General features: G+C 48.5%; 6 protein-coding genes and 1 non-coding gene across 14 annotated transcripts in view; 5 read left to right on the top strand and 2 right to left on the bottom strand.

The window, feature by feature from the left end:
- The window catches only part of ILF2 (interleukin enhancer binding factor 2), a 6,706-nt gene extending 167 nt beyond the window's left edge, over positions 1-6,539 (bottom strand). Inside the window, exons 1-14 of the mRNA XM_060138256.1 lie at positions 6,442-6,539; positions 5,663-5,722; positions 5,404-5,446; positions 4,858-4,962; positions 4,410-4,487; positions 3,971-4,073; positions 3,330-3,395; positions 2,746-2,862; positions 2,177-2,255; positions 1,516-1,603; positions 1,017-1,078; positions 825-939; positions 514-604; positions 1-364 (exon numbers count right to left, since the gene is read on the bottom strand). The exon at positions 1-364 is cut by the window's left edge and continues 167 nt beyond it. Of these exons, the coding sequence (XP_059994239.1) occupies positions 204-364; positions 514-604; positions 825-939; positions 1,017-1,078; positions 1,516-1,603; positions 2,177-2,255; positions 2,746-2,862; positions 3,330-3,395; positions 3,971-4,073; positions 4,410-4,487; positions 4,858-4,962; positions 5,404-5,446; positions 5,663-5,722; positions 6,442-6,446 (1,173 nt within the window). The 5' untranslated portion in view covers positions 6,447-6,539 and the 3' untranslated portion in view covers positions 1-203. The remainder of the gene's footprint in view (positions 365-513; positions 605-824; positions 940-1,016; positions 1,079-1,515; positions 1,604-2,176; positions 2,256-2,745; positions 2,863-3,329; positions 3,396-3,970; positions 4,074-4,409; positions 4,488-4,857; positions 4,963-5,403; positions 5,447-5,662; positions 5,723-6,441) is intronic.
- Positions 6,540-6,775: 236 nt separating this feature from the next.
- Positions 6,776-6,847, top strand: TRNAM-CAU (transfer RNA methionine (anticodon CAU)). The gene has a single exon. It is a non-coding gene; the product is annotated as a tRNA-Met (tRNA).
- A 5,075-nt stretch (positions 6,848-11,922) lies between these two features.
- Positions 11,923-26,045, top strand: NPR1 (natriuretic peptide receptor 1). 2 transcript variants are annotated; one of them, XM_060138245.1, is made up of 22 exons: positions 11,923-12,942; positions 13,642-13,841; positions 14,262-14,375; positions 14,798-14,933; positions 15,205-15,296; positions 16,003-16,138; positions 16,853-16,937; positions 17,757-17,877; positions 18,710-18,784; positions 18,927-19,004; positions 19,413-19,517; positions 19,777-19,848; positions 19,967-20,123; positions 20,411-20,566; positions 20,807-20,975; positions 21,695-21,841; positions 21,927-22,050; positions 22,212-22,280; positions 22,561-22,735; positions 22,986-23,084; positions 25,111-25,202; positions 25,355-26,045. In XM_060138245.1, the coding sequence occupies exons 1-22, from the start codon at positions 12,231-12,233 to the stop codon at positions 25,415-25,417; spliced, it is 3,177 nt and encodes a 1,058-aa protein (XP_059994228.1). In that variant the 5' UTR covers positions 11,923-12,230; the 3' UTR covers positions 25,418-26,045. The 2 variants fall into 2 exon arrangements, with proteins under 2 accessions (XP_059994228.1, XP_059994219.1); XM_060138236.1 differs by having other exon boundaries at positions 19,774-19,848.
- Positions 26,046-38,666: 12,621 nt separating this feature from the next.
- On the top strand, positions 38,667-78,398 carry INTS3 (integrator complex subunit 3). Of its 5 annotated transcripts, none has more exons than XR_009538514.1 (30): positions 38,667-39,386; positions 47,292-47,375; positions 48,350-48,433; positions 55,379-55,492; positions 55,686-55,770; positions 57,124-57,190; positions 59,509-59,653; positions 60,744-60,873; positions 62,148-62,245; positions 63,642-63,833; positions 64,798-64,885; positions 65,391-65,470; positions 65,930-66,021; positions 66,367-66,473; positions 67,291-67,410; positions 67,788-67,917; positions 68,381-68,435; positions 68,664-68,767; positions 69,293-69,337; positions 69,557-69,676; positions 71,269-71,422; positions 72,477-72,545; positions 73,413-73,488; positions 73,941-74,054; positions 74,442-74,490; positions 75,569-75,736; positions 76,070-76,363; positions 76,568-76,724; positions 76,841-76,979; positions 78,267-78,398. XR_009538514.1 is itself a non-coding variant. In XM_060138192.1 (30 exons), the coding sequence occupies exons 1-30, from the start codon at positions 39,228-39,230 to the stop codon at positions 76,916-76,918; spliced, it is 3,138 nt and encodes a 1,045-aa protein (XP_059994175.1). In that variant the 5' UTR covers positions 38,667-39,227; the 3' UTR covers positions 76,919-77,704. The 5 variants fall into 5 exon arrangements, 4 of the variants coding, with proteins under 4 accessions (XP_059994175.1, XP_059994165.1, XP_059994181.1 ...); XM_060138192.1 differs by lacking the exon at positions 78,267-78,398 and having other exon boundaries at positions 76,070-76,170; positions 76,291-76,363; positions 76,841-77,704; XM_060138182.1 differs by lacking the exon at positions 78,267-78,398 and having other exon boundaries at positions 76,841-77,704.
- A 507-nt stretch (positions 78,399-78,905) lies between these two features.
- Positions 78,906-83,715, top strand: SLC27A3 (solute carrier family 27 member 3). 2 transcript variants are annotated; one of them, XM_060138226.1, is made up of 10 exons: positions 78,906-79,768; positions 80,119-80,328; positions 80,667-80,825; positions 81,391-81,515; positions 81,791-81,985; positions 82,092-82,182; positions 82,292-82,490; positions 82,739-82,836; positions 83,030-83,092; positions 83,413-83,621. In XM_060138226.1, exons 1-10 carry the CDS (start codon positions 79,117-79,119, stop codon positions 83,475-83,477), a joined length of 1,857 nt encoding a protein of 618 aa, XP_059994209.1. In that variant the 5' UTR covers positions 78,906-79,116; the 3' UTR covers positions 83,478-83,621. The 2 variants fall into 2 exon arrangements, with proteins under 2 accessions (XP_059994209.1, XP_059994201.1); XM_060138218.1 differs by having other exon boundaries at positions 78,914-79,768; positions 82,962-83,092; positions 83,413-83,715.
- An 18,702-nt stretch (positions 83,716-102,417) lies between these two features.
- LOC132513647 (immunoglobulin superfamily DCC subclass member 3-like) lies at positions 102,418-110,472 on the top strand. Its single transcript, XM_060138162.1, has 7 exons — positions 102,418-102,515; positions 105,438-105,544; positions 105,971-106,108; positions 106,194-106,352; positions 106,494-106,659; positions 106,953-107,197; positions 110,135-110,472. Coding segments are annotated over exons 2-7 (714 nt in total). The 5' UTR covers positions 102,418-102,515; positions 105,438-105,543; the 3' UTR covers positions 110,140-110,472.
- Positions 110,473-112,844: 2,372 nt separating this feature from the next.
- On the bottom strand, positions 112,845-136,829 carry GATAD2B (GATA zinc finger domain containing 2B). Of its 2 annotated transcripts, XM_060138128.1 has the most exons (11): positions 136,741-136,829; positions 126,682-127,017; positions 122,583-122,712; positions 121,778-121,909; positions 121,338-121,466; positions 120,712-120,882; positions 119,709-120,024; positions 118,493-118,695; positions 117,452-117,562; positions 117,177-117,294; positions 112,845-116,531 (listed from the first exon to the last, which is right to left on the bottom strand). In XM_060138128.1, the coding sequence occupies exons 1-11, from the start codon at positions 136,770-136,772 to the stop codon at positions 116,398-116,400; spliced, it is 1,812 nt and encodes a 603-aa protein (XP_059994111.1). In that variant the 5' UTR covers positions 136,773-136,829; the 3' UTR covers positions 112,845-116,397. The 2 variants fall into 2 exon arrangements, 1 of the variants encoding a protein (XP_059994111.1); XR_009538508.1 differs by lacking the exon at positions 112,845-116,531 and having other exon boundaries at positions 117,262-117,294; positions 117,452-117,653.
- Positions 136,830-138,506: the final 1,677 nt, after the last annotated feature.

Here is a 138,506-nt window from a genome sequence, read left to right as displayed (position 1 = left end):
GGCATAGGTCATAAATGGGAGACTTCTGGCTACTAAGCCAGTTTCAGAATGCAGTGGAATGACAATTCCTTCTATAGTGTCCTCTGAATCTTCCTTCCTGTCTCCCCTATCCCTCAGAAATGCCACCACATAAAGCCCAGCAGCAGTTAGCTTAGGCTCCAGTCTTCTCCTTGGGTAAGAAAGGGGGTGAAGAGACAGGGAGGTCATTCCTGAGTCTCCATGCTTTCCTCTTCCTCTCCTTGAGGTGGCTCTTCTGTATTCTCCTCCTCTTCCTCTCCTTCCTTCTTCTCTGGTGGCTTCTCATAAGCCTTTTCTGAAGGTGTCACTATCACTCCATCCCAGGTAGATATTTCAGAAGCAAGATCTAGAAGAGAAAAAAGGTGACTTCAGACAAGTAGCCCAACATACAAGTCATGACCCACACAGTGGAAACAGTAAGACATGAGTAGTGTAGAGTTTCTTTGTAGATCACAGAGTACCGTAAAGAACCCCTGTCCCACAGTGGTCACTCACAGCTGGCATCACCCTCCTGGCCAAGGATCTTCCTAAAGCCACCATGTGAGAGGATTCGGACCAGAGTCTGAGCTGTGTAGCAGACCATATCCTGAGGCAGAGCACAGTAAGGGTAAATTAGCAATGAAAATCAAAATACCTTATTTGACTAACATTCTCATGAAAAGTGAGATAAAAACAACTTCTAATTTCAAGACCAAAGTCTGTGAGAACCCCCAAATCCCTGACCACTAAAAACCACATTCCCTTTGCCTTCTGACCAGATATTCAAGAGTGGGGCACAACAGACCATTTCAGAGCTGTCCCAATACCTGCTGTTCCAGAGTCATGACTGTGTGTACTCTGAAGTTGCCACTCTCACAGGGGTCAGTGATACCCACCGACCCTGGCAGGAAGAGTCCTGCAGCCAGAATCTGCAAGCATCGTCTGAAACATGGAGAGGTATCAGAAGAACACACAAGACAGCTTACATCCAGCCCCAAACCCAAAGCAGCATGCTATACCTGTAGGCCACATTTAGGGCCAAAGGCTGTCTGGTGGGGTTGTTCATCACAGCATAGTGCCCCTAGAAGAAAGTGAATCTGGTAGGTGTGCCATAAAGTGGCAATTCTATCTTCAAACAAAACTTTAAACCATCAAGAAGAAAACTGGTTAATGTCTAGCTAAAATTTTAACGCTGAGAAGCAGTTCTGAAATGACTGCTCGTTCAGTAATTTCTCTCCATTACCACATTAATGAAATGACAGCAGTAATGAGAAAAACAAAGGTGCAGTAATAACTACTCATTTAACTGAATACTCCAAAAGCCCAAAGAAATAATAAACATCGAATCTTTATTGGATTACTTGTCCACTAATGAGATTTCTTTGTTTTTCTTTCCCCTTTCCGCCCCTCCCCCCCATTTCTTTTTAATCTGTACCAAATTTCATATTCTGGTAGGTTTCAGAGGAACTACTGTAACATAGGGAGGATCAGGAATTCCAATTGCCCTTCATTACTTACAAGTAGGTCAAGTATCCAGGGAGTGAGGGGCTCAAAGCCAGGGAAACGAATCCTCAGGTCCTTCAGCAGCCTGATGAGCACTTTAACTCTGAAGGTAAGAGGAACCAGGATTAAAAGTAATAACGGATCATGAAACAAACTAGTGAATATAACAAAAAGGAAACAAACTCACAGATATAGAGAACAAACTAGTGGTTACCAGTGGGGAGAGGGAAGAGGGTAGGGGCAAAATAGGAATAGGGGATTAAGAGGTACAAACTACTATGTATAAAATAAGCTACAAGGATATACTGTACAACATGGGGGATATAGCCAATATTTTATAATAACTATAGATGAAGTATAACCTTTAAAAATTGTGAATTACTATGTCATATACCTGTAACATAATACTGTACATCAACTATAACTAAAAAAAAAATAAATAAGATTTTTTACTTCCACACCTAAGGTACAGAGATGAAGCTATTTCCAGAACTATACATTCCCTTCCGTCAACCTAAGTTTGCTTACTTAAGGTAAAAATCAAAATCCAGACAGAAGATCACAGCCAAAAATGTTCTGTGAGAGGAAGTATTGGGGTGGGGGGGTGGGGTATCCTGCTGTTCAATGTAGTTAGAAGGATTAGGATATATCTTCACTCCAACAGGGAGGGACTCACGTAGACTGAGAAGCATTTTCCTCAAACCAGCGGGCATGTCGGATGGCTGCTAAGGCACTCTGCAACACCTTGATATCCACTAGAAGACAAGCATGACATCCACCAAGATGAAACATTCCCATTACTGAGCAAGCAATTCAATCCCACTGCCATAGTCCAAGAATGTGAAAGGAGGACAGGATAACAGAGTAATTCCTTAAACCACCCCCCGTGTTCCCCAGATCAGCAAGTCACCTGTCCAAAAATCACTATTCCTCCCCCAAACCAAATCTGGAAGCATGAAAGAGCCCCAATTTTCTCTGAAAGCCTACCCCCTCCATAAATATTTCCTCAGTCCTTTTTCTTAAATCGTCAAACTGCTTTCTTGGCCATGCTGGCTTTGACAATTTCACTAGCAAGCTGGTAAAAACTGTTTCCAAATTACAGAGGAAGACAGCAAAGTTTGGGGGTAAACATAGTTTGTTGCTATTCCATATGTGACCTTTTGGGACCTAAGTAAACTCAACAACACTTTTATACCATGTTTTGAATTTCCCCAAATTTAACAGCAACAGAATAAAAAGACTAACAGTGGAGTTCTGGGTCCAGTTTTCGGAGATTGGGTGGCACTGTTGTAATGAGAATCTTCACTGTAGCATCAGAAGAACTGATTTCAAAGCCAGTTTCATTGGTCAGCATGGTCAAAACTGCAAAAAGAAAAATCAAAAGCTGAAACTCATATTTCCATTAGATGACCAAAGGTAAATCCAGGATGAGGGTGGGGGAACAGATAGGGTTTTTAAAGTTTATTTACTTATTTATCTTTCTGGCCGCACTGTGCGGCATGTGGGATCTTAATTCCCCGACCAAGGATGGAACCCATGCCCCCTGCATTGGGAGCTGGGTATCTTAACCACTAGACCACCAGGGAAGTCCCCTAGATCGATTTTTAAAAACACCAACAGTCCAGAATCAGAACTGAGAATACAGAGTTTAAAAGTAACGGACATCAACTGGATTTTGAACGCTGGCGAACTCTGCCCAAAACTTCCCCAACCTAAAACTCTGCATTCGCTCTTCCTTCTAGCCTGACCTGACTTTGTTAAAATGACATTATAATCATAGAACTGGCTCCTGTGACCACTAAATTACATGTTCAGCAACAAACTCAAACCTTCAGAAGGATCCTGAGCCCTTAGGCTCTCCACGACCTTGTTCCCTAGTGCAGCAACGGCTTCCACTAGATTGAAACAACAAGAGATAATGAAGATTACAATTATTTATGTAGATTTTTCTATACATCTCTGCACTCTGATTTCTGCTGGAGCAAGGACAAGCAGCTGAATGAAACTTTTACAAGGGGAAGCTAACACCTGGACAGAGAAATTGGAAGGCTCAGGGAACAGGACACCTCCTCCTATATACACACACCTTTTTCCACAGCAGGGTTTCTTGTCAGTGGGACTAATGCCATATTGGCCTGGATAATTCTTTGTTTGGGGTTGGGAGGTAGCATCTGTCTTGTGTACTGCAGAATGCTTAGCAGCAACCCTGGCCTCTACCCAAAAACATTAGCCCCAAAACATCTCCAGACAATACCAAATATCCCCTGGGGAGCAAAATCACCCCCAGTTGAGAAACACTGCCTTATAGTAACTGGCCATATTCTTTCAGATACAACACACGTTAAAAAACTAAATTTCCCATTTGTCTTCCAAACAGCCTTTCTCACAAGAAATTTGGGCTTTAAAGATCCCTATGCCTCAAATCCAACTGCTGTGTTCTGCTCCTAAGGCCAGAGAGAGGTACACTCACATGTTGGCAAAATCTTTAGGATCACCACCAGGTCAGCCACATTGTGTCCTGTAGTCATCGTTCCCTTTTTATACGATCCGACTTGTCGAACTTCTTCAATTTGCTGTTGGAAAAGGGATTTCAAGAAGAAAACTCGGAAGTGAGAAGACTGCCTAGTTCCCCTCAGAACTCAGTTACAACACAGCTTATTACCCGGATTTGGAAGTAGCAGAGTTCAAATCATATCCCCAAATAAGCACATGAAAAGCCTGGTTCATCATGGTTAGCTGACAGTAACGATCTAAGTCTGGTCCCCAAGATCAGCACTACAAAGGAATTCCACTGTACTTTTCTATTTTAAGAGTGGCTTTGAAATAGGCATCTGCAGAAATAAGAGACAGGAGCCAAGGAAACTTCCACAAGGCTCCCCTTTCCTAGGACTAAATCATCAAAAACTCACCACTTCAAATGTCCCTGGAGCCACAATCAAATTGTCAATCACATTGTTAATTTTTGTCACCAGAGAAAGGATAGAGGCCTGAAAGACAGCAGGAAACAAAAATACCCTCAGGTGAAACACTGTAAGCAACTTCTCACCAAGCTTGAATATTTTCCCTTAATCCCTTCAACAGGAGATGAAGCAATACCTGCACGGGCTCTGAGAATATCCTGACCCTTCCAGCCTTGAATACTTTTTGATCCCAAAGATAGATTCCCCAGTAAAAATATGAATGCACATGTAATTTGTTTATATATTCACCTGGCGCTCTCCCTCTACCCACAAAGAGAAATAAGGAGAACGATTAAACTTTCTGTGGAGTTTAGGCTCTGATAACAGTAACCTCACCAGTACTTATTTACTTCTTCAGCTTTCTTTGAGGAACCTCAGGAAGGAAGCCAAAATATACCTGTTCAGCAGAGTTAGGAGCAAGGTCCTGATTCCTCTTCAGCAAGGCCTCACTGAAGGAAGTTTCATCAGGCGCTGGCTTGACCCGGGGAAAGGCCATTTCACACTAAACCAGAAATAAACAACTACATACTACTTACCAAAAATAATATACAATAGAGATTTTCTTTCTGTTGCCACAACACAAAAAAATTGAAAACAGAAAATTCTACAGCACTTATTTTTACTCCTTAAGATGTTCAAACAAGGACAGAAGCTGGAGGGAATATCCATAATTTAAGCTCCTACTACTGTTACACTAACAGATAAGCCAGAGATACCATTAACTGTTCAGAACAAAGATTATAACCATGTTACTGCCCACTGTGGCCGAGGGACTGTCTTCCCCTTCCAGCTTACACTGTTTACGTATGTAAAGCGACACACGGCTGACTCAAACCCACCCCCAACTCCACTCACTAATCCCTTTCTCTGCAACTACCACCTGACTTCATTAATAGGGAGACGCTGGGCTCAACCACAGTTGAACAATGGCCAAGGTACTCACCAAATAGAAATCAAATGGGATATGTGGCACAAAGGGCCTGAACCTAAAATACGAAAAACAATCCAAATTACTCACCACAGAAATCAAACCGATTGCGCATAATGGGGCCAAACTCATTTACCAGGAGAGCATGCAAAGAATGCTTCTAACCCACAGCTGGATCTCACAAAGGCAGGTAAGATTAGTCCACTCCAAACTCCTATTTAGATGACTGAAATGGAAACTAACAGCTGCAGAGATGCTAAAAACTGGCACTCACCCTCCTCCGGGGCCTCCTCTGGAACCAAAGCGCCCGCCGCGACCGCGGCCTCTGTCACCCCTAGAAATGCATGAATAGATTATAACTTTGTTTTGACCTCGTTGAAGCAGTCTCCACCATACCGGCCACATGATTTCGAGTTAGCCTACCTCCATCGCTCTGCACTTCCCTTTGGAAGCCAAGCGATCCCATTCCCACTTACACTTCTCCCCCCCAATTCCAAGTGCCCAGCCTCATCCCCCATGACCTCCGCCTTCTGGATAAATTAATCACATCAAACCTCACATTGAATGCTGACGGGGCTCAGTGAGCCCTACAAGAAATGCCCCATAATTGCTGGGACACTCCAACCCTAAGACTTCAGAGACTAACGTGACTGCTCATTTATTCGTTCACGTGGTAAAAGCATCAGGCATATCCTATATGTCAAGCACTTGGCACTGAGGATGCATGAGGCACGTTCCAGCCTTCTCAGTTTAGATCGGGGGGGTGGGGAGTGCCCCTTCTGGGACCTGAGGACACCCCCTCATCTGAACACCCCGGAGACCGAAGTGTCGAACCTGCCTACCCACTCCTGGGCCCCACCCCCATCCCCGGCCCGAGTTTCCCCGCCTCCTCGGGCCCCGACCTCCCCCACTCTCCCAGCCCAGGATCTCTCAGGTTTCCGTGCAGCCCCTAGATACACGGCCCTTTCAAGTCCTCCGACTTCTTTCAGCCCAACTTCCCACAGTTTTCGGTCGAATACCCGAAACCTCTCTAGAGCACCCCACAGCCCTTACCTCATGGCGTCCTAGAGTCCGAACAATGGCGGCCACACCAACCGCCCCTTTCCTCCGAGGAGCAGACAACTGGAGAGGCGGCCTGCCGGCGTGTCCCAACAAACTCCGGCGCGATTGGCTCCCGCCGTACTCCGCCGCTTGTGCCTATTGGTTTACTTTGGTAAACCGGCTTATGAACCAATGAAAAGCGCCTACTGTGTCAGGAACTAGCCAATAAGAACGGACTTGACAGTAACGACTTTTGCAGACACTAGGGGGTGCTGTGTAAATAAATCAGGATGGGTAGCATTCAGAGAACTTTCTGTACAGTTCATGGAAAATTATTTTTCGAAGCAGCAGAGTGGCGCAGCGGAAGCGTGCTGGGCCCATAACCCAGAGGTCGATGGATCGAAACCATCCTCTGCTATCGGTGTGCTTCCTTGTTTTTCCTCCCTAGCAGTTTTAATTTTAAATTTCTTCAATAAATGTAACAGCCATACTCCTACTTTTTCCTCTCTCAAAAATGCAGGCTTTAGAAGCTGTTTTTGCCATCAGCAAGCGAAATGGAACAGGAAGGGACTTTATGTGACTGTGAACACTACACGTTTGGATGTGGTTCACGGAGGCTAGAAACTTTAGGCAGGAGAAGCGGCTTTGAGTATGTATAGTGATTGAATCGGAGGGGGAAAATACTGATGGTGAGGGACTAGCAGGGAAACTGAGACAGCCTTTGCAAAGAGAGCTCAGAAAAAGAGCGCAAGGGAAGTGACAGGAGAGAAGGACCAGACCCCCTGCCATTTGCCCAGTTTCCCCTCATTTCTCTTTTCCTCACTCTACAACCTCTCTGGCGGATTTCACCCTTATACGAAGTTTCACAGCCACAGATATGGATATACTATGGTTGCATTTACATCAAGCATATTACTATGTGCTTTTCGTCCTTCTATAATCCTGTTTCTCCCCCTTCTTGCCTTGTTTTGCATTGATTACTATTTATTATTCCTTCCCTGCCGCTGTCAATTGGGAGTTACACACTCTTTTTCTACTCTTTTAGTGGTTACCCTAAAAATTACAACGTGCCTCCTTGAACTGGCAAGGTCTAATTTTATGTAATACTTTTACCCCCCTCGTGAAAAATAGATTTTAATTCCATTTGCCACCGTCACTCTCTCCAGAACTATATATATTGTTGTGTAACTTTTAATTCCATTTGCCACCGTCACTCTCTCCAGAACTATATATATTGTTGTGTAACTTTTTAAAGTACTATATTGATACTGATATACTAATTGTAGTATTATTTACTACAGCAAAATGCACAGATCTTAAGTCCACAGATGGATTAATTTTGAGTAATGTATTCTGCCCATCACACAGATTAACATAAAGAACATTTTTATCACCTCAAAAAATTCACTCATACCCCTTTGCCCTTCCCTTAGAGACAATCACTATTCCAATTTCTATTATCATAGATTAGTTTCGTCTATTCTTCCCATAAATGGACTCACACCCTATGTACTCTTTTTTGTCTAGCTTCTTTTGCTTGACACATTTCAAGATTCTTCCATGTTTTTGCATTTATCAGCAATTTGTTCCTTTTTATTTCGGAGTAGCATGCCATTGCATAAATATTTCACAGTTTGTTTACCCACTCTCCTGTTGATGAATTCAGGACCTCCAATTGGCTGAGACACAGGCGAGCACATCTGGGCTCTTTCCACTTTGGAGCCATTATGTATAAAGCAGCTATGACCATTTTTGTACAACGTTCTTGCGGTGAGATGCAATTGTTCCTCTTGGGTAAGTGTAGGTGTATACGTTTACAGAATTTAAATTCCGTGTATATGTTCAATCCCACAAGACATTAATGCTTATTAATTAAAGCAGTGGTCGTTGAGATTTGCCATTTTTAATGCTCTTTATTTCTTCCTGTATCCCCAACACTCATCTGGAGTAATATTCCTTCCGCTTGAGAATTAGTGCCCTTCTGCTGGTGGCTAACTTTCTTGGTTTTGGCTTTTCTGAATACATCTTTATTTCACCTTTGTTTTTGAAGGACATTTTCTCTAGATATGTAATTCTAAATTGGAAGTCATTTTCTTTCAGCACATTTATAATATTATTTTACTATTTTATGGCTTCCATTTTTGCTGTGAAAAAAATGTTGTTAATCAAATGGTTGCTCCTCCGAAGGCAACCAATCCTCTTTTTTCTGCCTATTTTTAAGATTTTATATTTGGTTTAATTTCCTGCAGCTTCACTCTGATGGCTCCAGGTATGGATTTCTTTTTTTTCTAATCTTGAGATCTGCTGAACTTCTTGAATCTGTGGCTTGATGTATTTCATTTATTTTTTTAAGTTTCTCAGCCATTATCTCTTTAAATATTGCTTCTACCCTATTATTTCCCCCCCTCCTAAGCTCCAAATAAAGGTGTGTCAGACTTTCTCAAGGTATCCTTTATATCTCCAACCCCCTCTTTTATATTTTTCATTCCTTTGTATCCATGCTTCATTCTGAGTGGTTTCTTCTGTCCTTTCTTCCAATTCATTACTTACTCCTCAGTTGAGTCCAACTTGCTCTTAAACTCATGAATTGGTTCTTAATTTTGGCTTTTGACTATTTCAGGTCTGGATTTTCTGTTTACTTCTGGTTTATCCTACTCCTAGGTTTCCCCTAGGAGTGCAGCCTTTCAGGATCCTAACCCTAAATAGGAAGGTGGTTTACCTAAGTAATTACCTCTGGGGACATTTGGACTCCAAATTTTGTCTCACTTGCCCCACACAGCCTATTTTCTGCCACCAATTTTGGATCAGCGAATGACTCTAGGGTAAAAGCTCTCCTATGGTCTGCTTTCCTGTCCTTTCATGCTCTCACTGTCTTTTAGTTCGTTTATTTTAAAAAGCATTTCATCTAACATTTTTAGTTGTCTGCAGCTCAGCTTGAGGATTGGACAAATTATTTAAGTCACCATTGTTGAAAGAGAAGCTCAATTACTAAGTTGGATTTCTAGTCTAGTTCTCCTGAGCTCCAGTTCCACTAATCCAATGGCCTATTGGACACCTCCACTTGGATATCTACAGGCACTTCAAAAGCAATAAACTAAAATGGTTATCTTCACCCCGAAACCTTTCAGCTTCTTTTAGCTTCTCAACTAATGAGTCAATGTCACCTAGATTTCAGTTATTTGTATGTTCTTCCTGAATTCCAGTTGATTCTACTTAAAAAGCATCTCCCTATAGTGAACAAGACCATATTATACATTTAAAAATTTGTTAAGAGGGTAGATCTCATGCTAGGTGTTCTTAACACACACTCACGTGCACACACACACACACACACACACACACACACACACACAAAAGGACACAAGGAAATGTTTGGAGGTGATGGAAATGTTTATTACCTTGGTGTTGTGGTGATGTGTTTCATGGGCATATGCATATGTCCAAACTCATCAAATTGTATACATTAAATATGTACAGCTTATGGTATAACAATCATACCTCAATAAAACTTAAAAAATTTTTTTCCAACCTCCTATCTACCTCTATAGCCTCTGGAGCCCTCGTTATAGAAAAAAGACATTATGCCTGTCCCACAAAAGCTTGCATGATCTGCCCTCTGCTGCCTTTTCTTGCCTCTCCTCCTCAGTCATTCTTACACCCATAAACCTTACATCCTAGATAGATCAGGGTTGAAAACATGCACTGCTAATGAAGCCAGTAACGCAAATGAGTGAACAGGGTGAATAGGAACCGTGATGAGCTAGACTCACTTCAAAGAAGGAATGGATACTTGGTTCCAGATTATTGTTCATGGAGAGATGCAGGACCTAGATTACCAGCTCTCCAATATTTCAAGACAAGTCAGAATTCCAAATATTCATGTGCCATCTGCTGATTTTAAAATGTGGGCAATTAAATTATATATATAATATACATATATAATATATAACATATATATATTTGAGAGAGAGAATACATGCCAGACAAAACATGCCTGCCGTCTGAAGTTGGTCCATGGGCTACTGTTTGCTCTAGACCATAAGAATATTCAAAATTCTCCTAAATATGTAGGAAACAGACTTCAGTATTCTGCTGTCTCTGCACAGAATACCTTTCTCATCCTCCTACCCTTGTTGAATTATTTCTCGTTGGAGATTTTCCTGCCCTAATGCAAGCAAAATAGCCCTTATCTGGGCCTTTTAGCAATTTACCTATCTCTCTGTTGTAGTATTTAACTTTATGGCTATTTAACATTATGGCTATTTGTCCCAAATAGAGCTCCTCAAATGTATGGACCATACATACATGATATATATGAGATACATATATAAACACACACACACACACACATATATATATAGTCTTAATCTTTATACCTTCAGCCGGTGCTTAACACGTACTAGGTCCTCTGGAAATCTGCAGTACGGAAGAAGTTTCCTGATCTTTGGTCTTGCCTAGGTACAGGCTTGCAGAGGTTGGCAGCGCAATACGGTCAACGACTTCTGCTGGCCATTAGAGGGCAGACTGATTCCACAGCTCTCCGGCCCCCAGCCCAGCCGTCAAGGGCCCCAAAATACTCTCCCCAATTTACCCCTCCGCTTGTCATTTCCAACACTGTCTCCCACCGCTCCGACAAATCCCATTTTAATAATCCTCCTCAAGACAAACACACACTCACACGCCGGCAGTGACCCTGAGATCACACCTGTTCGTTCCTCCAGCCACCCGCAAGCTCTCCCTCCCCGTTCCTACAGCCATTGGGGAACTAAAGAGTTAACTCCGCCCTTCTACCTGGTCCTTCTTCTCCGCTAATCCGCTCAATCTGTAAACCGGAGGAGGGGGTGAGATCCTAGATGGACTGGTTACGGGGACCCTGGATTCACCTACTTTAACGCCTTTTCCAGAAACCGTCACCCTCCCGCACCACCCCGACACATATCCAAACACACACTTTTTCCTACCAAGATCCCAAACCAGCACCTCTTTCTCTCTTCCCCAGACGGAACCAGGTAGGAGGAGAGGGAAAGGTGGGGCGCAAGAGGCCCTCTGTTGTTCCCACACACTTCTCTATTCAGTTCTTCCCGACCCCGCAACAGAGCCCCTTCTACCCGTGCCGCTTCTCGGAGGAGGAAGAAGTTTGGCCACCGAGAAGCGCGAAGAGGGTCTAAAGGAAAGTGCGCAGGCTGAGACTCGGAAGAGCCCGCGACTTCGGGGCGGGGACGAAGGAGTTAAAGATCCAGGATTGGTTCTAAGGTCACGGAGTCTGGGAGGGGAAGCGGCCGGGAGGGAGGGTTCGGAGCTTGGCTTGGGTCCTCCCCAGTCCCCCCCGGACTGCCGGAGACTTGGGCCGGCTGGACGCCCCTTCTGGCACACTCCCTGGGCCAGGCGCTCACGCACACATACAAACACTCACACTCTCCTTTCCCTCCCTGGCGCCCTCTCCCATCCTTCTCCACGGAGCGCTCGCGCTCTCGTTTTCTCTCTCCTAACACACACACACATACACACACACACACACACACACGCTCTCGCTCACACTCGCGTCCTCTCGGCCCCCGCGCTCTCCTCGCACCCACCTGCTCTGCAGCGCCCTGGGCGCACCCCTCCGTCGCGCGCCCCTGGCGCTCCTGGCGCAGACTGTCACAGCTAGAAGGAGCAGCGTGCCTCGGGGTGAGCGCCCCCGCCCCGCTCGTCCTCCCTCCCACAGGGGCGCTCCTGGTGCCCAGGACGGGCCGCTGAGCCGGAGGGGACGCCAGAGGCCATGGTGGGAGCGCTTGTCCGCCTCGGTGCCCGCTGAGGCCATGCCGCGCCCAGGCTGCCCCTCCGGCGCCCGCCTGCGTCTGCTTCTGCTCCTGCCGCCGCTGCTGCTGCTCCCGGGCAGCTACGCGGGCAACCTGACGGTGGCCGTGGTGCTACCTCTGGCCAACACCTCATACCCGTGGTCGTGGGCGCGCGTGGGACCGGCGGTGGAGCTGGCCCTGGCCCGGGTGAAGGCGCGGCCGGACCTGCTGCCGGGCTGGACAGTCCGCACGGTGCTGGGCAGCAGCGAGAGCGCGCTGGGCGTCTGCTCCGACACCGCCGCGCCCCTGGCCGCCGTGGACCTCAAGTGGGAGCACAACCCCGCGGTGTTCCTGGGCCCCGGCTGCGTGTACGCCGCCGCCCCCGTGGGCCGCTTCACTGCGCACTGGCGGGTGCCGCTGCTGACCGCCGGCGCCCCGGCTGTGGGGTTCGGGGCCAAGGACGAGTACGCGCTGACCACCCGCGCCGGGCCCAGCCATGCCAAGCTGGGCGACTTCGTGGCGGCTCTGCACCGACGGCTGGGCTGGGAGCGCCAGGCTCTAGTGCTCTACGCCTACCAGCCCCGCGACGACCAGCCCTGCTTCTTCGTGGTGGAGGGACTGTACATGCAGGTCCGCGACCGCCTCAACATCACGGTGGACCACCTGGAGTTCGCCGAGGGCGACCGCGACCACTACACCATGCTGCTGCGCACCGTGCGACGCAAAGGCCGAGGTGAGACACGGGCACACCCATCCGGCCGCTTTGCCTCCGGGCCTTCCCCGGGACATCCTCTCTCTTCTCCGGGCCAGACTTCTCCTTCCCGCGGCTCCTCATTCCTGTCTCAGCCTCCTCCGCCCTTTCCACCTCTGAGTTTCTATTTCCCTCTCTTTCTGCATGCCCCCCCCATCCAGTTCCTAGGCTCTCCTCTCTTCTCACCTCCACACTCCCCCACCTCCTTCCCACCGGTTCCTGCGGAGTTAACGGGAGGGAGAAAATGCCTCCAGCCACCATGACACTTAGTAGGGCCCCAGCTTAGTTCCTATCCCTCATCTCTCCCCCATTTTCCTTCTCTTCCCAGCAGGCTTCTTCCCTCCTCCAACTCTCCTCCCCGTGCTCCCACACGCCCTCTCCTCTTCCAGTCCCCTCTCCAGCTGGCCCTTCTCTGCTCTCCCCCCCGCTCCTGACCTCACCTTGCCCACCTTTGGCTCCATTATTCCCTCTCTGCCTATCTGGGCTCCTTCCTCCTCCCTCTCCCACCGCCTCCTCCCTCCCTTCACCTTCCTCAGGCCACAGCCCAGACTGAGCCAGGAGTTCCACTTAACTACCTCAGGGTCTCTGAATTTCCTCCCCTGGGTGCCCCGGCTTCAGTTCCCCCTCCACTCCCTGACACTTAGGCTCTTCTCTCTCTCTCTGACCCCCCTTCCTCCCCAGTTGTCTACATCTGCAGCTCCCCAGACACCTTCAGAACCCTGATGCTTCTGGCCCTGGAAGCTGGCCTGAATGGGGAGGACTATGTTTTCTTCCACCTGGACCTCTTTGGGCAAAGCCTGCAAGGAGCACACGGCCTTGCTCCCCACAGGCCCTGGGAGAGAGGGGATGGGCAGGATGTCAGTGCCCACCAGGCCTTTCAGGTGAGTGTTCGGATTGGGGCTCTGGGCTGGTGGCACATTATGTCTGGGTCCTGGGTCCCTCAGTGTCTGAAAGGATTCCAGAAAAGAGGTTCTGGATGCTCATAGAGAGTTAGGTGACAAAGGGCAGGGGGCTGGGGCAAGGGGTATACAGAGGGCCAGGGGACTTCAGAACCAGGAGGCTAAAAAGATGAGAGAATGCCCTTGAGGTGGGATAATGTTCGCATCCCACAGACCATCCGGACTTGGAAAAGCCATCCCAGTTCATCCCCTGCTTTGAAGCAGGCAGCACCTCGCGCAGAACATAGGGTCCAATTTGACGTTGAGCAAGTAGAGATGCAACTCTGGGAGGTGGGCACCCAGGGTACTGGCAGGACTGGAGTCAGCACCCAGCTCTCCCCTCTCCACTGACCCCTTCCTCAGGCTGCCAAAATCATTACCTATAAAGAGCCGGATAATCCTGAGTACTTGGAATTCCTACAGAAGCTAAAACACTTGGCCCATGAGCAGTTCAACTTCACCATGGAGGATGGCCTGGTAGGAGGGGTTCCTGGGACCCTGCAGCGTGGACCTCCAGCCCCCAGTTCACAGCCCTCTGCCAGTCGCCGCCCTGCTCTCTCAGCCATCCCCGTATTCCCAGGTCTCCCTTTCTTTCCCTTCCCACTGTTCCCGTATCTCTCCTGATGATGGAGGGGGGCATTGACAAATTGTTCAACCTCTGAAACTCAAATCCTTATCCGTAAAATGAGGATGCTACGTCCTGCCCTATCTGCCTAGCAGGATTCAGAAGCAGTGATACATGCGGAGCGTCTTAGAAGTAGTAAAATCTCTCTGTGCTGTGAGCGTGTTTTCTCCCATCCTCTTCCAAGCTCCCAGTGCCTCCCATTCCCCACCCCACAGCGCCCCACTCTGTGCCCTTCATACATCCCACCCCAGCCCAGCTCTGCCTGCCCCTGCAGGTGAACACCATCCCAGCGTCCTTCCACGACGGGCTCCTGCTCTATGTCCAGGCAGTGTCGGAGACTCTAGCACATGGGGGAACTGTCACCGATGGGGAGGGCATCACTCAGCGGATGTGGAACCGAAGCTTCCAAGGTCAGGCACTGGAGGTGGCAGGAATGGGCTACCTTGGGGTGCCCCAGGCAGGAAGCAGTGAGAAGCCCCTAGCCCTGCAGTGCAGGTAGTCACTTGCCCACACCAGTCTCTTCTACCTCTCTTCTTCTTTAGGCTCTTTTCCCCATGTCCCTAGTGCCATCAAGAAGTCTTCCTAAGTGCCCAGATCAAAAGATCAACAGACAGAGATGAGGCGTGGGACCCATGAAATTCCACCCTGTCAAAACACAGCCATCTTCCTCCATACCCCCAGGTGTGACGGGATACCTGAAAATGGACAGCAATGGAGATCGGGAGACCGACTTCTCCCTCTGGGATATGGATCCTGACACTGGCGCCTTCAGGGTAAGGCTGTGCCCCCAGAAGACAGTGCCAACTGGGAATGACATTTCACCCTCCCACCGCCCTGGATAAGAGAGAGCCCTGGATAAAAGAGATCCAGCCAATCTGGAGGAGCAACCAGAACGATAGGGACACACAGGTGTTATGCTTGGGGAACTCCATGTCTGAGGAGGGAGCACAGTGCTGCCCTCAGGAAACTCCATGTCTCCAAAGACAGGCAGGATCCCCTCCCAGCGGAGACAGACTGACTCAGGGCCAAGATGAATGCACATCATCTTGCTCTATAAGTGCAACAGGAACAGGAAGGGGTTGAGACCACAGGCACCAAGGAGCAGATCATCCAGGGAAGGCTTCCTGGACGAGGGGTGCCTGGATTAGGCCTGGGAATGTGGACCGAGAACACTGCATTTTCCTGTCTCCTGTGTGCTTCAATCCAAGATTATAAACTCCCTGAGTGTAGGGCTGTGATTCTATACAGAGCTTTCTTTATAAAACCTTTAAGTCATTTTCAAGTTTGTCCCCTCTGATAACATGGGGCATGGGTATGAGGCTCTCTGTATCCAGTCACGGCAGGGACTCGTTGAATAGCTGACAGTGCAGACACAGTCCCTGGCAGCAGAGATGGGGTAGGTGGGGGGCAGGATTTCTCCCTTGGACGGGAGGCCTCACCAAGGGCCCTTGCCCACCGACCGCTCCTGCCCTCCCATAGGTTGTTCTGAACTTCAATGGAACCTCCCAAGAGCTGGTGACCGTGTCAGGGCGCAAACTGAACTGGCCTCTGGGGTATCCACCTCCTGATGTGCCCAAATGTGGTTTTGACAATGAGGACCCAGCCTGCAACCAAGGTGACTGCCCCTTGCCTTCCAAGCCTCCATTATGGAGATGCTGCCTCCTTCCTGCTCAGGGAGTCAAATACGTGCTCCTCTCCCACACTGAGGGGGTCCTGGAGAGACTCCTCCTGCCTTTTTCTTCCCTTCATCCATCATCCCAGTTCACTGATTGAATATTTTTTTTAACTTTTTATTTTATTTCATTATTATATTACTTTCATTTATTTATTTACTGGCTGTGTTGGGTCTTCGTTGCCGTGCACGGGCTTCGTCTAGTTGTGGCGAGCGGGGGCTACTCTTTGTTGCGGTGTGGGGGCTTCTCATTGCGGTGGCTTCTCTTGTTGCGGAGCACGGGCTCTAGAGCGCAGGCTCAGTAGTTGTGGCCCACGGGCTTAATTGCTCCACGGCACGTGGGATCTTCCTGGATCAGGGATCAAACCCGTGTCCCCCGCATTGGCAGGCGGATTCTTGACCACTGCGCCACCAGGGAAGTCCCTAATTGAATATTAAAAGGTTCTTCAGGGAATTCCCTGGTGGTCCAGTGGTTCGGACTCCACGTTTCCACTTCAGGGGGCCTGGGTTCGATCCCTGGTCAGGAAACTAAAGATCCCACATGCCTGTGCGGTGCAGCCAAAAAAAATTAAAAATAAAAAAAATAAAGGTTCTTCCTCCTGCTGTCCAATGTCGAACCCAAATCTTTCTCGCTGCAACTTGGACTCTCCCCTACAGACCACTTTTCCACCCTGGAGGTGCTGGCTTTGGTGGGCAGCCTCTCCCTGCTCAGCATTCTGCTCATCTCCTTCTTCATATACAGGTAAGCCTTGGAATGAGGGTGGTGATTGAGGCTGGGAGACCTAAAGAGCCAATAGCAGAGGAGGTGGCAGGGACCCAGAGGGAAGAGGGAGGGGTAAAGGGACAGCGCAGCAAGGCCCAGGGAGATGGGGGAGAAAAGAGACTAAAAAGCCTCAGGACACCTGGAAGAGAGAAGGAGGAGGGGACAGAGGTGGAGTGGCCAGGGAGGATCCGGGAGATCCAAGAAGGAGCAGATCTGTTGGGGGCATCGCAGGGTGTGGATTCCGTTTATCCTCCCTTCCTGCTGGTACAGACCAGATGGGAAGCAGTGGACCAACACCTGTGGGGTTGGGCCTATATTCGTTGAGCAGGGATGAAGGCTCTGCTGTGTACCAAGTGCTGAACCCAGAGTGGAGGAGAGAGAGAAGGAAGCCCCACTCCTGCCTTCCAGTGGAAAAGTTAAAGACAGAGGGAAGCAGGGAGGGAGAGAAGGAAATCAATGCTGGTCAAGCATATACTGTGTGCCAGGCACTTCCACACACAGTTTTTCTTTTCATTCTTGTAACAATGCTTTGAAATAAATGTCGAGGTCCCCAATTTCCAAATGAGGACATTTAGACATGAACCTGAGACTCAGAGAAGTGGAGTGACTACCCCAAGGTCCCCAGTGAGGCAGAATTTCACCCAAGCCTCCTGACTGTCAACCAAGCGGATGTTAATTGCCCCACCCATCTCTTAGCAACTGCAGTGGTCCCAGGGCTCTGAGGAGAGGCTGCTGAGCACCCCCCAGCCCTGGGTCAGGGGCTCAGACGTGGACTTAGGTGCACATTTCATGCCTCAGAAAGATGCAGCTGGAGAAAGAACTGGCCTCAGAGCTGTGGCGGGTGCGTTGGGAGGACCTGCAGCCCAGTAGCCTAGAGAGGCACCTCCGGAGTGCAGGCAGCCGGCTGACCCTGAGCGGGGTAAGAACTCCGGTACTGGGGGGAGGGGGCAGAGTTGGGAATGGGCGTGTGGGTAGTGCCTGATGGGTAGGGTAGAGAGCAGGCTTCTAGTCCCAGCCCTGCCTTCAATCGCTCTATGACCTTGGGCAAGTCACATTCCCTCTCTGAGACTACCGCAGGTAATGATTACATCTACAGAGCTCCCTCACAGGGGTCTTTCAAAAGTTAGAGACAGCATATGTGAAAATACATTTTATTTTATTTGTTTGTTTTTTTGTATAATCATCTGAAAGTTTCTGCATACTTTTTTTTTTTAATTGGGGTATAGTTGTTTTACAACGTTGTGGTAGTTTCTACTGTACAGCGAAGTAGTAGAGTTCCCTGTGCTATACAGCATGTTCTTATTAGTTATCTATTTTATACATATCAGTGTATATATGTCATCTCACCCCCCACGCCCCACCCCCCTGAAAATACTTTTTTTTTTTTTTCGGTACTTGGGCCTCTCACTGTTGTGGCCTCTCCCGTTGCGGAGCACAGGCTCCGGACGCGCAGGCTCAGAGGCCATGGCTCACAGGCCCAGCCGCTCCGCGGCATGTGGGATCTTCCCGGTCCGGGGCACGAACCCATGTCCCCTGCGTCGGCAGGCGGACTCTCAACGACTGCGCCACCAGGGAAGCCCCTGAAGATACATTTTTAAAAAGTAAATAAATGAGGAAAGGATTTTATGATGTGGAATGAGAGGCAGGGCAACACAAAGATAAGGCAGGGTAGTGAAGACCAGAGCTCAAGCAACCAGGATGGAGAGCCGGGTCCATGGGCTGACCACCCCTCCTGCACTCCGTCCCTTCAGAGAGGCTCCAATTACGGCTCCCTGCTGACCACAGAGGGCCAGTTCCAAATCTTTGCCAAGACAGCATATTATAAGGTGGGTCTGGGGAAAGACCACTGGTCCTCAGGACTGGGGCAGGGCTTTCCTATGATGGAGGACTGGAGACGGTCTTAGCACAGGGGTGGGCTGTCAGGGCTGGGCCATCCCCTTACAGTGACAATCTCCATTCCTCACTCAGGGCAACCTCGTGGCTGTGAAACGTGTGAACCGTAAACGCATTGAGCTGACGCGGGAAGTCCTGTTTGAGCTGAAGCATGTAATGTGGGGAGGGAGGCAATGGCCTAGGGAAGAATCTAGGGACACAGGGGAGGTTGGCCAACAGAATGGGTATGGAGGGACTGCAGGGTATCCTAGGAAGGGATGAGCACTGTAGCCCTGGGATGGGCCCCTGTGTGTTGTGGGTACGAGTAGGGGAATCATAGATGGGAGAAGGGCTGGAGATTTTGTAGGGGCTCCATTGGATAGGCTTAGGAAGCAGAGGGAGTAGGGAGCAGGTTCTGGGGAAGGGTTCTTTAGAACAGAAGTGGGAATCACCGGGGAAGGTCCTAGAATGTCTGCAGAGAATGCATAGGGACTTAAGGAGAGTGAGGGGTCCCCAAGGGTGGGGGCCACTTGGCAAGGAGTGAGGTCTCTGTCAGGCTCTGATGCTGGCTCTCACCTGCAGATGCGGGATGTGCAGAATGAACACCTGACCAGGTTTGTGGGGGCCTGCACTGACCCCCCCAATATCTGTATCCTCACAGAGTACTGTCCCCGTGGGAGCTTGCAGGTGAGGCAACAAGGGAGTGTCAGGACAACTAGGTCTAGCCCCGGGTCTGCCCCTGACTCAACATAAGGCCCTGGGCAAGCCTCTCCTTCTTTCTGACCTTTATTTTCCCCATCTGTAAAATGGGAGTGGGGGGAGAGTGGTGGCACTGGAGTAGACCCAAAGCTTTGTCCCGTTCTGCCAGTTTATGTCAGTGGAACCCCTGCACTCCTCCTCCTGGGGGCATGTGCAGGGTATAGGGCTGACTCTCACTGCCCAGCAGGACATCCTGGAGAATGAGAGCATCACCCTGGACTGGATGTTCCGGTACTCGCTCACCCATGACATCGTCAAGGTAGGCCCAAAAGGGCCCCCTGGGTGTTGGGGGAGGGGCCAGGCAGTCTTCTCCCCTGGCTGTGGTTGGTTGGAGGTCTCACTCATGCCCGAGACCCCTGCCTCCCCAAATTTCCCAGGGTATGCTGTTCCTGCACAATGGGGCCATTTGCTCCCATGGGAACCTCAAGTCATCCAACTGCGTAGTAGACGGGCGCTTCGTGCTCAAGATCACTGACTACGGGCTGGAGAGCTTCAGGGACCCGGAGCCCGAGCAAGGACACACCCTCTATGCCAGTGAGCCCCGACCTGACTCTGACCCCTACCACCCCCCCCAGCACAGCCCAGTGGGGATGCTGATGCCTGGCCTATGGTGGGCTCGGGCCCACCTTTCCTGACTCCCTGCTCAATTCATCATCAGTAGAAAGCGGAGTCAGACGAAATGGTCTCAAGGCCCCTTCTAGCCCTAGCAACCCCTGTGATGTCTCCAGATCAGTCCCAGTCACATCCTCTGGGACCTTGTTTCCCCTCATCCCTTAGCTTTGGGGCCCTTCACCCTGTGACTCCTGACCTCTGACCTGCAGAAAAGTTGTGGACAGCCCCTGAGCTCCTGCGAATGGCCTCACCCCCTGCCCGGGGCTCCCAGGCTGGTGACGTGTACAGCTTTGGGATCATCCTTCAGGAGATTGCCCTGAGGAGTGGTGTCTTCCATGTGGAAGGTTTGGATCTCAGTCCCAAAGGTGAGAGGACCACGCTTTCCCCTAATGCTGCCACAGTCAACTAACCCCAGCTCCAGAGAGAGGGAACCCTGGAAATGCCGCCACCCTTTGCTCCACTGCTGCCAATGACCCTGAGCATGACTAGCCCAGTTCCCTGCAGGGCTCCCCTGCCCCGTGCCCTGGTCCTGGACCTCCCCACCCCGTTTCTCAACAGGCCCCGGGCTGAACCTACCCCTCGGCCTCTCTTCCCCCACCACACAGAGATCATCGAGCGTGTGACTCGGGGCGAGCAGCCCCCCTTCCGGCCCTCCCTGGCCCTGCAGAGTCACCTGGAGGAACTGGGGCAGCTGATGCAGCGCTGCTGGGCCGAGGACCCGCAGGAGCGGCCACCCTTCCAACAGATCCGCCTGATGCTGCGCAAATTTAACAGGTCGCTGGCATTAGTCCTGAATCCCCCCAGCCTCCTCTATCCCCCACAGCGACCGCGTGCCTCACACTTTAAGTCTTATCCCTGTGGTGGCAGAGCCCACGCACAGCCCCCGCATACACAGCCTGCTCCAGCCCGCCACAGCCTCGCAGCCCCCTCTGTGAATACTGTAGGACTCAGCTGGTCCCACAGTCCCCTACCTCTCATACCCCGCTCCTCCAGCGGCCCCTACTCCATCAGCCTTCAGTGGCCGCAGAGTAAATGGCCTCCCACCTCCTCCCTACACCTCTCTGCCCTCCGTGGGAGCTCCCACCCGGCCCTTTGATCCCCTTTCCCAGTGTGCCCCTGGGGGCCGGTTCCTCCAGGCACACCCCTCTGCCAGCCTGTGTGCCCTCACTCCGTTCTCGAGTGGTCCCTGTCCCTTTCTGCCTCTTCTACCTCCTTCTAAGCCACTTGTGTTCAACAAAGATGTTCAAAATAGCCAATACGTCTGAAGCTTGAAACTTGACCCTGGGGTCTCAGGGATGAATTGGACTTTCCTCTGACCCTTTTCCCCTGCCACCCCCATCCTGCTGTGCCCCCCAACCCTGACTCTCGCCAGGGACTCCACTGCAGTGGGCTGACATTAAGCCTGGGTAGGGTGAGAGCCTGGGGGAGGCGCTTCAGGGTAGGGCGTGCCGCTCCTCTCTCACCACCACCCCTTCCACCGCCCCTGTCCCCAGAGAGAACAGCAGCAACATCCTGGATAACCTGCTGTCGCGCATGGAACAGTACGCCAACAACCTGGAAGAGCTGGTGGAGGAGCGGACCCAGGCCTACTTGGAGGAGAAGCGCAAGGCGGAGGCCCTGCTCTACCAGATTCTGCCTCAGTGAGTGCCCGTGCTTGGTGCTCCCGCCACCCCTGTCCCAGCCCCACCTCACCTTCTGATCCTGCACCTGTCCCTGACCCCTCAGCTCAGTGGCTGAGCAGCTGAAGCGTGGGGAGACGGTCCAGGCCGAAGCCTTTGACAGCGTCACCATCTACTTCAGCGACATTGTGGGTTTCACAGCCCTGTCGGCGGAGAGCACGCCCATGCAGGTAAGTCAGGCACAGCCTCAGGTGTCGGAGCAGCCAGGTGTGCTCGGCTTGGCACCTGCATCCCACAGGCCTGCCTTCTGGTTCCGCTTTTCCCACCCGAGCCCAGGTGGAGCCCCGGGGCCCCTTACTCCCCACCCCTTTTGGCTTCTCTTTTCTTCCAGGTGGTGACCCTGCTCAACGACCTGTACACTTGCTTTGATGCTGTCATAGACAACTTTGATGTCTACAAGGTGAGTAAAGATGGGAGGGGACAGACAGACGGATGTGGAGGGCAGAATGACATAGTCTTAAGCAGGAAGACCAAGAGACGTGGACAAAGACAGTGTCACAGGGAGGTGTCACAGGGAGACCCAGGAACAGGCAGAAAAACCGCGCGGGGGCTGGGGGATGAGCGAACACAGTGGCTGGTAGATGGGGGGTGGGGACAGGAAGGCGGTGCCCACAGTGTGGGGGCCGAACCGGGAGAAAGTTCCAGTCCTCAGGTCCAGCACCCTCTCGCGGCCCTCACAGGTGGAGACCATTGGTGACGCCTACATGGTGGTGTCCGGGCTCCCAGTGCGGAACGGGAGGCTGCACGCCCGCGAGGTGGCCCGCATGGCCCTGGCGCTGCTGGACGCGGTGCGCTCCTTCCGCATCCGCCACCGGCCCCAGGAGCAGCTGCGCTTGCGCATCGGCATCCACACAGGTGAGGCCGCCGGAGGGGCGGGGAGGGGGCTCCCACAGGCTGGAGCTGCAGATGAGAGACGAGCCGGCCGCGTCGCCACCGCTCCCCGTGCGCGCGTACACCTACACCTCTGGGTTCCCACCGACAGCAGGTCCCACCTGCTGCCTCTCCTGGAGCGCTCTAGCCCCGTCCTATGGCTACCCTCCGTTCCTCCCACCTACTTCCCTAAACTGATGGGTTTCCCTCACTGATGGGCTTCCGCTCCCTCCAGGACCCGTGTGTGCAGGTGTGGTAGGGCTGAAGATGCCCCGTTACTGTCTTTTTGGGGACACAGTAAACACGGCCTCAAGAATGGAGTCTAACGGGGAAGGTATGCTGGGTCCCCGAGGCCGGACAGGGAGGGAAGGGTGGCTGTGGCTGAGGAAGGCTCTCCTGGCAGTGGGTGCCTATCCAATCCATGTTCTGTCTCCTCCCAGGCTCCCTTCTCATAAGGGTTCAACCTGGCCACATCACCTTGAATCTAATCAGAGACTCAGGTCCCAGCTGCGCCCTCTTGGCAAATGATTGAAAAGTCTTTCCAGGCCAATGTCCAGCAGTTCCCAGCTGGGAACTCCCTTTAGGACCCTCTTGGGTGTGGTAAAAAGGGCTCCAGAGCAGCCCACTTGGGTGTGAATCTCAGCTCTACAACCGACTCAGCTGTGTCAGTTTGCTACACCTCCCTGAGCCTCTGTTTTCCTCACCTAGAAAATGAGAATTAAATTATCTACCTCAGAAGAGTTACGTGAGAAAGTCATATAACACGACTAGCAGATAATTGTCATTCAACTTTTCTGAGCCTTAGCTGTTTATCTTTTTTTTAAATTAATTAATTTATGGCTGCCTTGGGTCTTCGTTGCTGTGCGCAGGCTTTGTCTAGTTGTGGCGAGTGGAGGCTAGTCTTAGTTGCGGTGCGCGGGCTTCTCATTCTGGTGGCTTCTCTTGTTGCAGAGCAGGGACTCTAGGTGTGCGGGCTTCAGCAGTTGTGGCACGCGGGCTTCAGTAGTTGTGGTTCGCAGCCTCTAGAGTGCAGGCTCAGTAGTTGTGGCGCACAGGCTTCGTTGCTCCGCGGCATGTGGGATCTCCCCAGACCAGGGCTCGAACCCATGTCCCCTGCATTGGCGGGCAGATTCTTAACCACTGCACCACCAGGGAAGTCCCTGTTTATCTTTAAAATGATGCCTGTCTGAGTGTTCTAAAAAACATAGCCCAAGCCCTGGAACACAGTAGGTACCAGATAAATGCTTGCTCCCACCTCTTCCCTTGGGCTTGCTTCCTGTTGATCTTCTGCCTCCTGCTGTAGTCAACACAATTCAATTCAGTAAATATTTATTGAGCAACTACTGAGTACCAGGCCTTGGAATACTAAGACGACCCAGACCAAAGCTTGCTAGGGAGTCCACGCAGACCCCAGCTAAGCCTCGTGGTGGGCAAAGGGCTTCTTGGGAGCCCAGAGGGGGTCTGGTTCAGCAGATATTCCCTGGACACTGTGTTGAGGGCGTCGAGGTGGAGAAAGCTTCTCACTGAGGTTCAGTCCTCAAGGAGCACATTCTCAGAAATCGTTTAACAGCAGAAAAGGGCCTCTGCGATGCAGACCCCAGGAGTGGTAGGGGCGAGTTCAGAGGGAGGTCAAAGAAGGGCTGTGGGGAACAGCAGTCAGGAGTCAGGAGTCTGGGCAGACCTCAGCAGATTTGGGCAGGTCTCCTCCCCGAGGCCTGGGCTCCCTCAGCCCTGAAATGAGGGTGTTGAGTTAAGGAACGATGATAGCAAACACTCGTATAGTGCCTCCTAAGTGCCAGACTCTTTTAAAATGCGTAATGAATAATGTTAAATTTAATCCTCACCAGAAGGCTTTGAGATGGGTCCTGTTGCTATCAGCATTTTGTAGAGTAGGAAACTGAGGCCCAGATAGTTTATACTACTTCCCCGAGCAAGTGTCCAAGCTGGGATTCATCCTAGGCAGAGCAGGCTCCGATGTCTGAGCTCCTGACCTCTACACTCTATTGTCTCTCTAGAGCCTGGTGATGCGCTGGAGTGCTGTCCAATAGAACTTTCTGCAGTAATGGAAATGTTCTATGCTGTGCTGTCCAATATGGTAGCCTCTGAGGCATTGCATTTTTCACTATATTTCAATTACAGTTTAAATAGCCACAGGTGACTAATGGCTTTCATGGTGGACAGCACAGTTCTAGAGTTCTTAGGGAGAGGCCTGTGTAGTCAGACACTACATGGAGGGGGTGGGACTTTGAATTAGGAGGCTTTCTGGGCCAAAGGAAGGAGGGAGAGCATGTTTCTAGCCCCACAGTCCCTGATCTCCTGCTCCCATCTCTTGCTTCTCTCATCTCCCTTCTCCTACCCAGCCCTGAAGATCCACTTGTCTTCTGAGACCAAGGCTGTCCTGGAGGAGTTCGGTGGTTTCGAGCTGGAGCTTCGAGGGGATGTAGAAATGAAGGTAAAAAAGGAAGTCCCTACCCTTACCACCCCTTAGGGTCCCCGAAGGGCTTACCCTCCCCCAGGCCCCTTCTCAAGCAGCCAACCCCACTCCCAACATTTGGGAAAGTGGATGAGTCACTCCCCACCCCAAACTCCTCTTTTTCCCTCCAGGGCAAAGGCAAAGTTCGGACCTACTGGCTACTGGGGGAGCGGGCGAGTAGCACCCGAGGCTGACCTGGCTCCCCTCCTGGCCTTCCACACCTCCCTTCCCTGTGCCAGAGGTGACAGAGAGGTGCCAGGCCTCAGCCTCGCCTGCAGTATCCCCACCATTGCCAAAGAAGTAGTTTGAACAGCTCAGATGTGCAGACCCCAGTGGAGACACCAGACATTACCTCTGAAAGTGGACTGGTATTGGGGGAGAACTTGGAGCTCACAGGACTGGACCAAAACTCACAGCCATGCCCCGGGACACACACACACACACACACACACACACACACACACACACACACACACAGACACGTAGGCACACGCACCCACTCTCCACCCTGACTCAGGCCAGGCCAGGCTGGGACGTGGATTCCTGGATCCTCCTGCCCCTCCCTGTGCCCTCTTCCCTCAACCGTGCTACACTGTGACTTTTATGGGGAGGAGGAAAAGGCAAAGGGATTATATGTGACTCAAGGGGCTGGGGGGAGTCCACATCTGGGCCTAGCCCAGATGGGCCACAAACACCACCACCCCCGTCTCCCACCACCCAACCTAGGATGCAATGCACAGGGGAGAAAGGGAAGGACAGAGGGCTGTGGGCTTGTGTGCCTTGCTTCTCCTGTGAGTGGAGACCATTAAAATCTTTATTCCAGTGACAGTGTGTTTCTTGAGGGAGAGCGGGTTGCCAGAAAACACAGTCATATTCTCCATCCTGTGCTTCAAATAAGGTGTTTCTCAAGTTGGAATGCAGTATCTGAAAAAGGCTGCAGTGCCCCTTCCGTTTTGAGGAGCCAGTGTAAAAGCCTGCGAATTACCCCAGCAGTGCTGGTGCTGTTGGTCTCAGGACCCATTTACTCCCTTAAAAGCTACTGAGGGCCCCAAAGAGCTTTTGTTTATGTGGGTCATATCTATCAGTATATTCTGTATTAGAAATTAAAACAAGTCTTTATTAACTCATTTAAAATAACTATAATAAACCCATCACATGTTCAGTTTTTACGGCTTTATCAAAGACAGTCTTAAGAGAAACTGGCTTTTTTTGAAGACCACAGTGACTAGTTTGGTGCTACTGCCTTCATTTATGCTAAGACACCAGCAAGTTTTAACCCCACTGTTTTCGCACCATCAGTGCAAATATCAACACAGTCAATAAGGCAAATAACATAATTAGTAGGAGTGTGAAAATCTCGTGTGTGTGTGTGTGTGTGTGTGTGTGTCTTGAGGGATCTTAGTTCCCCGACCAGGGATTGAACCCGGGGCCCCTGGCAGTGAAAGCACCGAGTCCTAACCACTGGACTGCCAGGGAATTCCCATGAACATCATTTTGACCTCATCCATCCCCTGAAAGGATCTTGGGGACCTACAGAATCTGTGGACTGCACTTTGAGAACTGCTCTATTACCCAATGCCCAGCATACAGTAGGACTATAAGGAGTGTGGACTGAGTGGGGAGTCCTGGCATCTGCCCCAGGAGGCCTGGGAGCCAAGAAGCAGGGGTGAGGTGGGAACATATGGATCCCTTTTGACCTCAGTTGAAATGTGGGAATTGTCCACCTGCCCGTCCACCCCCACACCAGTGTAGACAAATGTGAGTGATAGTTTACAACGTGACTCTCAGCTGGGCTAAGGGCCCTCCTTCCCCTGCTCTAGCCACGCACCCCACCCCCTTCCTGAGCAGGCAGGCAGGAATGCGAATGCGGGGGAGAGGTGGCTGCAGCTTCACCTCCCCCATGGGGAAAGAAAGTGCCAGACATTTCTTCAGTACCATCCATCAAGTGCAGACAGGCCCCTCCTGCGACCTCCCCAAGCCTCTTACTGGAGTCCACGCCCAGCGCCCAGCGGGACTGGAGGTCGGTGTGGGCTATGGAGAGCTTGGACGTCTGCCTTCGGGACGGGGCGCCCTGATACACAAATGGTGGTCTGGAGGTGAAGAAAGGATAATTCGTTCTCCCTTTGTCTAATGACCCTTCCTGATGTCCTGTGCTCTCTTCCCACCCTTTTTGGCCTCAGTCAGATTTGATTTATTGGGAGAAGGAGCTAACATAGTCAAGTCCTCAGCTGGGGATGAATAGCTCTGGGAGGGCCTAACAGAAGGGTGGTTGCCTTGGTAACCACAGCACACCCACCTTCCTGGTGGGCCCTGGTGGCCATGTTGACTCCCAAGCCCCCATTCCTCCTCGCAGGTAGTGGCAGTCCCAGAAGGGAGTAGAAATACTAGAGAACTGTGGGACCTAAGAAGTCAGATCAGGGACTTCCCTAGTGGCACAGTGGTTAAGAATCCGCCTGCCAATGCAGGGGACAGGGGTTCCAGCCCTAGTCCAGGAAGATCCCACATGCCGCGGAGCAACAAAGCCCGTGCGCCACAACTACTGAGCCTGCGCTCTAGAGCCCACAAGCCACAACTACTGAGCCCACGTGCCACAACTACTGAGCCTGCGTGCCACAACTACTGAAGCCTGCGCACCTAAAGTCCATGCTCCACAACAAGAGAAGCCCGCGCACTGCAACAAAGAGTAGCCCCCCTCGCCGCAAGTAGAGAAAGCCCGCTCATGGCAACGAAGACCCAATGCAGCCAAATATAAATTAAAAAATAATAATTAAAAAAATAAGATCAGGCTGGAGGCTGGGATATCTAGAGAGACTGGGGTTTGGGGAGGGGAGACTGTAAGAGATGAGGTGGGGAAGGTGGGGAAGGTGGGGAAGGAGGGGCGGGTAGCTGATTGACTGAGGAGCCCCAGTAAGACAATTGTAGGAAATTGCCGGTCAGATCCTTCCGGGGCAGCCTGGCTCCACTGCGGGCACTTGGAGGGGAGGGGGCTGAGGGAGTGGGCGTGAGGAGAGGCCCAAGGAGTCGATGACTTCAGCAGCTCAAGAACTTTCACTGGAACTGAGGAGATTTCCTTCCGGAGGAAGGCCCCCGAAGCCAGGAAGGACTGGGAAAGCCATTACTGAGGGGAGGTGTGGGGGGCTGGGGTGGGGGGCGGTGTTCTGAGGGTAGCAGTAGCGCCCCTCCTGCTAGCCAGGGAGACGGATTTGCGCCAGAACCTCCGCCCACGTGGGAGGGGCTGTCTAGCCTCGCTGAGTGTCCCAGGCTGTCCTGTGTAGGTCTGGGAGGGTGGGGGGCAACAGGGTTTCCCTGGAGTATGATAAGAATAATAACAACAGTAATCATTGGCATTCGATTGTGCCTTGCAGTTGACAAAGGCTTTCACATACATTATCTCATCAGCCCACATGACACCATTGGAAGGGAAGGGCAGGGAGTGCAGCTGAGGTAGGAGGGCCCAGCTGTGGTCCAGCTGTGGGTAGGAGGGCCCACTGTAGAGAGTGTGCAGAGGGAACCAGCCCTGTGCAAGGCTGGAACCCAGAAAAAAAAAAAAAAAGCTGATAGAAGGAGACAAATATCCTCCCCCTACCCCCTCTTTTCTCTATATCAAAGAGCTTGGGTAATTTATTTATCATAACAGTACATTTAGTGATAATTTTTTTTAAATGATTTATACCTTTCAGGACAGATCCATGGAATCTAATTAGCAGTGGAGGCCGGTTTGGCATCCTGAAAGTCATTTTTTCATTAAATTGCAAGAGCTGTAAAAATACAAAAATAAGTAAATTAACCATAAAGAAAAACCCTAATGCTGTCCAGGGAGATTTAATCTCATTGAGCTGGAACACAAGAAAAATTCCAGGTGAGGTGTTTACCATCAAGATGCTGATGAATTTGGATACTGGTGAGGATGATGAGGCCAAAGGAAGAGAGGAGGTGCGGGGGCAGGAACCCTGATAGTGCTAACTCCAGGTTTAGTGAGTGGGACCAGATAGGGAAAAAACCCACCCACCCAGTTCCCTATCACACATGTTGTACCAGTGAGTGGGTAGGTGGGCTGATTGCCCTTTAAGAACCTTTCCACAGCAAAGATTCCATAACCAAATACATCTGTTAATCACTGTGGTACCCCTTCTGGATGCAGCCATCCCACTGTTACTCTCTGCCTTTGGCTTTCAAATGTGGACTGCCTATGGCATACCTTCACTGCTGATAATGTCCTATGATCAGGTTGGCTTATGTTTTCTCAGCCCACCAAACTCCCAGCAGGCCAGAACCAGGCCAAAATTCCACATCTCCGTATTCAGAACTGGAGTAATTTCAAACGTCTATCAAGTGAGAGGCAGTGTGATGCTGGGTAAGAGACTAACTCTGGATTCAAACCCAGCTCTGCCACCTACAATCCATGTGGCTTTGGGCAAATTTCTCAACTTCTCTAAGCCTCAGTTTTCTGCTCTAACATGGGAATGGTCATAATAAGACCTACCCCACAGGGTTGCCTGGAGGATTATAAGAGGTTTTTCCCACTACATCCTTAGAACACTGAAGGGCAGGTAGTAAGAACTAGTTGTTTACTAGTGTTATTAAGAGTCTACATTATGCAAACCATTATGCTAGATGTAAGGAGTTCCTGATGTCCAGGGAACAGTTGGAAGCAAAATGCAGCCCATGATTAGACCCCTCAGTGAGAGGTAATATCTAAAAATCTTAGAAGAAAAACTAGGGGTTATGCACTCCAACCGCTTATCCAGGGCTGAAATCCTTTTAAAAACATCTGTGTAACTTCCATGTTCTATTGGAAAACTTTCAGGGACTTGGAACTAAGACCATTCTATTTTTGAACAGCTGTAATTAGAATGTTCTTCCTGATATAAGAAGATGGAGATATTTCTATCATCAGAATTGCTTTTGAGGAAATCATCTTTGTTTATGGACAGGGAAGCATGCTCATTCTCCTTCAGCTGCCACCTAAGGAAGGCACATCTTGTTGGATGAAGGGTCCTTTGTTTTGTTTTTTTTAATTTATTCTTATTTATTTATCCTTGGCTGCATTGGGTCTTCGTTGCTGTGTGCGGGCTTTCTCTAGTTATGGCGAGCGGGGGCTGCTCAGCAGTTGTGGCACAGGGGCTCAGCTGCTCCACAGCATGTGGGATCTTCCGGGGCCAGAGCTTGAACCCGTGTCCCCCGCATTGGCAGGCAGATTCTTAACCACTGTGCCACCAGGGAAGTCCCGGGTCCTTTGTTTTGCTGAGCCTGGAGCTGAGTTTTTATATAAATTGTGAAGCTCAGGACGAGCTTGTCTGTTAAATCCACTTGTGTGACAGTTGAAAGAAGAAGCAAGGGTAGAGGTATTCCAGTAGCTGAATTGAGACTTTGCAGACCACCTATAGCTAATAGAGATTTAAAAAAAAAAAAAAAGACTAGTGTGATGGGAATTCCCTGGCCGTCCAGTGGTTAGGACTTGGCTTCCCTGGTCGGTCGGAGAACTAGGATCCCACAAGCGCCACCAAAAAAACCCAAAAAACAAAAACTTGTGACTTTACTGTTTTCTAGAAATGACACACACTTCTATAAAGAGGTACAGAGAAGATTGTGCCTTGTCATATGAAAAAGCCATCATGGTTCAGTGGTTAAGAATCCGCCTGACAATTAAAATTCTGCCATTGAATAGTTATTGTTAACATTTGATGAACATCATTCCAATATGAATTAAAAATTGTTTGGGGGGCGTCCCTGGTGGCTCAGTGGTTGAGAGTCCGCCTGCCGGTGCAGGGGACACGGGTTCGTGCCCTGGTCCGGGAAGATCCCACATGCCACGGAGCGGCTGTGCCCGTGGACCATGGCCGCTGAGCCTGCGCATCCGGAGCCTGTGCTCTGCAACGGGAGAGGCCACAGCAGTGAGAGGCCCGCGTACCGCAAAAAAAAAAAAAAATTGTTTGATATTGGGTATTTAATACAAATTCCCTTTATGTTTATGGAAAGGCCAATCTGCCTCTTACTACCTCTTCCACTGGCCCTACCACTGCCATTCCTAGCTCTGTAAAGTCTCCTCTCTCTTCCAACAACAGCTAACCCCTCCACCGCCTCCCCGCATTTCCCCGACTCCCCCCCCCCGCCCCATATTGGAGCCTTAGCCATATAACATCACTAGTTTCTTTAGAGATTTCTCTAAGATCTGACTGCAAACTCTGTACCATTCTGGGTGAGCTCCTGTGGGTTCACCTGGTTCGTCAACCTCCCTTTGACAGCCTGCCTCCCTGTCAGGAGCAGAATCATCCAGGTGCAGTCTGAGGAGTACAGAGATCAGGCAACACACACCTCCTTGCCTCTGTCACACAATGGGCTATTATGGAACTTGTGGTCACACATACCTCTCCCTTCCCCCATCTCCACAGTTTTTCTCACATTGCTGCTGTTAATCCAAGTCTCTCCCACCTTGTACTCTGTTAAATTTTAAAGTGAAAAATACCCATTTTACTAAAGATTTCATATAAGAGATGAAGAAGAGGAGGGTTATGTCACTAAGAGCACAGTGTTTCTACCTAAATACTCATTAGACAGGCTTACTGTCTCCTCAGAGTCCCTCTCCAGCTGGCCCCCAGCCAGGATGGATCCAGGTTTTGTGGGGCTTGAAGTTTATACAATCTGGTAGGTCCTCTTTGAGAAAGAGAGTATAGGGCTTCCCCGGTGGTGCAGTGGTTAAGAATCCGCCTGCCATGCAGGGGACACAGTTTCGAGCCCTGGCCCGAGAAGATCCCACATGCCGTGGAGCAGCTAAGCCCACGCACCACAGCTACTGAGCCTGTGCTCTAGAGCCCTTGAAGCCTGTGCGCCTAGAGCCCATACTCTGCAACAAAAGAAGCCCCTGTGCACCGCAATGAAGAGTAGCCCTGACTCACCTCAACTAGAGAAAGCCCGCGCGCAGCAACAAAGACCCAATGCAGCCAAAAAAAAATCAATAAAATAAATAAATTAAAAATTAAAAAAGAGAATACAAAATTAGGTATGAAATATTTAATTAGAATGTGAAGATAAATTACAACAAATTTAAATTTTTTTTTTTTTTTTTTTTTTTTTTTTGCGGTACGCGGGCCTCTCACTGTTGTGGCCTCTTGCGTTGCAGAACACAGGCTCTGGACGCGCAGGCTCAGCGGCCATGGCTCACGGGCCCAGCCGCTCCGCGGAATGTGGGATCTTCCCGGACCGGGGCACGAACCCGAGTCCCCTGCATCGGCAGGCGGACTCTCAACCACTGCGCCACCAGGGAAGCCCAACAAATTTAAAATTTTGAAAAGCTTCCAAACATACCAAAACCTAGAAAAATAACAATATCTTTTTTTTCCATTATGCTTTATTACAAGATATTGAATATAGTTCCCTGTGCTATACAGTAGAACCTTGTTATTTATCTTTTTTTTTTTTTTTTTTTTCCGGTACGCGGGCCTCTCACTGTTGTGGCCTCTCCCATTATGGCGTATAGGCTCCGGACGCGCAGGCTCAGAGGCCATGGCTCACTGGCCTAGCCGCTCCGCGGCATGTGGGATCTTCCTGGTCCGGGGCACGAACCCGTGTTCCCTGCATCGGCAGGCGGACTCTCAACCACTGCGCCACCAGGAAAGCCCTTTTTGTTTTTTTGACTGAAGCATAGTTGACTGACAATGTTGTGTTAGTTAAGGTGTGATTTCAGCAAAGTGATTCATATATATATGAATATATATATAATATCTTTTATTCCTTTCTATATCCTTTCTATTGTTGATGGACTTTTGGATTATTTCTAGTTTTTTTTAAAAAAGACTATTTTTTAGAGTAGTTTTAGGTTCACAATTGTTTCTAGTTTTTTGCTGTAATAAATAATGCTACTGGCCACACCACTTGGCATGTGGAACTTCCCTGATCAGGGATCAAACACGCCCCGCCCCCCCCCCCCTGCAGTGGAAGCGGAGAGTCTTAACCACTGGACCACCAGGGAAGTCCTATGAACTTTCTTATACATGCCTTTTAGTGGACACATACACTAATTTCTCTTGGCTGTAAACTTAGAGTGGAACTATTATGTCCTGGGACAGGCAACTGTTTAACTTTGGTAGATACTGTTCAATGGTTTACTAAAGTAATTAGACTAATTTCCACACCATCCAGCAGTGTATGATAGTGCCAATCACTGGACATCCTCACCAACACTTGGTATTGTCAGTCTTTTCATTCTCGTAAGTGTTTAGTGGTATCTCATAAGTTTCTCTTTGAAATTTTAAAAAATTGAAGTAATTTTTAATTTACAGAACTGTTGCAAGAAGGGTACAAAGAACTTCTGTACACCCTTCAACTAGATTTACCCATTAACATTTTACCACATTTTCTTTATCATTCTCTTTCTCTCCCTTTCTATCTACCTATCTGTATACATCTATATATCTATAACATAAAGGGATAGGATTTTATATATATAAGTATAAATATACATATTAATATATTATTTTAGATATGTATAAATTATATATGACATTCTCTTACATAACCATTAGTTATTTGTCAAAATCAGGAAATGTACTTCTATCTAGTCTATAGCATGTTTTCAAATTTCCAATTGTTCCAATAATGTACATTATAGAAAACATTTTTTTTTTCAGTCCAAGATCCAGTCCAAGATCACACATTACATATAGTTGTCATGTCTCGGTATTTTTTAATCTAGAAGAGTCCTTCAGTGTTAGGTCTAAATGACTTTAACATTTTGGACAGGGCAGTTATGTTTTAGAATGTCTCTCAATTTGGGTTTCTCTGATTCTTGCTTAAATCATTATTACTATAATTTTTGTCAAATGGTGATTTTTTTCATTGTAGTTTTTTAAAATTATTTTTTACTGTGGTAAAATACATGCAACACAAAATTTGCCATTTTAACCATTTTTAAGTGTGTAAGTCAGTGACATTAATTACATTCACAATGTTGTATAACCATCAACATTATTCCCAAAATGTATTCATCACCTCAAAAAGAAAGTCTATAACCACTAAACAATGATTTCCCATTCCCACCTCCCCTAACCCCTGGTAACCTCTAATCTACTTTCTATTTTTATGAATTTGTCTATTGTAGATGTTTCATATAACTGGAATCATGCAATAATTATCCTTTCCTGTCTGGATTACTTCACTTAACATATTGTTTTTAAGGTTCATCCATGTTGTAACATGCATTTGCTTTGTATTTCTCTTATTACTAATGATGTTGACCATCTTTGCATGTGCTTATTGGCCATTTGTATATCTTCTTTGGGCAAACATCTATTCAAGTCCTCTGCCCATTTTCTAATTGGGTGGTTTGTTTTTTTGTTTTTGAGTTTTAGGAGTTCTTTATATATTCTGGATATTAAACCCTCATATGACATGAAAATATTTTCTCCCTTTCTATGGGTTGTCTTTTAACTTTCTCGATAATATCCTTTGATGTACAAAAGTTTTAAATTTTAATGAAGCCCAGTTTATTTCTTTTTACTTTTTTTGTTCATGCTTTTGGTATTATATCTAAGAATCCATTGCCAAATTCAATGTCATAATGCTTTTTTTTTTCTTTTTTTGGTGGGGGGCGGTACGCGGGCCTCTCACTGTTGTGGCCTCTCCCGTTGAGGAGCACAGGCTCCGGACGAGCAGGCTCAGTGGCCATGGCTCATGGGCCCAGCCGCTCCGTGGCATGTGGGATCTTCCCGGACCGGGGCACGAATCCGTGTCCCCTGCATCGGCAGGAGGACTCTCAACCACTGCGCCACCAGGGAAGCCCTTCACTAATTTTTTAATATTAATTTCAGGAACTCACATTTATCCCTGTTTGTTTTAAATCCTTTCTATTGGGTTGGCCAAAAGGCTCATTCCATTTTTTCCGTAAGATGGCTCTAGTAGCACTTAGTTGTCTTTAACTTCATTCGAAACAATTTTGTTAGATTGTATGTGACAGCTGTCATATCAGTCTGCATTTAAAAAAAGACTTATCAAAATTGGTGAATTTTTATGTAGCCATTTTAATATTGAAGATGGAAGAACAAAAGCAACATTTTCGGCATATTATGCTTTATTATTTCAAGAAAGGTAGAAACGCAACTGAAATGCAAAAAGATGTGTGCAGTATATGGAGAAGGTGCTGTGACTGATCGAACGTGTCAAAAGTGGTTTGCAAAGTTTCGTGCTGGAGATTCTCGCTGGACGATGCTCCACAATCGGGTAGACCAGTTGAAGTTGATAGCGATCAGATCGAGACATTAATTGACAACAGTCAACGTTATACCACGCGGGAGATAGCCAACATACTCAAAATATCCAAGTCAAGCCTTGAAAATCATTTGCACCATCTTGGTTATATTCATCACTTTGATGTTTGGGTCAACATAAGTTAAGCAAAAAAAACCTTCTTGACCATATTTCCGCATGCGATTTTCTACTTAAACGTAACGAAAACGTTCCGTTTTTAAAACAAATTGTGGCGGGCGATGAAAAGTGGATACTGTACAAGAATGTTAAACAGAAAAGATCGTGGGGCAAGTGAAAGGAACCACCACCAACCACACCAAAGGCTGGTCTTCATCCAAAGAAGGTGATGGTGTGTATATGGTGGGATTGGAAGGGAGTCCTCCATTATGAGCTCCTTCTGGAAGATCAAACGATTAATTCCAACAAGTACTGCTCCCAATTAGACCAACTGAAAGCAGGACTCGACAAAAAGTGTCCGGAATTAGCCAACAGAAAACGCATACTCTTCCATCAGGATAACACAAGACCGCATGTTTCTTTGATGACCAGGCAAAAACTGTTACAGCTTGGCTGGGAAGTTCTGATTCATCCACCGTATTCACCAGGCATTGCACCTTCAGATTTTCATTTATTTCAGTCTTTACAAAATTCTTTTAGTGGAAAAAATTTCAATTCCCTGGAAGACTGTAAAAGGCACTTGGAACAGTTCTTTGCTCAAAAAGATAAAAAGTTTTGGGAAGATGGAATTATGAAGCTGCCTGAAAAATGGCAGAAGTTAGTGGAACAAAACGGTGAATACATTGTTCAATAAAGTTCTTGATGAAAAATTAAAAATGTGTCTTTTATTTTTACTTAAAAACCAAAAGCACTTTTTGGCTTTTAACCCAATAGTATAAGGCCTAGGCATGTAAATAAGCACATTTTTCATTATTAAATATCTTCTTGTTCAGTTCATTCCCTAATCTCATTAACAACCTTTTCAGTGCAATCTGGCAATCCAGTCTATTAGCTAGTAGTCTCAGCTTTATGTTTTTCTGTATATTTTATAAGCATGCCTTTTTAGTCTTTACCCAGATCCTTTCTTTAATTCATCATTCTGTCTGAGGTAGGGAGAAATCCTCCATTATCACAACCCAAAAGCCTCTCAGGATTATTAGGCATTGGGTTGTTTTTCTCCCTGATGGAGGAACTTTCTGCAGCACTGAGTCTTTTTATTTTTTCTTGATTCTAGGGCCTTATTATTTGATTCTTATTAATGATAACTATAGTTTCCCCTGCCTCCAAAAAAAAACTTTCTATTTGTAATCTCAATTACCTTCAACACAGGGTAGATTTTGACAAATGGAAGGTCTTTTGTTCTAGAAATCAACTAGGTGGGGGCAGGATCAGGGAAGAGCTCAATTTCTTCAGAGGAGAGGAGGAGAATATTTTGAGGTTGTTAAATAGAATAAAGTAGATTTCCATGTTTTGATTTTGGGGAAAAAATTGCCAGGATATAAATGTTAATTGAGCAAGAAGCAAGAAATTGTAAAACATGATTTTATTTTTGCTAAAAACCAAATGAAAACAACCAAAGAAATAAACTGTGGATATGTGTTTATGCATGTTTGAAAAAGTAGGGAAAGATATACAACAAATTAGTGACACTGATGACTCAAGAGAAGTAAGACTGGAGGGGTGAAAAGGAAAAAAGAAGGTTCACTTCAACTTTAATATTTGAATTGTTATGAGTTTTTATTATTGGCATTGTTTTTTTTTAAATGATAGGAATTTAAGGTCTTGGGAGACTATATTGATTAGGTAGGGATGAGTCAGATAGGTTTACTAAGGATTTGGGAAATTTAGAAAGTGCCTGAGAGGGTAGTTTAGTAAGATTAGAGAAGTGGCAGAATGTTGAATGGATTAGAATCCATTGTAACGCCTAAAGATATACCATATATATATATATATATATATATACACATATATAGGCTAGAGAGGAAGAAATTCCAGAGATATTTCTTTTTTTTTTTTAATTTTTGGCTGTGTTAGGTCTCTGTTGCTGCGTGTGGGCTTTATCTAGTTGCGTGGAGCGGGGGCTACTCTTCATTGAGGTGCGCGGGCTTATTGCGGTGGCTTCTCTTGTTGCAGAGCACGGGCTGTAGGCATGCGGGCTCCAGTACTTGTGGCACGCAGGATCAGTAGTTGTGGCTTGTGGGCTCTAGAGCACAGGCTGGGTAGTTTTGGTGCACTGAGCTGCTCCGCGGGATGTGGGGTCTTCCCAGACCAGGGCTCCAACCCGTGTTCCCTGCATTGGCAGACAGATTCTTAACCACTGCACCACCAGGGAAGCCAGTGACATTTCTAAGAAAAAAAATCAAACAGCCTTTAGTGACTGAATACGGGAGGAAAATAATGAATGTCAAAAACAAGCTTCCACACTGGGCTTCTGGGGGCAAATGCTGACACGATCACAGATAAGGCAGGAGGACAATATAGGGCTTCCAGAAGCCTTTCTAATAATGAATCCATGCACGATTCTAATGAATCAGTGCACGATTCTAGTACACAGGTGGGTCCATGAACTTTTTTTTTTTTTTTTTTGGCAACGTCCGGCTGATAACTGCATTTGCATGAACGCATACACTGGCTTGTGTGACGTACTCTTAGCTCCGGGAGCTGGCTGCACACCATCCGATGACACTTGCTCTGGGACTGCTTAAGGGTTAGGGCTCCACTTCCTACGAATTGATACTGAATGCACTATCAATTCGTAGCTAGCCTTCGGGTTTCCCAAAGCTACCTAGAAACAGCGCCGGGCTCCCGTACCCACCCGAGCTTCCGAATAAGGGACGAAAAGAGGGCGGAGGCCAGCGCCGCGCACGCGCTTTAATACACGCAGGCGCAGCCTCTCTCCTTCCTGATAATCTCTCACAGCCGCCCCACCTCCGGGAAGTAGTTCCGTCCCGCCCCCCGAGTGCAAAGAAGGGATGCTATTGGGCATACCGGTTGTCCATCAGGCCGGTCTCTCTTCTGCTCAATACCATTGGCAGCCCGGGAAAAGGCCAGCGGGCCGACGTCGGCCTACCCCTTCGAGACTCAGCGCCACCGCGGAAGCCACTATTGGCGGAGGCCAGGGACCGCGACTGCTCACTTCCGGCGCGGGCCTCCACGATTCCTCCCCCTCCCCCGCCGTCGCCCTCGGTCTTCCCACCCCCCGCCCTTCCACCATGGCCGCGTCTGTGTGGTGTAGGGAGAAGCTGGTCCTCCTATAGCGCTTACTGCCTCACCCTCACTCCTGGGGGCCGGAACCAAAGGAACCTCGCTCCCCAACCCTTGGGGCACCAGCCAGGAAGGTTTCCTACCCCATGCTTCAGGGGCAGGACTCCTCTTTCCCCCACCTCCTGAGGCAGAAACTTAGGGTTTTCGCTGCTTCTCTTAGGGTCAGAAGCCAGAAAGGGCTCCTCTTCCACTTCTTCAGGACAGAAGCCTCTCCTACCCTTCCTGTAGGGGTGCAGACCCTTACCCCAGCATACTTAAGAGCTAACGGTGTTTCCTCAGCACTGCCACTCCAGAGGCAGGACCTGGAGGCCCGTCTGCCTTGCCTTCTGCACGGGAGCGGCCCTTCGGAGAGGAGGGAGGAGTGGAGAGGCCAGGGAACCTTTCCTTCCCCTCCCCCACTTGTCCCTCTTTCCCCCCAGTCCCTGGCAATCCCCAATTCCCCCTTTCTAGGACTTCCCATCCATCCACTCCCTGGCCTTTTCCCGTCTCCCGGCTGCAGCCATGGAGTTACAGAAGGGAAAGGGGGCGGCAGCAGCAGCAGCAGCAGCAGCAGCTGCTTCGGGAGCAGCGGGAGGTGGAGGAGGAGCGGGAGCAGGAGCCCCAGGAGGGGGGAGGCTGCTACTTGCAACCAGTTTGGATGCCAAGGATGAGTTAGAGGAGGTAGGTGTGGGGGGGTGGGGAAGGGAGTTAAGAAATGGGGTTGAGGAGGGAAACTGGAGCGAATACGGGGTGGGGGTGGGGGAGGAGGCCTTCACGTGTTTTCTAAGACAGCACAAACACTGCTACAGACTTCCTGCTTGTGAAGGAGGAAGTGTGGGCCAACTTCCTGGACAGGTCGAAACAGCAGCTACTAGTGTGAAAATGGTGGGGGGGTGTTGATGAGGAAGGGATACAGCATCCAGATCAACTGAATTTATCTTAGACATTCCTTTCCCATTACAGGCCACAGCTATTATTAATATTTACCCTGTTTCATCTTAGGTCATACATTGAGTTGAGATGTAACGTATGTATGTGTAGGTGTCTGGGGGGCTGATAGGAGCTTGCAGTAGACCGTGGACCCTTCCCGTTAGATAGTATTGACTTCATGTAGACACCATCAATTGCCGGTGATGTTAACTGGGCATTGAGAATGAGTGAGGACTTAAGGAAAAGTGAGTTGTGTTTTGTTAGGTAGTGGGGTGAGGTGCGGGGTGAATGGGACCTAGGGGACTCTCCTTCAGAACCAGATAGCACACACACAAAGGAGAGAACACATAGATGCTGAGAAAGAGGGTAGGATGAGGCGATGCAGTGGGCCTGAATGGGGATTTTAGACTACTGAATAATTGACCCGACCCTCCCCGACTTGTTCCTCTTGCCCTGTCCCTGACAATCCAGAGTTGATCATTTATCCCTTTCCACTGCTATACATGAAAAGACATACTTAGGAATATGAGACCCAGAAGTGGGACATGATTGCTGGACTGTTTGTAAGACCTAATGCATTCAACTTAGTGGTTATCCAGGGACAGGATGAGTAAATTATTAGGCTCTGGCTCTTCACTGGCCATTTCCCTGCTTCTGACTTTGTCACTGCTCTGTATCAGATGTTAGAGAGTGGTCAAACAGATAGGTGGAGTTCATAGTTTAAATTTGAAAAAAATGTTGGTGCAGATACAAGATGGTGGAACATACATGCAAAAAAGCTTTGTGAATCAAGGAGCGGCTGGATAGCAGCTTTGTGAATTATCCATCGCAAGTGTCTGTTCACAGACCGGCTGGCTTCCCATCATGCTTCTCCCCCATAATTCTGTGTGCATTTAGATGAATCAAAGTTTGTTTTCTGCTGTTGTTTTTATCAGCTAAGGTAGATATAATTAGGAACATAAACAATACTTCTAAAAGTAATGTATTCCCAAAATAAATACAAGTGACTTTGCCAGGATTGCCTGGTAATTTAAATTATCTGCGTTTTTAGAAATGGCCACTGTCACTGTCAAAGTATTTATTGAGCCCTGTGTTCTATCTAGCACTGAAACTCTAGAATTGTAGCAAGAAAGTCATTGACTACCTTTGATCCCTACACCAGTTGGGTAGAGGGGAAGAGACCCCAAGGGTGGCGAAACGGTTTATTCCCCACCCTGATTGCTGGAAAGGTAGTCCTGCTCTAATTTGTACCACAGCATCCTGTTCTTCTGAGTAGTGATACGTTTGCTAGTAAGCGAAATGATATGGCAGAAGGGGACCACAAAAGAGAGGAAGCATTTATTTTCTTGCTTTTTTGGACTGTCTTGAGAGTGAACTTTTAAACTGTTTCCAGAGAGAAGGGGGAGGGAGGGTCTCCTTTTTTTTTCTGATATCCTTTGTGGTGTAGATGTTTCCCAGAATGTGTCAGCCTCCCCTCTTTCCTTCTTTGCCCTTTGTTCTTTGCATTTGAATTTTCCAACAAGTCTTGCCACTGCTTTTAACCCCATGTATTTGGTTCCCACTAGACCAGAGTGTCTCTAAGGTCAAGACTTACTGGTTTCTTCCTCTGGGTCTCCGCACAGATCTCTGCACACGGAAGTTATCAAAACCTGGTGTTGACTGATCTCAGCTTGTTCTGGCTTGGTTATTTTCCAGCATAGGCCCACCTATTGCCCAGGAATACAGAGGCAGTAGCTTCCTGACCAGATATATACTTACTCTGTGCTGAGTCTGATAGGAAAATAGAATGAGGAAGACCCAAGGCCTGCCTTCCAGAGCTTATCATCTGAAGACTGAGTTAATACGCTCACAAGAAAGGTAAAAACAAAAACCCAGCGAGGGTAGTGAAGAGACTGGAGTCATTACAGCTGGGAGTGATGAGAAAGCCCCTTAGAGGCCTGGAGAATGAAGCACTGGTGAAGAGCATCCCAGGCAGGGACTGTGGCTTTTCTACCCAAGGGAGCATTTGTTGTATCCTTTCTTCTCTTTGGCCCTGTTCTTCTCTTTGAATGGGGAATTCTTGCCCACCCCCATCCAGATTTGAGGAATGAGATGAAAATAGTGCCAAAGATTGGAGGGATTTAAAACATGTAGCTCCTAGTTTCACAAGGCTTCAAAGCTCCCGGTCACTCCTCTGTGGAGAAGGACCCTGTCCACTTTGAAATCAGGCTAAAAGCAGAAGCTGTGGCCCAAACAAGTTAGAACTTCCTCTTAAGCTATGGACAAGTCTCAGGGTTGCATCTGGTTAGAGGTATGTCCCTTCCAGGTTTTCTCCAAGGAGTAATTCACGTCCAGTCTGTGAAGATTCTCCAGGGAATGGGCTTTGAGTCATCTCTAATTTTTTTCCCCTTAAATCCTAATTTCACATAAAAGTGACTCTTGGTTGTAGAATACTTGGAACCCAGTTCGTTCAGTAGTTCTTTACTAATGTGGGTCCTTGGGGATTTTGTAGGTCAGATCATATCTTCTTTTCCTTAAGCCTTTGGATTTTAGTCCCTCAAGGCCACTGACTTCCCGTAGAGGGGCAGTATTTAATATACAGGTTTTTTTTAATTAATTATTTTTAGCTGCGTTGGTCTTCGTTGCTGCGTGCAGGCTTTCTCTAGTTGCGGCGAGCGGGGGCTACTCTTCGTTGCAGTGCGCGGGCTTCTCATTGCAGTGGCTTCTCTTGTTGTGGAGCACAGGCTCTAGGCGTGCGGGCTTCAGTAGTTGTGGCTTGCCGGCTCTAGAGCGCAGGCTCAGTAGTTGTGGCGCACGGGCTCAGTTGCTCCGCGGCATGTGGGATCTTCCTAGACCAGGGCTCAAACCCGTGTCCCCTGCATTGGTAGGCAGATTTTTTTTTTGGAACATGTTGGGGGTAGGAGTTTATTAATTAATTAATTTATTTTTGCTGTGTTGGGTCTTCGTTTCTGTGCGAGGGCTTTCTCTAGTTGTGGCAAGCAGGGGCCACTCTTCATCGCGGTGCGCGGACCTCTCACTATCACGGCCTCTCTTGTTGCGGAGCACAGACTCCAGATGCGCAGGCTCAGCAGTTGTGGCTCACGAGCGTAGCTGCTCCGCGGCACGTGGGATCTTCCCAGACCAGGGCTTGAACCCGTGTCCCCTGCATTAGCAGGCAGATTCTTAACCACTGAGCCACCAGGGAAGCCCAATATACAGTTTTTAACAAACTGTATGTTCACCTGGCCGAGGGAGGGGAAACTGAGAGGTTAGCAATCCTCAGACTTCAGTCTCCAGCTTCAGGTGTATACTTGCAAACTAGAAGACCTCCCCGCTTTCTACCCCCACTCCATCTACTGCGCTGTCATGGAAACCATGGTCAGGTAATTTTAGTACTAGAAAAATTATTTTAGAAGCTCCTAGAGATGGTAAATATTTACTCAGCTCTGAGGTGCCGTTGTGAAGGGCTTACTCTGAACAGAGTCATTCTGCCAGCAGTTGTTGGCAGGTGCGTGTGTGATTCCATCTTTACAAAGGGCCTCTGGAGACTGGGGGGGAGAGGGGTACTGCTGGTTGATTGTAGGGATCTGGCTTCCTGCAGCCCTCTTTGAGGGGATGTGGTCCTTCAATCATTCTGAATGATTTGTAATTAGTTCTCCCATCTCTGTTTGGGAAAGTAGTTTCTGTAGTTCAGGAAGAGCAGCATCTTTTATATACTTCTACTGCCTAGGAAGGACTGACCCTCACATTTCTTTCCTCATTGCTTTTATCCACGCCTCCAAATTCTGGACTCTCCCACTTTCTACATCCTTAGCTGGGCCTCACTGTTCCAAGAGGCCACTTTTATTTCTTGACCGGGCAGTGACCCATAGAGTTGACTCAGGCCTCTGAGTGGAGCTTAGAATATTGAGGAGGGGCCTAGAGAAACCTGGTTTAGTCCAAGGTCTCTGTGTTACATCACAGCTAGAAACTAGGCCAGCCCATAGGGCTGTGTATCCAGCTTTGTGTGAGGACCTTGGTGCAGGGTCCATCCATCAGGCCTCCTCCCCTCTCCCGTTACTCTTCTCTCATAGAAGGCAAAAGTAGGAGAGGAAGCTTTGCAGCCTGGTCAGGGACTTACCCACGTCCTGTAGTAGGAGGGCTCAGTTTTCAGGGAACTTTGAGGGCATGCCATTAGAAGTAGTGGCAGGGGGCGTTGGGGGGCTGTCTGGTCCTCATGGACTTAGTTGTGTGATCGCTGAGCTTTTTCACAGATGGAATAGAGTCTAATTCAACTGAGGCTACCTGCTAGGTGCTTTCACATATGTTATCTTGTTTAATCCTCAGAGCAACCTTGTGATATAGGCTTTGTCTCTATTTTTCAGGTAAGAAAACCAGGGTATTATAAGTAAAGGATTAAATAAGTCTTGGTAAGTTAGGTAACTCACCTAGGTAACTTAGCCTAAGGCTTGCCAGTGGTGGAGGGACCCTCTCTTCCTTGCTTGTCAGTTGGCTCCTCAGCCAGCTGCTCTTTTTGACTTCCCTCGCATCTCTGTTGATTCAACAGAGATTTCTTCCTTTTGGTAGGAAGTAATATCTAGGGTTTTAGGATGCTGTGCTGCTGCTTGCTCACCGTCTTCCTCCACTCTGAAACTGTTTGTTAACCCAGGCCGGATAAGCAAGGCCTCCCAGAGCTCCCAGCAAGAACACCCTGGATTTAGCAACTGGAGGAACTGGTCCTCCAGTCATTGATAACTATCTGAGGAGGAGAGGGATAAGATTTAAAAAGAGAAAATACAACCTGAGGTTTTTTTCCTCCCTCCCCCTATCATATAGGAGCTGGGCTAGGTAATGATGGATCTCAGAGTTCGTAGGAGAGGTGGGTTGTGAGATTTACAGCTCAGCTTTCCTGTGATCTCACAGCTCCTTTTCACAAGTACGCAGGTGCTGTTGATTAAGGCTCAGCGCGCTTATCTGACCTAATTTGGAGGATAGTCAGACCTGATGCTGGGTAGTGATGTTGTCAAACCTGGGTGGCTTTGGGCCTAATTTAGGTTGAATTTTTGTGGCTATGGGAGCTCCTTGTCTTAACACTCAGTTCTGCTTTGCTCTTAGGTAGGGACGGACGTAGGCAAACACAGGATGATGGTCAAAGGAGAAACATGGTGGTCTTTCATTCCTAGACCTCTTTCCTGTTGCCCTTATTTGTCGGTTCTTGACAATGTGGTAGTTCTCAACAAGATGTTTTGTGATGACCTTTAGGATTGGGGGAGGTAAATTGTCTGCCTTTGTCCCTGTTTTGCTAGCATCATTATCACTGGGAATTGGTAAGTGGTTTTCTTAAACAGTTTTGGGGTTAATCCTCAAGATAAAATTTTAAAAGACTCAGGAAGTAGTTTAGGTGGTAATAATGGAGAGGCTCACTGACTTAAATGAGATACATTTTGTCAATATTTTCTCAGTGTTTAGTAGTAAATGCTTTGGAACAGGATCAGTGACTTAAGATCTCCTTAGAAGGTTGAGCACATGCTGTCTTAGAGTTAAGCCTTTGTAATTAAGAAGGGTCCTTGGATGGACTTTAATGCAGCTCTCCCCACCTTTGTTTGACTAAAGACCCAGGAAGGTTTTAGTTTGGCCTTTTGTTCTTCATTAGTCCTTTTCTTTCCTACACTCATTTTTATTTTAAAGTTTGTTTTTATCTTTTTGGAGGGACATTTCAAACATAAAAAAATAGAATAGTATAATTGCCCTGGAGCCATCACTCTGCTTCAGTACTTATCAGTACATGGCAATCTTGTCTTATCTCCCTTTAGTCTCCTCTGGATTATTTTGAAGCAAGTCCAAGCTATATCGTTTCATCTGTAGATATTTCATATGTATGTCTGTGAGAGATGGACTTTTTTCTTTTTAACATAGCCACAGTATCATACCTAAAAACATTAACAATAATTCCTCAATGTAACCATATACTCATTGTTCAAACTGACTGTCTCATAAAATTTTTTTTTAAAGGTTTTTTCCTTAAGTTCCTCAGGTGCTTTATTGTTTGGTTTTTTTTTCCCTGTGTCATGGCTTGCGGGATCTTAGTTCCCCAACCAGGGATTGAACCTGGGCCCACAACAGTGAAAGTGCAGAGTCCTAACCACTGGACCACCAGGGAATTCCCATAAATTCTTTTTATAATTGGTTTTTCAGATCAGTAATCAAACAAGGATCACACATTTGTTGCATTCAGTTGATATATCCCTTTAATTTTTTAATAACTATTTTAAAATAATTTCAAGCTTAGAGAAAAATTGTAAGACATAGAACTCTCATATACTCTTCACCCAGATTCACCAATTGTTAACATTTGCTGCATTTGCTTTTTCATTATCTCTCTATATACATGTTATTATTTTAATGTTTTGAGAGTAGGTTGCAGCCGCAGTGCCACTTAAGATTTAAATACTTCCGGGAGTATTTCCTAAGAACAAGGATCCTTTGTTACATAATACCTGTTCTATTTTTTTTTTTGCGGTACGCAGGCCTCTCGCTGTTGTGGCCTCTCCTGTTGCGGAGCGCAGGCTCAGCGGCCATGGCTCACGGGCCCAGCTGCTCTGCAGCACGTGGGATCTTCCCGGACCGGGGCACAAACCCGTGTCCCCTGCATCGGCAGGCGGACTCTCAACCACTGCACCACCAGGGAAGCCCGATACATTACTCTTATAGTACATATTCATATTTTACCACTTGTCCCAATTATGTCCATTATAGCAGTCCAGGATCACACATTGCATTTAGGTGTGCTGTCTCTTTAATTCTTAGTCCTATCTCTGTCCCTCACCTTAAACACTTTGATAGGCCAGTTATCTTATAAATCTCTCTCAATTTGGGTTGTCAAAATTTCTTCATGATTAGACTGAGATTATTCATTTTGGGCAAGAAAACCATAGAAGTGATGTTTAGCCTTTTCAGTGCACTATATCAGAGACGCGTATGTCAGCTGTCAGTCTGTCTTGTTATTTGGGATATTAACTCTGATCACTTGGTTAAGGCGGTATCCTTCAGGATTTCCTACAGTTATTTTCTCTTTGTAATTAGTATTTTGAACCTATGTAAATATTCTCTTGTGAAAGTTTTGCCTCTGGTTTTACCATTCATTGATAATATTTGCCTGAATCAATTATTATTCCTGTCATTCCTTCTGCAGTTTTAGTTGGCATTCCACTGTAAGGAAGAGCTTTCCCTTCTTTATTTATCATGTATGTACATATCTATCTATCAGCACAGAATCATAGATTCTTATTTTATTCAAGGGGTTGAAATCGTAAGCCTCTTTTTTTTTTTGGCCACACCTCGTGGTTTGTGGGATCTTAGTTCCCCTACCAGGGATCGAACCCAGGCCCCGGCAGTGAAAGCACAGAATCCTAACCACTGGACTGCCAGGGAATTCCCTTAAGATTCTTTTAATACATGGGGTTCTCCCTCCCTGCTTTTTTCCTTGCAATTTAAATGTTAAAGAAATCAGGAAGCCTGTCATGATTTATACATTCTGGACTTTGCTGATTATATCCTCATGGTGACTTGACTTGTAAACTGGTAGTTAGGTCTAGAGACGTGATGAGATTTAAATTTTTAAAAAGCTTTATTGGGGGCCAGAAATACATCACAGGTGGGGGTATGGAGCACTCTGAATTTTTTCTCACCCCTTCACAGAGGTTGGAAAGATGTATGAGCATTGTGACATCGATGACTACTGGTGTCTCAGAGAGAGAGGCCAATGACGCCCTCAATGCCTACGTGAGTATAATACTCTCCCCGTACCCATTTCTGCTTCTTTGAAAGCTTTCAGACATGATCAAAAAGATGGAAAGAAAAAAAAAAAAAGATGGAAAGACTTCAGTGGTTAAGAACTAGGGGGTTGAAGTTAAGGTCTTCGTTTCCTGAACCAGGCTTCCCAACTCCTCTCTTTCTTTCTTTTATTTATTTATGTACTTTTTATACAGCAGGTTCTTATTAGTTATCTATTTTATATATATTAGTGTATATATGTCAATCCCAATCTCCCAGTTCATCCCACCACCACCCACCTCTCCTCACTTTCTTTCTTAATGTGGGAATCCCATCTGTTGGAGCCTTAGGTGTCTTTGAATAACAACTTTAAAAAATAACTCATGGTTCTGTGGTGGCTTTTTTCTTTGTAAATCATTCTCACATATTTGATCTTTTACATTTCTTAATCAGTCTGTGAGGTTGAAAGGATTCAAAGTAGTACATGTAAAGGATTTAGAGTAGTTTCTGGCACATAGTGAATGTTCAGTAAATATTTCTTACTTATTAGTAGTAATTATTCTTATTATGTCTTCACCTTACAAATATCAGGGGTTCAGTGATTTGCCCAAGGTCTTGACTTGGTAGGTGCACTTGTTAATCCATGAGTGACTCTTTGTAGCTCCCTTTCTACTAAAGGCTGTTACGGTCTGGTAAAGGTGTGGAGTAGGGTTTTGTTTTTTTTTCTCATTTTAAACACTCTTTATTTTCTGCCTCTATCCTTCATCAAGCCTTGGAGAAAGCAGTATGGGTCCATCCTTTCCCTCCACCTCTCTCCTAAAACAGATGCCCCATCACTTTTAGGAGAAGGGAATCATCAGATTTAAGAGTTGATGATTCTCCTTCGCAGGTCACTCAAGAGTCCCAAATTTTCTGGGAGCAGCTGTGCTCAAGAACTTCCCTCCTGTGAGTGACAACTAGTTTTTTTTTTCCTCATATCCCAGGTATGCAAAGGCCCCCCACAGCACGAGGAAATCTGCCTGGGCCTCTTCACGCTTGTCCTCACCGAACCTGCCCAAGCCCAGAAGGTAAGACTCCCTTCTCTAGACCCACACTCCCTTCTCAGATATGATCTGAGAATATGGTAGAACTTATGGTTTAACTGGAATAGTACCACACCCTTTGACCAGGGCTAGATCATCTTGTTCTCCAAATATAGTTGCAACTCCCTTTTCACTCAGTAAATTGGTCACTCTGACTAAAGTCCTTTCTCTTTTTCCAGATTCTGAAGCTAAAAGGCAAGAAAAGGCAGTTGTGAGAGTGAAAAAGCATTTAGAGAGTTTTAAATTGTAGACTTAGGGGCTTCCCCGGCAGTCCAGTGATTGAGACTGCACCTTCCAATGCAGGGGGTGTGGGTGGGATCCCTGGGCCGGGAGCTGAGATCCCACATGCCTGGCAGCCAAAAAACCAAAACATAAAACAGAAGGAATATTGTAACAAATTCAATAAAGACTTAAAAAAACATTGTAGATTGATGAGTCAAGGCTAAAAGAGGTGGGATTTAATCCAGAGAAGAGCACAAATATAAGCAAGTCTGTTGAGAGTTCTTATCCAGAAGAGCGTGACTTGTAGTTTGCAGGTTTTATCAGTGCAGGTGAACAGAAACCAGGTTTAACATTGCAGCAAGTAGGATTTAAATTAGACAGCTTGGGAGTTCCCTGGTGGCCTAATGGTTAGGATTCCGGGCTTTCACTGCCGTGGCCCAGGTTCCTGAAAGCCACGCAGGGCAGCCAATAGATAAATAGATAGGTAGATAGATAAATAAATAAGTAAGACAGCTTAATGTTAGGTGAGGCAGTAATAATGTAGTGATTAAGAGTACACTGGGAAAAAAAAAAAGAGTACACTGGAGTCAGACTTCCTGAGGAATACTGTATGAAAATTAGTTTGGGGTTCTTCACAAATAGAGGAGTCTCCTTTATGTGGAATGGTTTAAAAGAAGTCCTTCCTGAGGCGAGGGACTGAGCAGGATGATCTCTTTGGATTCCATTCTTTCTATAAGAAAGGAGCAAAATCCTGTCTTTTGCCTCTCTAGATTTCCACTTTCTTTGTCCTTGAATCTTGCATGATGGTTTAGAAACATATGTCTGGTATCTGGCATTAACTGCATGACACTGACAGAGAAGAGCTTGGAGAGGGGGAATTCACTGTTCTCCTTACCCCTTCCTTGAACAAAAGGAGTGTGGAAGGAAACAAACATGCTCTGTGTCCAGCATTGTGTTCGGCTCTATCCAGACACATTTCATTTATTTGTTTGTTTTTTCTTGGCTGCGTCTGGTCTTCATTGCGGCACACGGGATCTTCGTTGTGGTGCACGGGCTTCTCTCTAGTTGTGGCACACGGGCTTCTCTCTAGTTGTGGCATGCGGGTTTTCTCTTCTCTAGTTGAGGTGCTCCAGCTCAGTAGTTGTGATGCGCAGGCTTAGTTGCCCTGCGGCATGTGGGATCTTAGCTCCCGGACCAGGGATCGAACCTGTGTCCCCTGCATTGGAAGGCAGATTCTTTTTTTTTGTTTTTAAATATCTTTATTGGAGTATAATTGCTTTACAATGTTGTGTTAGTTTCTGCTGCAGAACAAAGTGAATCAGCTATATGTATACATATATCCCCATATCCCCTACCTCTTGCGCCTCCTTTCCACCCTCCCTATCCCACCCTCTAGGTTGTCACAAAGCATCGAGCTGATCTCCCTGTGATATGCAGCAGCTTCTCACTAGCCATCCATTTTACATTTGGTAGTGTATATATGTCAGCGCTACTCTCTCACTTCGCCCCAGCTTCCCCTTCCCTCCTGGAAGGTGGATTCTTTATCACTGGACCACCAGGGAAGTCCCAGACACATTTCATTTAATCCTCTCAAAAAGCCATGTGAAACTGGTGGCTTTGTTCTCTTCCCCCAAACCACTCCCAGTGTACCTGTAAGAAACCTGGAGGTCAGACACATTGTCATTTGTTCAAGGAAAACCAAGGGAAAATCATTCCCAAGGACAAGGACGGATGCCCATGGTCCCCTGGCCTAGCTGTTGGAATTAACCTCAGGGGAAGGACTTACGGGCGTGGCAACCTGATGTGTTTGTACTCCTGATGCCAACTGGAGCAGGATCTGGGGTGAGGGTGGGTGGTAGGGTAGCAAGTATTCACAAGTTGGTGAATGGCCTTGGGAACCAATGCCCTTGGTTTCCCAGGCCATTGCTGGGCTGGGACATTGTTGAGTTAAATTGGCATTTCAGGGACTTCTCTGGTGGTTCAGTGGCTAAGACTTCGCCTTCCAGTGCAAGGGGTGCAGGTTCGATCCCTGGTCGGGGAGTGGAGATCCCTCATGCCTCACGGAAGCAATATTGTAACAAATTCAATAAAGACTTTAAAAATGGTTCACATCAAAAACATCTTTAAAAAAAATTTAGCATTTCATTTTCATACTGAATTTATCATCGAGATCCTTGAAGACAAATGAATGTCTCCAATCTAGTGTTGTTAACCAGTAATGTGATCCAGCCTAGCCCCTCTATTTTAAAGAAAGTGTTGGCAAAGATGGCGGTGAAGGGTTGGGGTTAAGGTTTAGTTTTCTGTCACGTGGTGGGTTTTTATACGTACAATTAAAATCTTATTTAGTCATCTTAGTGCAAATTCATCTTGCCCGCTGGTTTTATTTGTTTCAGGTGAGATCTGAATCAGCTAGGGTATATCAGTATACTTCAGTGAAGGGGGCAGGGCCCTGTAGTATTTCTAGCTCTTCGCCCGACCTGGCAGTGAGAGGCCACAGGGCTGTGCGTTATAAATGCTTATTATGTCATGAATTTGGCCATCCAGACATGACAAGGAACTAGAGCACCTTGTCTTCTTTTTGCTCTATGACAGCCCCATGAGGGTGGCCCCAGGCCCTCACCTTGGGTCTCATAGTTGGTTGATAGCTGCACCAGGATTATGTGCACATGCTGGAGGTTTCCAAGTACATCCCCTACCTAGGAGCCTCCTAGGCTGACAGGCCCCCAGGTCAGGCCTTTTCAGACAAAGGGGGTGGAGACAGGACTTAGGAGGATACAGTTTTTTTGTTGTTGTTTTTTGTTTTTTGCGGTATGCGGGCCTCTCACTGTTGTGGCCTCTCCCTCCGGGCGCGCAGGCTCAGCAGCCATGGCTCACGGGCCCAGCCGCTCCGCGGCATGTGGGATCTTCCCGGACCGGGGCACGAACCCGTGTCCCCTGCATCGGCAGGCGGACTCTCAACCACTGCGCCACCAGGGAAGCCCAGGAGGATACAGTTTTAGGCAAGTGAGGAACTATCAGGTACTGACTCATTCAGAGGCCTTGAGCCAGGTCAGAGTATGGTGGAAGAATCTGTGACCTCTTACTGCTTTAATTCTTCTCCCTAAAAGGGTGATTATCTTACAAGGTACTTTCTGTACTGCAAAAGTTTTAGGTAGGAGTTACTGATGAGGACTGATCCTAATGCATTGTTTTAGGCTTCAGTTTAAAACAAGGGGAGTGGGAGGTTCCTTAAAAAACTACAAATAGAACTACCATATGACCCAGCAATACCACTACTGGGCATATACCCTGAGAAAACCATAATTCAAAAAGAGTCATGTACCAAAATGTTCATTGCAGCTCTATTTACAATAGCCCAGAGATGGAAACAACCTAAGTGTCCATCATCGGATGAATGGATCAAGAAGATGTGGCACATATATACAATGGAATATTAGCCATAAAAAGAAACGAAATTGAGCTATTTGTAATGAGGTGGATGGACCTAGAGTCTGTCATACAGAGTGAAGTAAGTCAGAAAGAGAGAGACAAATACCGTATGCTAACATATATATATGGAATTTAAGAAAAAAAATGTCATGAAGAACCTAGGGGTAAAACAGGAATAAAGACACAGACCTACTAGAGAATGGACTTGAGGATATGGGGAGGGGGAAGGGTAAGCTGTGACAAAGCGAGAGAGAGGCATGGACATATATACACTACCAAACTTAAGGTAGATAGCTAGTGGGAAGCAGCCGCATAGCACAGGGAGATCAGCTCGGTGCTTTGTGACTGCCTGGAGGGGTGCGATAGGGAGGGTGGGAGGGAGGGAGACGCAAGAGGGAAGAGATATGGGAACATACGTATATATATAACTGATTCATTTTGTTGTAAAGCAGAAACTAACACACCATTGTAAAGCAATTATACTCCAATAAAGATGTTAAAGAAAAAAAAAGGGGGGGAATGTTTTCTAAGGGTTTATTTGGAGTTAATTCTGTCACTGGAACAGAAACCTCAGGGTGGGTTGGAGATTCTGCTGTTCCTACATCTCCATGGCCTGAGAGGTGGGAGGTGGGGATCCTGGAGAAGGTGGTAGTGGAAACTGAGTCTTGAACACATCAGAAACCTGCTCTGGGAAGGCATGAGCTGAGCAGCCGCTGTCAGTGCTGGCAGGCAGGTTCAAAGAGTTAGGACCAGCTCTCTGGGACTTCTTAGTAGGTGGAGCTAAACACGAGAACTTAGTTAAGGAGAGAGCAGTCAGGTATTGGTGGAGAGTGGAACATGCATGGCGTGGATCTTGTTCCAGTTCTACCTTCTTAACTTGCGTTGGCAGCTCTTGTGTTTATATTCTTTGAGTTTATTTCCTATTTGATGTCTGAACTGAATAGCTGGGAGCAGGCCTGGCTGGGGGACTGCAATGTGGTGGGAGGCTAAGTTGGAGGCCTTAGCTTCTGTGCAGCCTCTCGCTGTCAGTAGGTACAGGTGATAGGAAAGGGTTTAACATCGATGCCGAGTTCTCTCTTCATCAAAGGTCAAGTCCAGGCCCTGGCAGTTCTTGGTTCATGCTTCTCTCAGCAGGCAGCTCCAGAAAGAAAGCTGGGGGCTATGAGGGCCTAGGCTGGAATATCACTGCTCCCAACACAGGACAGATACGCTACCTCAGCACCATTCTGTCACCTCTCCTTTCTTTTGAGAGAATACCTCTCCTCTGTTTCCCACTGAGTTTTTTTCCCCATCTACTTATCTTCCAAGCCAGGCAGCAAACTGGCACAGAGTTTGGAGAGACAACTGCAGCATCAGGAATATGATACTCCTGGTACCATGAGCTGCCATGTGTTACCAGCAGTTGTGGTTGATAAGGTCCCAGATGGAGCATGGAATTAGGCAGACAGAATCTGCTTGCTTCATCTGACCCTGTGTCTCCTGAGGGGCTGTCCTCCTTCCCTGTCCTGGGTCTCTTCTGCATTTCTGGGATTTCTGCTTTTGTTTTGAACAGACAGGGCTCCTCTCTGTTCTCCTCTCTGCTCCTCCACTACTGATTAGTAGTGTCTCTATCTTTGGCCTGACATAGGTTTCCCTTCTGCCTCTGCTTCCCTCAATCCTCTGCCCATCCTGTCACTCACTCCTCCAGGGGAGGCTCCAGGGCTGAACCACATTTACTGACCGGCACTTGGCAGTAGGTCACTGGGTTCTCTTATCTCTTTCTTGTTCCCTTGCTTGTACTGTTGATCTCCCAGCCCTCCTTCTGCAGATGCATTCAGAAGATAATCAAATTCTCCTTTGGGTTTGAAAAGTTTATGGCACATGGGGGAATCTCTAAGTGTTCGTATTTTTATCAGATAGATTGTTTTGGCTTAAGGACAATAGAGGAAGTGGAAGTAGCAATAACTAATCTCTTAGGAGTCCCTAGACACACCAAGGCCAGGGAGCAGGGGTCTTGAGGAGTATCAGCACTTCTCTTTTGAATGCTTAGGATGAACGAGTTTAGAAATGTAGTAGTCACAAAGCCACTCTAAACGCTTACCTACATCCCCAGCAGCCTCGTTTCCTTTTAGTTATTTCTAATGGTGGTGTGGGGTGGTTAAGAGCATGGAGTGTAGAGTTGCAGTGCTGGGACTTGAGTAGAGTTGCAGTGCTGGGACTTGAGTCTTCCTTTTATCTCTAATGTGACCTGGGGCAAATCACTTTAACCTCTCTGTGCCTGTTTCCTCATCTGTAAAAACAGAGATGTTAATAAATAGGGTGATTATGTGATTCAAATGCAATAAAGAGAATATAAAGTTTGTGCACAATGCCAATGCATGTTCCCTATTATAATTGCTATTATCGTTGATGCTGTCCTTGCTACTGGCCTTCTAAGGTTGTGGGATACTGCCTATCTAAATTTTACCCTTTGTGCTGAGACCCGGACAGTGTAGAACTCAGCAGGCTAAGGAGATTGCTAATGAGGTCCCCTAAGATGGTCCTCCAGGAGTCTGGTCTCTGTAGAGAGACAGGGTGAGAAAAGCTCTAGCGGGAAGAGAAACAAGAGCTCTCAGAGGAAATTGGCATGCTTTCCCTCACCTCCCCCAGAGTTGGGTGTGCTTAATACCCTTCCTTTTTTAATACTTGGCAGGAGCAAAGGGCAGCCCAGAGAAAAGTAGAAAGGTGTTTAGTTAAGGAAGTTTGGTTTGGTTCTGCCCTTTCTTTCCGGGGTCATGGTCTCTGAAGCCTCTTTCCTTAATACTCCTAGCCTTTTACTTCATCTGGCTGTGTCAATACAAGTCTAAAAATCTCTTTGAGATCCTTTCCAAGCTATTCAACCAAACCCATTCTGCAGTGACCTTTTACTGGCAGATGAAAAGCAGATGGCCTCCACCTGTTTTGCTCAGCTGGTGGCATCAAACAGTGTGACGCTTCCTAAGAAGGGAGGTAGGGGACAGGGAGCCTTTCTTAGCAGGCTTTTCTGCCTTATTAGAATAGGTCAGTCCCTTTTCCCCACCCTATGTGACGGAGCAAGGGGTAGGCTTGGGGTGGAAGGATGGCATCCAGAGTGGAAAGTCTTTGCGTTGGTGGTACAGTGGTGAACATAGCTGCCTTCCAGAGTGGAAAGTCTTTCATTGCCACTCATATCGCATTGGTGGTATTCAAGTTGGAGAGGCCAGGGGGCAGGGGGCCCACAATGAGTGGGATCAGGAGCCTGTCCTCAGCTTGCTGGCTGCTCACAAACCTCACTTCTCACAGTGTTACCGGGACTTGGCTCTGGTGAGTCGTGACGGCATGAATATTGTCCTGAATAAAATCAACCAGATACTTATGGAGAAGTACTTGAAGTTGCAGGATACCTGCCGTACTCAGGTAAGGCCAGAAAGAAAAGAGAGATCCAGCTCAGAGACTTAACAGAATGGATCCTCTCCTAAGGGGAAGGGAAGGAGGAATCGGGGGTAACATACCACTACCTTTGTACACCTAAATTCTAATGTGATTGGATTAGCCCTTTTCTCAAATTCACAGGACTTTCTCTTCATCTGTCTTTTCCTCTCTCCTTTAGTTGGTGTGGTTGGTACGGGAACTAGTGAAGAGTGGGGTTCTGGGAGCCGATGGTGTTTGCATGACATTCATGAAGCAGATTGCCGGTGAGTTGGATGGCAAGAACGTAAAGAAGAAAGGAGAGCAGCCCAGAGCGTAAATCCAGGCAATGGAGAATGATTAAGTACCTGAGGGACTTGATTCCTGGATTGCTTAGACTCTTTCCTTTTGACCCAGGCATCTTCTGGCCACGTATGTTGCAGAAAGAAATTGAAAAATTAGTGGGGGCCTTTTGAAGCAATAAGTCTTACCTCCTTTTCCTTCCTGCCAAACTCGAGGCCTGGTATCAAATAGTTGACCTATTGTAACCAGTCCTCACTCTGGGGTTTCGTGGCATATTGGATCAGGAAGAATCTGGAAGGAATGGGGAGAGAAGTAAGGGCAAAATAATTGGTTCTCATCACACTGTACTTTCAGAAACCCAGGCATCTTCTCTGGCTCCATCTCAATGTTCTGAACACTTGGGGCCAGTTTGAGGGACGAACTGTGTCACAGAACAGACCCTGACATTTAGGTTTTGTTATCTTCTTGGCATCAGTGACATCTGTCTGAGCCACTGAATATCCAAGAGGCCTGCCCCTGCTACTTCTATCCCCAAAATTACATGTGTTTGTTTAAAAATGACCCTGCCTCTCTATCTCACCATTGCCCCTTGGTTCTTTGCTTCCTCTTCAGGATTTTGTACAACACTGATGCTCCTGTTGTGATGTGTATAAACCTTAATCTATGTGATGTGTGACTCTGTGAACATGGAATTTTTAAATTAGGACCTGGGGCAAGGCATAGCATTGTTGTGCTGGCTGTTTTTATCCACTCTCCTGGTACTTTCTTCCCTGTTTGGCTTCTCCCAAATAGGGAGTCCCCACTTCTCATCCTAAGACTTTGGTCTGGCATTACTGAATGTTTAATTCAGCCCCAGGAAGTTTCATAGCAAGCACTCAAGACGGTGATACCTGGAAGCAAGAAACCCTTGGCCTGTCATGAGCCTGACACAGGATTTGGGACATCCAGTGGCTGGACCGCAGCTCTTGCTAGCCACCTGCACTTCTCAGGCCCCGTCTGAAATACCATCCTTTCTTTCCAAGCATGGGCTTTTCATATCTCCTTCCCAGACATTCCCTTTCAGGGGTCAAAGTATTCCCATTCCAACCCCCTGTCTATGGAAAAGTAGCAGTTCTGGTTTCTGGAAAAATCCCAAACCTTCCCTTCCCTTCTCTCTGGAGTCAAAGGGGGAAACTTTAAAGTGTGACAGAACAGAAGACAGTCTTTCCAGCACTCAGAACATCAGTGATGGGATAACAGTTAGGGATGGACCAGTAGGATGGTGAAGAAGTGTACTGGATTAGCTGAGTCACTAATCAGAGCCATTCTGATTCTCTGTTTTCTCCCCCTTTGATCAGGTGGGGATGTTACGGCAAAAAATATCTGGTTGGCAGAGAGTGTTCTGGATATCCTGATGGAGCAGAGGTAGAGTCTATCGTGAAGGGTGGGGCAAGAGCCAGATATGGCCTCAGTGGGTGTGAGTGTGGGGAATGGGGATGCAAGGGTTGTGTGAGGACTGTTAGTGGCCCAAGAACACCTTAGGTTAGAGGGGATGAGGTGGGGGAGGGAGAGACCAGTGTATTGGTGGCAAGTGAAGGAATTAATGCCATGGTATGGCCCAGGGATGAAGGAGTGGGAAAGAAGGTCTTTGCTAAAAATCTCTCGGAGCCCAGGAAAAACTCGTTTCATCTGATAAGGGTTTATTTTTGATCCAGACCTCCATGGAATGTTTATCTTTTGGGGGGAGGTGGGGGAGAATGAGCTCAGCAGAGTAGGGCCAGCCAGCCACCCAGGCCTGGCAGGTACCCCTTTTCTCCCTTCCAAGACTATCCATCCTACCCATGCCCCCCTTTTGTGGAAGTGGCACAGGCGGTGGTGGGAGTGAGGAGGCCACTGAGACCAGTGGTGCAGAGGGCATGAGGCTTTCCAGCTGATTCTTTCCCTTCCCCATCAAAGTAAAGGACCAGAAAATATGAGGGCTGTTCCATATATGAACTTGTTTGGGGGTGAGGCCTACCTCTGAGTCCTGTGGCCTCAGTCTTCCTGTTGCTTGATTTCAGAGTCTATTCTGGGAGAGGACACCAGAGTAGTCACGTGATTGAGAGGGCTGATAACCTCCATATTTCCGATGGTTTAGAAGAATGGACCTCCTCCCTTATTCACACTTGTGAAAGAGGTGGCTGTGTTCTGTGCTCTGCCGGAGCTTGAAAGCTGGGCCAGGTCTGCCGAGCAGTGCCACCTAGTGCCCTGGGCCTGGATGCGCAGCTGCAGGTGCGGCTGGTGGCACTTCTTCCGTCTTTGGTACCAGCACACAGCACATGAGATCCTAGTGGTTTCTTACCAGGTCTCTGCTTCTCTTAGGTCGCTGTACCTTCCTAACGCCCTGGGTCAGAGGGTTTCACTTTCATCTCTCTTTCTGTTCATTACCCCATCCCAGGATTCAGTTACATTCATCACTATCAAATCTTCCTAAAAAGTGATTTTTCTCATTTTGTCCCTGGTGCCAGATACCTCCTGTTCCCATACCTTAAAGCAGAATTCCGCTCATTTGGGCAGTTAGAGTGCAGTCTTAGTGTACAGGTGTCAGATAACTGCCCTACCTTTTCTCCTGCCCTCCAAAAAACTCACATCCTTTGATGCAGGTGAGTCCCTAGAAGTTTAAAACTGTCCTCTTCCACACCTTCCCTGTCACTCCTTCCCAAGTGTTTCTAGGGCTATGGAATTAAAAGATAGCAGGTGTGGGAGGGAGACCCATCCCTGTGTCCTTGGCTGCTGCTTTCATTCTGTGAAAGGAAAAGGCCAGAGTCTCTTAATTAGGTGGCTCAAGCACTTTTCCGGAATCAGGATGTTGCCTGGTTGGATTAATTAAACTCCCTGTCTTCTTCCTCTGGTTCCCTGCCTTCCAGCAGGGGTGCCAAAGCCCTTAAAAACTACTTGCTTGGGGGAGACAGCTCCCCAGTTTTGGTGCTTTGAGCCAGCATTGGAGTCTTTGTAATCTCCCCACTGTGTCTTAACACCCCTTTTCAAGCAGCAGGGAACGCACAACTCTTTCATTTCCCCCTTTCCTCAGGGAATGTCTAAAACTCCCGGGAAAATAGGTTTGCTATCCAAAATCTCGTTCTTCTTTTCAGGTTATGATTTAAGGCAGGTGACTCATTGACTGGGAGTGTGGGATCAGTGGCTAGAGAGCAAGCCAGGGGAAGGTTTGTGACATGGTGGGCTGCTAATGACAAGCTGACACAGTGTGTTCTGAAATCTCCAGGGTCCTGAAAGGGTCTTGGTAATCCCCAGAGGTCCTTGGGCCACACTTTACAAACCACTGACTGAGGGACACTTCCAAACCTTTTTCTTTGTAGTCTGAGCCAGGCAGAAGCTCTGGCTTATTTCTGTCCCTTGTACCTCGACAGTGCTTGGCACACGATAGGCACTCAGTTAATGTTTGAGTGACGGAGTCAACAAACAAAATTATTTTACTGGAAGCTAAGTTCTTACGTGGTAGAGAGATTGCTTTTATTTAGCACTTAACCTTTATCGGGCACTTGGTAGAGTGGGAGGAAGTTGTCCCTACCTTAGCCAGTTAATAGTCCAAGATAGTTAACGACAGCAGGAGTGGCCAATTAAGGAACCAAAAACTTACTCCCAGTGCTAGTCATCAAACATCTGTGAGGCACTGGAGCCAAGTGTGGGGGTGAATTGGGAGGGTCTAGACGGAGTACAGGTGCCAGTGTCTTCCCTCCCTGCAGGGAATGGGTATTGAAGAGCAGCATCCTCATTGCCATGGCTGTTTACACATACCTCCGCCTCATCGTGGACCACCATGGGACCGCCCAGCTGCAGGCCCTGCGGCAGAAGGAGGTGGACTTCTGCATCTCACTGCTTCGGGAGCGGGTGAGGACAAAAACAGTGTGGGGAAGTGAAACCCAGGATGGGACACCTCTTTCTGTTCTGTGTGGTGACCTGGGGTCAGAGGTGTTGTGTTGGAGAGATGGAGGTGGTTCAAGGTCGGTTGTTTTTTCATCACTCTAAGGCAAATGAGGATAGAAGGATGGAGAAATTAGTGTGGAGTAGCCCTGGTTCCTGGAATGCTGCCGGTTACGCTGGCATCCGAGGGATTTTCCGGGTCAGCTTCATGAACACTGTTGCACAGCACACCACAGACAGAAGCTGTCTTGTGTTCCCACTGTTATGTTGTCTCCCCCACCTACCCACCTGGGTAATTGCCAGGATCACGTGGGATTGAGAATTGTCCACTGTCAGATCTCCCAAGGGAGACAGATGCTAGAGTTAAGCTGTCTAATGCAGTGGCCGCTAGCCACATGTGGCAATATAAATTAAAATGAATTGAAATTAGGGCCTTCCCTGGCGGTCCAGTGGTTAAGACTCTGTTCTCCCAATGCAGGGGGCGTAGTTCAATCCCTGGTCAGGGAACTAAGATCCCCCATGCCACACAGCATGGCCTAAAAAAAAAAATTAATTGAAATTAGATAAAAATTTTAAATTCAGTTCCTTAGTTGAATTAGCCACATTTCAAGTGCTCATTAGCCGTCTGTGGCTAATGGGTATCCTTTTGGACAGCACAGATAGAAATCATTTCCATTACCATGGAATGTTCTGTTGGACCAAGCAAGTTCTGGGGTAAGATGTCTGGGGTTCAACTTGCCAGCCCTAGCCTTTTTGAGTCTTAGTATCCCTTGACCTGGAGTGAAACAGTTCTCGGAGGACAGGGCAACGGATTAATGTGAAAACCAGCAGGGCTTCCGCAGTTTCCAGTAACCTCTCATCCTTGATATCAGTCCCCCACTTCAGCTGTCTTCCCCTGAACAGCTTGGAGCCAACCCTTGGTTCCAGAAAAAATCGTATAACCCCTTCGACCCTCTTTCCTCCCCTGCCTAGAACATGTTGTTCCTTCCTCCCTGCAACAGGTAAACAATCCATGTTTCTATTCTCTTTCCTGTTTCCTGCCATCCCCCCCATCTAGTTCATGGAATGTTTGATGATTGGTCGAGACCTCGTAAGACTACTTCAGAATGTTGCCAGGATACCAGAATTTGAACTGCTTTGGAAAGATATTATCCATAACCCTCAGGCCTTGAGTCCTCAGTTCACAGGTAAGCAAGGGTTGGGGCAGCCTGTCCTTGAGAGGTGGTGTCAAGAGGGCAGAGGTTGGTGGATAGGAGAGCGTTGGCAGTCAGATTGAGGAAGCTTGGGACTGGGCAGTCTCTGCCAAGCACAGCTGGGTGGAGGAACGGCAGGGCACACAGACAGTTCAGGTGTTTCCCTCCCAGACAGCCCCTACTTGGCAGGCTCCGGCTGTCATTTAAGAGAAAGTGAGACACAGAGCTGTGATCCTCCTCCTCCTGTCCCGGCAGCTCTTTGGCTCAAGAGGGGAGCTGATGACCGGTTTCCAGCTTCACTGAGTCTGTCAGGGGTGTCAGAGGTCAGCTTGTGAGACTGAGTCAGCAGAGGGGCTGGAATTTGTCCTGTAAGCGAAGGCTTCTCCCCAGGAGCAGTCATGCCTCTGAATTCCAAGGATCCAGCTTGGCCAAAATCCTCTTTGGGGGAGGAAAAGAGTCTCTGTGTGCCTCTGCCAGCAAGGCCCTTTACATTTCCCTTCCCCTTCCCAGGGTCCTCATGGTCTAAACAGTGACTGTGTAGCTTTGCCCACCCCGCGTCCACGCACGTGTGTGCGCTTACATGTGCACACATAACATTAGTGCAGTAGTCAGGAAAGGAGAAGAAAGCCCTGGTTTTACCTTATGTTGTACTGCTCTTATATTGAACGTGTATTGAGTTGTTTTGAGTGCCTACTGTGTGCTAGGCTCATGTATGTTAACTCATTTAATCCTCAGGACACCCCTGTAAGATGGATATTTTACTTTCCATGTTTACAGGTAAAGAAAATGAGGTTCAAGGAGATTAAGTAATTTGCCCAAGGCCACACAGCTAGTAAGTGTCAGAGGCAGGATTTGGATCCAGGTCTGTCTGACTCCAGAGCTCGTGCTTATGCCACAACCCACATTGATCCCAGGACCCAGTGATGGGACGGTCAGGAGCAGGAAGAGAGGCTAGGGCTCCCCGTATTTTTCCCTAACTTTCCCACATGTTGCCACCTGGAGTGAAGTGAGTAGGGGGCTCTGGATGGCCAGTAGAAGAAAAGAATGAATATATCTTGGTCCTGGGGATGGTGGTTGGTTGGAGCAGATCATTCAGGTGCTGGTTAGAACCCCAACTTCTACCTGTGCTCGACCTCTTGGTCATGTCTTAGAATTTCCCCATGAGCAAGACCACTGGCCATCAGTACCTGGCTCAGGTTGCCCACCTGCTTTCTATTCCTTCTGGTCCTCAGCCTTCTCTTTTCTCTTCCCTTGCACCCTTGGTTCAGGTATCCTACAGCTTCTTCAGTCAAGAACATCTCGAAAATTCCTAGCATGTCGTTTAACCCCAGACATGGAGACTAAGCTCCTCTTCATGACATCCCGGGTAAGCTAACCTACTGCAGCAGGAAGAGAAGCTGCAGGTGCTGGCCTAGGCTTCTTCCTTCAGCCTGTAGATGTCTTACGCTTGGTTACTGCCGGGTGGAGGGGTGGTCAAGTGTGTGATTGGGCATGGAGCTAAGAACTGGGGATACAGTGTTGAGCAAGGCTTACAATTCCAGTTCTTGTGAAGCTTTCAGTCTACCTAAAGCAGTCATTAAACCAATACTTGTATACAAATAATGTAATTTACAAGTGTGAAATGTGCTATGAAAGGGTAGAGTGAGAGTGCTCATTCTGGGAAATTAAACTCACGGTTCCTCTGGGTGAACCATGACCTCTCAGGAAGACAGCTACGGCCTTTTGGTTTCCAAACATGGCTGAATTATGGCAGCATTGCTTGAGGAGCATGTTAAAAATACATCTTCCTGGGCTTCCCTGGTGGCGCAGTGGTTGAGAGTCCGCCTGCCGATGCAGGGGACACGGGTTTGTGCCCCGGTCTGGGAAGATCCCACATGCTGCGGAGCGGCTGGGCCCGTGAGCCATGGCCGCTGAGCCTGCGCGTCCGGAGCCTGTGCTCCACAACGGGAGAGGCCACAGCATCGAGAGGCCCGTGTACTGCAAAAAAAAAAAAAAAAAATACACCTTCCTGGGTCTTACTCTCCCAGAGAATCTACTTGTGGAATCTGTATTTGTAACAGACTTTCCAGGCAGCAATCCCTCTGCAGCCAGTCTGGTGTTAGGGAACCACTGCTCTAGCCAACTTACGGTTTCCCAAGTCATACAGGAGAACTGTCTAGATGTGGGCTGTCGCATGTGGTAGCCACTAGCCACATGTTGCAATTTAAATTAGTTAAAATTAAATATAATTTAAAATTCAATACCTCAGTTGGAGTAGCTACATTTTAAGCGCTCAATAGCCACCATCTAGAAAGTTGTATTGCAGAAAGTTCTATTGGACGGTGTTGGTTTAGTGTTTTTTTGCTTTTTTTTTAACCTTTCTGCTCTCTATTTTGGTTGAATTGGGAATAGAAGAGGAAATCTAGATCTTTCCCCTTAGGGTTGCTATTTGTATCCACTTAGAGTCTGTTTAGGGGAAGGACTTGATGCAAGGTTTGGAGAGTCTGTATGCTTTGGATAATGATCCTGTTAGGTCATTCAGCCTCAGGAAGCTTTCAGTCAGTGCTGCGGAGACAACGTTTTTTTTTTTTAATCAAGGAAGATTTAAATCAGGATGTCTTCCCAAAGGCAGGGAGACTTGAGAGACAATACGAATTAATGAATAAGTTGTGGGAAGAAATTGAGGTCTAGGTCAAGCCTAGAGTTGAATGGTGCTCATTTCCCTCTGTCCAGAGACCCCACCCTCCCTTCCCAGTTTTCTTTCTAACGTCCTCTTTCCCCAGGTGCGGTTTGGTCAACAAAAGCGATACCAGGATTGGTTCCAGCGCCAGTACCTGTCTACCCCAGACAGTCAGTCTCTGCGCTGTGACCTCATTCGCTACATCTGTGGGGTTGTCCACCCTTCTAATGAAGTGCTGAGTTCAGATATCTTGCCCCGGTGGGCCATCATTGGCTGGCTTCTGACAACATGCACGGTGAGGGGCTGGGCATGGGGTGGAGGCTGTTGGGTGGTGAAGGGCCCCTCTTTCCGTGGTGTCTCACACTTCCATGCTTCTTCCTGCCCCTCTGGGCCACCCGACCGCTAAGGACCCTTCTTTCGCTCTCTTCTTCCTGAGTGTCTCAGCCTTTGCCCCGCCTCCCTTAGTGTCTCTAGAAGTTTACTTACACTTTTTATTTCCCATGTGGGTTTAGGGTTGAACAGGTTCATCTATACCTTTACTGCCAATCTCCAAGCCTGGGTTTCTGAGGCATCCCTGTCTTTCCTATCAGCTTCCAGAAACCACATGTGATTATTCCTCTGAATTGTTCCTGACTCAGATTCAGGTCTTGTGTTCCTTGGACCCTCACTTCCATGCCTTTTGGCATCAGCTCTGGATACTTCCCTTCTCCAAACATAGTGAATCCGCAGTGGAGCCATTTCCTTCCCAGCGTTTCCTCCCTGTGCCCGGGGTGGGAAACTTGTTCTCTGGCATCTAGCTGCCCTCTGACCTCTTCTGACAGAGTTCCCCCTCCCCCATCTGACTGGGTCCTTGGAATGTGCTGATTCAGATATAACAACAAGCTATGCCTAAGGGTCTTTCCTTCAGGAATGTGCCTGGGGAGCTCAGCACAGGCAGCTGCGGGGCTAGTCTGAGTGTCTCAGCTCAGGGGTGATCAGGGGACCGCCCCGCTAGGCCCAGCTGTTCTCCCTGTGGGATCAAGGATGTGTTCTACTGAATGCGTGAGAACCCAGGCCGTTGGTTGGTGAGACCACAGGGTACTCACACTCATATACAGATTTGGGTGCCTTCAACCCTGCGGGGGGTTCTACCCTGTCTCACTAGAAACTGAATTTCATGGATGGAGCAGTCATGTGGGCCCTGGAATCTGCCTTGGGCTTCTGAAGGAAAGGGAGCTGGTTGATGAAACTTGCCCTCTTTTTTCTTCTTTTTTTTCCAGTCAAACGTCGCTGCCTCTAATGCCAAGCTGGCTTTGTTTTACGACTGGCTGTTCTTTAGCCCAGACAAGGATAGCATTATGAACATAGGTATGTGACCAAGACCAGGCAGCAGCACTCCCCATCCCCCAAGCCCTGCTGCCTTGTCTCAGTGATAGCGGCCATAAATCTGAGGGCAGCGTGGTGTGGAGGCAGCTTATCTGGGAGCAGTTCCGTTGTTCCTCATCACTGCTCCCTTGACCTAAAAGGAAAATTGCTTTGATGAGGCTAAGCGATCATTCCACCCCGTTCGCCCCATAGCCTTAGGCTTGGGCTTGAGTGGGGAGGGCCCAGGCAGAGGAAGAGGCTGTGCTAGCTCCTGCTTCTCTTCTCCTACTACCTCCCTCCTCCAAGCTGAATGCTGGGGACAAGAAGGGAGACGAGGGCTATGAGCTGTTTTGGGGGTTGTCTGCTTTTGGGTCTGCTCAGCAGGACGAGGGGGGCGGGGATAGACATAGCTTTCTCTGGAGCCATTCATACATATTGATACCTCATTTTATGGAGCTGGAAATAGACTGTCTGATGTGGGGGGACCCTTTAATTCCACATTCTCCAGAGCCAGCCATCCTGGTCATGCATCACTCTATGAAGCCCCACCCAGCCATCACTGCCACACTCCTGGACTTCATGTGCCGTGTAAGTGCCATAGGCCTTTTTTTCTCCCCATGCTGCCTGAGCAGAGTTAAGTGTGTGTCCCTTCTAACCTTGTAGGTCAGTGCATAGGTCTTCCCAGTGCCCCTTGACTGTGGGAGCAGAAGTGGGTCATGGCCATGGGTCCTATCTCCCAAGTTAGTGAATGCTTCTTTTCCTCATTCCCACTGTCTCCAGTTGAATCTTTCCATGTCTCCACTGGGTTTCTCAGCTTCAAGGATGATGACTCAAGGTAAAATCTGGTCTCCTTGAGGAGCAGCTAGGTTGAGTAAGAGTTTCCCATTTTAGCAGCACAGGACAATCAGGAACATTCCAGTCCTTTCTGCAGCCATACTTCCCAGTGTCTCCTGATTAAAACCAAAGCAGCTTTTTAGATCTAGTTCAGCAGAACACTCTGGATGGAAAGTCCTGTGCTCATTCGCTCCTCCTCTTCTTCCCTTCCAGATCATTCCCAACTTCTATCCACCATTGGAGGGCCATGTGCGGCAGGGTGTCTTTTCCTCCCTCAATCACATTGTGGAGAAACGGGTCCTGGCGTAAGGACTTTATGTGTCTGTGGGGCAGGGAAATGGGTTGTTGTCTCATTTTTCACTAGGTCGGGCACATCCAGATACTGCTGTACCACTGCTGACCCTTTCCCTCAAGAGGTATAAAAAGTACTGGCTCCACCGCAGACTGCTAGGCATATGTCCTCTTGACTCTTAGAGGAATTTCTCTCTTGCAGAGGGCACCAAATGCCTTCCCTGTGCCCTGGTGACCCTTCCTAAGGATCTGAGTATGGCCCAATTGTTCCAGTTGGGCTTAAACCTATTTGCTTAACTCCATGTTGCGTTAGAAGTGAGGCGCTCTGATAATTGACCTTCATTCATGTTCCCCATTAGGCATTTGGCTCCCCTATTTGACAACCCTAAATTGGATAAGGAGCTGCGGGCCATGCTGAGGGAGAAGTTTCCTGAGTTCTGCAGTTCTCCCAGCCCACCTGTGGAAGGTACAGACCCATCCATTCCATCACCTGTTTCAAAAGAGGGATGGAGACATCCAGGGTGCTCAGACTAGAGCCCTTGTTTAGGATGTCATCCCTGTGTAGTGCTCTACCCTGTGACACTGTCCCATTCAATTTTTCTTTCCCTAGTTTTTTTTTTTTTCTTTTATTCATTTTTGTGTCATCTTCCTTGGTTCTCCCTCTCCATCTAATCTTATCTGCTTTTCACTAAGCTCTCTTGCTCTCTTAACTCCAATTTTTTTCTCTTACTAACCTCTCCTCAGTAGGTAGAAGGCCTTCATGGAATGTGTGTTTATCTCACTTAAGCTTTGCCCATCTCTTCTCTCTTCTCAGCCCCAGGTCCTGGCCTCTGATGAGAGGCTGTCATATTGGGTCTCCAATCTTGCTTCCAGTTCCAGACACACACACACACACACGCACACGCACACACACACACACACACACACACACACACACACACACACACACACTTCCTTTTCCGTTTTGGGGTAAGGGCTTAAGCCAAGCAGAGCTTCCCAACTTAGTTTTAAATTAAAGAGCACTTGGGACTGTACCTGGTCTTATCTACTCGCTGATCCTCAGCTGAGCATAGAGGAGGCAGGTTCTGTGCTGCTCTCATTCCTAGCAAAATCCCCACCAAAAGCCCTGGAGGGTTAAGGACAAGACGCCTGTCCTTCCAGAATTCATATTCCATTTAGGTCATGAACTCCTTTTCCTCCCGCTTGTCCTTTAGTCTCCCTTTCCCAGGAGCATGGGACAGAGGAGGCCATCAAATAATGCCTTGTCTTTCTTTACTCCCAAGTCAAAATTGAGGAGCCAGTTTCCATGGAGATGGACAACCACATGTCAGACAAGGATGAGAGTTGCTATGACAACGCAGAGGCAGCCTTTAGTGACGATGAGGAGGATCTCAACAGCAAAGGTGAGGCTGGCAGCAGAGGTAGTTCAGGCTTGTGTCAATCCCGAGAGGACTGGTTGGCAGGAGCAGCCTCTCTGCAGTCTCTCTGTCATCTTTGCCTCTGAGTTAGTTTTGTTAACAGAATTCCTGGATGAGACTCCAAGGTGCAGAACCCTGCACTTGGCACTGAAGCAGGAGGGTAAAAAGGAGAAGTGGTCCCTGCCCTCTCTTGCTTCCTGAGGCTAGAACACGCACACGCTCAGGGAAGTGCTTCAGGCACTCACAGCTCTGAGTGAACGGTGCACACGAGGCGCATGTCAGGAGGGCCAGACTGTTCAGGGGGCTGTCTCTGCTTCTCGTGTCTGGGCCAAGTGAATTCTTTCCTAAATCACTCTCTTCAGGAAAGAAGAGAGAGTTTCGCTTCCACCCAATCAAGGAGACAGTGGTGGAAGAGCCAGTCGATATCACCCCTTACCTTGACCAGCTGGATGAGTCCCTGAGGGACAAAGTGCTCCAGCTTCAGAAGGGGAGGTGGGTGCCCGCCCTGCTCTCAAACTCCGGAGGTCTAGCCCTGGGCTTCTACCTGGAGCTTAGTGGGGTGGCAGAGTGGTGGGTTTGGAGGGGATGTGGTAGGGGTGTGTGGAGAGGTGGTTGAAGCTGCCTGGGAGATGCCTTCTGCAGTTTTGGTTGGAGGGTGTGGGCTGGGAGGGGGCAGCCATGTTCCCCAGCATCCCAGGCTCTCACTCCAAGGTTCTGAGTAGAAGAGCCTCTGAGACCTGAAGCGCAGCACTATGGGGATTTCCCGTGTCTTTGGCCTCTGCCCAGAGAGCAGCAGATTCTGCCCTGAGGCCTCCTCAGCCACAGCCTGATTCCCACAGAGCTCCTTTGTTTTCTCTGTGCACGGGAGTGTGCTTGAGCACGCTGTTCTGGGTGTGTGTCCTGCCCTCTGCTATCATTTACGTCCCTGAGATTTCCTCTCCCTTCTGCACTGCAGTGATACAGAAGCCCAGTGTGAGGTCATGCAGGAAATCGTGGACCAGGTCCTGGAGGTGAGGAGGAACCCACCCCCTAAGGGAGGAAGCAGCCTAGCCTGCCCAGCTTAAAGCCCCACAGGCATCTGACTGCCTCCTTCCCCTACTCTAGATGGGTCCCCCTCGGATGGGGGAGGGGCCGGCTGATCCTGGAGGGAGAAGCCGATGAGTTCAGAGGCTCTGGGTAGTGGGGGCAGTGAGGCTTGGGCCTGGGTGGTGATAGTCCCTCCTTGTCTTACCACCCAGGAAGACTTTGACTCGGAGCAGCTGTCTGTCCTCGCTTCCTGCCTACAGGAGCTCTTCAAGGGCCACTTTCGAGGGGAGGTGCTGCCCGAGGAGATCACTGAGGAGTAAGGCTCATCTTTCCTGACTACTCCCCCACCCCACCCCCACCCCTCGGCCTCAGGGAGCTAGAAGGATGACCCAAGTCCTAGAGGCACCTTGCTGAGGACTTGGGAAAAATCATCTCTTCACTTTTTATTCTCACACATACTGATTCATTTAAACGAGGATTTATTTTTTGCCTGCCAAACAGCGAGCGTACTGGGCCAGTGCACTAGCACCCCTCCTGTGCGTCCTGCCCCTGCTGCTGCACCTAGCAGCCCCAGCCTTTGCTGCTTCGGTGGGATTGGACCCGTGCCTGGAACCGCCCTGAAGGGCAAGAATCTCACTTGCAATGACAACAACTAGATTTTGGCTCAGTGTTAGGAACCTGATTTCTCTGTAAGCAAGCCTCCGGGGCAGTGGGAAGTTTAACGTTGGTTAGGAAAGGAGCAGGCTGGCATCTAGCCTCAAGCTCGTTGTCCATAATACCTGCCTGCAAGCCACCCTTCCTCCCCTCACATGGACTCTCATATATCACCCTTCTCTTGTAGGTCCCTGGAGGAATCTGTGGGGAAGCCTCTCTACCTAATATTTAGGTAAGCCTCTCTACCTCATGTTTAGGTCCAGCTGTAGGAGATGCTGCTCTGCCATCCATCCTCCCTATCAGCACACTTATGCTTCTGTCCTGGGGTAATGGGGCTCCCTCTCCAGGAGGAGGGGTATGCAGTGGGCACAGACAGCCATGGCCCCTGAAGTGCCACAGGAGAGTCTCCCCTAGGTAAAGCTGTCCTCTGTACTCCCATCTCCCACTCCAGGAACCTATGCCAGATGCAGGAAGACAACAGCAGCTTCTCTCTGCTTCTGGACCTTCTCTCTGAGCTGTATCAGAAGCAGCCCAAGATTGGCTACCACCTGCTTTACTACCTAAGGGCCAGGTGGGTGTGGTCCCCACGTTTAAGAAGGTGCCGGGAAGCATCCTGGAGAGCCTCTGTCCTACCATACCTGATTCCCCGTCCCCCTTTGCTGTCATCACCAGGGCCTTCTGTGTGTGTGTGTTAATAACAGCTTTAACGTGTATAATTCAGTGGTTTTTAGTATATTGACAAAGATGCACAACTGTTACTACTGTTTAATTTAGAACGTTGTCATCACCGCAAGAAGAAACCCCACACCCATTAGCAGTCATTTTCCCATTCTCCCTTTCACCCAGCCCATGCAACACTGATCTGCTTTTCTGTTTCTATAGATTTACTTATTCTGGATAGTTCATATAAATGGAATCATACAGTGTTTGATTTTTCATGACTGGCTTTTTTCACCTAGCCTAACGTTTTCAAGATTTATCCCTGTTGGTAGTGTGTATCCGTACTTCATTCCTTCTTATGGCTAAATAATCCACTGTATGGATATACCACAATTTATTTACCCATTCACTTGTTGACGGACATTTGGGTTGTTTCCACTTTTTTGTCTGTTGTGAATAGAGCTGCTGTGAACATTCATGTACAGCTTTTTGCATGGACAGATGTCTTCAATTTTCCTGAGTATATAGAATTTTTGAGTCCAATGGTAACTGTTTTTAAATTTGTGAGAAACTGCCAAACTGTTTTCCAAAGTGATGCGACCATTTTATGTTCCCACCAGCAGAGTGTGAGCGTTCTGATTTCTCCACATGCACCCCAACACTTGTTGGCTTTTGACTATAGCCAGCCTAATGGGTATGAAGTGGTATCTCATCACTGTTTTGATTTGCATTTCCCTGATGGCTAATGATGTTGAGTATCTTTTCATGCGCTTATTGGCCATTTGCATATTTTCTTTGGAAAAATTTCTGTTCGAATCTCTATTTTTTAATTGGGTATTTGTCTTTTTCTTGTGGATTTTTAAGAGTTCTTCAAATATTCTGGATACATGTCCCTTATCAGATGTATGGTTCGCAAATATTTTCTCCCATTCCGTGGGTTGTCTGTTCAGTTTCTTGATGGTATCCTTTGAAACAGAAAAGTTCTAAATGTTGATCAAGTCCACTTTATTTTTTCTTTTGTCACTTGTGCTTTACTCCTATGTGTTTTTCTAAGAGTTGTGTAGTTTCAGTTCTTACATTTAGGCCTGTGACCCATTTTGAGTTAAGTTTTTTGTATATTGTGTGAGGTAGGAGTCTCGGGGTCTCTGTGTGTTATTGCTCTCATTGCTCACAGCCCAAAGAGCAGGAGAGAAAGCTTTCTCTAACCTGACCTGAGCCCTGTCTCTCTCTTGTTCTTTACTGTCACCAGATAGTAGCTTCTTCACTAATTGTGGTTTGAGCCCTGTCTGGAACACTGGGGAAAGATGGGGAGAAAGAAGAGTGTCTCCTAATTCCCATAAGTCACCAAGTCCTTGGGGGGGGAGGCAGTGGGGGGGCCATGAGAGAGATTAGCCCAGGGCATCTTGGGCAGCAAAGGGATTCTAGAGTGAGGGTCTACTTAGGAGATGTTTGAGACTGTGGGCTGGGGTCAGGCTGCTAGTTGAGGCCCAACTGGTCTTGCAGCAAAGCCGCCGCAGGGAAGATGAACCTGTACGAGTCATTTGCCCAGGCCACCCAGCTGGGCGACCTGCACACCTGCTTAATGATGGACATGAAGGCCTGCCAGGAGGACGACGTGCGACTGCTGTGCCACCTCACACCCTCCATCTACACAGAGGTCAGCACCTCTATCTGTATCCACAGGGATGGGGCAGCAGTGCCGGCGGGCTCACGGGAGACTGCATTATCTCATGGCACACAACCCTGACCCTCCTCTCCCCATCCCTGCTGGCCTCGGTAGGCCTTTTCCTCCCACACCACAGCCGTCCCCTCCTTCTACCTCTCTTTATCAACTTGAAAAATCTCTAAAACCCCCAGAATTCTTGTTGTGTGAGTCGGGGTCTGGGCCTATACACTTGTCTCCTGTGCTTTGGCCCCATCCTCTGGACCCAGGACAGGGCCCCCGACCAGATCCGTGTTCACGTATCCAAAGCCCTCTTGCCGTCTGATGGCTCACCCTCCAATCTCTCTAATGGTTCTCAAAGACCAGGGCCTCTGTAGTGGAGACTCACCTTTCATTTCCCTGGTTCGCTAAGTCTCCTCTAGGAACTGGGACATAGGAGGAGGTATCAGCTCTTCCTCCTCTTGATGAAAGTTACCAGGAACAGGGAAATCAGGGCATAACAGGAGGAAGAGTGATGTCAGCCAAAAACTGGAGGGAGGAGGGATGCAGATGCCCAGCTCCCTCCCTGGTGAACTGGCCTCTCCAGAAGGGACCCTGCCTACCCCATACCCTGCACACTCCCCAAATATATACACTCTCTACACCTTCTCGTCTTTGGCAAGAGTTAGTATAGACTGGATTTCTTTGCTGCCAGAGATGCAAATGCTAATTCTGTCACCACTCCACAGAGAGCTAACTAACCACCATGTCCAGTCCCTTTCAGCTCTAGCTTTGTCTCTAGATGGCTCCTCATTCCTTTCCTTACACATGGCACGTGCACACACACACACACTGTGTGCACACACAGATTTAAAAACTTGGGTTCTTTAAGGATTAAATTCCCAGCTTCATAACTCTTGGATCTTTGTTTAGGGATTTATATTAGGACCCCATGTCTGGCTAGCCCAGCATCCCCTGAGCATGTGGTAGGGAGAGGCGATGAATTATGAGGTGAAAGCTGAGGCGTGCATTTTGGACTTATGCCCTACTTTCCCTCTTCTTCCTCCAGTTTCCAGATGAGACCTTGCGGAGTGGGGAGCTGCTGAACATGATTGTGGCTGTTATTGACTCAGCACAGGTGAACATAGAGCTGTCATCCCGAGAGGCCTGGGGAAACGGGGTTCTGCCTCCCCCTCAGCCTGCAGACAGGGAGCCTGTGTTCTCAGGCACCCTGCTCCTGGCTGCAGCTCTGTGCACCTTAGGCCCTGGGGGCTGGGAAGGAAAGCGGAGCCCCTGGGAGGCGAGCTGGGGCCATGCCAGTCCTGCTTGGAGTTCCCCTTATTGTCCACATTTTGGGGGCACTCCCGTTCTTCCGGGAAGCCGAGGGGATTGCATTTTTAAGCTCTCAGTCTGTCTTCCCCTTGGCTCAGAATGAAAATGGTCAGACCATCTCTATTTGACCTTTCTATCATGCATAGGTCCTTACGAGGCTGTAGCTTGGCCTGTGTCCCTTCTCAGGCCTCAACTGGGGTCCCGTTTCTGCTCCTTCTCTCTGCTCATTTGCCCCATTCATAGATGGGGAAGCGTAGCACTCAAGAGCCCTTCCTCCTTTGCTTTTTTCCTACCCGCACCTGTAATCCCGCCCCCCATGGCCCTTCCCTCAGCACAGGCTGGGATGGCTCAGAGGCCCAGACTACATCCAAGTAGAGAAGCTGCCTGTTCTCCCTCCGCCATCAGGACACAAGGGGTAGTTTTTCTTAACTATTTTTGCTCCGAATAGGCCTGTGTTTACCACTGAAGCCAGTTGCTCCTTTGCCAGTCCCCTTCATCCTTCAAAGCCCCTGGCATCCGTCATGTGCCATTTCCTCCCCATTCCTTTAAGACTAGGTTTTCACTTCCTCTGGTTTTTTCCCTGAATGAGCCCTCCTGCTTCTGCTTCCATACTAGCTTCCTGGCCTCTTTTAGAACCAAATGGGTTCTGCCTTCTTCCTCTTCTCCCCCTTAGCTCCAGGAGCTGGTCTGCCATGTGATGATGGGGAACCTGGTCATGTTTCGAAAAGACTCAGTCCTCAATATACTCAGTAAGTGAGCAAAGCCCTGAGGTGCCCAGGGAGAAGAGAGAGGGGTGGCAGCCCTGTGTATTTTCTAGTAACAGGAAAGCTGGTTCAGGGGCTGAGAATGAGATAGAATGTCATTCCACCCTGCCATGTGGCCTCAGGCAATGTCTGTCTGGATCTGTTTTTTGCTCTGTGAAAGTCCCTTGGTCCTCCAGCCTCAAGGCTGATGGGACTACAGAAGCTGTTGAGAAGGCTTTGGAACTATGCTTTGTGTGAAAGGGAAAGTTTCTGTAGTCTTAGGATCACTGTCTCCACCCCTATACCATCCCTGCCAGGGTTGCTGATAGTCAGTGGATTAGCCCTGTCTGTGTGTGTGTGTGTGTATGTGAGAGAGAGAGAGAGAGAGAGAGAGAGAGAGAGAAAGAGAGAGGGAGATTGAGAATATGAATGAGGGTATCTCTTCTCTGTCTCCTTAGTCCAGAGCCTGGACTGGGAAACCTTTGAGCAGTACTGTGCCTGGCAGCTCTTCCTGGCCCACAACATCCCCCTGGAGACCATAATCCCCATCCTGCAGCACCTCAAGTACAAAGGTGAGTCGGGTTGTGGGTGTGGAACACGGCAGGGAGAGGGCACTCCCAGTCCAGCTGCTGCAAGGCTTAGGCCTCTGAGCTCCTTTCTAGATGAGCCCAGACCCACCGTCCCCCTTCCCGCCAAAGTGCCAAGTGCGAAAAGGCAGGCTCCCTGTCAGTCACTTCTGCCCTTTAGGTGTATCCTGCAGGCCTCCTCTGAGCCAGGTGCTAGACTGGGGCTCAGGGCACTCGGGATTTTAGAGGAGTGGGTTAGGGGCCTGTTCTTCCTGGTTTCTTGCTGATTATCTTTGCTTTTTGCAGTGGCTGTTGGTTGGGGGATGGGAGAGGTGCCAGGATTTCTTCCTGGAATTTTGCATTCCTCTGAACAGCCCCTCCCCTCCCCCACAGAGCACCCAGAGGCCCTGTCCTGCCTACTGCTTCAGCTCCGAAGAGAGAAGTGAGTTCCACCCTCGGGGGCTCTTTAGTCCTCAATCTCAACATACCAAGAGATGCTGCCATATAAAGGGCTCCTGTCCTGCTCCTTTGGCCGTGTTTTTTCCTATTGTTGACATCTGCTTATTCTACCCTTCCCCCAAAGTGATTTACAAATAAGCAGCTCCCTTGGGATCTGGGCTTCCTCTCGACTTTCCCCCCCTGCCCACCAGGAGCTGCCCTCGGAGGTGGGGGCCGGACATCCCCGTTTCCTGCTGCCACAGCAGTTCTAATCCCCGGTGGCTCCTGCTCCCCTCCCCCGTGCTCCTGAGGCCACCACGTGGCTAATCCAAGAGGAGGAAGGGTCAGAGTAGGGGGGGTCAGACACCATCCCCTCGCTCAACCTGCGGAAAGCAGGGCCAGCTGGACCCCCGTGCTCCCTGCCAGGGGTGGGGCGGAGAGGACGAGAAGGCAGAGGCCCCTCCCTCCATCACAGGCACTTTTCCAAAAGCCCCAGATAATGGGGCCACAGCTGTATATCTTTTCCTTCCTACCTTCTTGCCTTCCTTCCACCTTTTCTCCTCTCTTGGCTGGGAGAGTAGACACGGTCCAGCGCTTCCTAAAGGAGGCGGGAAGGTTGGAGGGCTGCGTGGGGGCTGTGGCTTCCCGCCACCTCCCCTGTACCTTCCTCAGGCTAGACACCAGGGTGGCCCACCCACCCAGTGGGGCAGGGGTTGGGGAGCACGCACACACCACACACTTGTCCTCCTACCTGCCTGGCCCACTTCCTGACTGTCCTGGGCAAAGTGCGGGAGACTTAGTGGGCCTCCCTGCCGACACATGCACGCGCACACACGCACCTTCTACTGTCACAGAAGCTGAAGAGTCTCACTTCTTGTCTCCTGGCTTCCGCAGAGGATGAAACCAGGCATTCCTTGGCCCAAAGAGAAGGAGGAGAGGGATGTGAGAGTAGGAAGCTGCCGCAAGTTGGGGGTGGCGCAGGGATGGGGAGGCCGAGGTCTGGGGAGAAAGCCAGTGGGAGAGCTCCAGGGGCTCCTGTGGCCAGCTGTGTGAGCAGGGTGCCCTGCTCCCCTCGCCCCCAGGCCCAGCGAGGAGATGGTGAAGATGGTGCTGAGCCGGCCCTGCCACCCCGACGACCAGTTCACCACCAGCATCCTGAGGCACTGGTGCATGAAGCACGACGAGCTGCTGGCTGAGCACATCAAGTCCCTGCTCATCAAGAACAACAGCCTTCCGCGCAAGAGGCAGAGGTGGGACCCTCCATGCCAGGGCTGCCCGCTGTCCACAGGCCGACACCAGGGCCGTGCAGTTCGGTCCCTGCCTGGCTTGTGGGCGACATCTAGTGGTGTGAAGCTACCTGGCGTGCAGGACCACTGTGGCCCCTTCCCCTCCTTTCCTAGTGCCCTGTCTTTGGTCCCTGTTCCAGGCACACCTCCCTTACCCTGCCGGGCCCTCCCAGCCCTCCTATCCCCTTCTCCATATGGGCTGCCTCTGCCTTAAGGAGGGACCTCAGTGGGGGAGGGTGTCTCATTCTGGAGCCGTCACCCCAAGCTCAGACTCTGGCTCTTGTGACCTCCCTGCAGCCTGAGGAGTTCCAGCAGCAAGCTGGCCCAGCTGACTCTGGAGCAGATCCTAGAGCACTTGGACAACCTGCGTCTCAACCTGACCAACACCAAGCAGAACTGTATGCTTTCTGCCCTCTCCGAGCGCATGGCACTGCCCTGGCTCACACCATCCGTGCATCCGGGTGGGGCAGCTCTCAGACACCTCACTGTTCCTCCCTCCCTGTTCTCCCTCCCTCTAGTTTTCAGCCAGACCCCAATTCTGCAGGCTCTGCAGCACGTCCAGGCGAGCTGTGACGAAGCCCACAAGATGAAGTGAGGCTCCTTGCACTTTGGGCCTTGGAAAGTAGTGGGAGAAGCCCTGGGTGAGGGTGGCCTGCTGGGGACACAAACTTAGTGACCAGCAAGACCATGGAGTTGAGAACAAATGGAGACCCTGGCATGGGGTCAGAGAAAAGGATGGGAGGATGGCCATGGGGCCAGGACCCCCACCCTCTGAGAGCCTGTTCTCTCCCTTAGGTTCAGCGATCTCTTCTCCCTGGCCGAGGAATACGAGGACTCTTCCACCAAGCCACCCAAGAGCCGGCGAAAAGCAGCTCTGTCCAGCCCCCGAAGTCGAAAGAATGCCACACAGCCCCCCAATGCTGAGGAAGAGTCAGGCTCCAGCAGTGCCTCGGTGAGACCCCTGGCCGTGCAAGCCATGCACAGGAGGAAAAGGAGAGTTGGGGTGCAGGTAGAGTTGGGGCCAGCCGCTGCCCAGGCTAGTGATTCCCTCCCCTCCATCTCTTCCAGGAGGAAGAAGACACAAAACCAAAGCCCACCAAGCGGAAACGGAAGGGGTCCTCTGCAGTGGGGTCTGACAGTGACTGAGGCCCTGTGTTCCCCATTCCACCCCCAGTTGGACTGCCCTCCCCTCCTTGGTGAATCAGAGGTTAATAGGGGCTGGGGAGGTCGTAGGGGCAACACCCTGTCCCCATCCCAGAGCTCACCCTGGGAGAAGGACGAGCTGCCTCCTTCAGCGCAGCCTGAGAAGCTGCCGTGCAGCCCTCCAGTCCCTCCTCCCTCCTCTCTGGGGCCTCCAGCCGCATCACACTGCTGCTCCCACTGATACTGGGGTTCCCACTGAAACCAGAGGCTGTACAAAACCTGGACTGTGGTGGAAGTCTTCAGCCTCCTGCCCCCTCCCCCAGCTTCCCCCAAAAGTGTTTCAGTAGAGAAGAGAAATGGCAGAGGGGCAGCTGGCCAGAGAGGCTAGGATGAGAGTGAAAACTGTGTGGGTGCCCCTTCCAACTTCCCCCTTCAGGTCTTGATTTGCTCTGAACAGGCATTATATAGTTGCCCTCCATACGCCAGTATGAAGTGGGCATTTAATCTGTGACATGGTCAAGTCGCCTTTTCCTCTCCATGGGCCAGATGCCACAAGTGTTTGGGAAGGAACCTGAGAGGGAGGCCACAGCCCCACCTGGAGGCTTGTGCTGGCCTGAAGCTGGCACCTCAAGTCGGGCCAGAGCCCAGGGAGTCCCAGAGACATGTTCCACAGAACTCTCAAATGGTCACATTTCCTTGGTTCTGTCTTTGTTTTCTTTCTTTTTTTTGGCAGAGATAATCGCATTTTAAAAGTTGTTTTTAAATGACAATAAAACAAGCCAGAACCTCTTTTGTGCCGGAGTTGCTGCCCCCACTTACCCTGTGCCCGTACAGGTGGTCTTGATTTAATGGGCACCCCCCCCTTCACAGCTTCCCCTTCTCTCTTCCTGCCCACCTCCTTCTATGTCTGGAGCAGAAGGCTTGGCTTTACTGCCCCAACCTTTTTGCTTCTCTGCCCCCATCCTGGCTGCCACTGGCTGTGCAGGCCAGGCGCTGACCTGGCCAGGCAGAAACTGATGCTGGCACCAGCTCCCAAAAGGCTGTTTGTCTTTACCCATCTCTCAAGAAACCAGAGGCTTCCAAAAGCCGGTATTTGTCATACTCTGTGCTTACCAACTACTGGAGGATTAAATGCTTGGGGGTGAGGGAGAGAGTTCAGATACCTGGGAAAAAGAACTCTCTTCCACAGTCTGGCCACTTGCCCATCCATGTGTACCAGCAGAAAAGAGCTCCTTGCTTTTGTTCCCCTGCTGTCCTGGGAGGTTGTGAAGGGCAGGCTGAGGAGAGAGGAGTGAAGTTGGGCCACTGCAGACAGCTCCTCCTGTTCAGCCTGCAAATTTGTCTTTTACAGAATCCAGGTTCTCCCTTCCCTCAAAGCTGCTACTCCTTCCTTTGAACGTTTCAACTCCCGGAGGCCTTTTTTCCTTCCTCGCTCGTTCCCCAGTTTTCTCTGCCGCAATTAAAACTAGGATGGAAAGCATTAGCTGGCTGGCCCCAGTTATTGTACCTTTGCCCAAGGGGAGGGGCTTCCGCCGTGGCCCCTCCAGAAATCTGGCTGTCTGGGCCTCCACCTTTCCCCTACTTCACTCTCGGCTCCCACCCCGCTGGGGTTGCTGCTGCTCCTGGCGGCTGGAGGGAGGGCATAGCTCCGGCTTTCGTGCGGGGACTTGGAGCACCATGTGGGCAAGGGGCCGAGTTCTTCAGTCTCTTTTGGGAGAGCAGTGCCACCCTCCTGTCACGGGTGAAAACGTGAAGAAAGGGAAAGATGGACTTGGATCCTAGTGCCCTGGCTCTCTGGCCGGGGGTCCAAAGTCCAGCCAGATGTCTAGACCTCCCTTGAGGAGAAAACCTAAAACGGCCCCGATCCTGGGATAAAGAGAAGGCGTGAGCACCGCCCAGGACCTGGTAGGGTGCGGGCTGCGAGTCGTCCGGGAGGGAGCGCGCCTAGGGCGGAGCGTAGCTGTGGGGAGGGCCGGGCGTGCGGGGCCGCCCCCCACTAGTACTCCTCCCGGGCCTCTGCTCTCCGCCCGTGGGGAGGGAGGTGGGGGGCTGGGTGGCAAGAGGCGTGTGCCAGCGCGCGCGCTCCCGGGAAGGAGAGATCTAAGCACTAGAACCAGCGGCCCCAGGTTTTCAGAAGGGAGTATCTGGGCAGTCTGCGAGCGGCTGGCGCCAGACGGGGCCGAGTCGAGGAAGCGGGCACGATGGCCGCCCTCCTGCTGCTACCCCTGCTGCTGCTGCTGCCGCTGCTGCTGCTGAAGCTGCGCCTATGGCCGCAGTTGCGCTGGCTCGCGGCAGACTTGGCCTTCTCGGTGCGCGCCCTACGCTGCAAACGGGCCCTTCGAGCGCGCGCCCTGGCCGCGGCTGCCGCAGACCCGGAAGGTCCAGAGGGGGGCTGCAGCCTGGCCTGGCGCCTCGCGCAGCTGGCCCGGCAGCGCCCCGCGCACACCTTTCTCATTCACGGCGCGCAACGCTTTAGCTACGCGGAGGCCGAGCGCCAGAGCAACCGGGCTGCGCGCGCCTTCCTGCGCGCGCGAGGCTGGGACGGGGGGCCCGGCGGCGGCGACAGCGGCGCGGGGGGCGCCGGGGAAGGCGAGCGGGCGGTGCACGGCGTACGAGACGCGGCGGCCGGAAGCGGAGCTGCGCGGCCCGTGCGGGAAGGGGATGGCGCGGCCCCTCTGGCACCTGGGGCCATCGTGGCGCTGTTGCTCCCCGCCTGCCCAGAGTTCCTGTGGCTCTGGTTCGGGCTGGCCAAGGCCGGCCTGCGTGTGGCCTTTGTGCCCACCGCTCTGCGCCGGGGTCCCCTACTGCACTGTCTCCGCAGCTGCGGCGCCCGCGCGCTCGTGCTGGCGCCAGGTAAGGCTGGAGCGCTCGACCGACGGGGGCGGGGCCAGCCACAGAAAGGGGCGTGTCGGAGGGGCGCAAAGAAGGAGTGGGCTGGGAAGGAGGCCAGGGGTTCGGAAAGGGTGAGGAGACGGGTCTCTGGGTTCGCGAAGGGATAAAGCTGGGTCACTGGTTTCCCAAGGATTTCCGAAGACTTGGTTGGGCTCCAGGTCCCAGACCCATGATGGCGCGTCCGTACCGTACTCTTCAGCCTCACTCGGGAGCTCTGCGAGGTGGGGGTGGGGGAACAAATGGGGTAAAGTGTGGGGAAGTCTTCTGGGTAGCGGTAGAGCTGTGGAGCTATGCTTTCCCGCCCCATCCAGAGTTCCTGGAGTCCCTGGAGCCTGACCTGCCAGCCCTGAGAGCCATGGGGCTCCACCTGTGGGCTGCAGGCTCTGAAACCCATCCTGCTGGAATCACCGATTTTCTGGCTGAGGCCTCCGCTGAAGTGGATGGGCCAGTGCCCGGGTACCTGTCTGCCCCCCAGAACATAATGGACACGTGCCTGTATATCTTCACCTCTGGCACCACAGGTGAGGGCTGGACACGATATTTACCTCCAAGAAACTGAAGACAAGGAAGGCAGGGGCCTGGGAACAGGAACTGTGACCTCCTCAGCTCGTAGTCCACTTCTCCAAAGCCCCCAGAGAGGAGGCTGATCCCAGTGGCCATATTTTCTGTCTCGCCAACTCTCCCACCCCTCTTCATTTCCCCACCTCTCCGAACTTACCACATTTCTAGGACGGCCTGGCCTGCCTTCTTCTTAGTTTCAGCCTTGTCTCTGCCACTTTCTGTGGGAAACCCAACAGGGCCAAAGCGGGAGACAAGGCTTGGAGCTCAGACCCTTCCCCTGATCTCCCCCTCCCCCCAGGCCTCCCCAAGGCTGCTCGGATCAGTCATCTGAAGGTCCTGCAATGCCAAGGATTCTACCAGCTGTGCGGTGCCCACCAGGAGGATGTGATCTACCTTGCCCTCCCACTCTACCACATGTCTGGCTCCCTGTTGGGCATCGTGGGATGCTTGGGCATTGGTCAGTCTCCCCCACCCCAACCCCCCATTCAGCCCTCCGGCAGATGTTTATGCCAGCAAACATTTATTAAGTACCTACTGTGGTGTGCTCACCTGGGGATGCTTCCTCAGTCCTTCAGGGTAGAGAATCCAGAGGAAGGAGGCAGGGCCTCCTCTCCAGGAGCTCCTGGTTCAATGCAGAAGCGTCACTTGCATAGACCTACAGGCTGAGCAACTAGGGCGGCCATGCAGTTCACAGAACTCCAGGCGCCAGGGGAGGGGAGGGCTGTGAGTGTCAGCCCAGGAAGAGGCAAATGGAGAAGAGGGTTGTGGCTTGGGGGCAGGGTTCAGACGATGGACTGCTTGGGGATGGGAAGTAGGGAGAGGGCATTAACGGTGGGAAAGGATGAGGGCCAACTTGGCCTTTGGAAAGCGTGAATGTCACAGCCAGGCCTTTCCGGGGAACTACAGTACAGTGAAGGCTGATGCCTGAGAAGGAGGGGGTCAGGACTCCTCACGTGACCCCCCACCCCCCAGCTCTTAACCTCACCTCCTTCCTTCCTCCTCACCCTCTCTGATTCTGGCAGGGGCCACAGTGGTGCTGAAGTCCAAGTTCTCAGCTGGTCAGTTCTGGGAGGACTGCCAGCAGCACGGGGTGACGGTGTTCCAGTACATCGGGGAATTATGCCGATACCTTGTGAACCAGCCGCCGGTGCGTGGGCACAGATCCTGGGCAGAGCCATGAAGGCAGGGAGATGGGCAGTTGGCAGGGGACACTGAAACGGTTGTCTGGGAGTTGGAGGGAGAGGAAGCAAGAAGAAAATGGAAAGGGAGGGTAAGGAGCCTGGGCTGGTAGGATTCTGGTGCTTAGGGCACCTCAAGGAGGTCACGGTGGAAGTGGTGCAAGGAGAGTGGGAGACAGGGCTGCACCTGGGGGAGCTGGCATCTTGGTGTTGAAGCTCCTGCCCCTCCCCCCACTTGTCTCAGAGCAAGGCAGAACATGGACATAAGGTCCGGCTGGTGGTGGGCAGCGGGCTGCGACCAGACACCTGGGAGCGCTTTGTGAGGCGCTTCGGGCCCCTGCAGGTGCTGGAGACGTATGGACTGACAGAGGGCAACGTGGCCACTTTCAACTACACAGGACAGCGGGGTGCTGTGGGGCGCGCCTCCTGGCTTTACAAGGTGAGTTACAGGAGGAAACTGGAGAACCTGTGGAACGTCGGGGGGCTGCTGGGGAGGGGGCTCGTGCAACTGAAATGACCCAGTGCCTGGGTCTCCCTTCCCCCAGCATGTCTTCCCCTTCTCTTTGATTCGCTATGATGTCACCACAGGGGAGCCGATTCGGAACACCCAGGGGCTCTGTGTGGCCACATCTCCAGGTTTGTGTCCAGGCGGGGTGGGTAGGGGTGGTGGAGCTGGCTGGCAGAGGAGGATTGGACTTGGAGAGTGTGGTGGGCGGCGGCCCCCTGACCCCAGTGACTCTACCAGGTGAGCCAGGGCTGCTGGTGGCCCCCGTGAACCAGCAGTCACCATTCCTGGGCTATGCTGGGGGGCCAGAGCTGGCCCGGGGAAAGCTGCTGAAGGATGTCTTCCAGCCTGGGGATGTTTTCTTCAACACTGGGGACCTGTTGGTCTGCGACGACCAAGGCTTTCTTCGCTTCCATGATCGTACTGGAGACACCTTCAGGTATCTGCCCCTAACTCTCTGATTTCTCTCCTGGGCATCCCATCTCTGTGACCCAAACCCTCTAAACCTCCACTCCCTAATCTGCCCCAACCCAGCTTCCCACCTAAGCTCTCATCTCCAGCCTCCTAAACACGTCTTCCCCAAGACCTTCTGGCACCTCGCCCTCATCCCTGACCTCTTTCTCTCCCCACCAATCTCATTAGGCCCTGACCCCTGACTCCCAGTTTCCAATTTCTGCTCTCTGGCAGGTGGAAGGGGGAGAATGTGGCCACGACCGAGGTGGCTGAGGCCTTGGAGGCCCTGGATTTTCTTCAGGAGGTGAACGTCTACGGAGTCACTGTGCCAGGTGCCCAGCCATGGGGCGGCGGGGACCCGGCCCACCACCCTGAAGTGGTATTACTTGGGCGCAGGGAGCATGAGGCCTCGTGGTGATCAGCTACCACGGCTGACCCTGCCCCCCACGCCCACCAGGGCACGAAGGCAGGGCTGGGATGGCAGCCCTGGTTCTGCGTCCCCCCCACTCTTTGGACCTTGTGCAGCTCTACGTCCGTGTTTCCGAGAACTTGCCACCTTATGCCCGGCCTCGATTCCTAAGGCTTCAGGTAACCAGCCACTCCTGCCCTGACCCTTTACCTCACCCCGTATATCTGCAGCAGTCAGTGGCTCCCAAACCCCACAAAGGGACCCCCACGTAATACATTCTGTGAAGAGAAAGAACAGTTCCTTCCCAGACACATGCTTTTCACCCCCTCCATCCTCCAGGCCTGGCCCCTTCTCTTCCCTGTCACCCCCTCCCCTAAACCCTGACCTCATTCCCCCCTTCCCCCAGACCTGCCCCTTAACGAAACTCAGGCGATTTCCCTGAGCCACTGGGGCAGAATACCCCTTCCTTCAGCCCCCTTTGACCCCTCCCCCTCCCCAGGAGTCACTGGCCACCACAGAGACCTTCAAGCAGCAGAAGGTTCGGATGGCAAAGGAGGGCTTTGACCCAAGCGCACTGTCCGACCCCCTCTACATTCTGGACCAGGCTGGGGGCGCCTACCTGCCCCTCACACCTGCCCGGTACAGTGCCCTCCTGGCCGGGGACCTTCGCATCTGAGAGCCTCCACACCAGTGTGCCTGAGGGAGGGACTTTGTGGGGTGGGGTTATTGCAGATGTATCAGCCGCCGTCAGGGATCTCTTCTATACCAGGTTTGTAATCTTTATTTTGTAATAAATGTGGCCAGAGCCCATCTGGCTCTGTCTTTCTCATCTACAATATTCGCTTCCCTGTCTGTCTGTGGAACTGCTTTTCCCGCAGACATTTTCACACGCCCGGAGCCACAGGCGCTCCTGCCCTGACCATGTGGCCTGAGCTCAGTGTCTGGACCTCAGTGTTTTTCCTCTCAGGTGACCCCGTGTGATCCTTGTCCTTGGAAAACCCCTGATGACTGATGTCTGTCTGTGCTTGTGGATATCCTGTCCCAGTTTCACTCCCTGAGTGCAGGGCCCCCACTGCTCTCTCTGGGGAGCCAGAGGACCCAAGGGATTGGTTCAAATGGCCGAAGTGGACAGAGGCACAAATGCTCCCCCTGTGGACAGCCAAAACATCTCCACAGACTCACGTGTGGTTGGGGCCTGGGGAAGGGTCTCAACCGGGCAAAACAGAGGTTTGATTTTGGGTTAAAGGAACCTCCCTCTCCCCTCACTGGCTGGCTTTGATAAGCCAGCCAGTGAGGGGGAAGGGTGCGGCCACTCAGCCCCCAACTCAAATGTTCCCTATTTTACCCACTCTTAGTTCTATATTCCCAGAAGTAGCAGCCCAGGGTGGGGCCCCTCAGGTTCTGGGGAGACTCTGACTGAGGCCCGTCTTGGAGCAGGGCTCAGAGTGCATGTATGCACGTGGTGGCAGAGGGATGGGGGAATCAAAAGGGAAAAGTCCTGTCCTTGGCCCCTAAATGAGGCGGCAAAAAAGTTAGTCAGGGGCTTCCCTGGTGGCGCAGTGGTTGAGAGTCTGCCTGCCGATGCAGGGGACGCGGGTTCATGCCCTGGTCCGGGAGGATCCCACATGCTGCGGAGCGGTTGGGCCCGTGAGCCATGGCCACTGGGCCTGCGCGTCCGCAAAAAAAAAAAAAAAAGTTAATCATCAGGGAGTTCCCTGGTGGTCTAGTGGTTAGGATTTGCGCTTTCACTGCTGTGGCCTGGGTTCATTCCCTGGTTGGGGAACTGAGATCCCGAAAGCTGTGTGGCCAAAAAGAAAAAGAAAAAAATTTTTTAAATAAATAAATAAAACTATGATTCAAGATAGATTAAAAAAAAAAAAGTTAATCATCTAAAAGCTTGCAATGCTGAAACTGCTGCTTGTCTTAGAACTAAAACCCCCTCCCCCTGTTTTAAGCTGTGGGTCCTCAAAAAATTCTACTACGTTCCCTTGGGTTATCTTTCCCCTTCCAACCCCTCTCCCCAACCTGAGAGGTCTGGGAACGTACCCCATCACCAATTTTGGGTCCTTATGGCTAACCCTTCTGTTCCAAAACATACACTTTGTCCCACCCTCCACCAACAAACCCAGTTCAGCGTCACCAACAGACTAGAGGCACACACAATCCCTGTTTCATTTGGTCGAAATCTGTGCTGTACAATATGGTAGCCGCCAGCTGCATGTGCCCAGTGAGCACTTGAAATGTGGCTGGTCTGCAGCAAGATGTGCCGTGAGTGTGAAATGCACACCGGGTTTTAAAGACTTAGCATCAAAAATAAAATAAATTTCAGGGAATTCCCTGGCGATCCAGTGGTTAGGACTCGGCACTTTCACTGCTGGGGCCCAGGTTCTCAATCCCTGGTTGGGGAACTAAGTTCCCGCAAGCCACTCAGCCAAAAAATAAAAGAAAAAATATCTCATTAATAATTGTTTATATTGCTTACATGTTGAAATACTATTTTGGACGTATTGGGTTAAATTAAATATATTAAGATGAATATACTTTTGTAAATTTGGCTACTAGAAAATGCAGAATTACATATCAGCCACGTTATATTTCTACTGAAAAGCGCTGGCCTAAGTCCTGTCCCCACGTCTCCCTCTGCAAACACACAAATACTGAGTGTAATATGTCAGCTGTCCCTGTTTGATGCCTGCTTTTGTGCAGCTGCACTTTAGCAAGGGCAGTGAGAGGAGGGGCTTCTGTTCCAATAGGCCAATCCAGGTGGCTGGGCCTGGCACGCTGCCCTCCAGAGTCGTAGCTCTTTGAACCAGCTTTGTCACAGAGGCTATATAACTAGTGCTAGAAATTGAGAGCTGCAAGAACACACAGTCTGGATCCAAAAGAATTAGGTTTTCCGTTTACCACAATTAAAGTAAAATGCACTTTAAAAGAATTGTTTTCCTACCCCACCCAAAAAAAATCCAGTGAAATAAAATAAAATGGAATTATGAGAAATTTGCCAAGATCAAATAGGTTGGACCTCAGGTGGTGAGTTCCCTTTCTGAGGAGTCTTGTCCCTGAGACTCTGGACGCTGGAGTGGGAGGGTGGTGGAATCAGAGAACTGTCTCACCCCATCCTCAGACCAAGGCAATGGTCTCAGCTTTGCGTCTGTGGATTCCCCGGGCTACTTAGGCCACGTGTCCTTGACAAATACCGGGCACTGTATTTTACCAGTGTAAAAAGGCACTGACGTAGGCAAACCACGCTGTCTTTTTACAGCCCGTGGCTAAGAATAGTTTTTATATTTTTACATGGCTGAAGAAATCAAAAGAAGACTTATTTCATGACATGTATGGGATTCAGACTTCAGAGTCCATGAGTAGTTCTATTGGAACAGGCCACGGGCATTCCTTTACATACTGTCTATGGCTGCTTCTGTACTACAGAAACAGAGTTGAGTAGTTGTGACAGAGACCATATGGCCTGAAAAGCATAAACTATTTACCATGTGGCCCTTGACAGAAAGACTGCCCACGCCTGTTCTAGGGCCTCATCCCTACCCCGCCGCCGGGCTGCAGTTTTCCCCGCGCGCAGGGACAGGGAGTGTCAGGAGGAGCCCCCCCGGGCGATGCTTGGTGACCGCTCCCAGTAGGGCTTGGCAGAAAGCTCCCAGGACGGGGTGCTGCCTGAACCGATTATGTGGGGAAAGGCAGTAACGCGCCCCTAGTCCTGCTCATTCCCGAGCGCCCACGCGCTGGCAGGCTCCAGGTGGCGGCTAAGCACACTTGCGGAAACCTAAGCTGGGCCGCAAGCAGAGATTGGCGCCGGCTGACTCGCCGCAGCCCACGTCCCGGCGCACGAGGGAGGCGGGGCAAGCCGGGGAATGGGAGGAGTCATCCTGCATGGGCGGGGCGAAGCCCCTCCGCGCCTTCCGACGCAGAAAGACGCCTGCGCACTGCCGCCGCCCCGAGCTCCCGGTAAAATTAAGAGAAGAACGGAGGGGCAGGGTCAAGGTAACTGAAGTTCTCCTCTTTGGGCCTCTAGGGAACAAATGCGGAAATTTTTTTTTTTTAATTGAGCTATAATGCAAGTGCCATAAAATTCACCCTTTTAAAGAGTAAAGTTGTATTCATAGAACATAGCCACTATCTAATTTAGAACATTTTCATAACCCCCGAAGAAATCCTTACCCATTAGCATTCCTCCGTCACCCAGTTTCTGGCAACCACCAGTCTGCATTCTGTCTCTATGGATTTGTCTATTCGGAACATTTCATATAAACGGAGTCATATATGTGACCTTTTGTGTACTAGTGGCTTTCACTTAGCGTAATATTTTCGAGGTAGGTTCATCCCCGTTGTGGCGTGTATCAGTACTTCTTTGCTTCTTATGGCCTAATAATATTCTCTTGGATGTATATACCACAGTTTGTTTATCTATTCATTAGCTGATGGAATTTGGGCTGTTTCCACTTTTTGGCTATTTGAACAGTACTGCTGTAAACATTTGTGTACAAGTTTTTGTGTGGACAAAATATTTTCAATTCTTTTGTGTGTATACCTAGAAATGGAATTGCTGGGTTTTATAGAAACTCTGTGTTTGACTTTGAGAGGAACTACAAAACTATTTTCCACAGTGGCTGCACAATTTTACATTCCCACCAGCAATGTATGAGGGTTCCAATTTTTCTACATTTAAAAAAAAATATTTATTTACTTACATATTTTGGCTGTGCCGGGTCTCAGTTGTGGCATGCGGACTCTCAGTTGCAGCATGCATGTGGGATGCAGTTCCCCGACCAGGGATGGAACGCGGGCACCCTGCGTTGGGAGCATGGAGTCCCACTCACTGGACCACCAGGGAAGTCCCTCTACATCTTCACTAACACTTTTTATTGTCTTTTTTTTTTTTTTTATTGTCTTTTGACTGTAGCAGTCACGGTGGGTGTGATATGGTATCTTGTTGTGGTTTTGATTTGCATTTCCCTGATGGCTAATAATGTTGAACATCTTTTCATGTGCTTATTGGTCATTTGAATATTTTCTTTGGAGAATGTCTTTCCAAATTATTTCCTTGTTTTTTAATCGTGTTATTTGCCTTTTTACTGTTGAGTTGTGAGAGGGTTTTGTTTCGTTTTTTGTTTTGTTTTTATAATGTACTGGACTCAAATTCCCTATCTCATATAAGATTTGCAAATATTTTCTCTCATTCTGTGGTTTGTTTTTTTGCTTCCTTGATAGTGTCCTTTGAAACACAAAGATTTTACATTTTGATGAAGTACAGTTTGTCTACTTTTTTATACAGGGAGAATATTGCAAGAGTTAGTTTTTCCCTAAGGACAAATAAAGATATAAAGATATGTTACATTTCATTTGGTAGTGTACATGTTAGTAGAATTGGTATTATTTGAAACTATGGCATATTGTACAATAATAAACGTTAGGAGTCATTGTTTCCAGAGCAAGAGAAAAGAAGATATAAGTATAAAAAAAAATAAGTGAAGTAAAAATCTTATAATGTCACTGAAAAAGCCTAGAAGCAACGGACAGTTTGACAACAGTGAGATCTCCCAGCACCCAGGTCCTTGGAGGAAAGGTTGGTTCCAGGTCGGCAGGAAATACTCAGGATGAGCATTGGGGCATCTTGTGCTGGAAAGCAAAGATATCAAGAAATGGGGTAACAGCAAAAGGACACCAAGCTCCCATTGCCTAAGATAGGGCAATCTGAACTGTCAAAAAGATTAATGGAGGCCCTTGAAACATTGAACATACAAAATGTAGCCATTCAGAGTGATACTAAAAGGGGCTAGGAGGATAAAGGGCTAGAGGGGGAGAGAAACATGTGGGGTAGGACACCAACTCCTTACTCTGAATACTGGCAATTAAAGGAAAGAACTAAGCGTTTGTCCCTCCTTTCCTGCATGAATTGTATTTCAGGGTTACCAAATTGTCCTAGTTGATGAGGAAAAGTTCTTTACAAAAGAACTCCAGTTAATGAGTGAGAAAGGAATTATAGAACTGGAAAATTACCATTTTGCAACCCCTAATGAAATTGAGGCAGGAAATTATCATCAATGAATAAAACTATCAGATGAAAGGCTGATGGGGAATTTTACAAGGGAGCGATCAGGTTGTCACCACCTGAAGCCACCACTCAATCTTATTTATTTATTTATTTATTCATTCATTCATTCTTGGCTGTGTTGGGTCTCCGCTGCTGTGTGTGGGCTCTCTCCAGTTGCGGCGAGCGGGGTCCCCTCCTCGTAGCAGTGCACGTGCTTCTCGTTGCGGCGGCTTCTCTCATTGCAGAGCATGGGCTCCAGGCACATGGGCTTCAGTAGTTGTGGCATGCTGGCTCAGTCGTTGTGGCTCACAGGCTCAAGAGCGCAGGCTCAGTAGTTGTGGTGCACGGGCTTAGTTGCTCCGCAGCATGTGGGATCTTTCCGGACCAGGGCTCAAACCTGTGTTCCCTACCCTGACAGGAGGATTCCCAACCACTTCACCACCAGGGAAGTCCCACCACCACTCAATCTTAGAATCACTAAAAGTGGAACCACAAGGCATTGCTTGCCTCCTGAAGAGATGCAGTATGCAGCACACAGCACTGCCTATAAGGTTTTCTTTCTTAAAAGTGGAGCCTGAAGCTAACCAAGCCTCCAGGGCCAATATCCATTTACAGAGGAACATATATAATAACACCAAAGAAATCAAACAGATCCAGAATACAGGGACTTCTACTGGAAGTTTTAAAGTCTCTTCAACAACTCAATGATATATGAGAGAGGCGGAGTGGGGGCAGGGCTTGCCTCAATTAGATCCTTAAGACATAACCAAATGTAGCATAGCGTATGGACCTTGTTACGACTGAAAAAAAAAGAGTAAAAAGACACTTTTGAGACAATTAGGGAAATTTGATTATGGACTAGTTATTAGGTGATATTAAGAAATTATTGTTACTATAATAGGAAAGAAACTATTCTATTACAAGTTAACCACTAAAGGGATGTTGCCTATAAGCTTAGATTATACATAATGGCCCATCTCTGGGAACCCTGCCTTCCAGGAAAAGATAATTAAGCTAAAATACCTTTGATTAGCTCTCAGAAAACATCCTGACCAGGCCCACCTGGGAATGGCTTCAAGAAGAGAGAAATTAACACATCCTGGAACCAGGACTTTACTCCCTCCCCCTTAGTATAAAAGAATCCTGAATTCTAATTCGGAGAAGGTGGTGCTTTCGGAAGTTAACCCGCCGTCTTCTCGGTCTGCTGGCTTTCCGAATAAAGTCACTGTTCCTTGTCCCAGCAACACATCTCTCAATTGATTGGCCTGTCGTTCGGCAAGCAGTATGAGCTTGGACTCGGTAAAAAATTTTGGTGAAACCATCTAGGACTCTTGTGCTAGGGGCCAGCCAACGCAGTTGGGGAATTTTCGGGTAAGGCCCTAGCAGCTACCAGGATCACTTGTCCTGAGGATCTTCCCCTCAAAGTTCCCCAAAATGGCACTGGCTGCCCCAGCACTTGGCAGTTGGAGCAAAGAATCAACATCCGGGAGGCGAAGGGCTCAATACAGCAGGGTAAGTCGCTCGCTCTGGTGTCCAGCTGGAACTCGATTACCTCTGTTTGGGGCTTTTTTTCTCTGGAATAAGCCAGTTTGTTTTGTATTCGAGTGGGGTACCCTGTTAGAGGAAATAATTGCTGTTTTTTTTTACCCGATTTGGAACTGGTTCGTTTGTTTCTTTGGATGCTAGCACGTGTGTGCGCCATTTGGTTTTTGTTCGTTGTTTTTTGGCTGCATTGGGTCTTCGTTGCCGAGCACAGGCTTTCTCTAGTTGTGGCGCACGGGCTTAGTTGCTCCGTGGCATGGGGGATCTTCCTGGAACAGGGCTTGAACCCGTGTCCCCTGCATTGGCAGGCGGATTCTTAACCACTGCGCCACCAGGGAAGTCCTGCCCCTTGGGTTTTGTTTGTCTTGTATTTCTGTCTTTAAAAATTGGGGAATGTTTCAACTCTCCATAAAGAAAGTCCTCTGGGGCGCATTTTGGATAAGTGACCTGATGATAGCTATGAAGCCATGACTGAGAGGAAGATGATATTTTATTGCAACAATGTAGCCGTAGTACCTGTTAGGATCTCCACAAGGGGTTTAGGCAGGTTTACTTTGGGAGCCTGTGCACCATGTACCCTCACCTTTGCTGTGTTAATTACGTTGTTTGTGGTCTCCTGTGTTGTTGGTCTGGATCCAACAGCTCTCCGAGAGGCGTCACAGTCACATTATGTGGGGTTGAGTTGATGGTTCTTGTGATATGTAAAAAACCCCAAGACCAAACTTGAGGGTTTACTTAGGGTTTTCTGTTCTTTGGGGTTTTCATTTCATTTTGTTTTGGTACCATTTCTCCACTTACAGACTGATGTCAGTGGAGGAAAGGACATTCCCAGGGAGAAGAGAAAGGTTCCACTTGGTTTCTAAAATCACCAAAAGCCCCACCCCAGAACCCAGTCCGGCTGGTGGATGCCAAGGCCAAAGTTATCCTTCTAATGGTTACGGTGGCCTTTGAATGTCTCTGTACCTATTCTGTGAAGAAGTGGGGAAGAATAATGAAATTTTCTTTGTGCAAGCATTTGTGCTGTTACATCAGGGTGAGAAAAAGTCAGACAGTTGTCACTTTATGGTAAAAGAAACCCAAGGGAAAATCCGTCATGCAGGAAGAAAAGAAAGGGAATGAGGGTGAGGGTATGTTGCTCCAACCTCCGGCCAAGCTGGCTGTCCAGCTGCTCCAGCTGTTATGCCAATATGTCCACCCCTTCCACCGCCTCCCATTCCTATCCAGCCCCAATTCCCAACGCTGGGGCTCAGGAAGCGGTCAGACTGTCTCCCCCTCCCTACAGGGCTCAATTAGAAAATCCTGTGTTTAGTTCCTGGGGCACAGGGACCTGGTTTGGTAACACCATCTAAGACCCGACCGGACACCCAGTTTGGGCCAAGAGCCACTCCCAGAGCAGGACAATTTTCCTTACGCAGTTATTTAGGGGATCTAAATGCAAATGGCCAGCCGGCTATGTTTCTACGGGCTTTCTCCACCTCAGACTTGTCTAATTGGTGACCCCTCTTATAGGGAGGATCCTCTAGATGAAAGGAGAATGGTCACTGGTAAGGCCAGGTAAGAAGCATACCAGCTCCACCTAACAGACCCAAATGGTACACCTGAAGCCAACTTGGCAGTACCCACAGCTGAACCAAACTGGGACCCCAATGAGGGAGGAATGCCTTTATTAGAGCACTGCCTTAAATGCATCTTGGCAGGACTTTGAAAGGGGAACCAAAGCAAAAAGAGTTTGAACAAAATTCAAGAAATTCAGCAAAAAACAAATGAATAGTTACCAGCTCTACAGACGTTACACTCTTGCAGATCCTGAGACCCCTGAAAATACTAGAATGGTAAATTTATCCTTTTCTGGGCAAAGCACCTCAGATATCAGGAGAAAGCTGCAAAAATTAGGTGGTGCTTTTTTTTTTTTTCTATTTTTCGGCCGTGTGGCCATGTGGGATCTCAGTTCCCTGACCGGGGATCAAACCCATGCCCCCTGTAGTGGAAGAGCCATGTCTTAACCACTAGACTGCCAGGGAAGTCCCTAGATGGGTTTGTTCCCAATGTACCTTCTCAGTTGGTAGCATCAACAGGGAACAATGACGGAAGAAAGAAGATGCAAAATGTAACACCACTTTTCTGACAGCAGCATTGGATTCCTGGAAGGCGAGTAACCCAAAGAGAGGTGAGCCACCACTGGGGAACAAACAATGCTTACTGTAAGGAGGAAGGACATTGGAAAAAAGATTGCCCTAGGCTAAAACATAAGAAAAAGAATTAAAAATCCGGAGCCTCTCATATTGTTAGGGAACCATTGACCAAAGCCGCCTGCCTTGGTCAGGCACGATGGATGATAACAACTTGTCTCACAACAGGAGGTTCCGATAAGGAACATGGTGCTGCCCCAAAAAACTAACTGGGAGAATTCGGTAGGGGCCCAAAGTAGGGAAGAGATGCCAGTCCATAATATTGTCCTACCAACGTCCCAGGACGCTTCTCACTGGAATCCATCTTGGCTGAGAGATGCGTGCCGCACGAGGAAGGACCCTGAGTCAGGCCAAATATGGGCCAAGCAAGATGAATGGCCAGAGACAACCTGGAGACTAACCCCATCACCATAACACCGGAGACTGCGAGCCACGTGGCAGAGCAGTCCTCCTGGGTTCCCTCACCCTGCTGCTCTCCGCCCCAGCGCCCCTTCCCAATAAAGTCTCTTGTTTTGTCAGCAGGTGGGTCTCCTTGGACAATTCATCTCCGCGTGTTAGACAAGCACCCACTCTCAGACCGTGGAAGGGCATCCCCCTTCCTGCAACAATGAGGTGGAAAGAGAGAAACACCCTGATTTAATGAAGTGGCCCAGGGGCTCCCTTGGACTTGAGGCCCTATTGGACTTGAGGCGCCCAATTCCAATTTCACCACAGGAGCCCCAGGTGAAATTGACAGTGGGGAATGAGCTGATTGACTTTCTGATAAATACAGGTACAGCATCCTCTGTGGTGAGTGCCAAAGCGGCACAGAAAACCTCTCAATCCATCCCAGTCACTGGAGTCTCCTGAGAAGTACAAAATCGTTCTTACTACCTCTAGAATGCCAACTAGGGGACCTCGATGTCCCTCACCATGGAAAAGGCAACTGGTTAGCTGGCCAAGCACAAAGAGGGCAGCAAAGGAAGGTGGTTATCAAGCCATGATAGGATCACTTCTCCCACAGATTGACTTGTCAAAATACCAGCTGGTGTATTCAGAAAAGGACAAAGAGAGGACCAAAGACTAGGGTTTCATTCTGATCACACCTCGCCTGACTGGAAATGTAGCGCACAAGGAACTGTTTTGATCCCTCAGGCCCTCTTGGACACTGTGCTGCAGCACATTCCTAATGGTACCCATTATGGGAGAGATGCCACCTTACAGTGGAGTCAAAACTATGCAATGGGGCCTAACCTACAAAAGACCATCCAGCCAGTCACTCAGAACTGCATGATTCGTGCTAAAAATAACCCAAAGAGTGCTGTTAGACCTCCCCGGACAGGGACCCAACACAGAGAAAGCTGCACCACCAAGGACTGGCCAGTAGACTTGACTGCTTTGAGCTGCAGGAAACTTCAAATACTTGCTGGTGTTTAGACCCTGTCTCAGGATGGGTGGAAGCATATCCCATCTGGACAAAAAAAAAAAAAAAAAGCCTCCAAAATGGTTAAAGCTCTCCTTAAGGAAATTATCTCCTGATTTGGATTAAATCATTACCATGAACTGGAAACTACATTCATCCTGGAGACCACAATCAATAAGAAAAACCGAGAAAATGAATCCTGCCTTAAAAAGGAGCATTGCTAAAATATGTCAGGAGACTAATTTAACTTGGGATAAGGTCTTGCCAGTTGCCCTGCTACAGATCAGAGTGGCTCCCAGAAGCAGGCTTAAATTAAGCCCCTTTGAAATATTGTATGGTAGGCCATTCCAGGTGTCTGCTTGGGCAGAAGAATGTATAAATGCTCTGAAAGACCTAGCAGCTGTCAATTATGTTCGAGCTTTGGGCACTATACTGACCTCTGTTCCTGAGTTTACCTCCAACAGCTCTGCCTATCCAACTGAAGCAGCCTTACATCCTTTTCAACCCAGGGGAGACTTGAGTCCTGCTTACAACTTGGAGAGAACAAGGGCCTGAACATCAGCTGCTTGCAAGGTGGACAGGACCACATGTCGTATTACTTACCGTGCACTCGTCTGGCGGATTAGCTGGGGTAAAGCCGTGGATTCATCACACTAGGATTAAAGCAGCACCACTGTCATCAGAAAACAACCCAACTCCTGAGAGGCCTGGAGAGCAATGGGTTTGTGAACTCTTTGAAGGCTTAAGGTTGCTCTTAAAAAAAAAAAAAAAAAGGTATTGAGACTGTAACTTCATTGTAGCTGGAGAAGGGTCAACCTACTTGTTTAATCTTACTCAAATGAATAGCACAGGCATCTTGTATAATTATGGCACAGTCAGAAAGTTAAAATTAATAGGTATGTACAGGCAACTGGAACCAAAACTCTAAGTCTGACTACAAGTTAGACAACAAAGGGCTAAGGGGTTTCATCAGGTTCAAATAGTTGTCGATAAAAAAAGGAAAGAGGAATGTACTACTGACTAAACGATTCTAATTTCCATTCCATAATCACCTCTTTGTAGGCACAGTTCAGCAGAGTAGAGCGGTCTTCCTCCCTTTTCACACAGGATTGTGGAATGGGTCATTGACAGTGGGGAACTATAATAGGAAAGGACCTTATAATATCAATATAATACAAAGTTAATCACTAAAGGGATGTTGCCTATAAACTTAAATTATACATAATGGGAACCCTGCATCCCAGGTAACGAACCTTAAGGTAAAATACCTTTGTTTAGCTCACATTCCCACCTGGGAATGGCTGCAGGAAGAAATTGACATATCCCCTCCGGAGTCTGGCTGGAACCAGGACTTTCCCTCTCCCCTTTTAGTATAGAACTCTAACTAGGAAGATGGTTCTTTGGGGTGCTGGTCTGCCACCTTCTCAGTCGGCGGGCTTTCTGAATGAAGTCGTTACTCCTTGTCCCAACATCTCACCCACTTGCTGCGGGGCAGGCCAACCAATCCAGAGCAGGAGGTTGAACTTGGTAACATTGCTTTTATTAGATATGATAATGCCATTACAGCTACGGAAAAAAAAAAGTGTTTTTCAAAAGATGCACATAAGTATATAGGTGTGCAATGAGATGATGTCCAGGATTTATTTGAAAATGCTTCAACAAAGAAAGGGAAGACTGAGGGAAGATGCGCCCAGCAGAAGGAACAGAGAGTGCGGAGCGCCAGAGACCAGCGAGGACCAAGGCGAGGTGGGGCGGGTGGGCAGCGGAGGGATTGCCTGGGATCAGGTCCTGCGGAAGAAACATCCCAGGGTGGGGACAGTACCCCCGAGGGCGTGGAGAGCTCAGTAGGAGAGGGACCGTTCGGGGCGGGGCGGTGTCGGGGCACAGGCGCCTTCCGTGGGCGGGAGCAGCCTCCCCAGGCTTTCCGCCCAGCTCTGCGCAGGAGAGAGAAGGATGTGCACCAGAGCCGAGGGAGGTCGGGCATGGCTTTGCAAGGCTGGCTGGCTCTCCTTTCATCTTCCCTTTACCCCGTGCTGACAGGGAGTGCCACCTGCTCTGGCTTTGGGCACCCAGCGGGGATCACGTGAAGTCTCTGTCCTGGTGGAGCTCACTCTCCAGCTGGGGAGATGCACAAGAAACCCATGCAGAGGTGAAATGAGGAGTTGGGGTGACAGTGTTGGTGATAGAATATACAGGGATCCTGTAGAGTTTTCTACATGCTGTATCCAGTTACCACAGAAGTAATGGCTTCAGACAACACAGAGTTACTGTCTTAGGGCTCTGTAGTTGGACTTCAGACTTGGGTCCCACCAGGCTAAGAGCAAGGTGTTCCCAGGGCTGCATTCCTACCTGGAGGCTCCAGGGGAGAGTCCATTCCTGCCTTTTCCAGTTCCTAGCGGTCACCCGCGTTCTTCGCCTCTCTGTTCTCTTCCTCTCCAAAATGTGCAACAGCAGCTTGGCTCCCTCTCCCATCACATCACTCTGACCTTTCTCCCTCTGATTTCTGCCAGCCTCTTCCACTTCTACGGACCCTTGTGATTACATGCACCCACCTGGGTCATCCAGGATCATCTCCTTCTCTTAAAGTCAGGTGACTAGTCACCTTAATTTCATCTTCAACCTTAACTCCCCTTTGCCATGTAACCAAACATATTCATAGGTTCAGGGATGAGGACATGCATCTCTTCAGTTAAGAAACATGGACCTCTTCATCCGCCTGCCACAGATGGGGAGACAGATGGAGATAGAGAAAGATGGAGGAAGAAAAAAGGGTATGAAAAGAGATACAGATCCTGGGTTAGAGGAGGGTTGTGGAGAGAGAGAGAAAAGAGACACCATCCCAGGTGTGCTAGAGGAGTCCTCAGAAGGATTTCGTCTGCTAGGCGGACCTTCGCAGGAAGTTGTTCCAGGAGAGCCTGCGGCTGTTCAGGGTTGGGCCAATTTTTAATTGTCAGGGAGGGAGGAAAAGAGGGCAGCTCTCAGCCGTTCAATCCTGCCAGCATTTCCTGAGCATCAAGGCTATTCGGGAGACTTCCCTGGTGGTCCAGTGGTTAAGACTCTGGGCTCCCGCTGCAGGGGGTGCCGGTTCGATCCCCGGTCGGGGAACTAAGATCCCGCATGCCACACAGTGTGGCCAAAAAAAAAAAAAAAGGCTATTCGGAGCCATATTCCTGGGATAGCACCTCCCAACCTGGGGCTCAGGGGGTGTATGCAAATGTAAGTCTCCTTGGTTGGGGGTTGGGGGAAGCTTTCACCAAATTCTTAAAGGGTCCTGGGACCAATAAAGTTAACTCCTGTCTTGAGGGTTATAAAATGAAGTGCTTAGAATGTACCTGGCTGCAGCCACTTTGGAAAACAGCTTGACAGTTCCTCAAAGGGCAGAGTTACCATAGGACCCAGAAATTCCATTCCTAGGTAATGTACCTGAGAGAACTGAAAACACGTCTCCACACAAACTGTACATGAATGTTCACAGCAGCATTATTCATGATAGCCAAAAAGTGGAAACGACCCAAATGTCCATCATCTGGTGAATGGATAAACAAATGTGGTATATAGCCATACAATGGAATAGGGTTCAGCCATAAAAAGGAATGAAGTACTGATACGTGTTCACTACGTGGATGAACCTTGAAAACATCATGCTAAGTGAAAGAAGCCAGACACAAAAGACCGTATGTAGTATGAGTCCACTTAGAAGAGGTGTCCAGGATAGGCAAAGACAGAAAATAGCAGAAAGTAGACAGGTTGCCTGGCAGGCGCAGGTGTGAAGGAGGGGGCAGACGGGTAGTGAATGTTAATGGATACAGTGTTTCTTTTGGAGGTGATGAAAATGTTCTAAAATATAGATTGTGGTGATGGTTGTGCAACTCGGTAAATACCCTAAAGCCATTGAATTGTACAGATTACATGGGTGAACTTTAAGGTATGTAAATTATCCCTCAAACTGTTCTTAAAAAGGAGGAGGAGGGGGCTTCCCTGGTGGCGCAGTGGTTGAGAGTCCGCCTGCCAATGCAGGGGACACGGTTTCATGCCCCGGTCCGGGAGGATCCCACGTGCCGCGGAGCGGCTGGGCCCGTGAGCCATGGCCGCTGAGCCTGTGCGTCTGGAGGCTCGCGTACCGCAAAAAAAAAAAAAAAAAAAAAGGAGGAGGAGGAGTGGCTCTTGGCCCTTAAAGTATCAATACAAAGAATTTCACCTGATCATCACAACCCTGAAAGGCGGGCTTGCCCTTCCTCCCATCTTACAGGGGGCATGTCTCAGAGGTGAGGGATACCAGCCCAAGGCAAGATGGCTGGTTAATGACAGAGCTTGGACTTGAACCCAGGTCTTCTTTATTGGTCCTTCTTTGTCCTGTGGGCCACTCTGGAGTGTGCATTAGGAGGTGACAAGGTAAGTGCAGCAGATAAGGAGACATCTTCTTAGTAGGTGCTGGAGAGGGGTTTTGACAGGAGGAAAACCAGATAGTGGGGCAACACCAAGCGCTGCAAATGCTCACCTGAGCCACACTCTATCCTAAGCCCTTGCCTCACTTAATCCTCCCAGTCATGGGGAGAGGTTGTTTCTATCCCGTCCACCCCCATTTTATCAATGAAGCCGGCTCAGAGAGGTAAAGTTGCCTACAAAGCACACAGCTTGTAAGTTATTTGAACCATGTCTTCCTGACCTCAGGGCCTGTGATCCTTTTCCTCTCCAGGCTGCAACTATTCAGGAGGCCACTCCAGGGAAGGGGTGAGAACCTGCATTGGAGGCTTCAGGACAGAGAGATGCAGGGCTGGGTGAGGAAGGCCCAGTGGGGAGGCTGCAGGCTCTCTTCCCACAAGGCAATCTCATTTAGGGGTAGCCCAGGCTCAGTCACCCCCCAGGACTGCGGGTCTAGGAGGAGGGGGCTGAACTGGGAGAGGCAGTGTCGGATGAGTTGATTCTGAATGCCTGTGCAGGAGGTGGGGAACCAGAGAGGAGGCTGAACCTGCCAGGGAGAAGGCTGAGGATGGGGCTTTGTTCTGAAGAGATGAGGGGCACAGCCTAAGCTGGGCAAAGCCAAGGAGAAAGAGTGAGGGGAAGGGGACTCGGGGAGACTGGGTCAGGGGCCAGACTGGCTGGAGCTTGTGGGGGCAGAGGCCTGGATGCTTGTGTCCTTGTGTTCTGCCCCAACTAGATTCCCTACCCTTGCTTTTTCTCCTCATCCTTTCTCACAGACAACCCCCGCTCTCATCTTTCCAGAAACTTTGCTTTTGAGGGGGAGGCTGCAGTTTAGAGGAGGGAGGTCCTACAGAAATAGTTAGGTCTGAACGTCAGCACCTTCCTGAGTCCCAGGCTCCTCTGGTGGAAGGGCAGTCCCCCACTTTTCGCATGTTTAGATGGTCAGCCCGGCGAGGGGAGGGGCCCAGGTTTCTTCCTTCTTATCAGGATGGGGCAATGGAGGCTGGATCCCCACCTCCCCGGCCCGGAAAGCCCCACTCCATTGTCCCAACAAGAATAGAGAGGACAGCTTTGGAAAGTGACACTGTGAATGGTGAGGGGGCTGCTGGGGCCGTGACCAAACTAATGGGATGAGCTCCGTCACGCTGGGCCCGGCCCAGCGCCTGGGACGGCGACTCCTCTAGGAGAGTGGGGCTCTGCGCCCCTCCCCGGGACCCCCAGATCAGACCCCAGGCCTCCCCGTTCTGGCCCTGGACCCCCAGAGTTGGTCTTAGGGGAGCAGATGCCTCTCCCCACCCCCAGAACCTCATTCTTCAGTGTTTGAGAGGGAGTGAGGGGTGGGTCTAAGGCTGGGAGAAGATTCTAGAGGCTGGGAAAGGGGCGGGCTCGACCCCCCAGTTTTGCCTTCCTCTCACCGGCCCGCAGCCCTCCCCTGTCACCGCCCCAGTTGTCTCAGTGTCTGGGTCCTGGCCCTGAGAGGAGAGGGCAGTGGGGATGGGGGGGAGGGGCTCAGGCCAGAGGCAGAGAGGGACCTGGCTCCGGGAGAGACGGAGCAGGGACAGCAGCCTCCGGCCCGGCCCCCTCAGGCCCCAGGCTCCCCGCAGCAGGGCCAGAGCCCCAACAATGTGCCCCCTAAGTGTGTGGGGTGGGAATGCCTGCAGCCTGGGGCCCCCAGGCTGAAGGCAGAAGGCCAGAGCTGCCTGGGGAGCAGCCGGGGCCGAGGGGGTCAGGCCTGTGGAGACACGGGGCCAGGGCTGCTGCTGCTCCGAGACTGGGGGGCGGGGGCGGGGCCTGAGGGCAGTGGGGGGCAGTGGGCGAATGCCAGGTGGGAGAGGTGAACAGAAGGATAAGGGGGAAGACACGGGGCGGGAGAGTTGGGGGGCAAAGTGGGGGAGGAAGGTGCAGGGCGCCGAGCTGATGAGAGCAGAGGCGCTGGAACTTTGTAGGCAAGCAGGGAGGACAGGTATGTATGTACCTGTGGGCAAGAGCTGTGTAGAGGCAGAGACTGGGGGAGCAGACTTTGGCTACAGTCCTGGGGCTGTGCAGTCAGGAGGGGCTGTCGGGCAGAGGGTCTTGGAGAGGCAGGGGTCGAGAGGTCTCCCCGCAGGTGTCCCGAGGGTCCCGAGGCAGCCCAAGCCCTGGGCCTGTGGGCTCTGGCCCCTCCGAGGCTGCTGTCCGCCTCCGCCCTCCGCTGGGCAGGTCCCTGCTCAGCCTCGTAGGCTGAGTTACCATATCCACGCGTGTGCGTGTAGTCAGCGTCTAAGCACCTGGGTTCGCAGCTCTGCTCGTGCATTTCTGGGTCCGGGACATTGGTGTCTGTTGCGTATTTGCGACTTTCAGTCTGTAGGGACATCTCTGTGTGACCTGTGTCTGTATCCTCTGCGAGAGTGTCTGGGATGGAGACTGTGTCTGGGTTATGGGGTAGCCTGTGAGGTTAAGCTTTGCAGTCCAAGTGTGTGTCTGTGAGTATGTGAGTGTGCTCCATCCCTCATTCAGCGGCTGGGGTCACAGCGGTGGGAGAGGAGAGCCAGGAGTCCTGGGAAGCTGACCCTGTGGGCAGACACGCAGATGGGCGGGCGGGGGAGAGAGGGGACGACCTCATTGTCCCCCGGGGAGCACAATGCCCATGCCTGGGCCCCTGGCCTCGCCATTGTGCCCGCGCCGCCCCCTCCCCGTTGCCAGGGCCCAGCTGAAAGAGGCCATCGATCACGGCGGCCCTGCTCCTCAGACTGCAAGGCCCTCCTCCCCCTCCTCCCTTGCTGTCCCCAGGTCCCCCCAAACTAAAGTCCTGCCTCCTCACCCCTCGCCCAGGCCGAGAGGGGCTCAAAACTGAGGGGAGGTGGTGGGCCCCAGGAGGCCGCCGCGTCCAGGCCTCGTTGGCTGTCCCTGCGGGTTGCACTGCAGGCTCTGAGCTGGCCTTCTTGCGGGAGCTGGGGGATGTGGTGGCCACGCGGGAGCGCCCACTGGTGCTGCCGTGCCGGGTGGAGGGTGAGCTGCCCGTGTCCATTTCCTGGCAGCGGGATGGGCTGGTCCTGGCCAACGACAGCAGTGCCACCCTGATGCCCGACGGCTCCCTGCATCTGGCCACCCCGCCCTCCCACTGGAGCCTCCCCTCCCGCGCCCACAAGTACCACTGCGTGGCCCAGAACCGCTTTGGGCGCCTGGTGAGCTGGCGGGCCTGGGTGCAGCTGGCAAGTAAGTGACTGGGCTGCTCCTGTGTGGGCAGGGGAGATGAGAATGTGCAGGGGTACCCACAGACGGCACCCGCGGGGCACAGAATTGCCCGGGGTGGGCCTGGGCAATGCCTCCTTGGCCGTTAGACGCAGTGTGCACTAGGTGCCTAGGGCACCAGAAGAAAAAGTGAACATAATAATGAATATATAATAATGCGTTGTTATTTTATAGTGCTGGATTATATTTGTCTTGATACCAGTGCAAATGTAAAACAGAATTTTAAATGTTGTAGAGGAAGGCAAAATGCTTATGGCCCAAAGAAATCACAGATGTGAGACTGCAGGGGTGCAAGCGAGGCCGTCAGCAGGGAGTGGCAGCCGTGGGCACAGACGGGGAGCTGGGGCTCTGGGACAGAGTTGCTGGCGGCAGAGCTGGGGGCCAGCTCTCTGTGCTCAGGTGGTCCCTGTGCCCTAGGTCTGTCGCGCTTCCATCAACATCCAGAGTCCGTCGAGGTTGAGCTGGGTGGAGTCGCTTCCAGTGCCTGATCCGGGAGAGTGCTGGAGCCTTCCGTTTCCTGGGAGCACAACGGCACGACCTTGAGTACTGCCAGCCACCGGCGAGCAGCAGCAAGAAGTGGTGGGGTGGCAGGCTATGGGCCACTGCACAGCCGCGGACCCCCGACTCCTGCATCCTCAGGGTGACGCTGCTGCCTCGTGGCATCCTCCACATCACCAGCGTGAGCCGGGCTGACGTGGGCACCTACCGCTGCGTGGCACACAGTGTGGCCAATACCCGCCACAGCCAGGATGCCTGGCTGATCCTGAAGGGTAAGCAAGGACCAGGGGAATCAGAGTGGGCACTGGGCAGAGAGGAGGGTGTGGGAGCTGGCACCACTGGGAGTGGGTGTGGCCGATGTTGTATGTGGCACAAAGAGTTTTGAGCGCCGACTACGTATGAGGACTGTGCTGGGTGTGGGAACATAGCAGTCAGCAAGCAGAACGGGCTCGGTCCATCGCTGGCTTCCCAGAGCTGGCAACTGAGTAGAGAGGGAGGTGCTATGGGAACCCAGGGCAGGGGCCTCTAACCCAGCCTTGGGTTGTGGGCAAGGGCTGCTCAGGGCCTCAAGAGAAAGCTATACCAAGCTGGCTGTTGAAGGGTGAGCGGAGAGAGGCAGTCCGAGGTCAGGAAGGTGAAGAGGGTGGCATTCCTGGCATTCCTTTGTGCAAAAGCACAAGGGTGAGAATAGCACAGTTCATGCAGACAGTTCCATGCTGCTGGACCACAGAATGGGCAGAATTCAGGGTAACAAAAAATTGATGTAGGAAAGGTAGGCGAGGCCCATCATGAAAAGGAGTTTGGACTTGATCCAGAGAGCAGTGGGAGCCCTTTATGGGTTGAGCGTGGGCTCCTGTGTCTCGGTGGGGAGCGAATGCCTGCGTGCGCTTGTGTTTGTAAGTGGTGGGCTTAGATGTACATATGCGTGTGTGTGTGTGTGTGTGTGTGCACATTTGCATGTTTCCTCCTTGGGGTGAGGATGAAAATAGCTTTGTACCTGAGATGAAACACCCATAACGACCCCAAATGCAGGCCATGTGGGGGTGGGAGAGTTTTGTGCCCAAAGTGAGGGTCACAGCAGAGCCCCTGAAGAGTTGGCACCTAACAGGAAACGGAGGTAAGACTGACACCACAGCCTGAAGCTGAGAGGCCACCGGGGATGTGAAGGAAAGGTGTGCCTGAATCATCCACTAGGGGGCCCCATAGTATAGATAACAAGTGAACCTTGGGTAAGCATCAAGGCAGAATTTCACCAAAGGGTGCTTAGCTTTTAAACTGAAGACTGAAAGGGGAAGAGGGGGATCTGTTGTGTCTCTGCTCTGGAGCTGACTTAGAAACTGAAAGCAAAGGGTGGGGATCAGGGACTCCTCCCTGAGAGCAGAGGGAAGCCTGGGTGAAGTTCCTCTGGCTTCCCACTTCCTGTTCCCATCAACCATCCGGGGCAGGAGGGCAGGGCGGGATGCCAGGCTTCCATGATGATCAGTACTCCTGGCCAAATGCCGGGCTACGGGCAGGCACGGGTTCTCCATCCTGCTGCATGTAGAGACGGGGAAATGAATGTCCAAGAGAGCTTCAGGCAGCTGAGAAGAAGCAGGTGCCTGCTGGGCGCAGAGATCAACCTGTAACTGAGGGTTCGTGGGTTGCCTATACTTTAAATATCAGGAAAGGAGCTGAGGTCAGTGTAGACTCTTCCCCAGGGACAGGAGCTGGGTACCGAAGCCCCAGCCATTCACTCCTAAAACACTTCCCTGGGGCAGGCCTTACCCTGGGCAGGTGCCAGGGACACAGAATTTCCCAGGTTTTCGAGGAGCTCACAGCGGCAAGAGGGGTATGCTGTCAGCTGTCCAGTGCTTCCAAGATCCAGGTTTGTGTTCTGCCTCTGCCAGTCCCTCTGATGTTGAACAAGCTACTTAACTTCTCTGACACTTGCTTTTCTCATCTGTAAACTTGGAGAAATCACTGCCTTCACAGGCTTGTAGTGAGGATTAAAGGGGACAACGCATTTGGGGCTCACAGTATAATGCCTGGCACATGGAGAGGTTCAGCCAGGGATGTGTGAAGTGTCATCACATGGACCAGCTCTACATCACTGAACGGTCTGACCAGGTGGAACATGGTCTCCTTGGCCAAGGCCAGGACATTCCAAGACAGTCCACAGCCTGAACTAGAGCTTGTGGAAGGCAAACTGAGGAGTGCCTGGTACAAAGTAGACCCTCAGTATATGATGGTGGGATGAATGGATGAATGAACGGAGAATGGGTGAAATACTATTCTAGGCCTTGAGGCAGATTTGAAGATGTGGAAGACTTTATACCAGTCCTTGAGAAACTTTCATTTTAGAGACAAAATTTTGTATGAGTTTTTTTTTTTTAATCGTGCGGCTTGTGGGATCCTAGTTCCCCAACCAGGGATCAAATCCAGGCCCCCTGCAGTGGAAGCGCAGAGTCCCAACCACTGGACCACCAGGGAATTCCCGAGGAGTTTTCTTTTCTTTTTTAAAAATATTTATTTATTTATTTGGTTGCGCCAGTTCTCAGTTGCAGCAGGCAGGCTCATTTGCGGCTAGTGGGCTCCTTTAGTTGCGGCATGCGAACTCTTGGTTGCGGCATGCATATGGGATCTAGTTCCCTGACCAGGGATCGAACCCCGGCCTCCGGCATTGGGAGTGCAGAGTCTTAACCACAGCGCCACCAGGGAAGTCCCCAGAGGAGTTCTTAATAAGGGACATTTATGAAAAGGTTAAAGATATGTTGCAAAGTCTCATAAAATACAAAGTGGTAAAGCAAGAATGGGGGTGACTGGATAAAGGAAAACAAAGGCCTGTTTCCCCTGTTGTTCACAGCTATTTGTTCCCAGTGTGGGAATAGCGCCTGGCGTACGGCAGCCCCCCAGTGATGATTCGTGGGAGAGGGTGGCATAAAATGAAGACCCAAAGAGCAGTGTATTTCAAAAAACATTTGCATCCCTTCTGAGCAGTTGAGACACGCTGACTTCTCAGGGGGGCCTGGCTTTCTTTCTGAGGGAGGGGTCTCCTGTCAGTTTTGTGGGTGACTTAGGGAAGGGGACTAGGCCCCTGGGTATCCCCCCAGGGTACCCCCCTACCTGGCCAGTTCATGTACTGACACTGCTGCAGGCCCTCCAGGGGCACCCTGTAGCGGGGCATGCTTACACCTCTCCTCTTTCCGCCCCTCCAGTTTAACTTGGGGCCTGCTTAGTACGCCAGAGCTGCTTAGCCCTGATACAGGCAGACCTCGGAAGTATTGCAGGTTCCGTGCCAGACCACAGCGAATATCACAATAAAGTGAGTCACATAAATTTTTTGGTTTCCCAGTTCATATAAAAATCATGTTTACACTATACTATATCCTATTAAATAGCACTATGTCTAAATAAACAATGTACATACCTCATTTAAAAAATAGTTTATTGCTGAAATTGCTAATCATCATCTGATAACGCAGGATTGCCACAAACTTTCAATTTGTAAAACAAACCAAAAAGAACGCAGTATCTGCGAGGCGCAATAAAATGAGGTACACCTGTACTTACTGCCATAGGACCTTGGGCAAGTGATTTTCTTTATCTGTAAACCAGGAGTAAAATAGCACCTGCTCTGGGGTCTGGTCACTTGAGGACTAGAAGGGTCCTCCGGGAGCAGAAGTTTGTCCTGGGTGCAGGGGGAGAGTGCTGCTGCCTGATCCCTCGATTTGCTATTTCCACCTCACAGTGGGATCCCCACGGCTCCTGCAGGAGCCCGAGATTCTGTCTGGACCTCAGAACCTGATGCTCACGGTACACCAAACGGCAGTGCTGGAATGCATCGCCACAGGCCACCCACGGCCACTGGTCTCCTGGAGCCGCCTGGGTGTGAAGCCACCCCGTCCCACCCTGCCTCCTGGAGCCCCCAGCACTTTGCGCTTTCGCAGCTCTGACCCCTCGTCTCTCTGTAGGTGGCCGCTCCATCGGCGTAGAGGGCATCCAAGTCCTGGGCACCGGGAACCTCATGATCTCCGATGTGTCGGTCCAGCACTTAGCCGTCTACGTCTGTGCAGCCAATCGGCCGGGAACCCGGGTCCGACGCACAGCACAGGGCGTCCTGCTCGTGCAGGGTGAGCCCCAAGGGCCAGCCAGGGAGGGTGCTGGGGGTGCCCCATCCCCCCATGGGAACCTGAATGGGGAGAGGGGCAGGGGCAGGAGGAAGGTGAGAGGCCGGGCCTCATGGCGCCCTCCACCTGCCATTGCCTGCCCAGCTCTGCCCAAGTTTGTCCAGTGGCCACAATCCTTGTCCAGGCCTCCAGGCAGCAGCACCATCTTCACCTGCATGGCCCAGGGCGTCCCCGAGCCCCGGCTGGCCTGGTTGAAGAATGGGAAGGGGCTGAGTCCCGGGGATAACATTTGGCTAACCCACAGCAACAGGTACCTGAGGTACCCCCGTCCCGCCCCCTCCACCCTGCCTGACTGCCGATGTATCCTCACCTGCCCCAGGCGTCCAGCCCCACCTCCTCACAACACTCTCTACCACCCACTCAAACCCCCTGCATCCACCCCCACCCACGGGAGGCTCTGCCCTGCCTGCTCCATACAAGCAACGTCCACACAAGGTGGTGTGTCCTTTTGCTTCTGGGCAGGTCTGTGGGTCTCACCACCCAACCAGGGCAGGGGACTTGGTGGGAAGGAGCCCCCAGTGGCTACATCTGTTTTTCCCTTAGCACACTGATGCTGGCGGGGATCTCAGCAGAGGACGAGGCCATCTACCAATGCGTGGCAGAGAACAGCGCGGGCTCCAACCAGGCCAGTACCCGCCTGGCTGTGACAGGGGACCCAGAGCCACTCCCTGCCCCCAGGGGTCTGCAGGCAATGGCTCTCTCCACCTTTGCCATTCAAGTGTTCTGGGAACCACCGCCCTACAATGGGGACATCACTGGCTATGTGCTGCACCTCCGGCCAGTTGGAGGTGGGTGTGGGTGGGTAGACGGGAATCCCTGACCCCAGCCCACTTCTCCCCTGACTGGGGGTGTCCCTGGGCAAGTTTCTCTCACTCTTAGTGACCCCCAGACCTGTCTGGACACTGGCCGGGCCTCTGGACCTGTGGTCCTCTGGTACTTCCTTCTGCTCTTCAGTCCCTTTCTCATCCTGGCTCCGACTTCTGCAGCCCCCTTCCCTGCTCTCCTTGGAGACCCAGCTGAAGCTTTGTGCCCACTTTGTGGGGGTGGGGGATGTTTGTAGTGAGGGAGAGGGATGCTGGCTGCCAAGCTGCTCTGCTTCTCAGAGCCAGCTGGCCCGGAGCTCCAAGAGGCCGTGGGCAAAGGCACCTTTGAGCATGTCTTCTCCAGTCTGGAGCCTGACACGGTCTACTCTATCCACTTGCGGGCCTACTCAGCAGAGGGTGCCAGCCAGGACCCTGCCTCCATCCACGCTTCCACCATGGGCAGCAGTGAGGGACACCCTCTCCAGCCTTGTAGAGCCCCTGGCCTCAGACAGACAGGGCTGCCAAGCAGCTCATCTCATTTCTCTGCAGCCCCTGCTGCCCTTGGCTTCTCCACCAAAGTGCTCAACGCCGCCTCTGTTCAGGCCTCCTGGGAGCTGCCATCCCAGCTGGGGCCCATCCAGGGCTTCAAACTCTTTCACTGCAAGCTGCCCGCTGCCCATTTTGAGGGGCCCCTGCTCCTGGCTAGCACTGTCAGTTCCTTCCTCTACACAGATCTGGGTGAGGCCCTGAACCTTCTTGTGGCCCCTCCTCAGTGTGGTCTTGCCCCAGGCACTGAGCTTCCTGGCCCAGCCAGGCCTGTTCCCTTCACAATCTCCTGCTTCTTGCAGAGCCAGCCGCCCTCTATGAGATCAAGCTTCAGGCATTCAGGGGCAACGGGGATGGTAACAGCAGTGCCCATGTTGTCTCTTTGCGTGAAGTGCCCCTAGCCACCCCTGGTGAGTGGGGTCCCGTAGGAGGGTAGCAGGCCCGGGGTCAGAGCAGGCTCTTCCTATAGGACCTACGGCTGTCAGTCTTCAGGGAAGAGGAGGGGCCTGAGCTTTGCCTCCATCCTGGTTCTCTGACAGATGGCACTGTGTCCAGAGTCCAAGGCTGGGTGCTCTTGCAGCCAGGATGAGAAGAGCTCGCTGCCTGGGGTTGTGGTGGGCATCCACGTGGGCCTGGCTGCCCTCATCGTTTGCCTCCTCCTGGGCTGGAGACATAGGTAAGGGCCAGGATGGCTATATGTGGAAAACTGCTAGGAAGACAGTCTGCACTATGGTGGCACAGGCCCAAAGAGCAAGAAAGGGCTTTTATCCCTGACTAATCTGTCTTACAAATAAGGACACTGAGGCAGAGAGGGAGGGCCAGTTCTTCTCACAGCTGTGTGGCATCAGAAGTGGGAGGAGGCCTGGTGGGCTGCAGGAAGTGGGGCAGAGAGCACTGGGGCTCCCGAGGCAGAGGGCAGGTGGCAGAAGTGGGCCAGAGCTAGATCCCTGCCATCCTGTGCACGAGGAAGGGGCCCAGCCTCTCCCCGTGGAGTATGGAACAGGATGAAAGGCTGGGACCGATGGATGCTAAGCCAGAGAGAAGCCCCAGACAGGCCAGGGTGCTGACCCTCCCTATCCGGGCAGCCTCTTCTGCAGACAGGGGTCCCAAGAGTGCTGGGCAGTGCCTCAGACTGCCTCTGACAGAGCTGGGGGCTGCAGAGGCCAGGCTCCGAGTGGAGGGAAGCCGGAGGAGAAGACTGAACTCATCACCCAGGTGAGGGGGATTCAGGTGAGGGGGATTGGGAAGGAGAAAGTAGTGTGCTTTGAGGCTCTGGGGCCGAAGCCTGATCACCGCCTTCCCTCTCAGGTGACCGTGGAGCAGCCGCCCTTAGCCTAGGGCCCTCCAAGTTGGCGCCCTCCAAGTTGGCTCCCTCCCAGGTGCCACTAACTCTGGCCCCACCAAAGAATCTACATCACCTCTCCCTGCCACCCCGGAGTCAAGAAAGAACCAAAGGTCCCTAAGCCCCTCTCCGGGGAGGGTCAGGTCTGACCATAGGGCGAGAGAAGAGGTTGTGATTTCTGTTTCTCCCTTCTCAAGAAATGGGGAAATCTGTGTCTTCCCCCACACACCAAATAACCTCAAACTAAACCATGTCAGGTGGGAGTTCTCTCCAACCCATTAGTCCTCCCTTAAAACCCCATCGAATATATCCTCTTGATCCAAATATGAACTACCCAAAGATATATAGCTTTAAATCACCGCCCCCCCCCCACCAAGAAGGGGACTCAGGGCAAGGGGCTCTGTCAGCAACTCCATCTTCCAACCCGAACCCCCAGTCTGAAATCTGTTTGTCTCCTCATGCCTAAGCTGGCGTCTGACCAGGGACAGGCAACCTGCATTCCTGGTGGTCTAAATAGGCAGGTGGACAAAGGGGCTGCCAAGTTCCCTGCCCCCTTGTCCCAACCTGAGAAGAGTTCTGAACATCTAAGCTCACACACGCTGCTTCTCTGAGCAACTAAATGCCCATCTCCCCCTTTCCAGAACCAAAGCATTGACCCCTTTTGGGAGGCATGCCTCCTCATTTTTCTATTTTTGAAAGGAGATATTAGTTTGCGTTGAGGTTCTGGTGGCCTTGAATCCCTTGTAGAATGAGCACAGATGCTGTGGAGCACCCCACACATCTATTCCCCTCAATTCTAGGTGTCCAAAGACCACCTCTTCCCCACTCCTCCCTCTGACCTATGGCCCTCCTGGCCTCCTTGTCCCTCTTCGTCCAGCTCTACCACAAACCTAAAACCAAACCCCAGGCTCTCCCTCAATCTGCCTCCCTCCAAGGCTGTCCAGTATTGTGCCCAAAAGGGGGTAGGGTCTTGGAGGAAGGAAAACCCAGGTCTTAGGGGGACCCCAAACACTGTCTCCTCTGTGCCCTTGTAGGATGATGCTCATACCAGTGACAAGACCTCCAGCAAGGCTGGGCCCTGCCCCTCCCCAACTGCACAAGGGGCGTAAGCAGCTTTAACTAATAAATGTGGCAGGGGACCAAGAGGTTAAGAACAGCCCCAAACTTCAGGTCCCTGAGGAAGTAACATCCTCTCCTCTGGGTGGGCCTGGTCTAAGAGCTTTGTTGGAAATAAACCAAAATGGAAAAAATAAATTAGGATCTGGTTAATGTTCTGGATTGAAAGGAAAACCTGGGGAAGTGGGGGTGATGACATGGTAAGACAGAGCGGTTCCAGATCTTTCAGGGCATGTTGCACTGAGGCTGAGGAACTACATATTCTGCAGTTTGCTAAGGAAAGAACAGTGTGAGCTGTTTTAAGGTCCGCACCTGGAGAAACCAGCATGCTACAAAGGATAGTTACTGGAGTCTAGAGCAGTGTGATGAGAAGGGCCAAGGACAGCTAGGGTACACCTCTCCTTAGGACAGGATGGAGATCCAGCCTCTGGGTTAAATGCAGCCTCCTTACAGATACCTTTAGACCTTACGTCATCAGGTAATTTAAGCGGGGTCAGTGGCTTCCAGACACTGGATCTATATAAAGGTGAGGGGAAGAAGAATACAGAAGTAAGGGCTTTAAATAATCAACACAATTGAAGAAAAGGGCACAAACTAAAGGTACCCCATTGACTGGAGGGGGTATAAGTCATAGCTAATCTCCAGATCGCCCCTAAAATTCTCCCACCAAACTGCCCCCCCCCGCCCCCCATGACTAAAGCACAAGCCACAGGAAAGTTTAGAAACCATTCCTTTCTTTATTAAACATAGCTTGCAAGTGATAAATATTACAAAGTTTTTTTTCTTTTAATCCTTTCTCCAAAAATTAGCTTATTATTTGAATCTGTCACTGCTGAAATGCTCAGCAGCATCTGAAACAGATGGGAGTGTATTTGCCTTTTTGAAAACCAGTTTCTATTGGTCTTAGTTTTTTCATTTTAATTCCCAAACACAATGCAGAAAATTAGAGTTTGTTTTTTGTTTTTTGTTTTTTTTTAAAAAAAGGAAACTTAAAGAGTTGTGCAAAAGGGTCTTGTTCCCCTCCCACCCACCCCATTCAGAGAAGACCATTCCCCATCCCACCTCCCTGCTCCCCACCCCACCACCAATCTATCCTTCCACCTTCACCAGGGCTTCACCCACCATCCTATACCCTCTCCAGGCTTTACCAGCCAAGACCTAGAGTGTGGGAGTACTCAGCCCAGGCTGTGGGGAAATTGGGCCCCTGAAGGAGACAGCTATTCAGACAGCTGCCTTTAGGGGGTTCAGATGAGATCTGAGGGAAGGAGACAAGATGTAGACTATATCTGACCTCTCCTACCAAGAAGTGAGTAAAGTTCTGCATCCTGTAGCTCACAAAGGGTGTGAGTGACCACCAACCTGGGGTATTCAATGGTCAACCACCCTTGAGGGCAGCTGCTTGTGAGGTGGGGCTTGGGGCCTGGTCCCTGCCCTTGGATGACTAGAGACATGAGGGCAAAGATGTCACAGGTTTAACTGATGTCCTAAACATCACTCTGCTGCCTTTCCTAAACCAAAAGGAACAGTAGGGGCCTGGCAGCTCTCCAAGGGTACTGGTCACACATTTACCCACTTCAACACTAGTCACTTTGGTTTCCTCCATGGGTTTTCAGCCCAACACTTTCCTCACCTCAAGTTGTTTTGTAGGTGGGGAAGGAAGCATTTTAAACTTGGTGGCCAGATGATCTCCCCCTGTCTGCCATCACTTCACAAATAAGAAAACTGAGACCCAGAAAATTAACTCTACCAAAGGTCACATAGCAAGTTAGTAGGAAAGCTTGGGACTAAACCCTAGGTCTCCAGACTGTGCCACCACCCACCTCCCTTTGTGTTGTGGTTCTCTTTACTCTCCACAGTCCGGACTAAGAGCCTTAGCTTTTGTAGTAACCCAACCTCACCCCAATTTACAAAGATGGATATGGCTCTCCCTAGGGGAGACTTTCTTAGGATGACTTGTTAAAATCATTTCTATCATCCCATGACAATCCACCCTCAAAGGCCCATGAAACTAGCTTCTTTTTTGGGGTTGGAGGAAATCCCTTGCATAAGAAAGCTTGACACTGAATTTTGTTATATAGGTATATTGTATATATGCTGATGCAATCAGAGGAAAAAAAACAGTGCAAATACAATTACAATTCATAATAATACTTGGTTTCAATGCCCCCGGGAACTGCCCCATTCCTCGGCTACCTCCCAACCCCCAGCACTTCCCCACAGTATCAACCTAATGCTGGGGGGTAGGGAGGGTGGGCAGGTTAGGGTAGGGAGTGGGCTCTGCCAAGGCAGTGCTGGTGACCCGGAGGGACTACTCCAGGGTGGGGAGGCAAGGCACAAATTAGGGGTGGGTGGTGGGGGAGGTGGCATCTCTAAGGAGGGATGGGGTTGGGGCAGCTGCCAGTCTCAGTGTGCTGGGCCCGGCCCACTCCCCTACCCACCCTCCACAGCCCTGCCTCCCTACCCCCGCCCCTTCCCCAGAAACCCTTTTGCACGGATCATACACAAACGGGCACATTACAAAATGACATAACACAGTTTCACAATATCCATGGCTAGGGCTTTTTTTTCTCTTTTTCAGTTTTTTTTTTTTCTACACAATGTACAATTCCTTTTAAATGGATCAAGAAATAGCTTATATACACGAATGAGTCCTTGTTATAACATCTCGGCAGCAAATATCATAAGCTAATGAAGGTCTTGTTGGAGGGGAAGGGAGCCTAGGACTGGGGTGTGGGGTGTGGAGAGAAGGTTATGCCTTCTGGAGAAGTGGGGAGAAAAGGGAGTGGTTGGGGAAAAGGAACAAAAGTAAAATATCAAGAAGCATCTTTACAAAGCAGTTCTATAGCTAATTCCTTTTAAAGGGGAAAGGAAAGGTAACCAAAGCAGGAAAACATTTATCTCTGTGTCTTAAAAAAAAATTGTCTACCATACATACATCCAAAAAATGTGGAAAAAGTACTTATTCCAGGGATGAAAGAAGTCCAGATGCTGTGGTCAAATGACAAAAAAAAAAAGAAAAAAAAAAACCAATAAGGACCTCTGTCCCTCAGTTTTACCCAAGCCTTACTGCTTATCCACCCGTATCAGGCTTCTAGAGAGTAAGCCACTGTCCATAAACTACTACTACTTTTAAAGCCTCTGGGGATGGAGGAAGCCAGGCAAAACTGGTGGGATCCTCACTCTAGTATCACCCTGAGCTTCAATGCTCCAGGGGTAAAATAACTCTGAACAGAGGGTCTTTCCTCCTATCTTTAGGGCATGAGGTTTAGTGTCTATGGGGCCCAAGGCCTGGGGATGGACAGCAACAATAGACTTGGAGGGACACAAGGCAATCAGTGGTGAAAAAGTAGAGAAATGAGGAAAACAGAAGGATGAGGGAGAGGGAGGAAAGGGAGGAGGTGGAAGGCTAATACTTTACCATGATTAGGGGAACCTCACCCCTGTCACTAATCCCTGGGAAGGGTATGAAAATGGGGAGAAGAGAGGGTAAGAAATCAAACCTCAGCGATTGAGCAAAGGGTCACGGAGCTATACTAGTCAACAAGCAGCCTCTGTGTAACTGACCCTGAGGGGATAAAAACAGGGAAGACTCCATCCTCTCCCCTATCGCCTCAGCACCTTGGCAGGCACTCGACTACAGGCTTTCCTTCCCCATCATCCCCCATTCTCGACACATATTACTTCCAAGCCCCATTCAAAGGTGGCCTGGCTCCCAGGGAAGGGACTCAGCTCAGGGCAGGGACACCCCCCAGCCAGACGGTATTGCACATTCTCTGTTCCTTACTTTTAATCTCAATTGACAAACTTGGGTACCTCGTACCTCTGAGCACCTCTGAGCTGGGGGAGGGGAGACATAACAGAAATGGCACTTCATCATGGGGGCTGGGGGGGGAAGAAGCTAGACAGACATGCCACAAGGCAAGATGACTTGCAGGGAAAATATTTTTTAAAAAGCTTCCAATTTTGTGGAAGAGGGAAAAGCAAAACCAAACGATTTATCCAGTGCTTTCAAAGCACAGAGGGCAAAGGAGAGATGTAAGAATATATCTTTATATATATATATATAATTTTAAAATAATCCCAGACCCAGTTCCACTAACCCCCCTCCCTCTCCCACCACTTACAGTCAGGGGTTCCACATTCCCCAGAAAAATACTCGAAACGACCCCATCACTACCTGTTACTAGCGTCTAGCTTCCAGATCATTTCACCACTGGGGGAGCCCAGACACAGGCTGCATCTCTGCTCCTTTATTAAGTGCTCAATGAATTTGGGGGAAGGGAGGAAAGAAAAAAAAGCCAGGAAGGCCCGTAGGGCCAGTATAATCACCCACAGTGGCTCTGGAGTATGGGGAGTAGAGGCCAGTGTGGGGGGAACTGAGCCTGATTCCAGCTCCTTCTCCCATCCCCTCCCCAAACTTTATGGGGAGGATGTGCAGTTTGTGTGTGTGTTAATTTTAAAAGTGCCTTCTTACTTTAAAAAATTATTTAATTTTAAAAATAAAAGTGGGGGACCTTCTCCAGGTTGCTTTCAAGGGTAAAATGTTAAACTCCTCTCTTCATACCTCTTTGCTGAGAGTATCCCTTCCTTGAACTCTGGCAGCTTCTACGGCTGGAGAGGCAGGTGGGCATACACTATGAGGAGAGCAGAAACCTCTACCTTTAAGGGGCTTCCCTTACCTCAAAAACAGCCTGGTCCCCTCCCCCTTCCCCCACAGTATGGGCAAATGGGATGCTAATCTCCCCAATCCCCAGAACAGCAACATTGCACAATTCAATTCATTCTCTACATTAGTAGCACTTAAGAAAAAAATAAAAACAAACAAAAAAGCAAAATTTATAGAATTCTGGGGAGAAAAAAGACAACATCTACTTGTATAGCACAAGTCCAGGATTGGTTTTGACATGAATTGTCTGGCTTTGAGCGGTTGGCTCTGCAGTTAGTGCAGCAGGGTCAGGGCAGCGCTCCAATCTGTTAGGTGCCCTCACCCTCATCTCCTGGCGCTCAGAAGGTAAAGAGACAAATGGGAAAGTCGCAACTGTTGGGAGGGAAACCCCTCTTTCTTTCTTCCTCTATTTCCTCCCTTTGACATTTCACTCACTCATGTCCATCCAATGTCCAGGACACACAGCAAAGTCAGGCTAGGAATAGCCACTCCTCTATATTACAGATGGGGCTGTGGTTACCAAGGGCAGATTAGGATTTAAAAAAAGAAAAGAAAAGAAAAGAGACAGGGATGGGGGAGAATTTTACAAAGAAAATAAGATGAAATAATTTGGGGCTAGTTGGCCTGGAATAGACTCCTGTGTCTCCACTGGGGTCAGGAGACCAATCTCATTCCCCCAGCATCCAGAAGGCCAGGACCTGGTCTCAGTCCTCCTTGGCTCAACATTATGCTCATTGTCACGCCCCTTTCTCCCCCTTCTTTATGGGTCAATTCTAGGGTGGTTAAGTTTTAAAGCTTCTCCTTCCAGGCTCTTTCCCCTCATTCTTAGAGCCCAACTTCAATACTCAACACTGCCTCCAGAACTGTGCAGCTCAGAGACACCCCAGAGCGGGTGTGCTATTCCTCCTTGTTTGATGCCACCACCTCCCCCTGACCCTGGGGTTAAGTGCATTAAAAACTTCTGCCCCTAACACTCCCAGTCATGTCCTACTTGGCAGTTGGGGACCCTACTGCAATGCTCCTATCACTTAACTGAATATCATTTGTGTTTACCAAAAAAAAAAAAGACGAAAGAGAAAAAAAAAAAATATTGGGGGGAAAATAGAAAGGTTTAACCGTCCACTGAACAAAGGGACGACACACAACATCATTAAAAATGATAATAATAATTAAAGCATAAAAACAAACTTTAGAAACACACGTCAGAGGGCTTGGATTTCTCCCCAGGACCTCATTCTGACCTCTATCAGAGGCAAAGATCCACCTCACTGTTATAGAAAACTGAAGAGAGAAAGTGGCAGAAGAACAGATCGCAGCAGTGTGAAATAAAGAGGAGGTGGTGGGGCAGGGCGTGTGTTTTCTTGTTGATTTCTACTGTTTGTCTTCTGTTTTTCTGTTTTGTTTTCCGTGTATGGTAGGCACCAGTACAGGCACTGCATGCGACGGAAGTTGGGGGCAATGGGAGAGGAGAGGAGTAAAGGATACAAGGTTGGGGCAGTACAAGTGGAACAGGCGTTATTTCTGTCCACTGATGGACTGCGATATAGACCGGGGAGGGATCATGTCTAAAAGGTATTCCCGCTGTCGGTCTGCCAGACTGGGGGCTTTGTGTCCTCCAATACCAGTGTTCAAGTATGCAATGTTGACACCTAGACCCAGGAGACAAAAGTGGAGCGCAGGTATTAAAAGAGGAAATGACACCTTCTTCCACACTACCCTGGGGCTGCAGTGGTGGAGATGCAGAGGAAACAGAAGTTGTCTACATCTTTGCAGACTCAGTTAAGCTTTATTTCAGTAGCAACCCACCCTGCTCCCAAGCTTTAGGAGAGGTCTTCCCAAAACTTCAATCCTACCAGGAATAATAAACAGTTCTGATGGTACAGAAGAGTCAAAGAAAACAGTGGTGAAAGGAAAATAATCAAGACAAAGAGGGAATTACTGAATCTGCTTTGGTTTTGGGCCTGCTGACTGTAAAGAAGCATCCCTGGGTCATTCAAACTGGATCAGGACAGTTAACCCTGCTATTCTGGCCAAAAGAGATCAATAACCACATGCCCACTAAGAGGGCACACTAGACAGGACTGTGTCATTTTCACCACTAAAACCCTAGTGTACTGTGCCTAGCATGTAATATGGATTTAGCAAACCTTTGCCAAATAACAAGAGTGAAGGGAGTAGGGCCTAAAGAAAGAGCAGAAAACAAAAGAAAGAACAATTCACCTAAAGGGGCTGCTAAAGAATTGCATACTAATTAGTCAATCCCTGAGAAAAGTTCTCAGATCAACCCTTCTTACCTGGCATACCAAGGAGGCCACCTGGCACAGACAGCTGGGGTGCCTGTGCAAAGTTGGAAAGCATGGAACGGGCAGACGTGGGTATACCACGCTGGAGACTGCTTTGGGGCTGTGGAGCCTGCAATGAGGAGGAGACAAGCGATCATAACTTTACCATGATGGAAGGTGTAAGGGGGAGGTAAGGATATGGGAGTACAGAAGAGCAGTATGATTTTCGGCAGAAGAAAGGACAAATTGAGATAAATGGCTGACAAAACCTCAAGAGAAATCCTCACCTGTCGAAGCGTATGATGTCTCATTATGGTCTCTTGTTTACTGACACTGGACACAGCTGGAGCCGTAGTGGGGGAGAGTGCTGCCTGCTGCTGTAATCGCTGTTCAATTTCCTGTTGGGAGTCATCAGGTCAAGTTGGGCAGGACAGCACCCAATTTCCTAACCAGAAAACCTAGAGGTCTTCTTATCTCTAATGTTGCCAGCTAGTTGGAGGGATATGGAAAAGGCAAAAGAGTTTGGTGGGGTAGGTGAACTAAGATCTCTGGGTACAAGTAACCTACACACTTCAATGATTAGGAATCCCTCTCTCCAAGAAAGCTGGCTCTCAGAAGTTGGCTGGAGAGATCTGGGTGTTGGCGATGAGCTGCCTAATGTAATTAATTAAGGTTGATGAGTTACTAAGTTTTATTTTTCGACTCTTGTCTACCCATTTTCCAGGAGACCCATGATGCTACCCAGAGGGGTCTGATGGGTGGTGGGGTGGAAAAGAATCTGAGCTTCCCAACACATCTTCCCCACTCCAAGATATTCTCATTCTATTAGTACTATATGAGAGTTCACACACTCTAGCAACCACTAATCTTCATTGGGCTACTTTATAATCTACCCTTTCCTTTGTCATTTCTTTGTCAAATATGGACTGCAGATAATTACTTCTCTCAAAGAGATTTCTAGTACAAATATAAATCCCTCTCACCAAAATCCATTTGTTTAAGGAAATGAAATCAAGAATAGAGGAATTATTTAGTACTACCAGGGAAAGCCAAGAGTCCCAAGCCTTTTGTCCCTTTCCCTTAAGCTCAGCCATATGTCATTATGCTCTAACCCAATCAGAAACAGCCAAATGGAAATGGGAAAGGCAGAATGGTAAGAAGAAAAAAAAGGGAACCCAGACCTCTAGGTTCTAGGAACTTAGATTCAGAAACCTAGATCACCTGGACTGTGGGGATCAGAGAGACAACTCCTCTAAACTAGAAAGAACTGTCTTTTGGGAAAACCAAACCTGGGCAGGTGGCTGGTGAGAAGTAGTCAGAATTCTTACCTGTTCCTGCTGTAGGGCTTTAACAAAAGCATTTTTCAGTCGGTTGGTGTGTTCTGCCTTTAGAGCCTTCTTCTGGTTGGAGGTCATACATTGCTCACATAGAATCTTACCATTCTTTTCTTGCTTCCAGTGAGGGGTGAAATCTGTGCGGCACTGGGCACAAACAAAGGGTTCAACCCGCAGGAGTGAGGCACAGCTTTTCCCTAGATGCCAACAAAAAGAATAATCAGTGGTTTCACATTTCCTCTGTATCTCCTCTGTTTCTTTTCATCAGATGATCTTTTTCCAGGAGTTTACTCTGCTGAATTAAGAAGGAGCCTCTATAATTTATAAAATACTTTTATTTCATTTGATTGCAACATCACTTCAGGGAATTAGACAGTACCATCCCCATTTACAAATGAGGAAACTAAGTCTAAGAAACATAGCTCCAAAAGACAAAACTGGGACAAGAACCCAAGTTTTCTGATTTCCTGTTACACCACACTGAGAAGAAAATGTGTGTCAATTCAGTCAAAGGGCTCCACCTAATTCCGCCAGTACTTTTGCTTCTTAGCATCTCTTTACCTCAGTCTACACTTACTCTATCATATACATTCATAATTTTTACCTATCAGTGTCTGAATTATTCACTTTGTGATCTATTTATAGCCAATACTGAGCCCTTTAGGCACTTTCCTCAGGTGTTCCCCTAAGTCCTTATGTTTAGAAATTCAGGCTTAATAACTTTTGTCAGAATAGACTGTGTGATGTTATTAATACTTTATAGTGCAGTGTTGGCTTACAGCTTTTATGTGGTCCTAGTTATCTTTATCAGTCTATTTTCTCAACTAAAAGCACTCAAACAGCAGGGACTGAATATAATAATGTAAGCACAATGCCACATAAACACTAACATTAAAAATAAGTGTTCTAGTCTTCAAATTATGCATGCATCACGCTAGACACATTTAAAAGAGCTAACGATATACTGCAAAAAACAGACAAGATATACAAAATACACAGCAAAAATATTAAGTCTAAGATACACAGACACACAAAAAGCTTTTTGATACGCTGCTCCTAAACAGTTTCCGAATCAGAGACAGGAGGTGGTTTGGCAATAGTAAAGAGAGATTATTTAATATTACACAGTACCATGCAATACTCTGCCCATATCAATCAGGTTTGACAACTTCTTGTTTAGATAAAAAGACTGACCAACAAATAGCCTTACCTTGGCTGTCGATGACACTCTGTACGACTTCTTCCAAGCCTACCATGTAGATGAACTCACTATTGGCTGCACTAGGCAGGAAATGAAGCAAGGGAGCAGGTGGTTTAGGGGGTGGAATCTCCAGGAGTGTCTTTTCCAGCTGTTTGCGAAGAGCCAATTTGGCTGCAGCCTGTGAGTTGGCAGCATCAGTCATGGCGCTGGGGCTAGGAAGTGGTGAGGACACCCTGTTCACGGTCCCTGGCTGAATATGGGAGGCAAGGTTCATATAGATGGCAGAGGATGTTGTACGCTGACAGGGAACAGAAGAACTTGACTGCTGAAACAGATTGAGTATAGGGGTCAGTGATGGTATGTGGGAGAAAGAACCAATTCTTACTTTCGTGGCAGAGAACACTATCTGATCCTAGTCTGAACTACTTAGCTTCCCCCAAGCTCAGAAAAAGACATGAGGTGTCCAACTTCACTGATAAAGGACTCTGGCATGTAAGAAAGGAGAATGATAGTGGCTACGAACTAAAACTGCTGAGAGAGAGACTTCTCTGGTGGCACAGTGGTTAAGACTCCGCGCTCCCAATGCAGGGGGCCCCGGTTCGATCCCTGGTCAGGGAACTAGATGCCACATGCATGCAGCAACTAAGGAGCCCGCCTGCTGCAACTAAGACCCAGTGCAACCAAATAAATAAATAAAAATAAAACTGCTAAGAGAAAAATAAAGATTTGGGATGCTTTGTCATACATCCTTTATGCTTCTTATTCCTTAGATCCCTCTATCTCTTTCTTCTAGGCAGATTTTAGCTTACTGCTGCTCTGCTGCATATAACATTTCTTCTCTACTACTAAATAATTCCTCAGTGTTTCCACTTTGGGGACCACTGTCAACCCACCAAAGTTACCTTTGTTGTCCTAGAGTTTCTCAGTGTCCCAAAACTTAAAATCTGTGGTTGTTTCAACAGGGAAAGCAAATAAAAGATTTCTCTGTTTCCCCATGAGGGCTCCCTCTTACCGGTTGGTAATTGATGGCGGGATTCATATTGGGTGTTGTGGTGCGTACAAGGCCAGGCTTAGGTGGGCCCCGCTGACCCTGTAGCTGGGCTGGGTTTGGCGCAATCACACGTTGAGACATTAACATGTGTGGGAGGGTGGTATTGGTCGCTGAACGGATAACACTGTGACCCTGAAGGGGAAGAAGAGGAAAAGATATAGTCATAGCGGTAAAACGCTTCACAAAATGCCAAAGAGAAAACACTGCCTGTAATACATAGCTAAGTAGAAACACAGAAACATAGTCAGACTTGGTAATTTTGTGTAAGGATCTATGGGGATAAATCTACCATGACTATAAAACCTGATTAGTGGTTAGGAATTCCCTAGCTTCTTTGGTATAAACTATTTAACCCTCTATGGAAAAGGGCTAAGCTGGAAACCTCTGGAGAAGAAAGACTACGGTGGGAAGATTAGTTATTCATCCTTCTACTGCAGACTAAATCATGCCATTAAGGACCAAAAGGACTATCTATGGTAATAACACCTCTATCAAGGCCAGGTTCTTCTATGATCTTACAAAAGCCCCAATACAGAGACAGGATAACAGGGCCCCCTGAAACTAAGATCACACTATGGGTCACATACCTGCAATGTCCTCAAATTCTGTTCAACCCCTTGTGCCCCAGGCCGGGATGGAAGCTTGGAGAGGCCTTGCTGTCCCACATGGGCAGGAGATGGCTGAACAATAGATGCTGCATTCTGTACAACTGGAGTCTGGGAGAGAAAAGAGAAAATGAGACAGTGGAAAAGGCTAATAATCGGAGGCAGAAATTTGGTACACTTCTAGACTTTCAAAACTGCTTGTCAGTCTGAAGCTCCTGTTGACCAGGAGGGAAAATAAGAAAAACAGAATCACTGTTTTCTTGATTAAGGCCCAAGATTAAAAAAAAATCACTATTCCTAGAGACTAAAAACCATGGAACCAGAGAAGAATGAGCCACCCAGCTGAATCTACCTGGGGCAGCCCATTCTCAAACCAGTTTTTCTTTGCTTTCTGCTAGTCCCTTATTTCTCGGGCACAGTACCTTCTGGACGACATTCTCTTTCTGTAGCTGACTCTGTCTCAGTTTCTTTAACAGCACCAGTCGGGCTTCTTCCAATCTCAGCTCATCTCTCAGCTGCTTGATGAGCTGCTGCCGTTCCTCAATGCCTTTCCCCTGAGGAAACATGGAGACTATCAGCTATGGTAGCAGTTACTCAGAGTCCTTTCCTGCAAGATGATCTCTTCTTTTAGGTCCCAAACCTCCACCTTCCACAAGAAGCACAAGGGGCAATGGAATTGTTATCTTTGCGTCCCTAGCACACAGTCTGGCACAGTGCCTGGTATTCAGTAGGTACTCAAAAACTGCTTACAGAGTGAAAGAAGAGACCACATATAAATGCTAATTAACCAGATTCCTGGCAAAATAGAACAGCCAAAGGGAGATATTGCTTTCCTTTAAAATAATGTTTCTCAATCTTTTAACGCCATGTTTCCTCTAGAAATACATGAAAACTTAGGAATTCCTCCATATTCCGAGACCCAGGATAGAGTATAGAATGTATCCTTCTAGCTAAGAGTTTACTTCACATGACTTGAATTATGAAGTTTTCATTTTCCAAAGAAATTATATTGAATATGCATTTTCAAACTCTCTTCTCCACTTGATTCTAATAGTTCCCTCTAAAAGGGCACACCCTTGAGGTTGAGAATCACATATGAAGAGTTTCATCAATGGGTAGTTTTTAGATCCAAAAAGTAAACACTAAAAAACCAGACATGGGACTCTCAGGGAATTAAAGAGAATAGTAGAAGCAAGAAATGGAGAAAGGAATCTTTCTTTTCTTTACCTTAAACATCTCTAGGTTGGCTGCTTTGAGTCTTTCTTCCATTCGGGAGCTGGAACGGGGACTGGAAGCCTCATTATCAGACAAAACGATGATGTCTGGGGAGGGAGTAAGCCTTCCTCGGTCTGGCTCACTAGACAAGAGAAGAAAAATTAAGGTACTTCCAACAGTGAAAGTTCATAGAAAAGTTCAGAAAACTTTTCTACACTGACCAAAGAAATCCAAGGAAACTTAAGTCTGTCCTGATTCACCCAGGGAAAGACAGACACATCCAAATCAAAGGATAAAATAGACACCAAGATGTAAGTGACAACAAAACCTCAGCAAAAGTATTTTTCCCATCTAAATTCCTTACAGAAGATGCAGACAGAAAGACACTGACTGGCTTTAGGAATGGGAAAAAGAGATGAGTGTTTTTGTCACACTGATTTTAATCAAAATTCCAAATGTTTTCCTTATATCTCAGTCTCCTTTTGGGTTGTCTTGTTAGTTACAGAGAAGGTCAAGAAAGAAATGGTTAGCTTCACAGGGGAAGAAAGACAAAGGCAGTAGAGCCTACTTGTCCACCCCAAATACAGATGACACACTGCTAAGGAGGCAACCCATGATACTGATAACATGGTCCTGCCTGTCTGATGATTTACAAAAAAGGAGGTTACATGACAACTCCTTTGGCAGTCTATCCTGTCAAGAGTTAAGGCCAAAAGAAGGTACTGTTGTCAATGGCCTGAGAGAATGGACAGTGCTAAGTATAAATGTCTACAGCCTTCTGGAGGACTGAAACTTCAGAATTAAATACATGGGACTTGCATCTACCTGCAAGTTCTACTTAGCATCTTCCCTCAGAAAGAAACTGTCTAGAAATAACTTTGAAATCTAAATCTTCCACACTGGCTATGCCTTATGGCCAATCCTATTTATTAGACAACTCTGGTTTTGGTCTTCCTGGAGCAAGCCTTAAGAGCATCTTGTCCCTCTAAAATCATGAGAAATGGCACTCACTGCGTAAGACCTGGATAACAAGAACCCTGCAAATTCTAATTGCCGTAGGTTCCCAAGTCAGCGGCCATAACCTCTAGCTCTCCTCTGATTTCTTAACTCAGAGTTATCTTCGCTGACCCTACTTCTTTGAGATTTATAGTGTATAGTCAGGAGTATGTAGGTCTAAAACAATGTGTTCTTAGATCTTATTTAAACAGGTAACTCAAACCTTTTATAACCACAGATCTTTATAGTCCTGAGAGTTTCTGACCATTTCTCAGGGCCTCTTGTCTCAGGTACTGTTGGGACTAGGATGCCTTTTGCACAAGGCACCCTGGATGGCTGGGACAGGCATTCAATTCCTCAACAGGGTAAAACTGAGTTACTAAAACAACCAAATTTAGCTGAGGAAATAAAGTAGGGAGACAGTCATAATAATGACCATCTTGGGAACTATTAAGTTTGTCTGGATCGCTCTATAACCACTGCTCACAGACACAGCAAGCTGAGAATGTAGGCTTACAGAAAAAGAAGTCACTAGAGGGAGAAAAGAACCTTCCATTCTCTAACCCCAAGTTCCTGGAGTAATGGTCAGGCCTAAATGAAGAGTTTGAATTTTTACTTATCATTTCTATATTCCCTCATGCCCCCCCTTCCCCATCCCTAACAAGAACATGGGTGAACAACTTTGAGGTCTGGTAGATTTCTACTTCTTCTACATGATTCCCCAATGCTTACATCGACAGTCAGAACTCTTTCCATCCTGGTCCTGGCTGGATACACACCTCACAGATTATTTCTAACCTAAGGAATTCTTCCTTGCTCAAATGAGTGCCACCTACTGCTAAGGACTGTCCAGCAACAGGACAAGCAGAGACATTCCTACATGGAGATTTTGGAATTGAGCGACATTTATAAGGAAGTAGTATCTGAGAAAACCCTAAATGATATTTTATTCCCAGATATAATGAGACTCACATTAGATAGATAGCACAGGTAAGGCAAAGCCCAAGTCAAGTTTCATTCTTCAATTTTTTTTTTTTTAACTTTTGACCTGGAATTCTGGCCTCATTTATTAAGCTTTTCCGGGGACAGAAATTATTTTGCTACTTTCCCAAACACATATATGATTTACAATATTTGGTGTTCTTAAGTATGAAACCCTACCAATTAGATAATATTAAAAGCCAGACTTGCTGCTGACATCATTTTGTGACTCAGACTGGCAAATTCCCAGAAATTATAAAACTCCTAATCCTTATCCAGGTAGTAAAAACAAAACCAGAAAGAAAACTGCCACGTCTCGACAGCATTCCAAAACATAAGCAGTGTTGGTTTCATGCATATCTTATTTCACAGATATCATAACTTGCCCAACTGATGGCAAAAAAAAAAAGATATTTAGGCAATTATGGCTATCACATCAAGAGCCCTTCCTTCTTTCTGCTTTTAAATTCCAATTCCCTCCTCCTTTTTTATCCACATCAAATAAACCATTGTTCTCCATGCTGAGCAATCTATCAGTCTAGTTCATTCTTACAATAAGCTTGAGGCTAAGTGGAAATAGCTGTCAGTATATCTGGTCTGGTGAAAGGGAAGAAGAACGACACGGGAGATAGGGCCCATTTTTTCACGCAGAATGGGGATCTAGATGGTTTACATCAAGCCTCTTTTCCTGGAGACCATTAAAAACAGTTCCCAGTTTCCAAAGAATCAAGTTTCAAAAGTTCATTCCTCTAATAAAATTAAACACACTGGTAGAGTTTTCAGGGTACTCTTTTCAATACAGAATTTATCTGTGATACACTGTAATTCCAACAGAACTGAGATCTTATCAAAATGTGTAACAATGTTTCTATGAAAAACACATTTTCAGTTCCAATGTGCATGTAAGGAATCCACCTAACATTTCTCCTCTTCATTGTCCCCAGTGAAGTAGGATTAGTCATTTGCTCCAGAAGGTTAAGGGTGATTATGGGGCAAGTGGGTTACTCAGGTGCATTATCTCATTCACCCACTTTTCTTTTTTTTCTAAAAGGATCTAAGGATTAATCTACTTTCATAATACTCTGCCGATACTATGTATAGCTCCCAAGAATTTTTCTCTTCTTCCACAACCACTAGAGAACTTACCTGAAGTTTCCTAAGGGTTTTAATGCTATTACCAAGAACAATGTTCCCCTACTGGGTGTGGTTTAAAAAAATAATTCTGGGACAATACTAATAAGTAAACATTAAAAGGTAGAGAAAGAAACCCAAGTAAGATTGTAAACCATTCCTTCCTTTTTTCTTCTTTCTGCATCAGTCCAGCTTCTTAAGGATCCTGCTTTAGATCCTAGGACAAAGTCAGCAAGGTCAACTGGAGGGCAATTGAACAGTGAAGAGTAATCTCATGTCTATCAGGTGTTTCTGAACCATGAATAAACTGAATGTTCTTAAAACTAGGGTTGTCTATACTATGATTCATTGTTCAGGTAGACTCTAACCTCAGCCAGTTCTAGGTACCTCTTTATATTGTGTTCTCCACAGTTCCAAGTACTCAACCTTGACCAAGACCTGTGAAAACATGTGCTTGTGTACTGTGTGTATGAAAGAGCACAAGCATGAGGGTACTCATATAAGTGAATGTGTATGCACATATGGGGCTTGGGGAATGTGGCACAAATGAAGTAAGAATGTAGAGGATTAGCACATAAAGTTCCTTGTTAACACAAGAAAAGACAGGCCCATGCTCTTTGATGTAATAAAAGCTGGGTCTCCATAATAAACCCATCCCTAAAACTCTTGGGATGATCTGAAGAAAAGACTGTTCTTCCCTCCTAAAATGGCCATAAGATTAGAGTGAAAGTGTATACTAACTCGCTTCTAACTGGGGTATCAACTCTTAGTGCCTCCTTTATCCAGAAATGGCCACTTTATCTTAAGGGTAATAATTTTTGGAGGCACCTAGTTTCATCTAGAAACAAGAGGAATTCACGGTCAAGCCAGATAGCACAGGTACGTCTTCATTCAAGAAGCTTTAAGTTGAAAAACACCCTCCTCTCATTGGAAGTCATTCATTTTTCATAGGCTTAGTTTATGATGAGACCCTATCTATGGAGGCAGCTGAACCAAGCCATACCTCCGTCTAGCACTCATATCCACAGGCTCATCATTGATGTTTTCTTTGCCTGGCCTTCCAGCAGTCCTGTTGTCTCCATGAGGCCTGAGATTCCCATTGAGCTTCTCTTCATAGCCCTTGACACCACTGCCATCCTGTTTGGTGGGTAACTCATGTGGCACTTCAAGATTTGCCAAATCCTTCCGTTTGAGCAGTGCCAACATTTTCAGACGTTCCATGGCCTCATGCCCCTCCATTTTGAGTCGCTTAGCCAGGACATCATCTCGCTCATCAGCTGGGTCCAAGCTCCGCTTCAACAGATTCAGGCGAAGAGCATCCTCCGTCATTCTATCCATCCTATGGAAAGAAATATACAAGTGCTTTATCAGAATAAAGGCCCTTAAATAGTCCATAAGGAAAGAAGAATCATAGGTATATACATGGAAGGTCAACATTAAATGAGCTAACATTCTACCCTATAACTTCCTAGATGATCTATATTAAAGGAGATTTCATCTCTCAACCTCAGCAGTGAAAGTAAACTTCAAAAGCTTTCCAGTCACTGAGGCTCTTACTGTATAGATGCCTGAAACCAAATACCATGCTCACCTGGATAGTCCAGTAAGAGCCTACATCTCTCAAAAAAGTAAACATTCTTTTGTGACTGGCTTTCTGTACATGCATGCTCAAAAGTCAGATGCTTTGGTTTTAATTCTCATACCAAATTCTTCTCCTGGAGAAGACTCTTTTATGAATGGGAAGTTCCTCAGGTCACTCATGCATATCTTTAATTGGTCTATATTACTGATGGAGACCAAGGGCATCTAACAGGAAGCCTCAGTTGTCTGGATACAGCGAGGGTCAGAGGGGCCCATTTATCTGCCCTCAATTCTATATAAATTCAGTATCTTGGCTTTGGTTAATGAAGAACTCAGGCTGTAAAAAGGTAATATTTTCTTTACTCATACAGCAAAATTATTACAGACAAGCTAATAATCATTTGTCCTTCTCATTTTGATTTCTTACACTAACAAAATCTAGACACACAATTTCACCAGCACTTTTTAAATCCAGGGTTATCTTCCTGGTAGGAAAAAGCAATGTGACACTGGAAAGAAAAATTTTTGAGTCATCAAAACATAGGTTCAAACTGCTACTTTTACAAGGTCAAATATTTAATAAGTTACTTTACCGCCCCAAGCCTCAATTCCATCTGTAGAAGTGGGCACTTGGAAGAGGGCTCAACAAAATTTAATTCCTATACCCTCAGGATATGACTACTACACCTAAGATACAAGATCAGGCTTGATAATTCATAGATTCAAGTAGTAAGACAGAGAAGATTACCAATGTTAATTGGTGCTCTTGCGAAGAAAAACATGTATACACTTGAGACATCTTCCTTCCTGTAGTGCAGAGTAAAATAAGAGCTATCTGATTTTCTTCTAGTTATAATGAGGAAAAACAGTAACCAACAAAAGAATTTCCAGCAAGAGGAAACAGACCTTTTGGAGACCAGAGAAAAGTCAGAACTCAGATCTCTGAATTTTCAGGTAATGTTTCTTAATTCTCTCTCTTTTTTTTTTGGCGGGCGTACGCGGGCCTCTCACTGCTGTGGCCTCTCCCGTTGCAGAGGACATGCTCCGGACGCGCAGGCTCAGCGGCCATGGCTCACGGACCCAGCCGCTCTGTGGCATGTGGGATCTTCCCGGACCGGGGCAAGAACCCACGTCCCCTGCATCGGCAGGCGGACTCTCAACCACTGCGCCACCAGGGAAGCCCTCTTTCTCTTTTTTAAAGAACAGTTTTGTTGAGATATAATTCACATATCATACAGTTCACCTATTTAAAGTGTATGATTAAGTGGTTTTCAGTATATCCACAGAGTTGTGCAACCATCACCACATCAGTATTAGAACATTTTCATTATCTCCTCCTTAAAAAAACCCATACCCATTAGCAGTCACTCTCTTCCCCCTTCACCTCTATTCCCCACTAATTTACTTTCTGTCTCTAAATTTGCCTATTTTGGACTTTTTTTTTAAGAGCTCTTTATTGGAGTATAATTGCTTCACAATACTGTGTTAGGTTCTGTTGTACAACAAAGCGAATCAGCCATATGCATACGTATGTCCCCATAACCCCTCCCTCTTGAGCCTCCCTCCCATCCTCCCTATCCCACCCCTCTAGGTCACTGCAAAGCACCGAGCTGATCTCCCTGTGCTATGCTGCTGCCTCCCACCAGCCAACTATTTTACATTCAGTAGTATATATACGTTGATGATACTCTCACTTCACCCCAGCTTCGCCCTCCCACCCCATGTCATCAAGTCCATTCTCTATCTCTAATTCTTTATTCCTGCCCTGCAACTAGGTTCATCAGTAACTTTTTTTTTTAAGATTCCATATATATGTGTTAGCATACAGTATTTGTTTTTCTCTTTCTGACTTACTTCACTCTGTATGACAGACTCTAGGTCCATCCACCTCACTACAAATAACTCAATTTGGTTTCTTTTTATGGCTGAGAAATATGCCACTGTATATATGTGCCACATCTTCTTTATCCATTCATCTGTCGACGGACACTTAGGTTGCTTCCATGTCCTGGCTATTGTAAATAGAGCTGCAATGAACACTGTGGTACGTGACTCTTTTTGAATTATCATTTTCTCAGGGTATATGCCCAGTGGGATTGCTGGGTCGTATGGTAGGTCTATTTTTAGTTTTTTAAGGAACCTCCATACTGTTTTCCATAGTGGTTGTATCAATTTACATTCCCACCAACAGAGTAGGAAGGTTCCCTTTTCACCACACCCTTTCCAGCATTTATTGTTTCTAGCATTTTTGATAATGGCCATTCTGACCGGCGTGAGGTGATACCTCATTGTAGTTTTGACTTGCATTTCTCTAATAATTAGTGATGTTGAGTATCTCTTCATATGCCTCTTGGCCATCTGTGTATGTCTTCCTCGGTGAAATATCTATTTAGGTCTTCCGCCCATTTTTTGGACTTTTTTTGCGGTACGCAGGCCTTTCACTGTTGTGCCTCTCCCGTTGAGGAGCACAGGCTCCGGACACGCAGGCTCAGCGGCCACAGATCACAGGCCCAGCCGCTCTGCGGCACGTGGGATCTTCCCGGACCGAGGCACGAACCCATATTCCCTGCATCGGCAGGCGGACTCCCAACCACTGCGCCACCAGGGAAGCCCATGTTTTGTTTTGTTTTTAACATCTTTATTGGAATATAATTGCTTTACAATGGTATGTTAGTTTCTGCTTTATAACAAAGTGAATCAGCTATACATATACATATATCCCCATATCTCCTCCCTCTTGCATCTCCCTTTCACCCTCCCTATCCCACTAGCATTATGTTTTTAAGGTTCATTCATGTTGTAGCATATACCATTACTTCTTTTTTTTTATGGCCTAATGATATTCCATTGTATGAATATATAATATTTTGTTTATTCATTTATCAATTTATAGACATTTGGTTTGTTTCCCTTTTTTTTTTTTTGGCCACACCATGTGGCAGGTGGGATCCTAGTTCCCCAACCAGGGATCAAACCCATGCCCCTACAGTGGAAGCACAGTTTTAACCACTGGGGCAGCCAGGGAAGTCCCCCACTTTTTACTATTATCAATAATGCTATGAACTTTATAGCATTTATACAAGTTTTTGTATGAACACATGTTTTCAATTCTCTTGGATATATAACTATGAGTAGAACTGCGGGGTCCTAAGGTAACTCTCTTTAACATCTTGAAGAACTGTTACGCTGTTTTCCAAAATGGCTGCAATGAGGGTTCCAATTTCTCCATATCCTCTTAATTCTCTTTTAACAGCTATAGATATGAAACATATTATAGCATATATAAACATTCTTTAGCTGCAGGATCCCCAAAGATTTCTTATTTTGACATGTGTTACTTCTGAAGTGGTTTACCTCTGAAAAATACCCCCAGATGGAGTGACTGGAAAGTTGAATGCTACAGAACATCAAAAGTTAAGCCCTAATTCCACAATAACAATGTCTTGGGTAATTTGATCAACACCTCATATTGAGAGTATGATTGAGAATACCATGAGGAGTTGCAGATGGTAAAAAGTCTGTCACTCAACTAATTATATACCTAGATGAAAAAAGTACTTTAGAAAAGTACACAGCAAAATATATGAGTGTATATTAACACAATACAGTGTTCTAAGTTTTGAGATAAATTATATTTATGAGCACTGAAAGTATATGACAAAATGACAAAATTCAACAACCTGGAGCTGAATGGAATTTGGGATGCCATCATTAGCTTGGCTTCTTCAACTGATAGTTATATGAATAGCTGAAATCAGTTCAAAAAATTTCCCCTTTATTATAATGACATAAATGGGTACACTGGAAGTTGGGAGAAACCAGAACCAGATATTTGAATGTCTGAGGTAAGTAATCTTTCTCAATAGATGGCTTGAGAAATCTGACCAAAATTTCGTTGCCCACTCTTGACTTTACTGGCCCAACTTTATGTACTCATAGCCATGCCTGCTTCAAAATCCAATGAAATATGGATGAATCTTGAAAACAATCATACTAAGTAAAGTCAGCCAGACACTGACTTTACTTAGAAGGACAACTATTTTATGGTTCCACTTATATAAGGTACCTGAAATAGGCATATTCATAGAGAAAAAGCAGAATAGAGTCCATCAGTGGCTGGGGGTGGAGAGAAGGTAGTAAGGAGTTATTATTTAATGGGAACATCGCATGTCTCTGCGATGAAGAAAAAGTTCTTAAATGGATAGTAGTGATGGCTGCACATTGTGAAAGTACTCAAAGCTGAACTGTACACTTTAAAATGTTTAAAATAGTAAATTTTATTTTATGTATATTTTGCCACAATAAAAAAAATCCAATGTAACAGAGACTGATTAAAAATGGGCAAAACTGATCTTTTGGGGATGATCTAAAACTTGATTGTAGTGACAGCTGCACAACTCTATCTATCTATCTATTTATTGTCTGCGCCACGAGTCATGTGGGATCTTAGTTCCCTGACCAGGGACTGAACCCACACCCCTGCATTGGAAGCGTGGAGTCTTAACCACTGGACCACCAGGGAAGTCCCTGCACATTTACTTTAAAAAAAAAAAAATCAGGGCTTCCCTGGTGGCGCAGTGGTTGAGAATCTGCCTGCCAATGCAGGGGACACAGGTTCGAGCCCTGCTCTGGGAAGATCCCACATGCCACGGAGCAGCTGGGCCTGTGAGCCACAACTACTGAGCCTGCGCGTCTGGAGCCTGTGTTCCACAACAAGGGAGGCCGCGATAGTGAGAGGCCCGCGTACCGCGATGAAGAGTGGCCCCCGCTTGCCGCAACTAGAGAAAGCCCTCGCACAGAAACGAAGACCCAACACAGCCAAAAAATAAATTAATTACTTTAAAAAAAAATCACTGAATCATACACTTAAATTATACTCCAATGAAGTTGCAAAAATATTATTCAATGTAAGTTTGTCACACACAAATTCCTCTCCAAAAAGTAAAACAAAAATTCTGTCAAATGAATGTTGTATGTTGCCTTTTAATGCCTAATCCAACTTTTCTGTTTCTTCTGGGCTGCAAATAATAACTAATATTTCTTAAGTACCTACTTAAAAGTCAAACATGCTACTAGCTACTAGGCACTTTATTATGTATTCTTATTTAAATTACCTCAACAAGTTACTAAGTGGTACTATTTCTACTTTAGAGGTGGGAAAAAGTGTCAAATCAAGTACCCCAAGACTGCAAAGCTTTGGATAGTGAATCTCGAATTCCAACGCAGGTCTAGCTCACTTCAAAAATCTATTATACATTTTACAGCTGTTTCAAAAAAAAAATCTATTACACAGTACATCTCGCTACTCAGAGAATCTTAAGAAGCAGTGTTGTGTATTCATGTATTTGCACATGCATCTAACATATCCATTCCCCCCCAGACATTACATATACACTATGTGACAAGTTCAGGGTTAGGTACTAGGAGTAAAGGTGAAAAAAGACCAGGTCACTGTCTTTAACAATTTCATTCTGATAGGAGACAGACGTGCATATAACTAAAGTACTTAGATGTTAAATTTCCTCTGCCTTCCCTATATCCTGCTTTTCTTCCTCATAATGAAGAGAATTCAATTCATCCAGAGGCAAAAGTTAGAAGCCTGGAAATCATCTTTAACTTTTCCAGACTCTTAAATCTAAGTCACCAAGTCCTATCAATTCTATTATCTTCCTCTGAATGAGAAAATATGTAACACTGGTGTGTTGCTTTGGCAGCCACCTTGTGACCATGAGGGAAGGCAGCTTGCAGATAAAGCAGACACTGTGCACAGTAGAATACTGAGAGGAGAGCTAATTACACAGCTGTACCATCAGATCAAACTACTTTGAAGCTAGTCCTGTTACGTAGACCAATAAATTCCTTTAATGTTTAAGCCAGTATGAACTCGGTTTTCTGTTACCTAAACTGAAAATATCCTAAAGAATAGATAACTCTGTCAGAAGTGCTGAAACGAAATCAAAGTGGAGATATCCAATAAACAGGTGGATACGAGGCACACAAAGAGAGCCAGAGTTCAGGCCAGAGCTGGAGATAAATATTTGAACAGGTAAAGGAGGTAATTGAAGTAATGTACAGGGATGAGTGAAACTGTCCAGAAAAAGAAATGAATATATACTCAGAAGGAAAAGAGCCAAGGATAGAACCTTGGGCAGTACCTACATTTAAGGATTGGCTGGTCAGAGGAAACTAAGAGAGCTAGTGGAAAACTAGGAAAGCATGACATGTCAACAAATTAAAGAAGAGTAGTTAATTGTGTCCAACAATTTACGGGAGAAAAATGTCCAGCTTTAAATTTACTGTTGACTGTTGTAAAAAACAAGAATGGCCAGATGGTGACAAAGCTTTAGATTCATGCTTGTCAAGTTTTTGACTCATTGTTAGCCCCAAATCAAAATACAGGTCTGCAGCGAAAACTTTTAGAAGATTCTGAGAGGGAAGAGGAGGGATAGAGGTGAGTAAAATGAATTAGTATCTACTGAGCTGCCTTTTATTTACTAGGCAACGTACAAGGCCCTTTATATTTATTCCCTCATTTAATCACATTAGAGAAATACTCATTTATTTTTAGTGAATTAAACTTTACAGATACAGTTGAAGCACTCTGTGTCACTTCCCCACCAAACCATTCTCTATCCTCCCTTCTTCCCTTCCCAGAGAAAGGCATTATGATGGATTTGTTATCATTCTATTACATATATATGTATCCATAAATAGTACATAGTATAGTATTTATTTATTCGTTTGTTTGTTTAGGACGCACCACACCTAAACAATTCCCTAGTTCATGTATTTTTAAAAGTAGCTCTTGGGAGACTTCCCTGGTCGTCCAGTGGCTAGGGCTCCGCGCTCCCAGTGCAGGGGACCTGGGTTTGATCCCTGGTCAGGGAACTAGATCCCACATGCTGCAGCTGGGATTCCACATGCTGCAGCTAAGAGATTCCCGCACATTGAACTAAGACCCGGCAAAGCCAAAAAAAAAAAAAAGTAGCTCTTGTATGTATCCTTTTTCATTTTGCTTTTCAATGTTTAATTTTTTTTAATTAATTATTTATTTATTTATGGCTCTGTTGGGTCTTCATTTCTGTGCGTGGGCTTTCTCTAGTTGCAGTGAGCGGGGGCCACTCTTCATTGGCCCGCGGTGCGCGGACATCTCACTGTCGTGGCCTCTCTTGTTGCGGAGCACAAGCTCCAGACGCGCAGGCTCAGTAGTTGTGGCTCACGGGCCTAGTTGCTCCGCGTCATGTGGGATCTTCCCAGACCAGGGCTCGAACCCGCGTCCCCTGCATTGGCAGGCGGACTCTCAACCACTGCGCCACCAGGGAAGCCCAATGTTTAATTTTTTAATATTTAAAATTTATCCAAGTAAATACATAAAGCACCAATTCATTTGTTTTAACTGCTGTGTAGAACTCCACAGCAAAAATATTTGATTCAGTAATCATTCTCCAATTCAACATTTAGGCACCAATATGTTGATGTTTAAACCAATGCTGTGATTTCCACTTCTGGCCAAGATTCTGTAACACAGCACAGATTTGCCCTCTCACCTGAAATAACAAAAAACCTCCAGACAAAATACATGAAACAAGGTTTTCAAGACACTGGACATCAGGCAACAAAGGATAGTGATCCCAGAGGGACAGGAAACAAATGAGGTGAGCTCTACAACTGCACTCGTTTTTGCCATAGGAGAGTTACTTTTTTTTTTTAAAAAAACCCTTTTATTTATTTATTTTTTGGCCTCATGGCACGTGGGATCATAGTTCCCTGACCAGGAATGGAACCCGCACCCCCCACAGTGGAAGCGCACAGCCTTAACCACTGGACTGCCAGGGAACTCTGCCATAGGAGAGTTTCTAGGACATAATGTGGGGAGGGGGAAATGAGGCAGAGCCAGGCAGACTCCTGAGTTCAAGAGAGGGCGATGGGGCTTCCCTGGTGGCGCAGTGGTTGAGAGTCCGCCTGCCGATGCAGGGGACACGGGTTCGTGCCCTGGTCCGGGAAGATCCCACATGCTGCGGAGTGGCTGGGCCCGTGAGCCACGGCCGCTGAGCCTGCGCGTCATCTGGAGCCTGTGCTCCGCAACGGGAGAGGCCACAACAGTGAGAGGCCTGCGTACCGCAAAAAAAAAAAAAAAAAAGAGTAGCTCCTGCTCGCCACAACTAGAGAAAGCCCGTGCGCAGCAACTAAGACCCAACACAGCCAAAAGAAGAATAAAGAGAAGAAAAGAAATAACAGTCAAAATGAATAAATGATGAAAACTATAAACCTACAAATCCAAGAACTTCAACAAACCTGAAGCACAAGAAACATGATAAAAATACACCAAGGGACGTCATAATCAAATTGCTCAAAACTACTATAAAGGGACTTCTTTAGCTGTCCAGTGGTTAAGCCTTTGCCTTCCAATGCAGGGGGTGTGGGTTTGATCCCTGGTCTGGGAGCTAAGATCCCACATGCCTCACGGCCAAAAAAACAAAACATAAAACAGAAGCAAATAAGTAGTGGTACATATATACAATAGAATATTACTCAGCCATAAAAAGGAACGAAATTGAGTCATTTGTTGAGACGTGGATGGATCTAGAGACTGTCATACAGAGTGAAGTAAGTCAGAAAGAGAAAGACAAATATTGTATATTAACGCATTTATGCGGAACCTAGAAAAATGGTACAGATGAACCGGTTTGCAGGGCAGAAGTTGAGACACAGATGTAGAGAACAAACGTTTGGACACCAAGGGGGGAAAGCCGTGGTGGGGTGGGGATGGTGGTGTGCTGAATTGGGTGATTGGGATTGACATGTATACACTGATGTGTATAAAATTGATGACTAATAAGAACCTTCAGTATAAACAAACAAACAAAAACAATAAAAAAACAAGCAATATTGTAACAAATTCAATAAAGACTTAAAAAAAATGGTCCACATCAAAAAAAAAACATGATTACATGTAAAGATAAGGATAACATCAAATTTCTTGCTGGAAACAATGCAAAAGAGAAGACAGCAACATCCTTAAAATACTGAAAGAAAAAAATCTGACAATCTAAAATACCATACCTGTCAAAAAAATACCATTTAAAAACAAAGATGAAATAAAGACTTTTTCAGTCATTTTAAATTTCCTTTATCAATGTTTTCCTTTACAATTTATATTTATTTGTATCTTAAAAAGTTCCCCTAATTATGGTCTCAAAGCTTAGTTTGTCTGAAAACTATATACATAGTTCTACTATAGGTAAAACAGATAAGCAACAAGGATTTACTGTATAGCACAGAACTATATTCAGTATCTTATAATAAACTGTAATGCAAAATAATCTGAAAGTATATATGTAACTGAATCACTTTGCTGTACACCTGAAACACAATATTGTAAATCAACTATACTTCAATTTTTAGAAAAAGTGTTATTAACTATAGTCACCATGCTGTACATTACACCTCCATGATTTATTTTATAACTGGAAGTTTGTACCTTTTGACCACCGTCACCCATTTTTGCTCCATTTCCCCCCAGCCGCCCTGGCAACCACCAATCTGCCCTCTGTATCCATGAGTTGGGGTTTTTTGTTTTGTTTTGTTTTGTTTTGTTTACATTCAACATATAAGATCATACAGTATTTGTCTTTCTCTGTTTCACTTATTTCACTTAGCATAATGCCCTCAAGGTCCATCCATGTTGTCACAAGTAGCAAGATTTCCTTCTTTTTAATGACTAATCCACTTTGTGTGTGTGTGTATACACATATATATCACATTTTCTTTACCTATTCATCCACTGATGGACACTCAGGCTGCTTCCATGTCTTGGCTATTGTAAATACTGCCACAAAAAACATGAAGGTACATTATCTTTTCAAGTTAGTGTTTTTGTTTCCTTTAGATAAATATCCACAAGTGGAGCTGTTGGATCATATGGTAGTTCTAGTTTTAATTTTTTTGAGGAACCTCCATACTGTTTTTCAAAATGGCTGCACCAATTTACATTACCACCAACCGTGCACAAGGATTCCCACTTCCCCATCCTCGCCAACACTAACTTCTTGTCTTTTTGATAACAGCCATTCTAACAAGTGTGAGGAGATAACTCACTGTTATTTTGGGGGGGGTTTTTTGTTTTTAATTTATTTTTGGTTGTGTTGGGTCTTCGTTGCTCTGCGTGGGCTTTCTCTAGTTGCGGCGAGCGGGGGCTACTCTTCGTTGCGGTGCGTGGGCTTCTCACTGTGGTGGCTTCTCTTGTTGCGGAGCACGGGCTCTAGGCTTGTGGGCTTCAGTAGTTGTGGCATGAGGGCTCAGTAGTTGTGGCTTGCAGGCTCTAGAGCGCAGGCTCAGTAGTTGTGGCGCACGGGCTTAGTTGCTCCAAAGCATGTGGGATCTTCCTGGACCAGGGCTCGAATCCGTGTCCCCTGCATTGGCAGGCGGATTCTTAACCACTGCGTCACCAGGGAAACCCTCACTGTGGTTTTGATTTGCATTTCCCTGATGATTAGTGATGATGAACACCTTTTCATGTACCTGTTGGCCATCTGTAATGTCTTTTTTTTTTTTTGGCCGCACGTCTCAGTTCCCCAACCAGGGAAATGAACCCATGCCACAGCAGTGAAAGACCAGAATCCTAACCATTAGGCCTCCAGGGAACTTCCCCATCTGTATGTCTTCATGACCATTTATTCTTACTCTCCCCTTCACTAGTTTCTACTGATATTCCTAATTCTAACTGTATGCACGCCCTTGGGCTCAATCATGTACCTTTTCTTTATTTGCACTCACTCTCTACATAATCTCATATATTCCTATGGCTTTAAAGAGCAACTATATGCTAATTCCAAAATTTATATTCCTGGACCTCACCTCTCCTCTAAAATTCTCTTTATATATTCAACTGCCTAACTGTTATCTCCATTTGGATGTCTAACAGGCATTTTATGAACTTATGTCCAAAACTGAATTTCTGAACTCCTGGGATAAAAACTTTTTCTTCCCCTAGTGCTTCCCACCTCAGTAAATGACACCGCCATTCAACCAATTGCTTAAATCAAACTCTTTGGAGTCATTCTTGGTTTCTCTTTCTCACACCCTACATGCATTCCATCTGTAAATTCTGTCAGTACTCCTTTCCAAATATATTTCAAATCTGACATCTTATCACCACTGTCATGTTATTATTCTAGTCCAAGCTATTGTCATCTCCTGCCCAGACTATTGTAACTTTTTTAAACTCTGCTTCTGCTCTTGCCCTTC

Source organism: Lagenorhynchus albirostris, chromosome 2 (genome assembly GCF_949774975.1).
Source record: "Lagenorhynchus albirostris chromosome 2, mLagAlb1.1, whole genome shotgun sequence".
NCBI lineage: Eukaryota > Metazoa > Chordata > Mammalia > Artiodactyla > Delphinidae > Lagenorhynchus > Lagenorhynchus albirostris.
This window is presented reverse-complemented; position numbering and strand designations above follow the sequence as displayed.

Bases quoted from the DNA above. Each gene is read 5' to 3' on its own strand.
- NPR1 (XM_060138236.1), top strand. From the start codon at position 12,231: ATGCCGCGCCCAGGCTGCCCCTCCGGCGCCCGCCTGCGTCTGCTTCTG. The intron at 17,878-18,709 runs GTAAGAACTCCG...CCGTCCCTTCAG, and splicing joins GCCGGCTGACCCTGAGCGGG to AGAGGCTCCAATTACGGCTC. The intron at 20,567-20,806 runs GTGAGAGGACCA...CCCACCACACAG, and splicing joins TTTGGATCTCAGTCCCAAAG to AGATCATCGAGCGTGTGACT.
- INTS3 (XM_060138182.1), top strand. From the start codon at position 39,228: ATGGAGTTACAGAAGGGAAAGGGGGCGGCAGCAGCAGCAGCAGCAGCA. The intron at 57,191-59,508 runs GTAGAGTCTATC...CCCTCCCTGCAG, and splicing joins GATATCCTGATGGAGCAGAG to GGAATGGGTATTGAAGAGCA. The intron at 63,834-64,797 runs GTGAGGGGCTGG...TTTTTTTTCCAG, and splicing joins GGCTTCTGACAACATGCACG to TCAAACGTCGCTGCCTCTAA.
- SLC27A3 (XM_060138218.1), top strand. From the start codon at position 79,117: ATGGCCGCCCTCCTGCTGCTACCCCTGCTGCTGCTGCTGCCGCTGCTG. The intron at 81,986-82,091 runs GTGAGTTACAGG...CCCTTCCCCCAG, and splicing joins GCGCCTCCTGGCTTTACAAG to CATGTCTTCCCCTTCTCTTT. The intron at 82,491-82,738 runs GTATCTGCCCCT...GCTCTCTGGCAG, and splicing joins CGTACTGGAGACACCTTCAG to GTGGAAGGGGGAGAATGTGG.
- LOC132513647 (XM_060138162.1), top strand. The intron at 106,109-106,193 runs GTGTGAAGCCAC...GTCTCTCTGTAG, and splicing joins GGTCTCCTGGAGCCGCCTGG to GTGGCCGCTCCATCGGCGTA. The intron at 106,660-106,952 runs GTACCTGAGGTA...TTTTTCCCTTAG, and splicing joins TGGCTAACCCACAGCAACAG to CACACTGATGCTGGCGGGGA.
- GATAD2B (XM_060138128.1), bottom strand. From the start codon at position 136,772: ATGGAGCAAAAATGGGTGACGGTGGTCAAAAG. The intron at 121,910-122,582 runs GTAAAGAAAAGA...ATGTTTCCTCAG, and splicing joins CCAACCTAGAGATGTTTAAG to GGGAAAGGCATTGAGGAACG. The intron at 117,295-117,451 runs GTGAGGATTTCT...TCCTCATTGCAG, and splicing joins GACATCATACGCTTCGACAG to GCTCCACAGCCCCAAAGCAG.